Source organism: Sorghum bicolor, chromosome 1 (genome assembly GCF_000003195.3).
Source record: "Sorghum bicolor cultivar BTx623 chromosome 1, Sorghum_bicolor_NCBIv3, whole genome shotgun sequence".
Lineage (NCBI taxonomy): Eukaryota > Viridiplantae > Streptophyta > Magnoliopsida > Poales > Poaceae > Sorghum > Sorghum bicolor.
Window position 1 is genome coordinate 57,910,342 of NC_012870.2, and position 144,179 is coordinate 58,054,520.

The window sequence follows — 144,179 nt, forward strand, 5'->3', positions numbered from 1 at the left end:
AGACAGTAGCAGCTCATGAGAGATTTGTCGAGAGCATTCATATGGAGAAGTTGGTGTACTTCACTAAAATCTATCCATATGACGTCATCTCCACGGAAGTAGTGTCGGTCGCGGACTCGGACGGCAATCAATTCTTCTTCTATATGTTTTGAGCTGACTCGCGTACCAAGCTCAGGAATAATGATGTACCGTTTCCTCCAACATATGAAGGTCTTCTCCGCTTCACCAAGTGTCTTCTCTCCATCACCGCCTTCGATATCGAGAGGCACATTTTCACGGCCTTTGACCACTCTATCCACCGAGACACAAGCATATCCGGCTGGTATTGGGACAGAGTGGATCTTTGGTGTCTTGGTGGGGTCGATAGGAGATACGACACCGGTAGCCACCTTTACTGTGCCATCGCCCTCCAGAATATGGAGCTCACAAGACGTCAATGGAGCGGTGACATCATCCACCGGGAATTGCAGCCCTACGTCATCAACTTGCCTCGCAGGCGCCTCCATAGAAGCACAACTGCTCTTTAGATGAGTTGAGCAAGGGCTGATGTTGGCGGCCGGTGGCTGTGACAAGCTTTGGAGGCGGGAGGTTACAGGTTCCTCCACGGCCTTTTGGATTTTCTCATCCATTGTGGCCTTCAGCGCTTGCTCCCGCTCAAGGGCCCGTTGAGCCACTTCTTGGGTCTTTATGAGTCCTTCCTCCAATCTGCGTATCCGTTCTCTGTCCTCTTCCTTCTTTCTCTGGCGGCTTTTATAAGTTTCCCTATCAGCAGGGAAGGCATGTTCCCATGACATGGTGCCATAGCCTCTCGTCCGTCCACCGTGCTCAGGGTTCCCCAGGGCGAATGTCAACTCATCTTTATCTCTATTCGGCTGCCATTCTCCACTTTCAGCGATGGAGCAGGCTTGATGGAATCTTTCCGCAATAGCTTGGATGCGTTCCCCATACACGACCTTTCCGGTCTCAAGGTCCAGTGAGCCTCCGTGAGCGAAAAACCAGTGCTTCACGCGCTCAGGCCACTCGAGGGATTTGGGCACCAACCCCCTGTCGATTAACTCTTTTTCGGCCTTTTCCCACTTAGGAACGGCGGTTTGGTAGCCACCTGATCCCATCGTATGGTGGTAGGTCTTGCGCCGGGCATTCTCTTGGTTCTTTCTCACCCGTTCCTGAGCCTCTTCGGACATCTTGAACCGTACAAAGTCGTCCTAAAACGGCCGTAGCTTCGCATAGTTCGGAGAGTTGAAATCTGGAGTCATGATTTTCTTGATGTAGTCTTGATATAGATGCTTCTTATAGCCCTGGAACATTAGGGCCATCTTCTTCATAGACCAATCTCGGACTCTTTCCTTCAACTGTTCATCGTTTGTCTCCAGTGTGAAATGTTGCAAGACATCACCCCAGAGTAGCTCCTTGTCACGTCTAGAGACATAACTGATTTCTGGGTGTTTCTTGTTCTCCTTCCATTCACGGACACTGATCGGGATCCTATTTACGTCTAGAGTCATGTTTTTCTTGATGTAGTCTTGATATTCATGTTTAGGGTTTAGGGCTTAGGTTTAGGGTTTAGAGTATATCATTTGCTAACAATTAAATATCTCATAATTGTACCACTAACTTATACCACTAATTGTACCACTAGTTATAGCACTAATTGTACCACTAATAGTAAGTGAACATTACTAAATACACCATAGAACATCACTAAATAAATTATAGAACATCACATCGCATATATATTGTGTGAACATCACTAAATACATCACAGAATACTATATGTATACTATGTGAACATCGCTAAAATATGTTATAGAACATCAAATATATATTACGTGAAAAAAACTAAATACACCATAGAACATCACTAATTGCATTAAAGAACATTGTATATATATATATTACGTGAAAATAAATAAGAAATTGGTACTATAATATACATGAAAATAAATAAATATATATGAATTTGAGCAGAGGCAATATTCTAGATTCATAAGAAATTGATACTATGATATACATGAAAATAAATTAATATTTAATGTAATACAAATAATAACTAGAGCAAAGCATAAGAAAAAAAATAAAAACATGTAACAAAGAAAAAAATTTAAAGAACATCGTATATATATTGTACATGTGTGTGTGTTTTTTTTCAATTATACATATATTAAGGTATTGTTTAGTTCGCAAAAATTTTGGTGTTTAGCTACTGTAGCACTTTCGTTTTTATTTGATAAACATTGTCCAATCACGGAATAACTAGGCTTAAAAGATTTATCTCACAAATTACAGATAAACTGTGTAATTAGTTTTTATTTTCGTCTATATTTAATAATCCATGCATGCAACCAAAGATTTAATGTGACGGGGACTCTTAAAAATTTTTGCGAACTAAACAAGGCCTAATTAACATATGTAAACACTTTTATTATTATCTAATTTTTCATATTTTATTCTTTCTCTTTTTTCTATATATAAGTTTTCACTTTTTTCCTTTTTTCTTTAATTTTTTCTTTCTTTCTTTTTCTTTCTTTTTTTGCTTTATTTTCTTTCTTTCTCTGTCTTAGTCGGCCGGCGCGCTCGCGGGGGGCTCTCGGCCGCCGGTGGGGGCGCGCGCGGCCGACGGCGCAAGGCCCGCGCGCCACTGCCCCCTGCCGGCGGGCGTTGTCGGGCGCCGAGGGCGCGCCCATGCGTGGCGGCGGCGGGCGAGCTCGCGGGCCCTCGCGAGGCGGCGGGCACGCGCGCAAACGAAGAGAGAGGGAGAGGCGCGCGCAAACAAGAAAGAGAGAGAGAGGGAGTACGGCGGGGTGGTGCTCGGGGCCGGTGGCGCTTGGAGTTGGGTTGACGGCGGCGAGCAACGACGACGACGACGACGGCGCGACGTTGGACGAAGAAGACGGAGCGGCGCGGTGGCGGTTAGGGCAAGATCGACGACGGCGCGGAGAAGAAAAAGAAGAAAGAAGGGCTCTGCCCTTTATAGGGCAGGGCACCTTTAGTCCTGGGCCGAGCCACAGCCCGGGACTAAAGGATCTTTAGCCCCGGTTCCAGGCTGGAACCGGGACTAGACCTTTAGTCCCGGTTCCAGCCAGGAACCGAGGCTAAAGACCCTTTAGTCCCGGGCTCTGGCTCAGCCCGGGACTAAAGGTGTTTCACCAAATTATGGCGCCAGTTCAGGCGCCATAATTTGGTTTTCCCTTTTTTATTTTCCCTTTACATTGTTAAATACATTATAAATTAAATAAATCTGATAAAATTGTTAAAAAATACACATTAATTTTATTCTACTCTACTCTTCAGTATAAAAATTCTTAACATAATTGTTTTTCAAATATGTTATATTATTCAAAATAAATGTTATTCATAATGAATATTGTGATAATGCAAAAATATAATGGCCAATTAAATTTTAAAAAGTTGTTGGCTTTAGATAGATACTTGGTTTTTGGGTCATTTGGACGTTAAACTTTTGTTTCTTTAATAATAATTATACAAATGCGCGACATTGATTGTATAAATTTGAAATTTAAATTTTCAAAAGTTGTAAGATGGATTTTGGAACCCTGGATGGCCTCAAATGGAAAACTTATGAATACAAAGTTTGTTCCACTCATCAAGACCTACATTTTCTCTAATGGTCACATTTTCATTTGAAAAAGTTTGGACCACTCAATTTTAAAATTTGAAAGAATTCATAGCGAAACGCTAATTTTCAGAACCATGGATGGCCTCAAATGGAAAACTCATGAATACCAATTTTGCTCTACTCATCAAGATCTACATTTTATATATAGACCATTTTTGCATTTGACAAAGTGCTGGCAAAGTGTAGTTCAAAATCCACACTTCCCACGTATAGTTTCATATAGTTTGTGTGAGATTCAAGATTTGGTGAGTATTGTTTACATAAACTTTTCCAAATAGAAAAATGGTCTATATAAAAAGTTTGGATAATGATGAGCTCTAACAACTTGGTATTCAAAAGATTTTCATTCCAAGTCATTTTCTCCGTCGTTTGACCAAGTTTGACCAAAGCCCGTCTTCGAATTTGAAAACATGTGCCTGGGACTCGATCAAATTTATCCAGATGAAAATATGATCCATGTATGAAATGTAGGTCTTGATGAGATCTAACAACTTGGTATTCAAAAGTTTTCCATTTGAAGTACTCACATGGGTCATTTGACCAAGTTTGACCAAAGTCAAAATAGTGGGTTTCACAAACACACACTTTGACCGAGCCCTAGATGGTCTCAAATGGAAAACTCATGAATACCAATATTGCTCCACTCATCAAGATCTACATTTTATATATAGACCATTTTTGCATTTGACAAAGTGCTGGCAAAGTGTAGTTCAAAATCCACACTTTCCATGTATAGTTTCATATAGTTTGTGTGAGATTCAAGATTTGGTGAGTATTGTTTACATAAACTTTTCCAAATGGAAAAATGGTCTATATAAAAAAGTTTGGATATTGATGAGCTCTGCAAAGTCCTCTGCAAAGTCCGGGAATTCTCTATCGATTCCTCTCCACTGAGAACCATCTGCAGGGTGTCTCAACATGTTGTCCACCTTACGGTCTTCTTTGTGCCATCGCAACAACTTTGCATGCTCCTTATTTCTGAACAAACGTTTTAGGTGTGGAATTATTGGAGCATACCACATAACCTTGGCAGGGATTCTCTTCCTCGGACGTTCTTCATCCTCAACATCGCCAGGGTCATCTCGCAAGATCTTGTACCGTTACGCATGGCAAACTGGGCATTCATCTAATTTCTCGTGCTCGCCACGGTACAGGATGCAGTCATTAGGGCATGCATGTATCTTCTCGATTTGTAATCCCAAAGGGCAGACGATCTTTTTTGCTTCGTATGTAGTGGTGGGTAACTCATTAGGCTTCGGAAGCATCTTTTTTTGGATCTTCAGTAATTTTCCAAATCCCTTGTCAGAAATACCATTCTCTGCCTTCCACTGTAACAACTCCAGTGTCGTTCCTAGCTTTTTCTGTCCCTCTTCGGCCGACAGGTAGAGTAGCTTCTTGTGATCCTCTAGCATTTGGTCAAATTTAGCCTTCTCCTTTGCACTTTCACAATCTCTCGGAACATCGCGAATGACATCACCAAGAGCATCGTCATCATCAACGATACTGTTTCCTGCATCCCCGTCTTCTTCACCTTCATCCTCTACTGCGAAGTCGTAGTATTGAGCAAAAACATCGTCAGAGTACGCTTGCTCTTCTTCACCTTCTTCCATCATAACCCCGGACTCTCCGTGTTTGGTCCAACAAATATAGTTTGGCATGAAACCATTCGTGAACAAGTGCAAGTGAATTTCTCTTGAGTTTGAAAATTCCTTCAAATTCTTACACACGGCACATGGGAAGCACATAAAACCATCCCGCTTATTTTGCTCTGCCACTCTGCGGAATTCTCGCACGCCCTCAATGAACTCGTTGAAGCGGCGATCGGCATTGTACATCCAATGGCGTGCCATTATCTGCATTATCATGGAATTATAATTTTTCTATTAGAAGCTATAATTTTATCAGTAAAGAAAATTAATTTCAAGAATTTTTAAAGTGAAAAACAATTTAATTAACAATTACAAAAAAATTATACTGTTAATATTTTAAAATAAGAACATGAACATATTAAAGTAAAAAAAATCCTATAATATCTATAATAGAACTTAACATGATTCGTGTATACATAGTAGTAATGATTTGTGTATACTAGTTTTTAGCGGGCACACACTTAGCATGGTTAAAAAAAACATGAGAAGATGATGATTGGAGAGATGGCAACATGAAATAGTTAAAATAGACATATGTCCAACATGAAATTACATATGGCGGTGAGAAACATAGGAGGATGAAGCTAGCAACCTTTCAAACAAATCGACGACGGCGTAGAAGCGTTGAAATGGATCGATCGCGGGAGATGAGAGCAATAACAAGGAAGAACAATGGAAGAACAAGCAAGAACAAAGGACCTCGGGCTCGGGCAGGGAGAGGAAGAAGGGAGGAGGGAGATTCAATTTATAGCGGGGAGGGTTTAGTCCCGGTTGGTGTTGCCAACCGGGACTAAACACCTACCTTTAGCTCCGGTTGGTGTCAAAGACCGGGACAAAAGGTTTAGTCCCGGTTAGTGGCATAAACCGGGGCTAAAGGTAGGTCTTTAGTTCCGGTTCGTAACACACACCGGGACTAAAGGTCCCTCCCCGACAGCGCCTGATACCGGAGTCGTTGGGGAGGGACCGTTAGTCCCGGTTGGCTTCACCAACCGGGACTAAAGATCTCTTTTGTCCCGGGCGCCAAAAATGCTGGGACTAAAGGTCATTTGGCACATCGACGAAAGGTCTGTTCTCTAGTAGTGGTATTGTAGCTTGAACATCTACAGCAAGCGAACAAGTGTATACTAGAGTGTGAGTTGTGTCTTCTAAAAAAGCTATTGTGAGTTGTGGGTTTTGGTATTTTGGAAAAACTATTATAGGTTGTGGGCTATGGAAAAGTTGTAAGCTATCTGATTCAAACAAATATAGAACTTACCTCCTATCTATAATTTCTTTAAAACAACTGTACAACTCTCTCTATTTTCACCATTTCAAAAAGCAAAAAGCTAAAGCCAAAAATAAAGTCCTAGGTGTTCTGAAAACTGTACTGCCAAAAAGTAGCTGCTTTTGAAAAAGCAGCTTACGGTTTTCACTCATTTGTTGGTTAGCTTTTGTCTTTTTAGAAGTAAAAATGTGTAAATTTTAGGAGCATAAATTAGGAGTTATTGGAGAGAGATTATTTTTTTCTCATCTGGCTAAGAACTAAGGATTGAGAAGGGAAATGGGAAATTCTTGGAGATACTCTTAGGAGGAGCTATAATAATTTTATAAATAGTGGTTATGATAACTCAAAGTGACAATAGAATAAGCTATTTATAGTTGATAACAAACTATCATATGTTTTTTGTTAATTTGACGCATGCTCGATCGATACAAGAGCTTGTGTGTTAGCACGCGTGCCTTGCATCGATCTGCTGTTATGGTAGTGTACTAATTCTCTGCTGTCGTCGCTGCCCCTAGAGGTGGTGCAGTGCGTCGTGGAGCGAGGAAGAATGCCCATCACACATGAAAGCCTCATATCCTTGCAGTCAAACGTGGATCTCCTGCGTCCAAGCCTTCCTCCATGAGTGGATGAAATGGACCCGTACTTCTGTTTTCACCTTTTGGGAACATTCAAGAAAGCAACCCTTGTCGCAGCATGATTCACATGATTATTCTTCGCGCACCAACAAAATTCAACCAGAGGAAATTTAATTTGTAGATTGTAGGTAACAAAATGAGAAAACGAAATATATAATTAAAGGACATATATGGACCCCAACTTATTTGGAGTTCCTACTTGAAATCAGATTGTACAAAACTCAAAGGTATCTGGTGTTGTGGGTGCGATGTGCACTCATATTCCTTTTGTTGTATGATTTTCGTTCCATACTAAGGGCCTGTTTAGATCCCAAAGCTTTACATTCCAAAACTGTTGGTTGTAAATTTTACATTCCAAATAAATGTTTAGATGCTTTTCAAATTTTTTTATCTACAACACATAAGACACGGGCTCCTAAATAAGTTTATACAGTTTTGGGCTCCAAGGTCACAGGTCCCTGTTTAGATTTATTCTTCCAAAAAGTGCTCATTTCTCCAAAAGTTTTGGTTGTTTGGCCGCATCTAAACAGGGCCTAGATCATTTGAGACAGGGTGCGCATCACCTACCAGTTGATGACAAATGTTCCATTATTTTTGCATTTTTTAGCAGATCTTTAGATCCATTCTTCCTAAAAGTGCTCATTTCTCCAAAAGTTTTAACTGTTTGGCTGCATCTAAACAGGGCCTAGATCATTTGAGACAGGGTGCGCATCACCTACCAGTTGATGACAAATGTTCCATTATTTTTGCATTTTGTAGCAGATTATATGAAAAGCACTGAAAAAGGAACTTGTGTAGCCACTTTGTGATGCAAAAGTTAGTTAAAAGAAGACTACACACTAGTAATTTACTGACGATCAACCACAGTACAGCACAAACAACCAAATCGATCCACAGAAGAAATAAAAAAAGAGAATCACCCAAGATGCATCATATGCATTGATTGGCAGGGGATGGCCAATGGGGAATCGCCAAATGATCCAGCCTCTGGAGGGACAAGAAAGGTGGCTCCGGATCCTCCACGTAAGAATCCCTCCCATCTCATATCTCTTGCCCCGCTCTCATTGGCCGCATCCGCATCACGGCGCGCGCGTACTTATTCCTCCCCCCGCCCTAGCCTCCTCCTCTCCCTCTCTTCTCCTCCACACACCACCACACCAAGCCTGCCCGCCCCGCCGAGCGAAGCGAGAGAGCTAGCGGCCGGCCGGCCGGGCAAGCAAACAAGCAAGTGGAGGGAGAGACAGAGAGAGAGAGAGACAGAGCTCATCACAAACCACACAGGAAGGTGTGTGGTGGAAGGCTGGAGGAGGAAGAGAGAGGGGCCGGCCGGGGTCGTCAAGAGAGTGAGTTCATATATTCATACGTGCGGCGGCGACGTCGTCGTACGCAGGATGTCGGCGTCGGCGTCGAGCGCCGCGTGCCGCGTGTGCGGTGGCGGCGTAGGGGAGTGCGCGTGCCACCACGGCCATGGTGGGATCGGCGGTGGCGCGCGGTGCGGGGTCGCTGTCGCGGACCTCAACCGCGGGTTTCCCGGGATGTGGCATCACCAGCACCAGCCGGAGGAGGAACCCGGCGGCGTCGTCGTCGGCAGTGGCGCGGCGGCGGCGGCGGCCGGGCTGCATGAGTTCCAGTTCTTCGGCCACGACGAGGACCACGACAGCGTGACGTGGCTGTTCAACGACCCCGCGCCACACCTGCACCGTGGCCCGGCGCCGGCTGCCACGGTCGGGAACGGGGTGGCCGCCGAGGCTGCTGAGCAGCCGAGAGCGCCGCCGCCGTTGTTCGACGGGTACGCGCACGCGCACGCGCCGTACGGGCAGCTGCCGGGTCACGGGCTCACGTTCGACGTGCCGCTGGGCCGGGGCGGCGAGGTGCAGGCCTCCGCGGCGGTGCTGGAGGCAGGGCTGGGGCTAGGCGGCGGCGGCGGTGGCGGCGGCAGCAATCCGGCGACGACGTCCAGCGGCGCCACAATCGTGAGTGGGGTTCGGTTCCATCTCTCTCCTGAATCATGCATGCATGGTCCCCCGTCGACAAGTCCAATTTCATTGTGTGCTGGCGATATGCATGCGATTCTCGTGTCACGTTTGTGCACACTGAACCGCTGATATGTCTTTGCAGGCTTGCAGAACTGCTCGGCCATTTCAGTTTCGAAATACATGCATCTTGGTGCAATCTATCGCTCGCGCTTCTTGTTAAACCTCTCGGTTCGTCGTGCCCAGTTAATTGCTTTGCTTGATGCTTGAGAGAGAAGGAAGCTACACCTGATTTCGCTAGCTTAGTTTTTGCATTGGTACATATCTTTATCTTTATCTAGCTGTTTGGCCAATTAAAAGTGATTGAAAACGTCAAAAAGAGCCGCTGTCAATTTGTGGTCCAACGCTCCAACTAGTAAGGACTGAGGAGCTAACTAGTCCAAAACAGTGCACCATTATGACTAATAAGTTACAGTCCGTCTTGTTTTCTTCTTCGTCTCTACCTTTCCAATAGGATAAAATCACATTATCAAAGCAATACTTTAATTTGTTGTATACATATATCCATGAAATTCCTGAGAATCTTAAGAGCTGCATCAACGCTTATTAGATCGGACAGCTCTATCTATGCTAAGAAGAGGTACAGAAATTGAAAACCACATGCATGCACACTATTTTTTTTTGAAGACACTGGTTTGTAGTATATGCAGAGATAGATGGGAACACAATCACGGCCCAGTTACAAACGCAAACGCTTATATACACGAGCGCACAATCACCTCTATGAATGCACGTATGCACGTTCTATCTCTATAAGCACCTCCGAAGAACCAAGTTGGATCGACAAATCTCAAGATTGGACAAAGTCACCACACCCGAGTAGACAAGTTCCACCACATGGAACCGAAGCAGCTAATCTATGATCAGTTCGCTTAGAGTTGATTTATCTGTTGAGTGGCTAGTGAGAACACTAAAAGGTAGTATGATAACATAACAAAATTTTGATTGGGATGCACAAATGAATTGGAACAAATTCCCTGCCCAAATGCATGGTTTTCCTTTTTCCTTCACACGATCAGTATCGCTATCTTTTTGACAACATGATAACCACAACTCCACAAGACCTTGCCAAACGCAATTTTCTTTCTTTTCTTTCTTTCTTGCTATCGCTATCTGTCTATCAACAAGCTCACGACGGGTCGTGAAGATAACCCTGGCCAACACGCAGCTCAATTCTCATTTCATGTGGTTCTACGATATTGATCCCAACTTCTCATTATTTCTGTTGAGTAGTGTTAGATTAATTACTAAATGCTGACATAGTGTATCCGATTTCCGAACGTAAATCCGAAGCAATGTTATGCATCGCACCTAGCTCTTGTCCAATAGAAGTTTTTTACAACATGTAAGGTTAATTACATTTACCGGGCCGACACGTATATATATATATATCTAATTAACCACAAGGATGATCAACTGATCTAGATAAAGTAATGCTTTGTGGGACCATATTTGTGCATATACTTGATAGATTAGTAGATCGTATAGTTTTTTTTTAGAAGCCACGTATCGTCCACCAAGGACAGGGGTCCATCTGAGAGAATTGGACCCTGGGTCATCGTCTATGAAATTTTGTTCCATTATTTATGATCAAATTAGGATGGCGCTGCTTAATTAGATGCATCTAGGAATATCGTAAGTGGGTACCTAAAGATGTTCTGTGTGGGTCAGCTAGTCTAGTTCGTTTTCTTCCCCTACATGATGGCTACATGCATTACATCCCTACATGCATCGGTGCCTTAACTATTATGTTCGACACGTCCTTTTTCAGATGTCCTTGTGCGGGAGCACGTTCACTGACGCGGCGAGCGCCGTCCCGGGCGACGCGGCCAACGGCAGCGCGAGCGGCGCCGACCCGGCGGTGGACCGGGAGGCGAAGGTGATGCGATACAAGGAGAAGCGCAAGAGGAGGCGCTACGAGAAGCAGATTCGGTACGCCTCCCGCAAGGCCTACGCAGAGATGCGGCCGCGCGTCAAGGGCCGGTTCGCCAAGGTGCCCGACGGTGACGCTCCGGCGCCACCGGCGCCGGCCGCAGCAGCAGGCTACAAACCAGGCCGGCTCGACCTCGGATGGTTCCGTTCATAGCAAAGACCTATGTCGGTCAGAGTCAGAGCATTAGCTAGCATATATAGGCCATTGGTTAATTAAGGGTACAGTACGAGATAAATACGCACGAGATATTAAATGTATATGCGATCGATGCACGACTAGCTAGCCCCTGAAAAATATATATACGTACACACACTGTTGGTGTTGATACTAGCAGTATAGTACATTAATACTAGCAATATCAAGGTACCCCGTCCAATCGGACTGGTAGCTAGTCTTTTTATCACTACCACAAAAAAAACAATTTTTGGAGACAAATTATCTGATTAGCGGAGGCGAGCACGTTAAGAAACCGCCTCCGTAAATAGTCACATGCCCTCTAGACAAATGGTTTTTTTCGACAACAACTCTAGTCAAATGGTTGTCTCTGGAAAAACATTAACAAAGAATGTTGTAAATCGATTTTTAGAGACGGACATCTTAAGATGCTCTTCTTTGAAAAGTGTCTATTAACAGAGACAACCATCTTAATTAAGGGTCCACCTCTAAAAATGGATTATCTAAAAATAATCCATAATTTTTTTTTCCTACGAACTCAAATAAAGGTAAATTATATATTAAAATTGTAGCTCTCGGCATGATCAACAACTTTGTAATATTAAAGTTTTTATTTGTAACCTTTTAGAGTCCCAAAATGTTGTTTACATTCATAGAATTTAAAATTTGAACTTTTCAAATAACTTTGATGTTGATATGCTCTATACTAAAGTTGTAGTTATCAACAAAATCTACAACTTTGTAGCTGGAAAGTTTTTTATTGGAAGTCGTTTTGAGTTCCAAATATGTGTTTTAAGTTATTGGAAGTCGTTTTGAGTTCCAAATATGTGTTTTAAGTTTATAGATTTGAAATTCAAAATAGAATTCCTAAATGAACTTGAATGTTCATATAATTACTATCAAAGTTGTAACAGCCAATGTGATCTACATGTGTACTGTTAATAAGATTTTTATTTAACTTTTGAATTTTTCAAACATTAGAGACAGATCCAATACCAAAGTTATAGTGTTTGACAAGATTTAAATCTTTGTAGTTAAAACTTTTTTTCATTTAAGTTTATTTAATAGACAAATATTCAATGCATATTATGAAATATTTGTACAAACATATACAATCATGTATATACTCATAAGTGAGCGTGTGGTGTAGTGGTAAGGAGTTACTATAGTTGAGTAGTAGGTTATAGGTTTGAGTCTTGAAAAGGATTTAATTTTGGGGGGTTGTGGATTATTTGAGCCTTAGTTCTTTCTCGGTTATCTCCATATCAATAGAACCATTGTCCGAGTCTCCTATAAATCATTTTGTCCCTTGGCCCTCACATAAACTTAAAATTTGGACTGCTTTATATATTCCCTTGTGAATCTAGTTGTTTTTATTTTTCCTAAACATGCAGGATTCATCACAACATTTCTCATTATCTGCTCAAGCTAGTGCTACTCGAAGTAGCCGTAGTTTGGCAACTCATTAAGCCAACATCTGTCAGCATCCCAAGCCTTTCTAGACAAACTACAGAGCTATCATTGATACCAGTAAGCCACTAATGTCATGATGAAAAAAAAAACCAAAGATATACCGCAATGTTTCCTAAAACTTTAGAGCTAGAATTCTTAGATCTTCCCTTGACTGAAGCATGATTCAAACAACAACAACCACTAGGTCATCCACAACTATGTCTATAGACTCACACCAACATACATTACAACATCATTCCATTGGTATATCCCTTCAATGAAGTCCATGCCCCACCGACCACTAAAGGTTATTCATCTTGACATCATATTCTAAAGACATTGTGTCAATCATGATAGGCAAAGGAAGCATGACAAAACCACCAGGAACCAGCCTCCAAAATTAATTTATCCTTACAAGCAGAACAACAACTGTCATCAATGATCCTCACAAATTGGTCACTTGCACCATATTAGAGAATATGACATTCAACTTGTGCAGCTTGAAGAACATATAGTACACTCCTATTATTAGACCATTTGGACTACTTGGCTAGGCTAACTCAAAGCCACTTAGATCTTTATCGCAACAATTGAGTCCACTAAAACACATAGACTAGCTAAACAAGACTACAAAGCATCTTCAATTTCAAAGTCAAGTTTTGGCATCCAAACTACCGCCAAGTACAACACTAAGGTTAGGAAAACTATCACATACTCTTTAGGAACATGGTTGTAAGCATCTCTTTATTCTCACCGCATCTTTACGATGACCACTAAGATGGCCTTTGAGTAGAGTAAAAAAACCCTACTCCAGACTAAGGTCAAGCTAAAACATCGCCACTCCAATCTATAGGACAAGGCACACAATGACCCACCCATATGATATATCAAGAGAAAATAGTTACAATGCTTGGCATGGTGGCCAATCCATCCATCATCGAACCATTTCCTTTGAATATAAATAGTTGGGTCAACCTAACACTTGATCAACCTCACTTAGCAAAGCAGAGACGGTGTTGTGGGGGATCTCCACTCAACCTATCTGCAAAGCCAAAGAATACTCTATAGGATTCCAAACTTACTCTTGGGTCATATAGATCAAAACTACAACCAAAATCTCTTCCAATAATCAAAACTTAGCTATAACAACTAGGAACATAGCCATAAAATGATTATACCATAGATAAATATAACCACATATATGCACAAGTGAAACAAGCTAGTAAACATAGCATTTAAGCAAAACCAACCCCCATCCTATGAGTGCAAGTGTGTCAAGTTTCACCGTGAATCAAATTTTAGCACAACTTAAGCCTAGAACATATAACCTTAGGCTCTGACTACCAACTGTAACACCCCATAGGAAAGCACAACAATCCTCTAGAGAATTACCACACCACACTACAACACTGGAGTATGCAGAAGTAAAAACACACTAACTAGATTAAGCATAAAATTAAGTCTTATAACATAACATAACAATCACATCTTCCAAAACAACCGCAAACCTCGACAACCAACTAATTTATTGTAACCCATATGTTTGTTTGAAGTATATGTCAACAAGTGTGCACCCGTGCTGCTACTCCCATCCCACCATCAACCTTGAGTTCAAGTACCTGAGATGGGGGAACAAACGTATCGGGTTTATGGAAAACCTCAGTAAGCAAACTGCCTTAACTGAGCTATTTAAATCACTATTTATTTAAGCATCAAATTTAAATAGCCTAACAAAAGATAAATCAACTATCATGGAAATATAAATATACTTCAAAGTGCAAATGTGGATGTTGCAATGCAATGCAAATACGAATGAAGCGATGCAATGCATGACTTCACTGGTACCCACACGTCCCAAGGAGAGGGAGTGAGGGCTACAACCACATTGCTCATCAACATGTGTTGTTGCAACCACCTTGCTCATCATCTTGCGTTGTTGTACCAGTACTTACCACCAATTTGGCTATGGTTTCTTCTAATGCATATCAACGAGAAGAGTGCAAATGCAAAAGTTGCCATGTATCCACTTCATATACTTCATAATTTAACAGTAATATCACAAGATATAAAATTATAGTAGTATCACAAGATATAAAATCATATACTTCAAAGTAAAGCAAATAATTTCATATTTCGTATCATATGGCTAGTGTGAGATATTGAAAATTTAGTGGAGGCAATTCAAACAACACAACCAAAGCATGTGGACCACAACGCCACATTTATTTGCCTTCACCGAAGATCAAGCGAAAGAGCTAGGCACGCCTCCGAAGGCAATCCACCTGATCAAAAGCCAACCTCAGTACTAACATCATCATACCAACATGTATAAATAACAAATAACACACTAGAATGCCCCCAAACCTTATCCCTTCTCTTTTTCGTAGACATTAAACCAAACATTCAAAAGTTCTCAAGAATTACCATATGATATACAGCTTCATTATTTACAACTTTGGTATAATAAGATTTGACATAAGAGACATCCAAGATAGCCTAAACACCCTCTTAATATAACTGAAGTTCTCAGATGATCAGGACAGTGAGATTATAAAATTCATAACTGAATATATATACTAATTCGAAAAACATGTTCTATAACAATCTGGAAAGATTATGAAAAAACCTACAACTACTGTTCAAACCTTAAGTTTAAATTCGTCCATTATGAGGGTCAAAAACTGAATGGAACTAAAACTATCCAGAATCTCATCACTGCAAAATAGCCTTATTAAAACAATGATATCTCCAAAACCACAGAGGCTATGAAGGTGACCTTGACATCAAAATAAAGGTATTTAAGTCCTCTAAAACTTTGTCCACAATGGAAAAAAGGCCATTAAGATACCCTAAAACAATGATGAATAGAAACTGAACAGTTTGAAGTTGGTTTCAGATCATGGACCAGACTAATTTCGGGAATTACTTCAACTATACCTCCTTCTAATTCAACGATTCAATCCATAAAACTTGATCAGAGAAGTGGACTAGTATCTGGCATCTCACCTAGGGCAACCACAACGAGCATGATGATAAACCTCCGACGATCTACTCCAGAATCTTCTTCACCTTACGGTGATCTATGCAGTTATGATTGGATCATCATTCTGATCTACATCGCATATGGGAAAGCCATCATGGACAACGATGGTGGAATAAGAATATGTTGGTATGGCTATTTACCAAAAATTCATAAAGGTACAACGTCACTGATGATGATGGCCGTAGCGGTAGACGGTGGCAACAACAACAAAGCCCTAGCTTCTCTGTTCCCTCTTCTCGCTTCTCTTATTTCTCTTCTCTTTTTTCTTCATTTGTGCATGGGAATATGGAGGTGTTGGCTGTTGTTGGTGAGGTCACGGTGCTGGTAGGGTAGGACAGAATAAGACATGGTTTGGAGAAAAAGAAGGCTGCAACCCAAGAACTAATCTTGAGAATAGAAAATGACATATAATAGTTTACAAACTCACAATAGTAGGACTCAGACTATAGTATAGTAGAGTTCCTATAGCAGCAGGTTGGTTTCTCTTTCTAATTCTAATAGATTGTAACTTCATCCTCCAAACTTCAAATACTCCAAGTGAATAGTGAACCACAAAGGTTTTGTGGAGCCCTATGCATTGGTTGTCTCAATTTATCCATTCGAGTAATGAATCAAAAAATCTTAGTCTCTCTTAAAAGCCAATCTTCACTGCATAAATTGCTTCATACATATTAAAAATTTGTATTTCTGGCATGCATTCTCGAGTATTACAATAGCCCACACATATTCACTTCTAGTTGATCAATTAACTCCATTGCTCTCACCTGGTTGTGTTCACAAAATGACATGAGAAGTCAGACTCAAGACAGCTTTAGAGAAAAAACAAAAAAAAGAAACATTTGCCAACAACATCATTTGAGGGAAAGACACCACTTAGTCAAAGATCATGTAATGAAAAATATTAATGATATATCCTAAATCATTACAAGTTTGTTGATATTTACTCAAACTCATAAATTTACAACAAGTTTATCACCAATTTAGTCATATTAGGGAGGTTTAAATCAATCATGGCAGTGTGCTAGCTAAGTTGCGAATGGAGTAAATTATTGCTCGCAATGAATTATCTAATCATAGGTAAAACTATATACCCGCGAGTAACATTTTTCACACATATTAAGTATGATACCTATAATTATCTACATATGTAAGTTGGTTTATCACTAGAATAGATATAATCTCTTGCATTTCAAGCACAATGGGTAAAGCAATATACATGCACTAGTATTCACAAGTAGAATTTTAAATCTGGATTCGCACCGTGGATGTAATTTGGTATCCATGTTCATGGAAAAAATTGTCATCTCCAGTAAAGATATATTATGTTTTATCACATTAATAACTTTTATATGTTTTACCATCTTGGTGTATTTAATGATTCTTTATAGAAATTATGTATGTTGATATTATGTTTTTCTCGCCTTCTATCCGATGGTATACCAATTGTTATACTAAATTCATGATTTTCTATAAAAGCATGACCCTTTTTTAGAAAGTAAAGCTTTGTTTTAATAGTGTGTGGTTCAGCTCATGTGGTTCAATGTCAGATACAATCATGTTTGTTCATTCTTTGGTTATGTATGCCTAATAGTACAGGTTCAACAAGTTACCTTTGGAGCGCCACTAACTGTTCAAACTAGCAATATATATAGATCATAGTATATCACAACACGTAAGATTATCACATAGCTCCCCAGTGACCTACATAAGTTTAAAAATAGACATGTTTCTTATAAATAATTATTAATAATAAAAAGCATTAAAAGATGTTAACTTTTTCATACTACATATTTGGAATTCTACTACTTAACACAGAAACAATCATAGTAAGTAGTTAATGGTAAGCTTGTATTATATGATAAAGACGATAATTGTTCAACTAATACATCTATAAAAATTATGATTAATATTCATGAATATCATTTAATATTCATCAATTTCTCCAAGACAACTATACACAACAATACGGTTGCAAACGGCGCAGGTCGTGCCGCTAACCCAATTGCTACCTACATCGCAGTCCGCAAACTCGCAAGGTATACGGCTCTACGCGAGCTGTCACGAAGCTCGCAAAAGCAAGCAGTGTTATGTGAGCCGCTATATTTGCCCGCAAACTCATAGGTGGCTGCTGCAGATGTGGGACGGGCTGACCGTCGCCGCGCCATTTACAACCGTACATAACAAGTTTATTATATATGAAATAGATTAATAATAATTATAACTAATAAACCACCAAACTAACTTTATTAAATCATAGTATGATAAATACGTATAAAAGTTTGACGTATCTAAATCGTAACCAAATCAAATCTTTTTCATTGATATTGCATGCATTTCATTAGTAGCCACTAACAAAAGTATAGAAGCAATGGTACAATGAAAAATTTATCTATTTTTGTTATTATAGAGAGTTGCTCAAATTAATTTAAACATAATATTAAAAATATAATTGTACACAAGAGTTAGATTCATGGCAAATGGCAATCATCTGAACGTTCCACATAAAATATCTCTACTCTAAAAACTTTTACATCTCTCTCCAGTTTCTTAATATGTTTACTATGCTAAAGATATTTAGTTTTAGAGATGACTATACATTAACATAAAGTCATGACCAACCAAGTATCTTGGCATAAGCTTCTCGAAATCATGGATATTACTCTCAATTGCTTATTAGAAGAAAATAAAGAAATATAAATGGTGCAGTGGCACGTATTCTAAATGAATTGGAAATAAAGTATGCTAATAGAAAATAAAAATAAACAAAAAATAAGAAAATGATCCTTTCTAACATTATTTTGCCCAAGATCTAATAGCATAATATGTTCAGCACATTGTTTTTCATCACTCAAAAGCAATTGTTCTAAAACTTTGTCACTTGCTTTTATTTTGCCTCATCTTATGGTTCTAGCAAGCGGTCAATTGACTACTGTTTTCTAAAAAAATTTAATAGTAAAAAGAAAAGTTCATTATATTCACTTCACCGTAATATTCCCCTTCTATAATATTTAAGACATTGCAATAAACATTGAGATTAATTTACGATAACATAAGTATATAAAAAGGTATAATTTGAAACTGCATTGGCATCAATGCTAAATATGCATTTTTAAAAGTTTTGAATTAAAGAAATAAGATTAATGTATAACTTGGAGATATATTTTATATTTCACTATTACATTTTGCGCACGAGTAAGAATTTCAGGACTTGATGCCACTTGAATACAACCCCGTGTCTAAGAGATGTCATAATAGATGAATCACATGCATATGCCATATACAGACTAGGATTTATGATGCACAATGCACGATCGATTTCAATGGCATCGATGAATGTCCGTCTATTAAAACGTTGGCTTAGATTTACTTGAAAAATTTCATCAGCCAAGATGTGTTCTTTAGCTTAGACAATAATATTTTTATATTCTTCTCTTGACATTATTGAACTTTGCATTGTTGTATCAATGTTTCTAACATTAAGTCTTATAGAACTAGAAGAAAGCATTGGATTATAAGGATTAACAATTGATTAGTAAAATAAGTTCTAGTCAAACCAATGATGCTTGTAAAAATAACAAGTTATAGTCTTATAACTCACACATTGAGGCAATATAATCTTGATAACAAAGCTTCAAGATGATTTGTTCTATCTTCATATGCTTCATCAATAGAATGATAGCAGTCCATCCTCACCCAACGAATAACATGAGTTTTCTGTAGCAAATAGAGGTTACACTGATAAGCAACAAGATCTTTACTTTCATAATTTGTCTGTTATGTGGTTTTTATTGATATTAAACAAAAGTAGAATTGGGAAAATAAATATATTTTGAAAAAATACATTGTTCCTATGTGTTGTAGTTTTACCTATTTATAATGTTAAAATTATAAAAGATCATCATAGAGTGATTAGAAAATTTTGATATTTAAGAGAGTGGTAAAATATGAAAAGTCAATCGCCATATGTGGTTGTGGATAATTTATAAAAGTGCAGAAAGTCATGACAAGGAATGGAGCGATAAACATTTGATGGCATAATTCTAATCATGTCCATATAAATATAATTTATATGAGAACATATAAACAATTTTTTAAGTTATTAATTTATTAAAGAGAAATACAACATTTCATGATAGCAGAAAACTAGTAAACATTAGGATGAAGAGTGTGCATTATTATGCTTCATGCACTCTTATATTAGTTTGAGTAGCTTCATAAGGATGAAAGCAACATCTATAATTTGAGTATGCTAACCCACAGAGTTACATGCGCCTATTCTAAATTATAATTCACTTTGGTTTTGTCCTAAATCAAACTTTTTAAACTTTGACCAAGTTCATAAAAAATGCTTCAATGTCTACAACATTAAAATAGTTTCATTTGATTTTCTATGAAATATGTTTTTATAGCACTTCATTTAAAGTTGGAGATGCCAATATATACTTTTCTCATAACTTGGTCAAAGTTGAAGACGAGGAAGCACAATGCCATCTAATTTCAGCATCTCCAAGGGTTTTGCAAACAAACTTTGCATTGCCCTATTTGCAAAAAAGAGTAGAAAATACCCCTCCAATGGTTTTGCAAATAAGGTTTGCAATTTGGTTAACTTTGCAAATAGAGGTTGAGGCTTTGCATATATGCAAACCTTCCCACCACTTTGCATCTACAATTTCGGCCTTCCACGTCAGACTCCGTCCCCCGCCCCCCACCCTGCACGATTTCTCTATGCCCGTCCGCCCTCCCTACCACGCGCGCCCGCCCTGTGTCTTCACGACGACGCACCGAACTGGCGGCGGCGCGACCACGGAGACTCGCGCGCGTCCACGAACGACGACGTACGCGGTCACGTCTGGACGATGTACGCGGCCACGGCGCGGGAACGGAGGTGGACCTTCCCTCGCGGGGACCTTCCCTCGGAGGAGAACGGAGGTAGACGGAGCCGAACTGACGTGAACGACGACGGCGACGAACGACGAACGCGGCCTGGGCTGGGCGGCGACTGGCGCGAAGACCTGGGGTGGGCGGCAACTGGCGGCGACCTGGCCTGGGCGGCGACTGGCACGCATGACATACGTCAAAATGGCGCGAAGGAAAAAAACGCGCGGGCGCGATCGGTGAAAAAAAAATTCAGAAGTGAGGTCCACACTTTGGGTTCGCCAAGTCTAAATGCAAAGTCCCTTGGAGTTGGACTATTTTTAGACTTTGCAAATGAGTTTGGGACTTTACAAACAACACCAAATGCAAAATTCATTTGCAAAGTCCCTTGGAGATGCTCTAATAGCTTGAGTAGCTTCATAACAAAGGAAGCCACATCTATAATTTTAGCATGCATGTTGACCATGTATAAACTATAAATTAGAGTATTATCTAATCAAATGAAACATATAAAGGGATGGTGTAGATGGTACATACCTTTTCAACATGATCAAACACAACGACATCACTGTAGAGGCCTAAATAAATGTCATGAAGGTTCCTATCGTCATCATCTGGTGCCTTACTAAAAGGAAGCTTCTTTGTTTCAATACAACATAATGTATCATATGAGAAGAATCCAACATACTCCTACAAAATATCATAAAAACATTGTGACCGTAATTGATATAAAACAAAGAGCAATCTCCATGTCTTCCCTACCTAGTATTCTAGCTATTGAAGACAAGTAATATTAGTATATCACCAAACAACATTTTAGTTGTTGTAACACCCTAAATTTTGCTTCTTTAAAAATAGAGCTAAAATAATTTATTTGGTATTTCTGTGCTCATGAAAATATAGTAAAATAAATTTTTTCCTTAAATTAAAATTCATCATAAGTTTAGTAAACTTGATTGTGCATTCATGTTGGAGCATATTTTATTTCGTGCTAATTTGCTTTGGCTAGAATTTAATTGCATTAAAAATCCTCTTCAAAAGAAAGCTTTAGAAAATAAAATGGAAAAGGAAAGAATAAAAAGAAAAGAAGAAACCTCCTTCCTGGGAACCAGGCTAAGCCGACCTGTGGAAGCTTCACGCCTCTCTCTTTGCCTTGCTGACTCTTAGGCCCTGCTCCATCAGTCACTGCTCCTGGACCCCACATGTCAGCCACCTTCCTCCATCTCCTGCCGTGCTCTGCTCAGACTCCAAGCCGACGGAAGTCGATGCAAATTCCAAATCATACAGGATATTGCGTAAAACCCAAGCCATGTGTGCGCATCGTCTATTATAACCCTAGCCAAGCCACCGACTCTTCTCGACCTTGCAGCGCCGTTCCGAAGCCCTAGCTCAGCTCGCCGCCGTGGTGACCGCCGTTCGTGGCTTCCTCATCGTCTCTGAGTCACTACCGAGTATCCCGTCGAGGAGCCGAGATGGTCCTTCGGAGCCGCTTCTCCGATGAACCAAGCAGGACGCTAAGCTTCGTTCTGAGGAACCCGTCCCTGCCTCTCCGAGCCACCCGACATCCTCACCTTGTATTTTTTTCATCATGAAATCGCTTGTGGTGAGTTCTCCATTGTCTCTGTTTTGATCCTAATAAGAGCTAGGGGAGTCCGCCTTTCTGCTCTTGCTGTGTGGGCTGCAGCAGGCACTCTCGACCCTCATCATCTGCATTTGATAAGTCTTGCATTATCTTCGTATCTACTCTGCTGCTCCGATGGCTAATTAGCATGATGAGATCACGATGACATCACCATGACATCAACCCAGCATTATTGCCGTTTTCCTTTAGGAAAATAAATCTAGTAATATAAATAAAATACACTAGTTTGTTTACGCCATATTTTCTTCGTTTTAACTCTGTTTTTATCCATTCAAATTTCGTTAGATTCGTATTTACGAGCTCTACATGTTAGAAGTAATATTTCACTATTTTGAAACTTTTTAATTTCCTAGTACTATTTAATTAATTATTTGTCTATAGGAAATCTTAGAAAAATCATAACCTCTACGTTTTAATTTCGATTTTCGTGAACTTTATGTTTGTGTGATCGTAGCGCTGCGTAGAATATTTTGATAAACTTTTATATTTGTTTTACTACTGTTTTGTGTATTGTTCTAATTATAGCTTGTTTGCTTCGTGTATGACTGTCTATATTGGATTGCGTGTTGTTGATTAATGATCGGGTATAGACGGTGAGCGATACGTTGGTGATCAAGGTCAGGCTTTTGAAGATCAGCAGCAGGCTCAGGAGAGCTTTGATCAAGGTAAGTATAACTTGGGATCATCCTTGTTACCTATACACTTATTAATACAATATATATCATATGCATGTGTCCACCTTGATGACCTTAGCAAAATCATATATGATTGTTATCCTGAATTCCTTGTTACCTATTTGGATATGCATTTGGGTAGTTCTTGCTAGTGCTTGATTATAATCCATGATCTTGTAAAATGAATGTTTGGATATACAATAAACAATAAAATAAGCTTTTCTAGCAACTTGAACATAAAGGGTGGAAAGAACTCTAGCTTTTGCTAGATTGATCTTGAGCCTCCATAAGGACTTATCCCTTGGCAAAAGCTGGGACAACTCGTACAACCATGAGGGCTATATGGCTCTAGTTTTAGCTCAGTATGAGGACCTTTTTCTAGCTTGTTAGCGGTTACCTTAAATGGCGTAAGAATGGCTAGACACGTTGGGTATAGTGTGGCCTCTGCCTATGTGTATAGGTTGCGGGTTATGTGCCATGGAAGGGGGGCTCTATATCTGCCTGCCGAGTGAATCTAATGGCCCTAACTTGTTAGATGAAACCTTTGAAAGGCTTCATAGTGATCCCTGCCGACCTCCCTTGGAAGGGGGTTAAGAGACTTGCAACCTCGGGCAAAAGGGTAAATTACGACTCATGGGTAAAGATGTACAACCTCTGCAGAGTGTTAAATCTGGTATACTAGCCGTGCCCACGGATACAGGCGGCCCGAAAAACTGACGGAATAGATGGACACTGATGAATATGATTAATGATAATAAAGGATAGTTTATTATGTTGTTTATATGTGTTATTCTTAATTCTTGTATACATTGATCATGTGGTTATGGGATTTAATTATGCTACCTTGATATTTGCTATCCAATGACTAAATATGCTATCTACATGTAAAAGCTAAATGCAGTCAAACCAGTGTCAGCTAATTGAGCCTCATGAACTCTTGGTTATACTTGTTGAGTACGATATGTGCTCACTCTTGCAATTTCCCCCACACTTCAGGAGATGTTTGGGCTTGTGATCAACCAGTCAGTTGGATCCTGTAGAGTGGAGTTAATACCCGAAGTTGGAGTTGTCTATCCGCTGTTTGATACTGAAGGTTATCTCTTTTATACTAAGTATGTTATATATCTATGCATTGTCTTTTGATATTACCCCTTATTTGTAGCTATATGTGAGATTTGACTTCTAAAACTCACATATGGTGTATATTTGGTTTTGTCCTTAAAATCGGGTATTACAGTTGTTGAAGAGTAAAAAATTATAAACTTTGACCAACAAAATTATTCAAATTACATACTAGATTAGGACATGAAACTTGTATCAATAGACTTATATCCAAAGTGCCTCTAATTTGAGATTGATTTCTTAGAAAATGACAACATATAGTAAGAAAAATTAACAACTAAAATCTATTTTGTTAGACTTTTTTCTTATTAAAATACTCTTATCATTTTGAGACAGAGGGAGTACCAGCAACATGTGCATGGAGAACAGGACAAGTATAGATGTGCTACTGTAGAAAGTATAGACTTGTACCATGAGTAGAAATGGCATTGTTTCACCCTAACGGGCTCATGGCCTCACCCTAAGTATGTAAAGCAAGAGGCGACAGTGGATGTTTTACCACAAAGGAAGTTCACAGATGTCATCTATGGCAAGTTACACACTTACACTATGATAACAATTTAGGATACACAAATCATAGCTAGCATTCTCATTCTAAATCTAAAGTAACACGAGGGCCACAAAATGCATCAAGAAAGCTGTTAGTAATATGTGGGTTCCACTGCTCCATGATGGTACTGAGACTCTGACTCTTCATCGGATCAGGCATGAAGTGCTCCATCCTCGACTTCATCTCATGGTCCATCACCGTCACATGGTTAGCCTTGGCCACGATCTCCATGGCAGGCTACGCCCCGACCATGTTGTATGTCCCCTGCAAATCACATGCTCGGTGAAATGTCTGGACCACCAGAGGCTGAGAGCTAGCCAGTCGATTGTCATGGATGGCAAATCTATTGCTCACCACATTGGTCCCTCGAAGCCGTACTTGATGGACTTGAAGAGGAAGCTGGGCGCCTCACGGTCGTCCTCCTTGAGGAGGGCACCGGTACACGAGCGCCTGCATGAGGTGATCAGAGAAGATGCGCCTCGTGAGCGGTAAGAGGTTGTAGCCCTCCATTGTCGCCATGCAGAACTTGGACTCCTCCCTCACTGTTGAACGCATGCACGAGAGACAATACCATACCACGGCATTAATTAACCAAAACTAGAGCATGCCTAATCCCAATCCAGCAGAACATACAGCCTCGGATCGAGGCACAACACAGGTACTCACCGACGACATCGAGCTGGTGAAACATGGCAGTGGTGGCACGATAGGTGACTAGGTGGCCCCCTGGCGATGGTGGCTCAGTGGCTGCAATGACGTCGTGAGGCATAGCGAGAGTGTGAGGATGGCGGTGGCCACAGACTACAAACGCAAATGTGACGATGATTGTTGAGGGGATGGAGCGGCAATGGATATAGATAGTGGTGGGCGCAAGGGAGGAGCATGCAGGTAGCGAGCGGCGGGCTAGGGTGATTGGAGTCCAATAGGGGAGGGCGCGTGGGCACGTGGGACACGTCGTGACAACGCCTGCCTTTCCATCAGCCACCTGCGTGCTCCGCCAAAGAATGGATTATGTTGTGATGTGTTGTGTTGCCCCACGCGAGGTTTTAGGCTACTCGCATGCTTGGATGGACGGATATGTATGTTTTTCTTTCAACAGTTCTGTTCAACACATGGATTAGGATGTTTTTTTCCTCCCCTTTTTCGCCTTTTGGTGCATTTCTTTGGTAAAGTCAACTTGAAGCTAGCACATTTGTTGTGAAAATCTGAATCGGCAAAACATCTTTTTAGACCAAAGAAAGTTTCCTTTAATGCCTTGGTAGAAGAAGTCAACTTGAAGCTACGTCAAAATTGGAAAATAAAAAAAATAGCACCATTAAATAAATAATATTTGTTTTGCTAAATACTATTAAAGTAGTATAGAAGTAGTGCCGCAGAATAGGAGGTGACTCCGATAACCTGCTACTCACCTAAGGAAAATAAAGCCTCGAGCTGCTAGGATGTTGCCGCACAACTGCCCCCAATCTGCAGAGCACCTACTGCTATTGACTGAAACAAGTATTCCCTATGTCACTAAATATTTATCGTTTGCACTTTCCAATAAACAACTTTAAATAAATATATATTAATAATATATTAATAATTATGGTTCATTAGTATTAGAAAGATAATTGAATCTAGTTTTTTAATAAATTTATTTAGAGATACAAATATTTCTACAAATTGAGTCAAACTTACGGTACGCACGCCAACGGTGACAGTTATTTAGGGATGAAGACATATACTAAATCTAACTAAAAACAACTTGGATTGACATGGAATTTTGACACTAGCCTCACCACATCTAAAAAGATTGAGACTTTAACTCTGATTATTTCAAAAACCAAAGAACCTTAAGTGAGAGGAGAAATTTATGAAAAACTCAAATTCATGGTGCTCAAGTGAGAGATTAGATGGAGAATCACCCTAGCCTTGTACTAGCACTGATTTGACAAAAATTGTAGCCAAATAAGAATGAAAAATCCTAAAAAATTACTCATAAAATCATAGGAAAATAAAAAACTTCATATTTGTGGAGGGGATCAAGTGGAGCTTGTATTGATCTTTGAACGACGTCATAAGGTCTAGTTCTAAGCCACTCCTAGTAGATCAAAGCTTAGGATGACAAAAGGCTCAATCAAAGGTCTTCCTCTCTCTAACCCTAACTCAAAAAATCCCAACCTAATAAATGAAAGCCTAATCTCCAAGCTTAGCCGAAATACCACCCAGGAGTAAAAGCACCCAAGTTTTTGTTCATTGAACCAATAGACTCAATTCCTTCTCAACTCTACTTCACCTCGACACAAGCTCTGAGATTCCACCATGTGTTTGTCGATCTGTCTCCCTCATTTTGAGACCTAAAATGGGCAAACATGTCGTCGATGGTATTAAGGCCTAATCCTCCAAATCATCCTTGCTCGTTTTGAGGACTAAATTGACAAACCCTCATGCACGCCTCACCAGGCATGAATCTCGGATGTCAATGCATGTCCAACCTACACCAAGGTTGATGCCTTCACCTTCCTTCTTGACTTGATTGATGCCATTTTCATCACACATGATGAATTGATGATGTTTATCCAGCCTTCGCTAAGTACCACAATGCCACCGCCGTCCTCCTTGACTTGGCCTACGTTGTCTCATCACCCACGTACTCTTGTTCTTCCAATGCACAATGTGAGCCGCAAACATTCTAGGCCCTAGGTTCAAGCATTCTTGTCCGCCCCTCACCGCTCCAAGTTCATTGCATACAGACTCTGCAGTTGACCTTCTTCATTAGTGTCGACTGTCTTGGCGCACCCAACACCTACAAACTTACAAAAGTCAAAAGACATGTTGCATGAAGATGTTTAATGCACCCAACACCTACACTCTTAAGTCAATCATTTATCACACATGGATGAACCAAGGCACTTCTCACCTTGGTCTCTCGGAGACAACAATTTACATTGGACTACACATGGTCGGTCTGTCTCTATGCTAATTCCTTGAACATAATAGACATAGTTCAACTCATCTAAAAGTTGAAAGTACAGATGGTTGTTTAGTTCTCAATACAGTATATATGTTCCATCTTGATGTTACATACACATAGGACGTGATTGATTGTTGTGGGGATGGTGAGCTAGGATGGAGGGCTGGTCCAAGCTCGTGGGAAGCAAGTTGAAACCATGTAGTTTGCTCTGTTTGGTTGCAACTTAGTCTAGATACTGGATGATAGTCATTGTGTTTTGTTGTATGCATGCATCAGAGTTTTGGGTGTTTGACATGTGGGCCCATGCACCATGCGTGCATCAAGCCATCCCGGGTCGTGTGGGAAGGAGAAAGTGAGAAGACAAAGGCGCGTGAAATGGAGGAGGGGAAAGAAATGGAACGAAGCGGGCAAATGGGTACGAGGTAGGGAACCAAACAAGGCTGAAGTGCATCATGCGGTGTGTATGGCCCTTTGGATAGTCTGAGCAGGGTAACCAATCATGCCCATAGAGATGACTTGCAGAGGATAGGAATGTTTACTCTATGCCAACATTGCATATGGAGGCACTTTTCATTTTCACAGCACAGTTGATCAAGTGGAACAATGTAACACCTCCATGTTATCAACCATTTTGTTACATCACCAATTTATAGCATCCATCGGATTAATACAAGAGAAATCAACAAACAAAATAATTTTCCTAGGGACAAAACAAAACAAGGTTCACAATTGACAATATAAATAAATGATGGATCTGAATTAACAGTTCAAAATAAGTGACCCTAAAAAGAAGCATGCCCAAAGCAATACCTAATATCTATTTAGCCCGATGAAACTGATATGTTTGTTCTTATTCTTCAATTAAAGATCCTGGTAAGTCTCCACCATCAGAGGATGAACCATTGCATGATGATTGTGTTGCGTAGTTCATTGTTGGATCTGATTTAATAGTTCAAGATAAATTACCCTAAAAAGAAGCATGCCCAAAGCAATATCTAATATCTATTTAGCCCGATGAAATCATTATGTTTTGTAGCTTGTTCTTATTCTTCATTTGAAGATCCCAGTAAGTCTCCACCATTAGAGGATGAACCAGTGCATGATGATTGTGTTGTGTTCAAGACAAACTAGAAAAGCAAAACAAAGCATGTTGGTTTGCAACGACCATAAAAATAGTTAAAATAAAGATGCACAAAAAAGTGTTTAGTCCTAAAAAGGACACAGAACATGGAAGAACATACAGTACTCCTTCTAACTAGCGGTAAAACTTTATCACCACCAGTTATGTGCAAACCAACGATGAAGATAGTTTCTGTAGTAATGTGATAATTTCTTGTTGATATTCACAGTGGACGTAGTAGAACGTACCACAACATGAAGCAAAATCCCAAGTGACCAATACAAGATGTGATCAGCCTTTTTGGCTAAAAACAATGGTGATGGTGAACACAAGATGGATAGATCAATTAAGCAATTGACTATGGCAAAAACATTTGGCTATATAAGGTAAAATCATATCTCCAATGGAGTCACCAAAAAGTGTATTGGTACAAAGGTTGGTTCCACACTTAATTTAAAGAGATAGAACATCACTCTTACGTGGTGAGAATCACAAAACACACTTTAGAGTGTTGTCTGCTATTCTCAGATTTTGCCTAAAAGGATAAATATCACTCATACTCAGTGAGGAATGGCTAGATTTACGTGCAAACTCACAAAGGATAACTATCACACTTATGTGACAAAGAACGGCATAGTTTACAAGCAAACTATAGCAATAGAACCACTAAACTCTCGCCTGGGAAAGATACCATCGAAGCAAAGACGTTGGTGAGTTGCCCTAGGTTACCCAGCAAGCCTAGGACATCACCCTTGATCATTGGATCAAGAGAGAAGTAGCAACATAGGGTTGAAAAGGTAGTTCAAAAGAGAAGACATGATAAAAGTAAATTTATAGATTGATTTGGTTCGATTGGATTCAACTCAATCGATCGTAACCCTTTAATATACTTCCACCATCCATAAAATAATGCAATTCTTATTTTTCAAGAAGTCAAATGATTTAAACTTTGACTAAATTTATATTAAAAACTACTAACATTCATGATACAAAGTAAGTACCATTAGTTTAGTTATAGAATATATTTTCATAATAAATTTATTTAGAGGTATAAATGTTAATATTATTTACTATAAATCCAGTCAAACTTGAGCTTATTTGACTAGTACGCATCCCATAATTACATTCTTTCGTGAATAGAGGTATTACATAATGGGATGGTATTATCTAGTGAGAGATCGAAACGAATTAAAATCATGTCAAAATACAATTCTAAACTTTGAACTAGTCTGTGAAACTCAGCCTAACCAACTTCTATACCTGACCTAGTCGGTTTCTATGGGATGAATCTTCCCAACCCATAATTTTCTTAGACTTTAAATTAGATGTTCTATATGCTTTTCGATAAGAGAGAACGAAACAATTAAATATTGTATATTATGACAACTTTACCAAACACCGTCTAACTAGGGTTGGGCAACTTATAACCGAAAACCAAACCAAACTGATCGAAAATGAGAACGAAATTTGCACTCACTACTTCGGTCTAGAGTCCATACTAACCAAACTTTTTACGGTTGGTTCGATTATATGTCTTGGGTAATCGAACTAATCGAACATTTAGACTTTGTTGTCATAATGCATAATTTGGACTGATATCAGTGATGCAGCATTACTTTTTGTGGATTTATATCAACTATCACTCTTTTATCATTTTATTTTATCTATATGTTTTCTTGTCATTTTTGCCTTGAAATAGGAAAAAACGATGAAATTTGCTACAGTTTTTATGCTATTTTGTGCTCAATAGTCTATTCTGGGTAGTTCAGTCGACGGAAGTTGCTCAATTTTGAGTTTAAAACCTAATCGGTCGGTCTCTGTTTTTAGGTGGCCGAATTTTCAAAAATGGCATTAGATGACCGAACTTTTAAAATTACCGAAGAACTGATCGGTTCGATTCGAGTAGACCGAACGTCCATCCTTGGACCTAACCGATCTTGGCATATAGCTGGTTTTTCCCAAAAACCAGCGATCAGCATCCTTCCGACGATTTTTATTGTCTGCACCGGTCCTTTACAAAACATACAATATATATTCCTTATGTAGTATAGCCGTATAGCATGTAAGTCAGTGATAAGAGCACGAGCAATATGTTATGTACCCCTCACATCGCTGATCCAGGACACAGCAATCTGCTACCATGAAAGTGGATATACTGAGGCTGCACTAGCTGAGTTTTACTAATCCCAGTTTGTTCCCTACTTGATCATGCAGAGCCGCCTGACGAAGCAGGTTCTGCACATCGTCAACCCACTTCTGCTTGCTCGCGTTGCCCTCACACTCGAACTCCACTAGACCTTGCGCCGTGCTAAGGCCGAAGCAGCATGTCTCCTCCGTGGAGTCCTTCCCTGGCTCAGCCCAGGTTGGCAGCTCGCTGTATACACCGTAAACCACGCCTGCACCAGTTACAAGCGAAAGGGTTATTACTGAAATTGAATCTCAAAAACTACTGGCCAGTTGGACTCAATGTTTCGGTAGTAGAAATCGGAGCTTACTCTTGTTGTTCTTTGACAGGGCACCTCCTATGTGTTTGCTTTTCAGCTTCAGTATCACCTGTTGTTACAAATGTATATGTTGTCAGTAACTGTGCATCTCTCTCCAGTCTGACCAGTATTTGCAACTGAATGATGAAACTATTCTTACCTGTGACCTCTTGTTGATGTAGATAGATACTCTTATTTTGTGCAAACCCCCTGCATCAAGAACGAAACTCTGCACCTTAGCTTTTTTTCGACCATGCTTCGAAGCTTTTATATGCTTCTCGATCCTGATTTTTGCAGCTGGATGCATGCATGTTCTGAAATCTGAATTTACCTTTTCTTGTGCGTTTTAGCAGCTCCCCCTCTTTGCACCAGATGTCCGGGCTCCACGAATTCGCCTTCTCATACGGGAGAACACTCGCATTGCTCCTCGTCTCTCGCTGCACTCTCTGCTTCAGTGTCGCTGCTCCTCGCAAAGCTGATCGACAACACAGCCAAAGTGCACAGAAATTAGCATCCTGTTCAAGAATCGGCAGTTCAACCTGCGACGCGATGACACAAAAACACCGTCGGATTGCGTACAGGTTGCTGCGGCCGCCGTGAGCGTCATCAGATCACCGGGGCTTCTGACGCCAACCGCGGCCTGAACGGCGGCAGCCACCTGATCGTGGCGCGCCCCCGCAAGCTGAGCTGCCTCGACGCAGTGGGAGGCCAACAGCTCGGTGGCCGACGCCATGGCCGTGGCCATCTTGGTAGCCGCCTGGGTACTGTCAGAGCTCGTGGCCGTGGACGCCGCGACGGCGGCGACCGCGGCCGCGACTCGGGCCACGGACACCATGGCGTGCACGTGGGCCTTGTCGGCGCGCTGCTTCTCCTTGCCGCTCTGCTTCGCCCGGCATGTCTCCCTGTGGTGAACCTGGAACCATTTGCCGATCGATTGGTGGTGGTGGTGGTAGTGGCCGCTGCTCATGGAAGATCTTCTTGCATCCCTCTGTTTGTATGTTGCAGTATTAGCACCAAAGAATCAGATGACAAAAGATGCGGAGTACTAATAACTGAATAAAATCACAAAGAGGATGAAGTGAGATGTGCATTAAATTAATTACATGCTGCTGATGATGACACGGGAGAGGCACGATGGAGGAGGACGTGGTGGCGAGCACAGACAGCTCCGGTATAGTCACCTCCGGCGGAAGCCGGCTCGCCGCGGCAACAGCAGCGCTGCTCTTCTTGCCACCTCCACCGACGAGGATCTTGGAGATCTCCGACGCCGACACGCTCCACGACCGGGAGAGGTACTCCATGGGCTCCATCGGCGTCTGCGGTGGCGGTATCGCCGGCACCGCGTCGTCGTCGTCCTCCTCGCCCACCAACTCCAAGCAGTCCATGCTGAAAGCACCAGCAGCAACGTCTCTGGTGGCCTTCCAGCTGCTCTTCTTCTCCATCGCCATCCTAATTTCCTAATTCAGACCAACCAGCTGCTGCAGTTGGCGCGCCTCGCGTGTGATGTCTTTGCAGGTCACTAGTGATGGCTCTGCAAGTGTCCCCGAGACGGTGTGGCGTGTACTTATAGGGAGGGAGGCACGCACGAAGCACAAGGCCAGGGGTGTGGAGCCGCCGGCCGTGCTATGGCAGGCAGGCAGAAGGAACGAGAGGGGGAACACGAGGCTGACAGGCTCCTGGCCTGGCTGGCTGGCTGGCGTCCTTTTCTACGCTGTCTGTTGATCGACGACTCCGTCCAGTAGCTGGGGGGTGGCAATGGCAGTATAAAATACACCACCCATGTCGCCGTTCTCAAGCGATCTGCTCGCAGCAGGTGAGCTATCTCGGACCTCTGATGCTGAAGCTAGCTCCCGTCTGATGAAGGAAGGAACCAGGGGATTGGTTGTTTGGATTGGCATTTCAGCGGTTGTTGGAGGAAGCGGCCTCTGGAGGCCTGTACTGCACGGGTCCCAGCCTCACGGACTGTGCAGCTGTAGCACCTGTATATTTGTATATTAACAATGTTTCCAGATGAATTATATACTCCTCTTGCGTTCAAGCAACATCATGATTAGGAATTCAGAATTATTGAATTGTTTGCAGTTGCAGCAATGTGGACACTAGTTGGAGTTAACATTAGTGTTGCTGTATTGGACAGTATTGCCTCCTTTTCTGCCAACAGGTTTTGTTTTCCAAATCCTATAAAATCCACAGACCACGCATTGTCACGAAACAAGATTTCAGATATTTTCGTCCGCGACAATCTTGATGGCAACGGTAAGGAAGGAGCGTTCATGCATATATTATGTGGTCTGCATCTGGAGACGAGACCAGTCAGTAGTCAGCAGACGACGTCGATGACAAGAGACCCATGGAAGCTGGACAGTGTCCCGTTCACTGCTGCATCTGTTCGACTGTTCCCCGGTAGCGATAGGACACTGTCCCCCTGGTCTTGGCCGCTTGTCTGTGCTCATTTTATCCACAGCTCGTCTTGTTATTCCCTTGGCTTGATCTTGATTGCCTCTCCCTCTGTTCTCTCCATCCAAGCAAAGCAAGCGTGGGGCTTGATGCCTGCCTGCCTCTCGATGTGTTTGTCTCGTGCAGGGCCAGGGCCATCGCTTTTGTCTTGTCTCTACCGAACGGAGCCTCGGAGCAGCAGTTTGCAGGTCACGCGGAGCAACGGAACGGTCACGCCATTGTAGGTCAGTAGCTGAGAAAATGGAATGCCTCTCGCATCCATCACCATCATAGACAGACACCACTGGTGGACGGACAGAAAATGGCTACCACCACGCATGCGCCTAAGGAATCGGTGCCAATTGGCAATCGCCATGCTGCTGATGGTGGATGGGAATGGGATCGATGGCTACTCTTCTGCTACTACTGTTATCCTTTTTCTGTGTCATGTGTACTTCTATCCTACTAGTGGGGGGGTCCAAATCGATCTCCAATGACCTAGTACACTAGAAACTAATAACAATGTCAAGGATAGCTAGCAGCTGGTCATCAGTTCAAACTTAGTGGAGCAGTCAAGCAAAGCGAAGCCACCCTCCGTAGCTAGGAATTTCCGTCGTGATTGTGAGCCCGGGACTCGTGCCTTTTCTTCGCTCCTTTTCTTCAGTTTTCTTTGAGGCCTTCAGCTCAACTGCTGGAGGACTTGAGCACTAGCTACGACCCAAACAAAAAATAGGCAACATCACAGGCTGTTAGGTGTCAGCTGCTGGCCCCCGCCGCCTACCGGATGAAACGTGCTTTTGCCTCGGCCCAATCCCGTCCGCGCGCCGGCTGAGCAAGCAAGCATGGTGCATGGATGATGGGTTCCGGCCGTGCCAGTCGGGCGTGACGACTGTCGAGATGCCGGCCGGGCCGGCGGACAATGATCGGTGCCGGATCCCTCCTGCGCAGCCGAACCGCACGCGTGGGGTCGTCGCTTTCTAGTGCTGCCACGGCCGGTTCCTGGTGGTGGTGGGCAACAGGGCAAGCGATGGGTACTAGCTAGGGAATCCATCAGAGGATGGCAAGTGCAACGAGCCGGCGACATCTGGGCCTTTAACCTCTCTCGTATGGTACACCGTGATGCTGATGGGATGGTTTGCGAGACTTACGAAAGTAATCCGGTTAATTTGGCTGGGGCAGCATTTATCTGGTCCGGTCCTGGGAGATTTTGACGTGTCAGCTAGCTTCTTTTACTTTTACATACACTTCTTTTCCACTAAAAACTTTGCTCTATCTCTATTCTCTATGCATGTCCTTTCCGTAGTTCCGTCTCTTTTATTTGCTCCCTCTGGTCCATGTCCTCTTTGCGCGCGTGATCCAAGCGATGGCCCAAAAAAAAAAGAAAAAAAAAGGGCAGACACTCTGCTAGCTAGTGGTGCCATACGTTAGTTCTTTGCCCAATTCTCCTCATCATTTACTTACTTTGGGTGCCCTTTTTCCGAGCGGCTAAAAGGGGGTGTATATACGTAGGTCGCTTCTCACATACCACACTAACTTTTACAGTTCTCGTCCTAACCTAATATATACTCTCCCTCAGCAGTGGTAGCTCAAATTGCTCAAAGTGTAGTGCGTGGTTAATTACTCCGGAAGTACGTGGTGATGATCACCTCTGATCCCTTCCATGGCTCCATGGATAAGTATAAGCACCACGTCTCTTTTTATCCCCCCAGCCACCCGCGCTTTCTAACTTGTCTTGCTTCTTGTGGAAGCGACGCCTCCTCCTGCAGGCGTCCATGGTCGATGGTCCATCCATCCTGCGGCTGCCGCAAGCGAAAAACGCTTTCACTTCCCTGTTTTCCGCTGGTAGACTTGCCTTTGTTTAGGACCTGTTTAGATTGCTGATAAAAATTTGTTGGGTGTCACATCGGATTAAGCATACTTAAAAGATTAGCACATCGGATTAAGCGAAAAATCTATTAAGCATACTTAATCTGTCATTAGCACATGTGGGTTACTGTAGCACTTAAGGCTAATCATAGAGTAACTAGGCTTAAAAGATTCGTCTCGCGATTTTCAACCAAACTGTGTAATTAGTTTATTTTTTTATGTACATTTAATGTTCCATGCATGTGTCCAAAGATTCGATGTGATGGATGAAAAAATTTGGGAGCCAAACTAAACAGGGCCTTAGCCGACGCATCATGGGATGGAATGCAACCGGGCGGGGCAAACGTCTGCCAGACCGATCGAGAGAGCACAATTCAGAAAATATCCTGTTTTTTTAGGGAAATTCACGAAATATCTAGCAACGCAGATGCTAAGCTCTACCACTGGCACATCCAGAATTCCAGATCGACCTGTGTTGTCAGGGCCAGTGCGATGAATGAATGAATGTTTGAGAAGCGACTGACTGGCGATTGATGTGCGGCTGAAATAGCTAGGCAGAGTGGGTAAAGTTATTTTTGTCCTCAACGACATGTGCTTCCACTCTTATTGTGAATCTAGTGGTAGAGAGAGTAGAAGCATATGCCCTTAAGCGAAAAAAAAACGTGTTCAGGCAGAGTGGTCCTTTTCTCGCGCTCGGTAGGGTAGTCTTGCGGTGATTTTGGTAGTAAGGAGTACGCAGTAATGGCAGGAAATTAGAGGGAGCGATGATGGCCTTCTCCTTCTCCCACGGGCGACGATGTGCGAGGAGGCGCCCACGCCAGCGGCCAGCCTGATGATACATACATGCACGACGAAGCCAGCAGCAGAGCATCATCATATTCATACATCTCCTGCTGGGCGCGGGGCGCACGCTGATGCTAGCCCTGTAGGGCAAGTGGCAAGTGCAGGCAACTGCAAATACGACTAATTGATGATAATGAGGGAGGACGGCGAGAGGCACCGCAGGAGAGGTGCTGGTCGAGATCCGAGACCTCACACTCTCAGTCTCATTACGTCACGCGCACCACCAGACGCGTGCCTAGGGTAATGCCAGCGAATTTCTAAGGCCTTGTTTAGATGTGGAATATTTTTGGATTTCGTTACTGTAGCATTTTCGTTTGTTTATGGTAAATATTATTCAATCATAGACTAACTAGGATCAAAAGATTCGTCTTGTAATTTACAGATAAACTGTGTAATTAGTTTTTGTTTTCGTCTATATTTAATGCTTCATGCATATGCCGCAAGATTGAATATGACGGAGAATCTTGAAAACTTTTTGGTGGAAACTAAACAAGGTCTAAGTTTTGATGAAAGGGCAATTACCAATTGCCTTTGCGTCAAACGGTGCTTTTTTTTCATAAAACAATCTCAATTCCCACCAACCTGGCTCAGGTGCACTGGTCCTTGCTTGCACGCAAAAAAGAATCAGGTGAAACACTGGTCCTTGACTCCTTGCTTGCACACAAAAAAGAGAACTCTGATGACGTCTCGGTGGTCAATAGATAGACAAGTGCCTCAGCTTCTAGGCGATCACAATACACAGTGCGAGAACAATGAGAACGATAGCTTATTTGGCACTATAAAGCTCGAAGTATATATATTTATGGTCACGCTAACAGACAAGGTCACAAGGATGCAAGTGGGTATCCAATGATGTGCTAACTAATAACTACAGTCAAATATCATTCTAGTTCATTTCTCCCCTCACTCAAATTATGTGAAATGTCCATTCCATTTCATTTGAGCAAGTTTTTTTTTATATCAACTTAATGACACAGAATAACTCAAGCTTGCATCCCTAGCAACAGATAACCCATTTGCAAGTTTCAACAGAACTATTCATACCAACAACACAAACTCAATCAAGATAAAGCTTCACATTGATCCCGTTATCGATCAGTGACTGAACTACCGCCCTAATCTTCCCCTCAAACTTGTCCCGCTCCCTTGGTGTGTACGTGCAGGTAAACACGTCAGCCTCCTTCGCCCTCTCCGCCAGGAACCGGCCCACGGCTAGGCAGGCCGGGATGTCGGACCTCGACTTGAGCACCGCCTTGATGTCCTTTGAGTTGGTCCCAGCAACCGCGACCTGCCTGCAAGTCGATCGGTGCGTGAGGGATGCCGAGACAAAGCGCTTGGAGATGAAGACGTCCAGCGTGAAGGGCTCCATGTAGGCAATGGTGCGCTGCTTGAAAGAAATGTGCTTGTGGGGGTTCTTGGATCTCTTCTCCTTCTTGTATGTGTATGGCCTACTGTTGTCTTCATCCACAAAGTCCTCCACGCCAAAGAAGCTCCTGGAAGAACTTAAGACCTGGAAAGGAAACACATAATCCAATACTTGTCAGCAACTGATGAATCTGAAAAGCATGTAGACTAGCTGATTACATTGCATTCAGTTATAACGAATTGTAGAAAAAAATTGTAGGAGCCATGGTATTCTGACTCAGTACATAAATGTCATTGCATTGTTGGTCAATGAATCGTTCAACAGATTACATAGCTCATCTAAGTACATCTTACAGCTTTCCATGCCCACAAGACTAAAACCCAGTTCAGGCATGTGATTTCTTCTAGGCACTACCACATAGGGAAAAGATTTATCTGGATTTTGCAAGAACATTATAAGAATAAGTTATTTTTACTCCCTGGAATATGTCTGATGCCCACTTAGCCTCCCTAACGTATACTTTGATTTAATCAATACTCTGTCTTTGTTAAAGCATATCATTTTCACCTTTTCCTTCTAACCATTCTTGGTTTTGCAACATGGATGTAAGTCTGCTTGTGCTTGGTCTTGCCAACCAGAATAACTTATATCAATAGATTTGCTATCTGTGTTATGTTATTGTAACAACCTCATTTCACCATGAAACTGAAGAACCAGAGAGTTCACTGTGCCAGAATAAAGGCAAGCATGCTTGCCATGTCACAGCTCACCACGCAGAGAAATGAGCCAGCCAATCTGCATACTCGGCCATCAGAGCAAATGTGGAAGTTGATGGGTCCGTTGATGTTGCTGGCAATATGGACAACATTCACAAGGATATGCCAGCACCAATGAAGTTTGGAGTAGTCCTTATATGGTCAACATCTACTGTTCCTCAACATGAAGCTGCTGTGTAAGGCACACGTCCATGCAAATCTTCAGGTGGCACAGCGACGATCATCCACATCCTACTGGTGCTTGGTTGCTTCTTCTGTGGTGGTACCACATTAACGAGGCCTGTAGGAGACGCCGGTTACATCAGCGCGCAGCTGTCAAATGGCCTCAAATTCTTCACTTGAAGCAAATGGTGGACATTTATGCTTAGTTAACCATGAGCTATTTAATCTTTCAACCTAATTGGCTAGGTCGATCACCAGTGGTTTTCCTACTTGGCAAAAGAGATGGCAACGGGTACCCGAAACTCGATGGGTTTTTACTCTATTAGGGCAAGGGTATGGGTCAATCTCTCCACCCATGGGTTTGTTAATGCGCAAAAATCGGGCATGGGTCTGGGGATGTAGTACCCAAACCCATAAACCCATGGGTTTTTAAAACCCGGTCCATCATAGTGGAGCAATCATATCAGTCCACAATATCGTATTTTTTTCTACTAAACTACTAGGTTCAAATACATATATAAGATGATATGTCCATTCAAGTGAAAAATGAGAAGAATGAATATAATTTCATGTTCTGAGACATGATTTTCATGTTCTGTTTGACTGTTTTTTTCTTTGTTGCTATGTGGATGTGCCCATGGGTAACCCGATGGGTACCCGTGACCCGATGGGCACGGGTCTGGGCACAAAATTAAACCCATCATGGGTCATGGGTTTTTTAGCGGGCAAATTTTATGTTCATGGGCATGGGTTTGGGCTAACAAAACCCAGTGGGTTTGTACCCATTGCCATCTCACAGGTACACCAGGAACTGTTAGCAGCAAAGGGTCAAAACAGAGGGTTAATTAAACGCTTTAGGGGGTTAAGCAAATTCTGGATATACTTTATGGGAATAACATGGACTACTTTATGGGAGTAACATGGACCTTTTCCAACTTTACTGTATACAAGAAAATCCAAGCTAATGTATATGAGTCTACTTATCATCAAACAAGCCATCATAGATTTGCTTAGTTTTTTGGGACTAGAATGGATTACGAGACAAGCTATTGTACAATCACTTGACCTAGCAGAAATACCTGTCACTTGAGACATGAGTGACAGCAATACAATCATACAATATATGTCAAACTTTCACCATTCATGTTCTAAATCCAATTGCAAACAGTAATTCACAATCCTGATAGGAACTGATAAAAGAAAACTTAGCACTAATCCAACCAGGATGTTTCATCCTAAAAACTTGTAAAAAAAAGAAAAGAGAAATAATACTATCAGCATTTGCATCTTCACATCATCCATTAAGCATCTTAACTTACTTTTCATGGTGTGTACGTTGCTGAGTCAAAAAAATCTGCTCATTTAGTCATTGTAACGACAGAACTCTGAGGGTTAAACCTATTGTTGTCAGACAATGATCTATGTTACCTGCCCGCTGTGAAATTGACTCCAGCAAGTTAATAGAGCCGGTGCTGAATTTCCTTCACATAGCATATGTGCTCCTCTCTTCCATGACTGGCTCAAGATGCTCCTCAGCATGTTTACCTCAACCACTTGCAGTGCTCAATAAATACCAAGGGCAATGATTTGTAGGCAGATGCTAGTCAATCTGTGTAAGAACAAAACGTGTATTACAGCCCATAAACTTTACACACATTTGACCTTCTATAACTGAATTTGGTCCATTCAATTTGCATGCAGAATCCTAATTAATAGAATCGAGCAATGTTTTCAAATCGTACAATCGAGCCTAGTCAGCAGTATAGTCATCCTGCCTACATGCCTTGGTACCCATGATGTATAAACTACTAAGAGCATAGCATCAACCAACAATTGAATTCGAGACTAAAATGCGGTACTGTTCTCCTCTTCGAGTGTTCGGTCTGTTTTCTCACCGTGATTTCTGGAGCTGGAGCGTGGAGCCTCACTGCCTCAGCCTGGGGCGGGCTGGCTGCTGCAGAAGGGCCGGGCGGCTGCCAGGCGCGACCGCGCGGGGCGCCGGCGGGGAGGCTGCCGGACAGGCCGAGTGGCTATCGGGCGGCCGCTGGGCAAGGCTGCAGCCCACAGAAGTGGGGAAGGGGCAGCCGCCGGCTGGCTGGGGCTTTGGAACCGTGGTCCACGCGTGGAGAGCTCTCGCCGTCGCCAAAGCCCGACGCGGACTCGCCGAGGAATCGCGGTCGTCAGTCGAGGGGCAGCGAGGCGGCCGCCGGTAGCGCCTGAGCAGGCCAGGCCGCAAGCGTCAGGGCTAGGGTTTGCCTCAGCTGGGCCTGGACGCATGGGGCACAGGGGCAGGGCTGCCTTTCCGTTCTTGGGCTACTGTCTGCTGAAGACCTGCTCCTATAGAACTTGGGCCACATCACGGGCTGCAGCCCCTAGCCCGGGGCCCATGCCCGCCCTGGATATAGGTCCACTTGCACTAAGGCCTTGTTTAGTTCTGAAAAAATTTGGATTTCGCTACTATAGCACTTTTGTTTACTTGTGGTAAATATTATCCAATCATGAACTAACTAGGCTCCAAAGATTCATCTCGTGATTTACCGTTTAACTATACAATTAGTTTTTATTTTTGTCTATATTTAATGCATATAATTGCCACAAGATTCGATGTGGCGGGGAATCTTAAAAAGTTTTTGAATTTCAGGTGAACTATAAACAAGGCCTAAACAGAATCCACACTTCCTAAAAAAACTAACACGCGCGCGCGCAGACAAAAAAGAATCCACTTAGTAAAAAAAACTTGCACTAAACAGAAACGATAAATCACAATTAGGTTCTAAAAAGTACAACCAAGCACCGCGCCCTTGCTAGAGCAGCGAGCCGATCAAAACAACAAAATGATTAAATTTTCGAAACTTGGGATATGACCTCTAACTTTTTACATACTCAATCTATCACTTTTTTAATATCAAGTTTGACCACTCATCTTATTCAAAGTTTTGTACAAAATATCACTTTTTATTGTGTATTGGTTTATTAATAAAAGTTCTTCAAAAATGACTTAAATTTGACTATATTTGCACAAATTTTTTGAATAAGACGAGTGGTCAAACTTGGGGTAAAAAAAGTCAAAATAGAGGGAGTATATCAGAGCAACAAGTAATTAAGGAGCAGCAGTGTACATACTTCAGAATTGCAGTAGTGTACACACTTCAAAGTTGGTATTAGTGGACACCGGCCATGGTAAAGATCAACGCGGATGGGACATATGAGGATCAAACTAGCATTTTTGTTAGGTCAGTCTCAATGCATATTTCATGAGAGTGTCATGCACATTCCCTATGAAACTCATGTGGTTCGGTTACCTAGTTTATAGTGTTGGTAACTGTGTCATGAAACTATGCATTAAGACTGGCCTTAGAAGATATGGTCTGCTTAACAATTTGGTAGGTGATTTTTCACTGTGAAATTAAGTGCATGAAGGGTGGCTTTATGATGTAGCATTGTAAATTGGTCGGTTAGAATCAAACTCTTCCTGATCTCGTATTTGTTATTCAGATTCAATTTTCATCTCACCGTTTTACATATTGCTCCTCCTCTTGATCTCACGGTTTCTTATGAACCATTGTTTTGTAGTTTTCACATTAACCCGCCCAGGACGCAATAAGATTGTATATCTCTACAACTAAAAAGACCGAAATGATATGGTCATACCGTATACCGTATCATCGGCCTGCCTCACCCGCACTGCCCTTCCCGCAACGCCCTTCCTCTCCCGTCCAGCTCCACCACGAAGCTCTCCTACCACTTCCTCTCTACGCGCGATAACCGCCGCGCAGCTCCCCTAACCCTTCCTCTCCGCGATTGCTGCCGTCGCCGCCGCCGGACGGCGCTATCCACCGCGCAGCTTCCCCACGCACCTCTCGTATCCCACCCTTTCTGCGCGCTCTGCCGTCGCGGCCGCCGGACGCACGCCGGGCTGTCCCACGGTTCAGGTCAATCCGCTCCTTCGTCGTGCTCATCCACGCCCTCACGCCGCCGCACCGCCTGGAGGGCGCACCGGTGACCAATCCACGCCTGCACCGGAGCCTCGAACTCGTCGTCCGCGCGCTGCCGTCGGCGACAGCTGTCGTCCGCGCGAGTCTCGTCCTCGAGCGCCGCCCGTGACCGCTCCGCGACCGCTGTGATCTCGGCCGGCTGCCGTCCGCACGAGCCCCGTCTCGACCGGCCGCCGTCCGTCCGCGCGCGCCGCTGTCCGTGCGAGCCCCATCCTCAAGCGCCGATCCGCTGCCGTCGTGGATCTACAGACCATCTCCTCCCACCCCCTGATTCGCTGCCATCGTGGTCTGGGAGGCCGAGCGGGCGGCAGTGGGTCTGCAGGCCATCTCCTCCCACCCCCTGATTCGCTGCCATCATGGTCTGGGAGGCCGAGCGGGCGGCAGCAGGAGCCCTGCAGGCGGCACGCCAAACCAGGACAGCCACGGTCGTGGTCTTCGTGGCCGGACAGGCGACAGTAGAAGCCAGCAGGCCAAGCGCATCCAGCACCCAGTCTGGCTCATCGTCGCCAGCCACACCCTTTGGCCAGTTGATTAGAGGTCCGCCGGCGCCGGGAGTTACTCTTCTGCTCAGGTAATTATTAGTACTTGTTTGTGACGGTATTACCGTGGATTCTGGATTTGTGGATTGCATTCTTGGTTGCAGAACTTGATACTTGTAGCATACTGGTTTTTATATATTAAAAATTCTATAGTCCTTGCTAATGTAAATTCAGAAGTTGCTATGTCATTTACATCCTAGCCAGGTATTTGTGCGTGGTTAAGACATGATGGATCATAAAATTTTGCAATTACATAAACAATACAAACATGTAACTACCCGTCGGAGTTTGTCCTAATGAGAATTCACTATTTATTTTATTTTTATCCAACAGCTTTCACTATGCAAATATGACATTTTTATTTCTTAATCCTTTTTTGAGTCTAAGCCTCTTTGAAAAAGTGGATCCATGCTTTTAATTACTATAATGATCAGCATGTCTGTTGGTTAAACTCTGTGAGCCATTCTTTGGAAAAGTGGATCCATGCTTTCAATTGTTGTAATGGGCTCGACGATGATCACATTGTTCAACTAGGTCTGAAATAACCATTAGCTTACCAATGTCAATGTGCACATAGCACCTGAATGTGATGTCTGTCTGACACTCGATGGAAATAGTTCCACACTATCAAGAAATATATATGACTGATCCAACATGATTCTAATCAGTATTTTGATACTGTGAAGCATCCAGCCATATAGTATCCTTGTCAACTTTTTAACAGATCAAAGTTATCCTGATACACATGTAACTATCTCAACACACTAAATTTTTAATGATATTCCTCTGAAATTTATAAATCATACCCACAAACTGAATTTTCAATGTACATAGTCCAGTTCAGACACACTAATATACAGTGCAATAGCCAAATTGTATATGTCATTTATATATCATATCACAAACTTGTATATTGCCCCGGATAGTAAACACAAAGTGTTGCAGGCAACCTGAATCAGCATAGTTCTAGAACACTATAGGTTGCTATTATATGCTTTCTGACAACTATTTGATTGTCATCATCAAGTTGTTTCACTGTAGGATTACTCTTTAAAAATCAAACTAGCCCTGAAATTGTAGAGATCTCAGCCATAAGCAATTATGCTAAAATATGGTCACGTATATTTTAGGTACACAAGATAATTGCCATAACTAAGTGCAAGGTCCTGATTAAAGTTGTTGAAGAAATTCAGAAGGGCATATAAGATGGTTAATGTAGAAATTAAGTGGTTGCAATTCAGGCCACCTAAATGGGATTGGTGGTAGTGGTACTATCCTTTTGTCGGTGCTGATTCAAGCCAATGCATATCGCCACAAGTGGCAAGGAATAGGAAGCATTGGTTGATGGGTTGAGGGGATCCACATGTGAGAAGGGTGTTGACCTGGATGCGCATGGGTTTTTTAGTTCGGGCCAAGCAGCTCCATGTTTCGGTTAGGGAGAGTGTTATCATTTTCTCATGATTTTGGGGTTACTTTTTGCAATTGTTCAGCTATCGGCCACTAGCTGATTTTATGATCATGTTTTCTGTTTATTGAGTAGAAATCTATTTTGAGGTGTTTTATGATAATATTTGCTTTGGATCTAATGGATACATTCAGTTTTCGTGCGTTCGAGTTTGCACTAGTGAAAGGTCCTTGTTTGGTTTTGGTAATTGAGTGACAACTTAGGTGGACTAATAGTGTTTATGTGAGATACACAGGAGATTAGTCCACAGGTGATAATGTGATGATGGAGGAGCTCATTGCATATGAGACATGACATGGAGTCATGTGACCAAGGTGGAGAAGATCAAGATGAGGCTTGGCTTGATGGACCGGTTGCAAGAGTGAAGGGCAAGTTGGAGGCTTTGAAGCGAGGGACCGCGTGTGACGGTGAAGCTTGAGCAAGACTTGGCGCCGATGGACCGAGGCAATGGTGAAGTGCAAGTGAGGTCAAGATCGATGAACCAATACGGTCACGTGATGATATGAAGTGGATCATATTATTAGGTGATTGGTTGGTGCATGTGTTGCATCAACATTGGAGGAGATGGAATGGAAAGCGCAAGGCAAAGGTATAACCTAGGGCTTTTCCATTTCACCGGTCATAGGTGTGTAGAGAAGTTTATGACCGGATTTAGGATAGATGGCCATACTATCAAGAGGGGCAAACTTGTTTGCATATCGGTCATCTAGTGCCACTTGAGCGATCTAACTTTGCATACGTGTTAGGATCGAGTGGCGTGGCAAGTTGAGAGGCTAACTCCTTTGGGAAAATATTTGTGAAAATGCTAACACACTTGCACGTGGTGGTGTACACTTGGTGGTGTTGGCACATTTGCAAAGGAGAAGGTGTTGAAGTTGATTTTGTTCAACTTGGAGAAGAAAGAGAAGTTTTTCGGTGTTCTCCGGACATTAGGATGGCTTTTAGATTGGAATACTGCTTTGATCCATTTTGATTTGAATTGAGTATTCATATATATTGGATAGTACTCTAAGTAAGCTTTCCAAAATGTCCAAGATCATCGAATTTGGAGTTCGGAGCTAGAAGTTAGCAACCTAACAAGTTGAACTGCAGGCACAGGACGCACTGTTCCAGCGTCCGGTGGCACAGGACGCTGAGAGTCCGGTGCTGCTGCAAGTTTGCGTTGCTCTCTGCGTGTGAGTCCGGTGAGCACCGGACCGTCCGGTGTGAAGCAGCAGAGCGTCCGGTGCTACTGTTTCAGACGCGCGTGCGTGTGCTAGCCGTTGGCGGCAACGGTCAAGTTCAAACGGCTAGTGACACGTGGCTGTTTTTGGAGCACAGGACGCACTGTTCCAGCGTCCGGTGGCTCCCTGTGAGCGTCCGGTGCTCACGACTTTTGCCCAGTGAAGGGGCAACGGCTAGTTTAGCCCTTGGGGCTATAAATAGAAGTGGTGGCCGGCCTTGGCCGGTGCTGAGCACCCTTGGGACTTAGTGTCCATGCTTGGGGAGTGCTAGTAAAGCCTCTAACTCACATATGCTTGATAGTGTTCATCCGATTGTGTGAGTGAGCGATTCTAGTGCGTTGCATTGAGAGATTGCATCGAGTGGCACTAGGTGTTCGTGTTGCAAGCCGGTGGTGCTTGTTACTCTTGGAGGTTGCCACCTCCTAGACGGCTTGGTGGCTTGTGACTCCGTCGAAGCACGCAAGGAGATTGTGCGGTGCTCCGGAGAAGAGATTGTGAGGGGTACGGTGCTCACCCCGCGGGGATCGCGAAGAGCAACTCTAGTGGATTGCTTGTGGCTTGGAGGATCCCCATCTTGAGAGTGGATGTGCGGCACCCGCTGAGGGTTTGGCTTTGGAATGCCAATTAGCTCGTGATCCATCAAGTGGGTGTATCGCCACAACGAGGACGTAGCTTGGTGGCAACCAAGTGAACCTCGGTAAAAATCACCGTGTCAACATTGTCTACTCTTCTCGGTGGTTTGCATTCACTTTACACAAGCTTGTATTTACTTTTAATATACTTGTTCTTGTGTAGTTGTTCTTGTAATTAGTTAGCGTGTGTAGCTTGCTAGTTACCTTCTTGCTTGTGTAGCTAGAAGTAGTTCCCTTGCGTGACTAATTTGGATTGTGTAACCTTGTTAGTCACATTGCTTAGTTTGTGTAGCTAAGTAAGTTGCGCTCTCTAATTTGGCATTAGTTGCCTTGTTATTGAGCTTGCTAGTGAGTTTAGGCTTTGTGCGCTTTGCCTCACTAGTTTGTGTAGGAGCTCCCTCGGTTTGCAAAGTACTAGTTGCATAGGTTTGTGTGACCTTGCTCCTAGAATTGTTTAGGTGAGCTCTTGCTAAGGTAGCACCTTGCTTGCTTGTTTAGGATCTTTTCAAGGTGCTAGAGAACTTAGATAGAGGGGTGTAGTCTTGGCTAGACCGATAGTTTTAATTCCGTATTTGTTTCGGTTAGCCGGTGCGATAAGTTTTAAAAAGGACTATTCACCCCCCCTCTAGTCCGCCATCTCGACCTTTCAACTAGCAGTCTAGCACACCATTTATTTTGATATTGTAAGGGGTTTCTATAAACATCCATCCATATAATATATTTAAAAATGTTACTAAAAATCATCTTGGAGTATACTTAGCTTAGCTTTTACTTGAATACCGATCACTTTATTGTAAGGTGTTTCTATAATGCTCTTATGTCTGCGCAGGTTGCCAGAAAGAAATTTACTCAAATCAAGCAGAAATTGGTTGTTCAACTCATTGTTTTTGATCCTCACTTCTCTCCCAGGTTGGTGACTAGCTCTTTGTCGTCTATTAGAAAGAAATCTCAGCAAGTTTCATTTCTTGGACATACTGGTCAATAGAGTTGTAACTTTGTATGTCAGGTGAATTGCAACTTTGACCATCACTGTTCTTTCTAAAATTTCTGATACTTAAAATAGAAGTGATTGACAGATTATAAATTAAATCCAGTGTGCATCCCCACTGTATAGACCAGGTTTTGACAATATCAGATATTAGAAGCCTTAAGTCTACTTTTCATACTATTTTTATTGCATATTGTAATTTTGAAAAAAAAAATTATTTGGTGCTTTTTAATCAAGGTTCAGTTTGTTTTGTTTTAGTGGCTCAATAAGAACTTATATTTGTGGTTATCTCATTATTAGGATGAACCCACTGTAATCATTCTTAATCTGCACATACACCTAGCAAGAGATAAACTTGCTTTAAATACAATCTAAGCTTTACTCTACCTTTGAGGTTCAAACTCGTAGCTGAACCTGATTGACGTGCTCAACCACCAAGGCCTCATTCCCTAATTTAGTTATATAAGACACGGAGCACTTACAAGTCATCGTTTTTTCTGATAGGAATTCTTTTGTTATTTGTCTTTTGGTTTTTGTCCAACACTTGTCATCGATAAAAACTGAACTGTATGTGGTATTCTTTTTGTCAAGCTAGAGCATCGAATCGTCATGATAATTTTAATATGACAGGTAAAGAGAAGTGCTTGGTTGCATTAGCATGCCTTCTTATTTAATCTGAACTATGCTTATACATACAACTTGTATTGTCTCAACTTGAACCCACGCCGACCTTCAAACTTCAGACCTATGTGGATTAAATTTATTTTGAGTGTAGGATCCAGGATATAACTGTGTCCACTTTATGAATAGGCAATTACACCTTTATATAACATAACAACAATAACAAGTACTATCACACAGTTTCCCCTTAGTTTGGCGGAAGGAGGGAGGAGCAGACATGATCTATGGAAGACAATACTCTCTCCATCCCAAATTATAAAACATTCCAAAAATATTAGAAAGTCAAAGCATCTCCTTGACTAAAATTATAGAAAGAATTATAAAGATTTATGAGATCAAGTAGATATACTATGAAAATATCTCCTACAACTAAAAATAACAAAACTAAGACTATTTCATCGTGCGAATTTTTTTTGATCCATCGGTCCGCCCGCGACTCTCCCTAAAAACGCCACAATTTATGGGTGGTCCTAGATAAGTCTCCCCCAAAACGTCACTTCTTGCGGATCCATATGAAGGATTATCGATTTTATACCACTTAACTTTAACTAATAAAGAAACTACGTGATTATAGGAATCACGTCCCGATCGTGCGACCCTCCCCCGTCGAAGGCCTGATGTCTCTGGAGTTTCTCACCGCGGGCTAAGGCATCGAGCACGGCCGGGCCAATCAACCACGCGGCGAACACGCGGCCGTCTGCCGTCTCCGCGGCCTGCGCCCCGCCACCTTCGCCCATGCCAGTTTGACGAAGCTTATGGCCTTCTTTAATCTTGGACTCCATCGTGACCGCGAGACCGGCCGCCGAACATGCGGCCGTCCACAGCCCCGATCCGTCTCTGCGCCTGTGCCCCGCCACCTCCGCCGATGCCAGTTTGCTCTGGGTTATTGCTAGGGTATCCTCAGACAGCCTCCATGTTTTTTGGATTAATATCACTTTAATATCGATATTTAATTTCACAATATTGTTATTTTGTCATGTGATCCGTGTATTTTTAGTACAAAGTCTAGCTGTTTTGTAGCAACGCACAGGCACGAACTTATCTTACCAGAATAGAGAAGAGGTAATTTGTATGCAATACAAACAAAGGCAACCAAACCACCTAATACTAGCTAAGTTTAGAAAATACAAACAGCCAAACAACTATATATTGGCTGTTTGGATTGTCATGGTTTAGATTCTAGCCAGACTAGAGATAAGCCTGAGAACCAAATAGACCCAACATTATTATCTTATCATGCGATCTATGTATTTTTTTATAAAATATTAGCTATCCCGTAGCAACGCACGGACACGCTACCTAGTATAAGATATAAATATGAAAGTTGGAAAAAAAAAATCGGTCGTCCCGCGACCCCACTGAATGCACAATGGAACAGATCGTCAGCGCTGAGGGTGACCGGCGAGCGCGCGGCGAATCGCGTTGCTCTCAGCGCAACCGGAACATGGAGGCTCAATGAATGCGCGGACCCAAACCAAACAGAAAGTAACACAACGGCCAAGCCCTTTGCTCCCCCGTGACCGTGAGGGACGGAACGGAACCCGTCCAAGAAGAATCAAACCCATCAATGCGTTGGTTAGATGGATGCATCAAGATCATGCCACTGTTTCCGTGCTCACCCCTCCACCCCCTTCGTCTAGCTCCAATCACAAGGAGTTAAAACTTTTCAAGATTTCTCATCACATCAAATCTTGCGACATATATATGGTGTATTAAATATAGACAAAAAATTAACTATAAATCATAAGAAAAATCTTTTAAGCCTAGTTAATTTATAATGGACAATAATTGATAAATAAAAACAAAAGTGTTGTTTATCCCGAATAAAATAAATTAGAAACTAAACGAGGCATCGTTTACCTTGACGCCTCTGCAAGACTGTCATGCCCGCAATTGGTCATATCTTCAGAAATGGTTTCCGGCCGTACTGGCACGTCTTTAATCCTTGCCATTAAGAGCACTCACAATGCAAGACTATATCACAGAGTCCAAGACACTTAATTACATATTATTTATGGTATTTTGCTGATGTGACAGCATATTTATTGAAGAAAGAGTTAGAAAAAATAAGACTCCAAGTCTACATTGTTCGAGGTAATAAATAACTTTAGACTCTATGATAGAGTCTGTATTGTGAGTGCTCTAATCAGTTTCACGAGACAAGGCGCATGCAAATGCAAGGCAGTGGATGGTCAAGCCTTGTTTAGTTTTTCTTATTTAACAATTATTTTTCAAATATGGATTAAATAGCTTAAAATTTTGTCTCAAAAATTATAAGTAACTATTTAATTAGTTATTTTTATCTATATTTAATGTTTTATGCATGTTTCACATGATTTGATGTAATTAAGAATCTTGAAAACATTTTAAATTTTAGATGAAACCAATGCCTTCAGTAGCTCTCATCCCTCCACACGAGGGCAATCACTAGTAGTGGACTAGGCCTTGTTTAATCTCATCTAAAAACTTTTCATTCATCATATCAATTTTTTGGACACATGCATTAAACATTAAATGTAGACGAAAATAAAAACTAATTGCACAGTTTGTTTGTAAATTGCGAGAGGAATCTTTTAAGTCTAATTAGCTCATGATTAGCCATAACTGCTATAGTAATCCACATATGCTAATGACGGATTAATTGGGTTTAATAAATTTATCTCACAGTTTTCAAGCGAGCTATGTAATTTATTTTTTTATTAGTCTATATTTAGTACTTCAAATATATACCAACATATTTAATGTGACAACCAAAAAAATTTTGCCAATTGAACAAGGCCTAAACAACCCTACTCTAGACAGCAGCAGCGGTAGATCGCAGATTCACAAATGGATCACCAGAGTGTATGCGTCACCAAAGTCAACATTTAACAAACAGTCACCACTCACCAGGCAGGCAGGCCACACGTAGGCCGAGGGGCGCATTAACTTGGATATTCATACCGTTACCTACCTCCTCCTGTGAGTCGTGATCCTGTGCCAGTTGCCACTTCGCCAGTACTCGCATATGTTTACTTAGGCCTTGTTTAGTTCCAAAATTTTTTGCAAAATCGACACTGTAGCATTTTCGTTTGTATTTGACAAAAATTATCCAATCATGGACTAACTAGGCTCAAAAGATTCGTCTCGTCAATTTCGACCAAACTGTGCAATTAGTTTTTATTTTTATCTATATTTAGTACTCCATGCATGCGTCTAAAGATTCGATGTGACGGGGAATCTGAAAAATTTTGCAAATTTTTTTGGAAACTAAACAAGGCCTTACCAAAATATTTTATAAATTTTTTCATATTCTCCGTCACATCAAATCTTACGACATTTATAGCCTTGTTTAGTTTCAAAATTTTTGGCAAAATGTGAATAGTATCAATTTCGTTTGTATTTGACAAATATTGTCCAATCATGAACTAACTAGGCTCAAAAGATTCGTCTCGTCAATTCCGATCAAACTGTGTAATTAGTTTTTATTTTCGTTTATATTTAATACTTCATGTATCTCTCTAAAGATTCGATGTGATGGGAAATCTGAAAAATTTCAAAAAATTTTGGAACTAAACAAGGCCTATATAAAGTACTAAATATAGATAAAAAATAATTAATTACACTTTGTGAGACAAATCTTTTAAGTCTAATTAATCTATGATCGGATAATATTTATAAAAAACAAACGAAAGTAATTTTGCAAAATCTTTTAAAGTAAACAATGCCGAGCACGTTCCACGGCCGTTGCATTGCTGCCTGCTACAGAAACAGAGGCTTTATTTATATGTGAAACTTTTTGAATTTCGCTACTGTAGCACTTTCGTTTGTTTATGGTAAATATTGTTCAATTATAGACTAACTAGGGTTAAAAGATTCGTCTCGCCATTTATAAAAAACTGTGTAATTAGTTTTTATTTTATCTATATTTAATGCTTCATGAATATGCTACAAGATTCGTGACGAAAAGTTTTGAAAACTTTTTGGTTTTTAGGATGAACTAAACATGGCCGGCATGGTAGAGACGTCGAATTTTATGAGACATATATATAACATTAAATATAAATAAAATAAATTAATTATATAATTTATTTGTAATTTACAAGACAAATCCTTTAAACTTTGTTAGTTATTACAAATAAACTGTATAATTAGTTATTTTTTAATTTATATTTAATGCTTTGTGCATATGTCATAAGATTTAATGTGATGGGGAATTTTCAAAAGTTTTTAGATTTTAGGGTAAACTAGACAAGACCTAGTTCCTCTCAAAAGCCAAAAACTTTTAAGATTTCTCGTCAAATCAAATCTTACACTATATGCATTGAGCATTAAATATAGATTAAAAATAATTAATTACACAATTTACTTATACGAGATAAATCTTTTAAATTTAATTAGTATATAATTAGATAATAATTATCAAATACAAATAAAAAATACTACAGTAGTTAAACCTAACATTTTTCACCAAGGCCTTGTTTAGTTTCAAAAAAGTTTGCACATTTTTTTTAATTCCTCGTCAGATCAAATATTTAGACGCATGTATAGAGCATTAAATATAGACGAAAATAAAAATTAATTACACAGTTCACCTGTAATTTACGAGACGGATCTTTTAACGTAGTTAGAGCAACTTCAACAATTTGCTAAAAGTATTTGGTATTCTAAATTTTTTGCCAAAACCAAAAAAACAGCATGCAACAAGTTGACAAAACTACTTGGTAATTTTATGAGCTTGGCAAAATTCCCCCTTCACTTGGCAAATATGTCAAGTCCTCCATCACTTGGCATCACGTGTATCCCAATTTGCCAACTAGTTTTGCCAATTTGTTGGAGTCTCAATTTTGTGATTTTGACAAAAATCTTAGCATGCCAAGTTCTTTTGTCGAGACCAAATAGCAAATTGTTGGAGAATGCCTCTTTTTTCACTTGATATTTGGTTCTGAGACTTAACAAAATTATAAATTTGTCAAATGAGTTTTAGTAAACTATTGGAGTGAGTTTTAGCAAACTATTGGAGTTGTTCTCCATAATTAGATAATATTTGACAAATACAAATGATGGTACAGTGTGACCTGACGACATGGCGGCAAGTCCTTGTTCGTTCTCCATTACTGTGACTGTAGCTCAGACCTGAGTGCGGGGGCAATACAGGCATTAAACGCGGCTCACCCACCAGCTCGCTCAACCCATTTGTTGCTTCCCTTCGGATCCTTCGTCCGACCCTCCGGCACCCCACCGCCGGCAGCGCAGTTACTCCCCTCTCCTCCCTCGCCATCCATCCTCCTCCACTCCACAGTCCCCCTGTTCGCTGTGCAGTGCATGCCACTCCCGTTTCAACAAGTTCACCAGTGCCGTGAAGCCCACACCACACGGCCCCGCAGAAGCATTGCATTTGCCACCCCCACACCGAATTTAATCGTCGGCGACGCGGCCCTGTGCGCAGGATGCTCTTTGCCTGCCTGCTACTGTTCACCTCTGCTCATATAGCGCGCGGCTAGCAGAGCAGCTTCAGCTTCTGGATCGACAACGCGTGCGATGTAGCAGTGGCTAGCTAGCTAGCTAGTTGGCAAACAGTGCTAGCTAGGCACGCCGCCGGCGCCGGGATCCGATCCATCCATGACGGGTCATCAGGAAGAAGAAAAGGTAGAGCACAAGGGCGGGGCGGTGGCCGGACGACGGCAAGGATCGAGCGAGAACAACAACGACGCCAAAGACGGCGCACCCGAGGCGGCGCCGTGTGCGCCCAAGGCGCCTGCTGCCTTGCCGATGCCGCGCCACCGGCGGTCCAAGAGGTCTGTCTCCACCCTCCACGCATGCTGCCCTCGGCTTCCTCTCCTTCACATATCAACTTCAAAAGCTTTTGTTCGGTGTTCTAACTTTGCCGCCGTCTCTCTATTCGTGTTTCAGTGCATCTTCCGACAGGAACGCGGAGGCATGCAAGCATGGACCGTCGCGTGGCCCCGTGGAGCAACAGCAATGCTCCGGCCAAGCACAGCTTGCCATGGTCACTCCCTGCTCCTCCAACCCCAAGGTGCGTTGCTGATTACTCGACTCTTCACCGCGCGCACAACGGGAGGATGTGTGGGTTTCTTATTACTGACAGGCTTTATTTGTGAATTCTCTGTCAGAATCAGAACCCGCCGGACGCGAGGAAGTCATTCGCGATTCCGCCGGCGGCATGCTCAGTTCACCGAGGGCCGCGAGACCAAAGGCCGAACGCGTCGCCCAACCACCGCGTGTCCCTGGAGAATGATGTGAGAACCTGAAGAAAAGCCGCCGTTTCTGATCTAGGTGTGTTCGTCTGAATGACTTAAACTGTTTATTTTGAATTCTGGCAGGTTAGGCAGCTGCAGCTGCATTTGCATCAGGAGAGGTCTATCCGGGTCATGCTTGATCGGGCCATTGGCCGGGCGTCCAGCACATTGTCTCCTGGCCATAGGCATTTCCCAGCCCAGGTATGACTGATCGTCCATTTGTGAACACAAAATTTTTCATTCTGCGAGTGCGAGTTGCAGCTGACTCATGCATCTCACGTGACACTCAAGTTAGCTGTAGAATTGTTCATTTCCATGTAGAGTGCTCTCAGCACTGCCGTGGTAGCTTGCAAGTTTCAGGTTTGCGAGCATTCAATAATTTATTCGTCTGGATTTAGTTGTCTAACAAAACAGCTGACTGAAACTGAAACCACCGGTATCCAAATCCAGACATTTTTATTCCTGTCTAACAATAATTTATTCGTCTGGATTTTGTTATTAGAGATTGTATAGCTGTTTATGTATCATTGTTGTATTCTTATAATCCAAGCCTGCCCTCTCTCTCTCTCTCTCTCTGTGTGTGTCTACGATTCTGAAGATTGACTGCTATTTCCTACAGACAAAGGAACTGATAGCAGAGATTGAATTGCTCGAAGAGGAAATCGCCAATCGTGAGCAGCACGTTCTTACTCTCTACAGAAGCATCTTCGATCAGTGCGTGTCTGGGCCATCGTCTGGCCAGAGTTCTGGTATTTCATCCCCTGCGCACACCAAAACTATCACTGCTAGGACAAGAAGGCAGCCAAGCATAATATCAAGTGCATTTTGCTCATCCAAGAAGCTCCCACTTCAGCCCTTCCACATCATGGAGTCACTCTCCGAATCTGGAAGGACCAGGAATATGCTCAAGGCTAAGATCAAGCACCAATCTTTTTCAAGTGAAACATTGGATATTCATCCTACTTCCTTCCCACCAGATACCAAAAAGGTAACACAGACAAGCAAAAGAATTCTCCCAACAAGCTCATCTAACTTACTGCAAACGTTGTTACCTACAAATCATATAACTTTACTGATATGCCTGCTCTAATGCACCATGTTTGCTCAACCAAAATTTAAAGTAGTCCTTCTGTATGCTCTTTTGAGGGGAGATATATAGTAGTTTTATGGCTATCATGCACGTTTCATGCTTGTCACACTACTTTCAGAAAAAATGCACTATTGACACATCTCATCCAAAACTTGCACTTCTATATAATACGAATGCTTTCGAACCAGAATGGATAAATCATGCAGTAGATTGATTTTGACTTCTCTCCTTGTGAAAAGCTACCTTATTCTGGGAGTGGCTCTCTGGCTCGCACTCTGAAAGATCACCTTTATCAATGCCCAAGCAAAATATCTGAAGAAATGGTTAGATGCATGGCATCCATATATTATCTTCTACGCACCGAGGCACCAGAAAAGCCTGAAAAGGCCCGTTCACCATTCTTGTCAAGATCATCAACAAATGTCATACTTCCTCGGAGGGTGAATGGAGAGGAAAATAGCACATCAAACAACAAATATACAGTGGAAATAGCTTCCATATCAGTTGACAAGAATCAGATGCCAGATGTCTCTTATGCGATTACCCATTACAGGTTGGTCCAAAAAATAAAACACTGCAAATTATGCCCTCAAATTTGTCCTGGAAATCGCAAGTAACAGATTCCTTCTCTCTTGGATTTTAGATTGCTTGTGGAACAGCTTGAAAGAGTTGACCTGAGCATGTCGGAGAACAGTATTAAGTTGGCCTTCTGGATTAACGTGTACAATTCTCTTATCATGCATGTAATGCTACATATTCTACCGTGACTTAAGAAATTTATGTTTTATGCTTTTTTTAACCTTATTAACCTGTGTGTTATTCACTTTCAGGCGTATTTGGCATATGGGATTCCAAACAGCTCTCTGAAAAGAATGGCACTGTTTCACAAGGTGAGACGCTTCCCTAATCCCTATGTAGATTTGTGATTGGCCACCGCAACGAATCCTGAAATGTTCTGATCTGCTTTGACACACTCTGCTGTGAATAGCTTGTCACTCTTTTCTGTTGATGTTAGTAACAAGTAACTCACCCTATTGCAGGCTGCCTACAATATTGGAGGACATGCCATTACCGCCAATTCCATTGAACACGCCTTGCTGTGCTTCAGATCTCCACGAATCGGTCGTGTATGTATATCAGCAATTTCATCCCGAAGTTCAATTTTTGTTTGGTTATTGATGCAAAGTTGGAGACTTGAGATTAAAATTCTAAGCTGGGAAAATAGAATAAAATTATGTTAGCACCTCAGCTAGATCACTTAATTACACTCGCAACTTTTGTGATGATAATTGGCTATCAGTTTACTGAAACCACCCAAAGAACACTTTCATCACTGCAGAAAAAGAAAGAACATTTTTTCTTTGACATTGGATACATGACCACCTGCTAAACTGACGAGAATCCAACGAATCCATCTGCAGTGGTTCGAGTCCATTCTCTCGACGGCTATGCGGAAGAAATGCCCGGACGAGAAGCAGCTGGTGCAGCTCAAGTTCGGCCTGCAGGACTGCCAGCCTCTGGCCCTTTTCGCCCTGTGCACCGGTGCTTCGTCTGACCCCATGGTACTCTCCTCACATCCTACACTGCAGCACATGCATGTTACCTGCTCAATCTGATCTCACAGTACGTTTTGCAGCTACGGGTGTACACGGCGAAGAACGTGATGGAGGAGCTGGAGCGTGCCAAGCGAGAGTTTCTGCAGGCGACGGTGGTGGTGCGCAAGTCCAAGAAGAAGGTGTTCCTGCCGCGCCTGGTCGAGCGGTACGCGAGGGAAGCGTGCGTGGGCCCTGACGACGTCCTCCCGTGGGCGCAGCGGGAGGGGGGTGTCAGCGTCAGCGCCACCGCCGACGAACGGCCGGCCGTTCAGCGGGGCGTGGGAAGCCGGCGCAAGGCCGTGCAGGCCGTCGAGTGGCTGCCGTACACCGCCAGGTTCCGCTATGCCTTCGCCAGGAGCATGGTCGACAAGCCACACTGCTAGCTGCCTCGCATCGCATCGCATCGATCGCACGCCATCCTCGCAGCTGGGTGCCGTTTGGCCCGTTTCCGCTGGAGGAAGACGTATGATCGCTGTGATGCAACGATGGTGATGGATGGCTAGATGTAAATGTCTCGTTGATGCTGCACTGTTGATGGCTAGATAGTACTATTCCGTAGTAGCAAGCAAGTGGCATGGGACGAAGGGTTTAGCTAATTTTGCCCAAGGTGTACACAAGCTGGGTTGACCACTATAATTTCAGTGGCGGGTGAGAGAGGGGTCAGTGAGGGCTAGCACTCTCTCTCTGTTTTTTAGCAATCTCTCTTTCTCTCCTGCAGCGGGCGGGGAGTGGGCCGGTTGGGCTGCGCGCGGGAAGAGGGACGGGGCATGGGGCAGGCCTAGCTGGGCCAACTGCTGGCTGCTAGGCTGCTTTCTTCTCTTCTAGTCTTACATCGTTGTGGGAGGTGTTGTTATAAAACATGTTGCCAGCGGTTGGAATCTTTCTCTCGCCGTCTCTCATGATCAACATAGTAGATAAAAGTAGAAGAACAAATAGACACAAGATAGGGAGACTATTCTTTATTCCTCATCATTACAACATAGAGCTCCCACATATATATAGTCCTGTCAAGGGCTAAGAGTTTTGGTAAGAGCCCACATACAAACGGACTAGGATTATGATTTCTCCTTCTCCTTTCCTTCTAAGATCAAGTCCGTATGTTTTACAACACTCCCCCTTGGGCGATTACCACGATATGCACATGCCTCATTAAAAACTCCATCTGAAAACCCAATGGAAAAAACGGTTCTTGGAGACAAGAGTCCATCGCATTCGTTAATTGTATTGCACATGTTGTCTCATTAAAAACCTTGTGTGAGAAACCTTCAAGTAAAAACTCACATAGGAAAAAAGAGTACAACATTTAACCTTCATGGTTATATATTCTTCACGATACCATATTCTTCATTAATAGATATTTATCTTCATGATCTATGCATAAACTTCAATGTTTTAGCAAATATGATCTACTAGATCTTTGTAATTCTAGTGGTTTACCTTCAAGGTAGATTCAATGAAAATATGCTCCCCCACATAATGCCAAATTTTGAACTTTATTGTTCAAAATCACATTGTTCACAAATATGTGCTTAATTAATGGTATGTAGTACCACAATACTATATCTTTCAAAAGTTGGCTCATAATTCTTCTATGAATTATATGATTATAAACAAGAGCAATATGCTTCATGTATAAATGACCATTTATTAGTTGTGCAAAACAAAAATAAAAATTATATTCAGGGTAATAAATCCTTTCAGAGGATTATGGAGTAAATAACTTACAATATTCAATATCTTCTAGATAGTGCATCAAACTTATAATTCTTGTTTAGTAGATTTTAGATTATATATTCTACAAATCTTCGGGATTTTGATTATACCACTAAACAATAAATCTAGTCTTGCATTTGGCATTTAGGGGATTCAGTTACCAAAATCACCATTATTCTTATACCTTCTATGGTATTTAGAGCATATCAAAACTTTATTGCTAGCTTTACAATATACACTTTCTGAGTGTTTGTATGATCTCTTCATGATATTTAGAATTCCTCATTTTATTTCTTCTCGGGTCTACATTCACTTCGGGGATTAATGGTGCTTATTAATAATCGATTGGTAAATCCTTCATGGATTAAATCCTTCAAGGATGTTCTCATTCTTAGCGAATAATATCTCTCTTTTATGAGATATATTCTCTAGTACATGATAGATTATTATGTGATATTCACTACAAGGTCATTCAATGACTCTTTTCCTTCTAGGATATGCTCTTCTTGAGACTTCAATATTCATACAGGAATATGTATTCTATCTTAGATTTCTTAATACTTAGTATGAGATTAATTTTTATATGTTGCGATTTCTTTTCTTCAGGAACTATATGGATTTTCTGAATCCACTTACTAACTGCATATTTCATATTTATTCATTTTATTTGCCAGAGATATTGCAGAACATTTATTTCTTCTTAGTAGGAGATTCAACCTCAATTGCTTTGTTTATTGACCCAATATAATCGCTTCAAGCGACTTTGCCATGGACTTTATTTTATGGATCCGAGTTCTCATAAGAGAAACATTTGAATTATAGAGGTAGCATTGTCGACAACTATTATTTTCTCCCAATACTCTCATAATGTGAGATTATCCAATCTCTTTGTCATTTTCTGAACAAGAGATAATTTATTGTTCCGCATACCAACACTATGATGCGCGCGCTTAGTGTGTTGGATTTCATCTTCATGATGATCCTCTTCATGAGGTTCCTAACCTTCTTCATGAGGTGTTCTCTTCATGAGAATGGAGAATGAAGGAGTTTATTCTTATTTCATTTAACAAGTATACACTAAACTAGAACCCACAGGCGTCCCCATAGATTTTAGCTTCGTAGTATACACATTTAGTTTACTACTAGTAAACATAACTTTTTGTTTATAACCTCATATTACTCCTCTCATTTTCAAAAATATCTGGCATATGCTCTGCTTCATGCTTTACAAGAGCATTAGTCAAACTATTGCTTGATTTAGTGTGTGATACTATTCCTGTTTGAAGCTTCAAGGAATATTTTCTCTTAAGATCATTTTCCTTCCATGAAAATAATATTTAACATTCAACATAGGTTTTCTCTCCCCCTAATGCCAATATTAGATCTTTAATAGCATACTTCAAAAGAAATCCCCTATGACAGGCTTAAAATAATTCAAATTCATGTATCTTCAACTACAAGTGGAGGCCCATTCATATATGCTATGATAAAATTTTATATGAAATATTCACGCACATATTTAAATATGGGAGTTATTATATATTATATGCAGTGAGCTAGAATTCATAAAGTGCACTTAAGAATGTTCAGCATTCCTACGAAATCAAGGATGTTCTCCCCCTGATTTGCACATATCATAGTTTATAAAACTATTTTATTATCTAGCTTCTTTATTCTTTAGCCTAAAAAATTGATCCAAGTACTCATACATAAAAAAATGGACCATACATTTCAAATGTATAAAATACGCAACATTCAAATTTACATGGAATTTCTTCAAGAATTTTCTAATTGTCATTAATGCAATACCATCAAATGCCTTTTCTTAATAAATCCCAAATCGTCTAGTGTTATCCACCATCTTAATTCCACAATAATTCATTCATTCAATTGGGTTACTTCTCTATTTAGCTAATTTCAGATTAACTCACTTCCCCTCATCTTAAGCTGTTTGGCCATAGACCAATATATTGCTTATGTATGCAACACATGAAAAGCAAAAAATTTTTAGTTCAACGGAAACTATATAGACATAGCTACTAGCTAGCCAACATAATTATGGGAAGAGTGCAAGGTAGATACTAGCTATAAATTTAGCTTCTTCTATGCTAATATCCATGCAGAAGTGGAGATACTTACAGCTCGACGGGAGCACAACATAGTAATATATATTCAAGTGTAATGTGGAATGTTGGTATTCAATCCAACATAATAGATAACAACAAAAATGCAAAGCTACAGGCTTATATGCAATTAGTGCAATGTAGAGAAAAATAACATAACCAGAAAATTCATGACTAGAACTTCAAGTCCTTTTTGAGAAAGTGAACTTCAAGTCCTTATACATGCACTAAGATAGATTTAGGAAGGTTATGCCTACTAAATATATATTGTCCACATTTTTTTTATGCCTTTACTTGAAATTCCTCCCCCTTTTCATGCCATAATTACTTCAAGTAGTAATATGCTTCATGCATCATCTATGATTAATCATTTCAAATGTTCCATAGAATTTAATCATACTTCTAGTATTCAATGGTTGTGGCATGAAATACACATGTCGCGTGTACTATTCAATGTAGAGCAACATATTTGGGGTAGGACATAAACTCCTAGTTTTTTGAGCTGAAGTATTGAATACATTGAATACTTAGTTTATGGATTATACAATTTCTTGGCTAGGTTGATCCTTCTGAGATCAGTTCATATGCTAGTATAGTTCAATCGTTCATGTGCTTCTAGGAAATTCAATCTTCCTTCTACCTACATGGTAGTATTGCACAAAGAATGATAACCTTCATGGTTAATAAGGCTTCTTTGTGGATAAAAATAATGCAAAACTTATTTAGATAAGCAAAATAAGCAATTGTTTATATGTGAAACATATAATTCTAATTCATTCCATATAAGATTGACACATATTACTGCAAGTAAAAATTGCAACTAAGAATATTAAATATTTGATATTAGTCTTCAAGCTAATAAAATAAGCATTAACTCTTCTATGAGTTTATAAAATCCACTTAATTTAACGGGAATTAAAACTTAAAGCACTGCCACCATTAATACTTCTGGATAGTAATTTCAGAGACAAAATAAATATATAAGCATATAATTTAAGTTCTTCTTCTAGAGAAACCTTAAAAATTCATTACTCATTCTTGCATGTCTTAGCTTCTATGCTTGACATTTAGCATCTTTATGCATGCTTTATTTCATAATAGTAGTGATATGTAATAATGATCCTTCTAGGAGTGCAACATATGCAAGTCATATATCCTGGTTCATAGAGCTGTCTAAAAATTCTAACTCAACTTCTATTTGAGTAATTTCTGATGATAAATTTAAATACTTCATGTATTATATTGCTCTTGGATATTCTATATACAAGAGGAATTTCTTCAAGAATATTCACCGATAAAATCTTTATTTACCATCATGTCTTCTATGACATTTAATACAAAGCTTCGGGCCATTGTATTTGTTTGTAGAGCAACATATATATCTCATAGGGTGGGATATCTTCTAAAATTTCTCATGCATTGCGTACCACATGACCTTTGAGATTTATTATGGCCATATACTCATTCTTGAGAGTAATAAGGAAATATATATTCTAAATGTACTACACTTCAATGGTAGCGAAATATCCTACATGGATTTAATAATGACCATTGTTATATAATTATGTCATTCAAAACAAATTAAGGATATTCTTCTTCATGAAGGTATGCATATGTATCATTATAATTGGAATCATTATGTACGTATAAGTTTACTATATGAGTAAACAAGTAGCAAGGTGCAAAAAGATAGTGGATGGTTATACAAAATATTCTTAGAAGCATCCTAGCATTTTTTTAGGATATAATCATGGTACATGCTAATTTTCAGAATTAATACCAATATTTCATTCATCCCAAAAATTCATTCTACTAGGAAAACTGTGGAACAAATATTGTAAAAGTATATAAACAAAATTATTTATACTATAAAAGTACACTTTTTGTAAGAATTTTATATGAGCAACGACTTTGGTAATGACATGCGGGTCGAATGTTAGTAATCGTGTTAAGGTGTAGTACTGTGAGGACCATGCTAAAATCTTGCGAGATACCGTCGACTTATAAAGAACCATGCATTATCAAGAGCGGAGGGGGCGACAGTACAATTTGGTAATTTCTCCTTATTGCTTTTTTTTTGACGTGCATGATTGCTGCGAGCCAACCATGCATGTATGTGTCGGTAGATATGGCGTGTGGCATGCGAGCCCACGGTTGCCTCCTCGTGATGACTTCAAGTCGGCCTCGTGTACCTACGGCGTATCGTGGGCCTTGCTAGCACCTGATCAAGGGCCTGATCGGGGATCAAGGGTGAGGAGCATCACATTCACATGATGTACGATCTGTTTGTACTATAATTTAATCGAATTCAACTCAATTTCACCAGGTACTAAATCTTTGCGAATCTACTTCTTGCAACTTAACTACCAGTAATATGTCAATTTAGTGAGTTGGATGCATTCTGACAGAAATTCGAAAATGGCTTCTTGCCAATATGCGTGGAGTCCGTGTCAATTGTCTTCGAGTCCAATTAATATTGCTGCATGCAACGCTATCGACAATGAGACTAGATTTTGCTGAATCTGCCTCAAATCATAATTTGGATGGCACATAGTACTAATTATTAGGCTCTACCGTACAAGTTTTCATGCACATATACACCGTTCATGAGTGTACATGTTCGTACGCTATCTATTCATGTAAGTGTGTGCGTATAAACTTGCATGCTTGTTTATAGGGTAACTCACGTAACGTACTTCGTGTACGTAGGCATGTATGTATATATACTTCATTATGCTTCTTGCATTGTATGTATATGTACTGTGCATACAAAATCTATACCACACTGCTGGAAAGCATAAGCTAGTTCGAAGGCTAGCACAATTAAACAATCTGTGATATCTTTTTCATTCCTTTTAAGGGATGCCAAATTGATCTACCTCACATACCGCGTAGGGTAGTGGTTAGTAGATACATACCACGTAGGGCGTTTGGCATTGTCGTAGAACTGTTTGCTTGATGATGATTGTGCATGTCGATACAGTGTATATTAGATGCAGTTAGAAGTAGCAGATCCGTTCCGCTAACAACGTCGTGATGTTGACGTCGTCCAAGTAGTCATGTCGGGAACGTCGGCGGCATGAGCGTCGGCGTCGAAGGTCGGTGGCGGCTTCGACGATGATGTCGACGTAGAGCTTGTCGTGCTGATAATGTGTTATAAAATATGTTGCCAGCGGTTGGGACCTTTCCCTCTCCGTCTCTCATGATCAACATAGTAGATGAAAGTAGAAGAACAAATAGACACAAGATAAGGAGACTATTCTTTATTCATCTGAATATTGATCATTACAACATAGAGCTCCCACATATATATAGTCCTGCCAAGGGCTAAGAGTTTTGGTAAGAGCCCACATACAAACGGACTAGGATTAGGATTCCTCCTTCTCCTTTCCTTCTAAGATTAAGTCCATATGTTTTACAACAGGTGTCACGTACTCACGTGATCAGTTATCTGATCTGGGAGGAGTGTCAGCGGGCGGCACAACTGGTTGGCACATGCTCATTGTTACAGCCAAAGCTTACAACGAAGGTAGCTCTTGTCGGGGTCTAGGGACGAGGTTGATCTTAGTTGACGCAGCGGGAGTAGCGTGGGTTCGAGAGACTTGCACGCTCCTGGCAGCGAACCCAAGCTTATGCACAACCATCACGATTATGCTTGCTCTGGACATATGACGTATTTTCTAGATTAGTGGTTAACTGGTTACACATGCAAAGGAATCAATGGTTGTAGATGTACCTCGAATTAGATCAAACTATGATGAAAATATAGATGATGTGGCCAAATATGGTGTTGGAGACGTGGCAAAATGAGATGCCAAAGAGCATGGTGTGAGATTCGTCAAGTAAAAGATTCCCCTCCCTATTTCTAATCCATGTTCTATTTCTATTTCTATTGCCCAAGCTCTATAATATATTATACATCTACACACCACTAGGGTGGATTCGCTAGGTCAACCTTATAGGGTTAGTTGCCCTAGGGTTTCAAGCATACGCACTAGACAACTCAAGTTATAGTTGTTGATCGATGAATTGTTAATCAAACTTGAAAACCAAGAAGAAGCAAATCACATGTTTGGTAATTAATGCACATGCTCATCCAACTAGTTGGGATACACATACTAGTGCATTTAGGGTTGGTTTCCTATATGTTCACTCACATGGAAGGTTTTGGGAAAAGTTTTAACAAACTAGTATTTTTAGGATTATTACCGATAGAGTCTCATACACACCCTAGACACGATTAGGAATATTTTTCCTCGTTTAATCCTTCATCAGGATGAAGGACCCATCCTAGCCCCCGAATAGTGAAATTCCCTGCGGGGAACCTAGGATTAGGCCCCCATTGTCATCTCTAGGTCTACAATCATCCATGGGGTTAGTTGCAAAACCAAGATACTCGATAGCCTAAACACCACATTTATGCTATTGTATACTACTCCAACCTTGCTACTCTAACCTCGCGTGACACATGCCTTTGAAAGCCCTAGTTTGGTTTTGGATAATTGATGAAACCTTAGTACTAACCTCTATACTAAGTGTGTGTAGACTTAATAAGGTTGGTACATGCCAAGTGATGGAGCAAAGGATGATCATGGTGATGACCACAAGATGATCAAGTGCTCAACTTGGAAAAGAAGAAAGAGAAAAATAAAACCCTATGGAGATCAAGGCAAAGGTATTGCTTAGGGTTTTGGTTTTGGTGATCAAGACACCATAGAGGGTGTGATCACATTTAGGATAGATAGCCATACTATAAAGAGGGGAATTCTTTGGCTAAGCGGTTATCAAGTGCCACTATGTGTCATTGTTCATGTGCATGCATTTAGAACCTAGTGAGCTAACTTAACTCCTTCAAAGAAAATGTTTGTGAAAATACTAACATACGTGCACATGTTGGTTTACACATTGTGGTGTTGGCACACTTTGAGAAGGAGGTGGAGTTTGAAGGATAGAGAGGGTTGGGTTCCTCTCTCCCTCCCGCCGAGCTTGCGAGGCGAGATTCGGTGCTTTTGAGAAAATGAAATGCATATTTTCTATTGCGCCAATGTGAAATTTGGAGAAGTCCGGACGCTGACTGCGGAGGCACCGGACGCTGGGGCTGCGCGTCCGGTGTACTGTCAGTGCCTGGCCTTATTAGGGTTAGGCACCGGACGCTAGGCACCGGACGCAAGTTAAACCCTGTTGGTGCGTCCGGTGCTGCCTGACTTCTTTGGGTGTTTCTGACTGAGAGCACCGGACGCTCAGGGTGTGTCCGGTGGTGCGCATCCGGTGTCCTTGCGCATTTGCAATGCTCTCTGGGTAAGGGACCGGACACTCAGGAGCGCATCTGGTGGTGTGGGTCTGGTGACCCCGTGTGTTTGCACTTTGCAGACCTCTCTGCACACGAGACCGGTGTTCACCGGACACGTCCGGTGCCAACTTAACTGCGTCCGGTGCTCTACAGGTGACCGTTAGAGATCAACGCGTGAAAGTCGAAAGGGCGACACATGGCAATTTTCAGGGCACCGGACGCAGGGCTTGAGCGTCCAGTGGTTCCCTGCGACGCGTTCGGTGACCCCGTTTTTAGCCCAGTGAAAGAGCCAACGGCTCTATTTGTTTGAGAGGCTTATAAATAGTTGTTGGCCGGCTTAGGGCTCACCCTCTTGGCATTCTATCATACTTGACATTCTTGTGAGCCTAAGCAAACACCTCCCACTCATTTTCTTCATAGATTAAACATCTTTGTGAGATTGGGAGTGATTCCAAGTGCATTTGCTTGAGTGATTGCATCTAGTGGCACTTGGGGATCGTTTTGGTTGCGGTTTTCTTATTACTCTTGGTGGTTGCCGCCACCTAGACAGCTTTGAGCAGTGGAGGAGCATTGGCACGAGTTGGTGATTGTTCGTGGCCATCTCTCGGTGATTGTGAGGGATCTTGTACCTTCCCCGACAGAGAGCCGAAAGGTAACTCTAGTGGATTGCTCGTGTCATTGAGTTACCTCATTTGTGGGTATGTTCTTGCGGTGTCCTAGTGTGGACGAGGTTCGTGCTACACCTCTTAGCCGCCGAACCACCAAGTGTTGGTCGACACAACGGGGACGTAGCGTGCCGGCAAGCACGTGAACATCGGGAGAAAATTGTGTGTCTCCATTGTGATTGTTCATTGAATTTCTCCCAGTGATTGGACTTCATATTATTGTGATTGGTTCATCCCTTCTATGCGGTGGTATAAAGATCAATCCCTCCTTCTTATATTCTCGCAAACTAGAGTAGCTTACTAACTTATATAGAAACTTTAGGTAGCTCTCTAGTCTAAGTAGTGACATAGCTTTTGTGTGCCTAGTGACCATATCAACTAGAATTATTGGATAGGTGGCTTGCAAGAACCCCATTAGAGCTAGAGCAAAAAGCTTCGCTTTGTTATTTACTAACCTCTTGCAGTCCATGATTGGACAATATTTGCCAAATAAAAATAAAAGTGCTACAGTACCCAAAACTAAAATTTTTTAGAACTGAACAAGGCCACAGGTTGGAACACTCAAATAAGAGCAAAGAACCGATACAAAGGGTATAATATTACTACTAAACACACAAATCATACGACTAAATACATGCTATTACAACCAAAGTATTACTACTAACAAGAGGGAGTATCAACACTATTAAGGTATGAAGTAAAGTAGAAAGAGTTATATATTAAATAGTGAGTCACTATAAAGTAAAGGATTAAGAGCTTCACCTCAAAGGCAAAGGAGGCTAAGCTCACATTCACACTAATTCCCGACTATACCGCTATGGCAACATCTCTTTGTCTTCTTCATCGGTGCACTCCACCCCTAGCTCTAGACCTCCATGCCCTCACTAATCCTTCAGTAGGATAGCGACTCAGTGCACAAAGCATAACAAACCGACTGTTGTTGCTCTAACAATGCTATTTGTGGGTTGTTGATAGGTGCTCGATGGCCAGGTCTAGTGCTCCCCACCCCCAACTTGGGAGTTGGGACCCCAGCTGGTAGCGCGTGTGCGCCACAGGCGCTAAGAGCTACCAAGGTCTCTACTGTGGGCTGCATAGGAGGAGCATAGACAGTGGAGATAGGTGACTAGTGCAAGTCAGAGTGGTTATCAGACTATGGAGAGAAGATGATGCGGTTAGGCTTTCGTCTCTCTAGGGAGATAGATTTGACATGTATCACCATTTTAATGAGAGATCCTCAAGATGATAATCAAGAGATATTATGCAGTTCTAGAGGGAGAGGATCTTTGGAGTATGACAGTTCTAAGGTCTCTGCTGTAAGAATAAGATTCCATAAAGGGAAACACAAAGAAGAACGATAAGGTTGGTGATGGAACCCACATGTGTCTATATGGAGGCGGAAAATGCTACCAATGGAAAATGTTGCTAATCTTGTTGTGGTGGAAGATGCTACTAATCTATTGGTGGAAAATGCTTACAATCTTGTTATTGTGGAAGATGCTATGATTCTTGTTGCGGTGAAAAGATGTTAGCAATGCTACCAATCTTGGTAGAAGATGGTATCAGCTACCAATAATCTTTAGTATGATGCCTTAGAGATGAATGACATTGAGCCTAACAAAGATGACATTAGTTCAAGTTAAATGGAGTTGGATATACTTGTTGTAAGCCCATGTGCAACACCAAACTCAACAAATATGAATTTATTACTCTTGCTAGGCACTAGCGCATTCTCCTCAATGTAATGTGCAAATGGCACTTGAAAACTTTCAATGGAGAATATTCATTCCATCTATGTACTCTATTTATAAGTAAAGAATATCCTTAACTTTCAAAAAAAGCTATACCACTACTAATGATAAAGTGGAAGAGAGCTCTTGGAATGTTGTGTTGTTGTCTCACAAGTGAATGGAGAGCTCCTATTTATTAGGTGGAGGAGGGTTATGAAGAAGTGGCCCCTCAATCCACACATTGCTACAGAAATGGTCATCCTAGCATCCTTATCATCATTGTTTTTTACACAACCAACGACAAAGAAAATTATACTCTTTTAAAATCATACTTATGTCCACTTCTAAAAATAAATCATGGACAAGTCATAAATTATGATGTATTTGCATCTGAGTGGTAAGAAAGGAAAACATGTCAAATTTTACAACAAGAAGTATGTAGGGGCAAGGTCTTTTTCGATCACATTTGACTTCAACTAACGGTAAGCTCGATATTCCAGTCACCCTTAACATCATCTAATAGTGAGCTCGATAAAAGTGGTTGAAGAGGGTAGAAAAGTTAAGTTGAATGACGGATAGAACACTCAAAATTTATGGTCTGTTTCATTTGTGACCACAAGTCGCCGTTGTTTGATTCAGTGTTTTAACTATAATATGCTATACTTTCTTAGCACTCTACCCCATACATCATGGTCTTTTTTTTGCCAAACTTTGCTATAAGTGTGGCTTGGATTTTAGGGCTTGTTTGGTTCGTTACGAAAAACTTATCATGTTAAAGGTTAGTCATGCCACAATTTTTGTGGTAGCTGTTTAGTTCACTGCCACAACTATGGCGCTTTCTTATTACCTTTTCTCACAAGTCATAGACTTATTCTAGTGATAAACTATGTCACAAGTGTGGCTTTGATTTTGCTCACCACACTTTCTTTTGGCAGCCACAGTTTGCCGAAGGTGAGACGTGATAAACTACGGCACCAACCTAGTTTACTTGTTACATTTTCTATGGTTGCAATAGTCTAGGTGACAAACTATGATATCAACCATACACGAGTGGTATATAGAAACTCAAGAAGGAATTTTAACGCCAGTGATGAATTTTCTCTAGTTTTACACCTTGCAACCACCTGCAAGTCGTCGCTCTCCTCTGCTCACGAGGGATGGCAATGGGTAAATCCTCATCGGGTATTGACACCTATAGCCACTAGAAAAATCTAATACCACTAGAATCCCCATGTGCGCCTATGAGTGGGGAATTTCTCTGAATCCATACCCAGTATCCACCAACAATAAAAGGGTGCAGAATAATGAGATGTGTTATAGCGTGTGGTTGGATGGTTGGAGGAAAACATGAGTTATTGGTGGTGGACTGGTAGCATGCGGGAGGGGTGGGGGATTGGGAGGAAGGGTTAAATTCATAGTTTCTAATTAGTAGGGCTGACTACTTTGATTTTGGACTAAGGGAGGTGAAATGTCTACGTGGGCTTTCGAGTATTTTTTATCCATGGGTTAATGTGTGTAGGGACTGCTAGCCCGCATACATGGTGGGAGAAGGATTTTCTCCAATGGGTAACATGTTTAGTCCACATTCGAACCCTAATAGAGTAAATACTCGTCGGGTATCAGGTCCCTATTATCATCTTTAAGGTGTGTTTGAGACTGCTCCACAAATTTTGCCGTGAAACTTATGGAGCAATCATTTAGGTGGTCTAACAACTCCACCTTTTTTCTCCTTGAGCGCATGGAACTGAACCTATTTGACTAAAAAACGTGCCAACATAGAGCAACTCCATATTTTTTTTAGCTTTGCTCCATGTTTTTTAGCCAAATAGGTCCATGATAGAGTTTGTGAAGTAGACGGGTCATACGTCGAGACACTAGACCAAAAGCCAATTCAAACCTTCTTTAGTTCCAAAATTTTTGGTAACATGGACACTGTAGTATTAAATCATGGACTAACTAGGTTTAAAAGATTTGTCTCACAAATTACTGTAGAATATTTTCGATTTCATTTTTCTATGATATGTCTTTCTATATGAAAATTCACTAGACGACAGCGGCGGCGGAGAGTTTTGGACGGGGTGCCAGCGACACGGCGATGCTAAGGTTTTAGTTGAGATTCTTGGGTCGGGCGAGAGTCCGTTGCATACTGGCCCAGTTCCTACCTCGAGGCGGTAAGTGGTTTTGGGCCAGACTGTTAGCACCGTGGTCCATGGGCCTTCATCAAATGTTTAAAGACGACCCAACGTGCAGAAGATAAAAAAACTTTGCAGCTCTGAAAAAGGAAAAAAAAGATCACCAACTAACCTACACGGTCCTACCATATCTATATCTATATCTATATCTATTTATAAAGAGGTAAAATTTCAGTCTATTTTTTTCTGTCCGCTCCTGCCTGTCCGCCTTCCGTCGCCCGGAATCAGAATGGGGTCGTTCGCTTCAATGCTTGTGGAAGAGGAAAATAGAATATAATCTTTCCTAGGGTTTCCAATGCAAACGCTCCTATTATTGACAATACACATCAGAGTACGTTGAGAATAAGGAAAGTACATGAGCTTAGGTGCAAAGTGTTTGTCCTATTAGTTTACTTTTTTTATTCTTTAATTCGGCTAAAAATTAATAAATGCGTAGTAATTCATAGAAAAATCTAAAAATTACAAAACTAATTTTGTTGAGCTCCACATATGTAGATCCATGCAGTAAACAAAAATTATCATAAATTTTAGTACATCTTTTGCTGGAGATGTTTGCCTATTCTTTTTAGTGTAAAATTGAAATTGTAGTTATCTTGCTCCAATTATTATGAAAATTTTATGGTAGCCTATTTAATGTGATGCTTGATTTGTGATAAAAGTTTTAGCACCATTCCTGCATAACTCACTGTTTACTAAATTACCTAGATTTATGCTTGCTAAATAGTTTGCAAGCAATTTAAGTATGTAAAAATATATATAAAAATACTTCTACTACCTTTGCACGATATGTTGTTATGTCATATGAACACTTCATAAACTCATGTATTCATAATCTACATACATTTAACTGATATATCACATTTTATAGAAATCCTAATATAAATAAAAAAATAAAGTTAGCAACAAACTTCTCATGTTTTAATATAATACTAAGGTATATTAAGAGGTAGTATTAGAGTAAGATAAGGTTTGCCTAATTTTTATTTTTATTATTAAATAAATATGTCTCCAAGCTATATATTATTGTAAATATTAACTATACTAGAAAATATGTCCGTGCGTTGCTACATGAGAAGATCGTATGGTTGGAAACTGTACGGTTCTTCTTCCTACTTACCGGCGCCACCTCCAATCCTGCTCTCGCTTGCGTCCACTGCCTTATGCACCTCTCAGTTGCCACCCTCTCCACTGGACTTCTAGCACCCACAGTCGACACCTCAAACAGGATCATTGCCTCACCAACCTCCCAAGACGTTCTGCCTTGATCATAGGGTTCCTGTCTACTACTCTAGCATGATGCCCCCGCTGCTAGCGCTACATAAACTCTTACAAATTTTTTTTGCTGAGGATTAAAAAAGAAAAGAAATGTTTATTTATATTTTTGATTTTCTAGTATTTATATTTAGGTAGATTTTGGTTCATCAGGTGTTGAGTTCAAGCCCTCGGGCTTGCGTAATTTTTTCCCTAATTTATTATTTATGGGCAGACAGAAAAAGTAGACAGACTGAAATTTTTATGATTAAATATTAGGTAATTTGTTATTCGTCACGTGTTGGGTTCAAGCCGTTGGGCTTGCGTATTGTTTTTCCTAATTTGTTATTTATGGGCGGACAGAAAAAATGGATAGATTGAAATTTTTATGATTAAATGTTAGGTAATTTGTTATTTATGGGTGGACAGAAAAAGTGGAGAGACTGAAATTTTCATGATTACAGGTAAAGATTTACACGTTCTCTATTATAACAGATTTTTTATTAGCTGGGTTCGTCGCTGTCGTGATTAATTTGTTGCACCGTTGGAATTTGGAAATGGATCGAACTCCGTATTCTACTCGAACTCAACTGACCCGGCCGGTCTGGGCTGTGTTCATATACTATGGACGGACAAAAAAGTGGACATACTGAAATTTTTATGATTAAATATTAGGTAAAGAATCATAGTTCTATACAGATGGACTGGTGAACAAAATCTCATAGTGAACTGAAATTTTTACAATTTATTATTTAACTATAATAATACCATATATGTCATGGTTATAAATAAAATAAATTATTGATTTTAATTTAAAAAAATTAAATATAAATAGATTTGTGACATTATGTCATCATTTTTTATAATTATTTTATGTTTCGTCTCAACGCACGATGATATTTGCTAGCTAAAAGCCTCTAGTGTGAAACGCGCAAGTCACAACCACCCGGTCCAGTGCGTCGCCTACTGGTGTGCCTGGTGCGCGGGCCGGGTGCATCCTGCACAGCCGAACCACAAAACCCCACCCCACCACGGACCACCACACCCCTTCCAGTCTCCACCTTGCTCTGCTCTCGCTCCCGCTCGCCTCCGCTACTTGCTGTTCGTCGCCGGCCACAGCCCCTCTCCCCCGCCGCTTAGGGTTCGCCTCCGCCGCCGCTGCAGGAGCTAGGGTTTCCGGCGCTGGGCGCCGGGGTATGAGCAGCAGCCGCCGCCCTGCAGGATCTAGGGTTCTGACGACTCCGCTCACGGATGGAGGGTGGTAGAAGGGCGAGCGAATCCCTCCCGGTACCTCTCCATTCCTCCTTATAATTTTTTCTTCTTCACGCGGCGTGCCTCGCTTCCGTGCCGCAGTGTGCGAGGCTTGTAGTGGGTCACCCGGGTCGCGCGCGCGCAGCTTGGTGGGTTAGGGTTTGGGTTGGGTGGCGCTTGAGCTTAGCCGTCTTGTTTTCGGGTGGTTTCGAAGGCGTAGTTTCGAATTCCAGCTTGACGCTGGGAATTAGGGTTTGGAGCCTTTTGTTTTCAGTAGCCTCATGTGCTTTGGAGTCAGACTGGTTCCGGGCTTTGGTTCAATCCGACTGCTGTAAATTACAGCTTTACTTGCTTAGAGTAATGTTTTGCTGAGAGTTAAGTGCTGGCGAGCTCATGGTCCTGTTGTCAAAGTGCACCGCACATGTTCTATTCATCGGGCAGGAGTGGGTATGGTCTTAATTGACTAAGAATGTTCTGCTAGCAAATGTAGAATTTGCACTTTTCTTTTGGCGCTTTTAAAACTGCTACACCAATCTTTATGGTTCAGTGTGTACTGCAATTTTGTGCGGGTTATTTGTTATACAACAATCATCATTACTGGGTACTAGGTGGCAGTCTTGTAGAGTCGTCTGAGATTCTTCCTACTGCCTAAAATACGAACTCGTTCTCTCACATACTCTGATACACACTCATGTATGAATTATGTTATGTTATATATAAATATGATGCTCCAATATATTTAGCTTGCTTGCTGCAAAGTTGTGTATTCATGTTTTACTTGTTGGGACTTCAACTTTATATGTTTTAAACTTCTCTATTTTGTAGGCATACACCCATGGATCATGACGATACTGATTTTCAGAGCCAAAACTTTCAACTAGCTGGTGAAGACAGTAGCAAATTCCCATCAGGTTTGCGACCATTTGCACTGCCAAAACTTGATATCGAGGAGCAACTACAAGGCCATCTTCGATTTGATAATTTGATAGATTCAGAAGCATTTTTCAGCGTTCAAGGGCACGAGAATAGTTGGATTGAGGTTCTGTCCACTGGAAGCAGTGTTGTTGATTTTAGCTCTAGCGCAACTGAATCTTGCTCGATATCTAAAACCAATAATGTCTGGTCAGAGGCAACATCCACAGAATCTGTCGAAATGCTACTGAAATCAGTGGGAGGAAACGAGACAACTGGTAATATGGACAGTAATGCTCACCTTCAGTTAAGTGGTATGAACAGTCAAACTGATCAACCGAGTGTTCATCCTAAATCTAGTAACTCCCCAACAGATAGTACTGTAGTGCCAACTGAGAAAGATAGAATGACAGACGATCTTGATCGTACTCAGAGCACTCATTCTAGAATGACTGCTGACCTTTCAAACACCGAGTCTCAGCTTGAACATTTTGCACCTTTCTTAATGGACAAGAAAGCTGAGCAGGCAGCAGATTCTGTTGCTGAGAAGTGCATTGCAGGTGAGAAGTTGTCCTCTTCAAACAACACATCAGGAAGCTGCCCAGCTGCTGGCAACTATCTTGGGGCAGGTCATGATGATCGTTCTTTGGACAAACTTAATGCACCCTCAGCTGAAGTAGATTCAAAGAACTTGAATAATGAACCTTTCCCAGAGTTGGCTCCCCTGCAGAACATATATACTGATTCATATCACTTCAAGAAAGATATTAAAGAATCTGAGGCTGGTGTTACTCAAGATTCAGAGTTCTGCCTTACCAATGAAAATAAAGTCGAAGGTGGACTACAAGAACTGCATAATTTGTCATGTGCTGGTCAGCCCAATGAAACTCTATTGTCAGAAAGTTCTGATGGATTACTAGAGGCTATCACAAATCCAGTTAAGATGCTGCACAGGAGTGATGATACTTGCAATAAAGTGAACAGCACTCATCAACCATCTTTTTCAGCAGTGCAACATGGAACTGAAGGCCTCAAAAGTTCTGTTCACAGGAGCAATGAGCTCGTTGTTAAGGAGTTTAGTATTGGTTTAAATTCTCTTCTATCTCACCAATCTGAGGCAGACCCAAGAAGTTCTAATTCACATCCTGTCAGTTCTGTGTCTCCCGAAAGTAAAATTGACGATGCCACTTGTGTTCCTGAAGAAACAAAGAATGATGGAGGCAATAGTACAAACACCTGCTGTACAGGTGATGAATCAAAACATGTAGTGTTGGAGCACCATCAAGATTCTGTTGACAACCAAAAAAGTGGTGACATTGGTGGAAAGATAACTGGGGAGGAAATACCAGCAGTTTCAGGGAACATTGAGCAAATGATAGAAAATGATCGTGAAGAAAATGCTACAAATGCTACTGGTACATCCAAAGATAAGGTTGGTCCTTCCGACAGTATTGCACCTGAAAACTTTGCAGCTGACATTCTGAATGCTTCAGAGGATCCAAACATTCCCTCGCTAAATCATGAGAGGTCATTCGAAGAACACGAATTGCCTGCTTTAAGAGAGGAGCCTAAAAGCACAAATTTACTCCTATCTACTTCTGGGCTTCAAGAGAAAATTTCAGCATCAGTGATTAGTTCTAGCAGTGGTGTCACGCCTACCATTGTTACTGACAATGTTGGTACTTCTGAGGATAAAAATGGCTGTTCAATAGGTGTTTCTCCTGTTGATTCTTCTGCTTTACTAGATGAAAAGGATTTGAAAATGGCCACAGTGAATAATGAGGAGCCATTCAAGGAAGGTGCTAAATCTGCTTTAGGAGATCAAGACTGCAATGGTATTTCTCCTGGCTCTGAACAAGGAAGGGAAATGCTAGCTGTGCCCATGGAGTCAAACATTGCTGTTTATAGTGGTACTGTTTCTGCTACAGAGAAGGAGAAATACAAGGAGCAGCCTAATTCTTTGGGTGGTTTGACCACAGGAGAAACTCAGGATAAATCAGGTGAGTCTTTTTTTTACTTCCTATCATGCTCTGATCTTGTTGGGCATATGTCTAATTGTTGTGTGCATTTTGAGCTTGTTTTACTTTAAAACTGAAATACTGGGGTTCATTCAATTAACCATCTAGAAGTTCATTTACTGAGATGCCAGACTGATAGATCTTCAAACTTGCAGATCATATAGATCCAACCACAGCACCTACATTAGGTATCCCAACTGGAAAGGTGGCCGAAAATATAGTAAAAACTCCACTGAATGCAAGTGATGATTTGAATGCACATATGCAAGGTCAGTTGTTTGTGCTAGCACAATGTCAATGCAGTTATTTTCACTCCCCTTTTCACCAGTTTGAAGCAGAAAAATAGATGTTTCAAACTTGGCACATTTATGGTCTGTCATGCATGCTTTACAATGTCTTTCCTAATATGTGCTAGGTGCACAATCGGTCATGTGTCAGGCTTATCTTAGTCATTATGGTGCCATTTATGCTCTATTGACTATTATCACTTTTTGACCTGTCTAATGTGCATGGTCAGTGACTTTAGTCCCCAATCTGAGTAAAGTAACTTAGATTGGGAGATGGAGTGATAGACACATCTATGTAAAGCTGGTATCCTCAGCATACTCTATTATGCTTTCTATAGAGCTGTGACGAAAGCCTTTGGTCTAATATACCAAGTGTTATAAGCATTGCTAACGTAGACACCAACTGTTGTCAATGCAAAGTGACATGGTTTTTTTTGGGTACAGATATAGTGTTAAATCACGGTACAGATTGTAGTCCTGATACTGTGCCATCCCAAGGAAAGGAAGGCTCAAGCTTATTGGAACCTGGTAATGGTATTGGAATCTGCACTGGGGTTACATGTGGGTCCCCTTCAGTGATTAGTTGCGCTGAATCCTCTCCCGAAGAAGGTGGACATGGCAGCAATGCTTTACTTCATGACAAACTATGTGGGCAATCTGAGGATCCTAAAGATCGTGGAGCCTTAGCTGATGTTACCCAGAGCTCAAAACAATGTTGTACCAGAAATATAGAATCTGCTCTTGGTTCTGAGGAGACTAGTGCAGCAGGAGGTGATAGAAGCTTCTCATTTGAGGTGGGAGCTCCACCAAATGTTGCTGAGAAAGCCCATAGCCCTGTTTGGAGCCCTTTCCCTAGATACATAACTTCTCAGAGTACCAAGGTCTCTGTCTCTCTCTCTCTGTCTCTGTCTCTGTCTCTCTCCCCCTCTCTCTGCGTGCGCCAGTGCGTATGACATATATTAACATGGTTTTTGTATCTAAATTTTAGACGGCCACAGAAAATCCTCAAGCAGGAAGTTCTTTGAAGGATACTAGTGATGATAGTAAGAAAACATCTACTGTGGAGGCTGGTAAAGAACAGCTATCAGAAAGGAAAGTGACTGAAGGTTCTGGGGGCGGCACCTCAGACAACTCTAATATAAGTGGCAGCATTAAGAGTAAAAGTTCACCGCCGCAGCAGCATCCAATCCCTGAGTGTTCTGGTATGCAAATCTCCTATATCTTTACGTTTCGAAGCTATTAAAAAAGTAATTGACTTGAATACTTCAGTTTCTTCTGCAGATTTAGTGAATTTTCCATTCACAGATCCACAGCATTTGCAGCTACGTGCACAGATATTTGTTTATGGAGCTCTTATGTGAGTTATATTTCTCTTATAAAGTTGCTCATATCCCAAATATAATAAATCAATATAGCCTTAAATAGCCTTATCTCATATGCACCAATTATAAATCCATGACAAACTCCAATGTACATTTTACCTTATTCTTCCATTTCTGCCCTTCAATTGCACCCTGACCAGTGCAGTAAACTTGTCACCTATGAGCATAGTGCCACTGTACCCGTTAGCTTAATTCATGCTCCCAAAGGTGAAATTTGATGATATTTGGGATTGGTTGGAGTATTTATTTGTAAAATGTGAGATCTAATATAAGTTAATTTTCTTTGAGCAGTCAAGGAACGCCACCAGGAGAGGCTTACATGTTGGCAGCTTTTGGAGAACCTGGTTTGTCTGGCTTCAGTGTTTAATATAGTCCTCTTCTGCCCTATATGTATCTTACAGATTTTTTGTTACATGAACAGTAGGTTGTGGCAAACCTACATGGGAGGCTGCTTGGCGAGCTGCTTTTGAAAGATTTCAGTACCAAAAATCACTTTATGTCAGTTTAGAGACCCCCACAAGTGCACGTATAGGTAATTATATGAATGATACTGGAACAATTTCTGCCAGACATTTTTTTTTCTATTTTTTTCTGACCAGCCAAGTTTGCAGGTAGTTCCGTGCCTGAGAAAGCTAGCAAGAGTACAGCAATTACAACTGTGCCAGCTAGCAAAAAAGGTGGCAAAACTGTGGCGCCAGCACATCCTGCTGTAACCCTCTCCCCAACTTCTAATGTACCTTTTGGTAGTTCTACATTTAACCTGCAACGAGGTACTCATCTGGATTTTAGCCAGGCAGTATCACCATTTGCACACATGAGACATCCGTCTCCTGGTGTTGCCCCCTGGTATACTCAAAGCCCTGGTCCACGTCCTGCACCCTGGTTGATTCCACCACAAAACTTAATATTTGATTCATCGATGCAACCAGCTATTCCTACAAATGAAACCGCGAAGGGGGCCTCATCCAAAAATATATCCATTTCACATACTGTTTCATCTGGTGTAGTTCTTCCCAGTCCAGCACCTTCTATCGTTTCTTCTCCAACAACAGTTGTGAATGATGGAAAACAGAAGGCTGCTTCTAGCTCTAAACATGGCACCGCATCACAAAAGCCAAGGAAAAGAAAGAAAGCTTCAGCAAGTCCAGAACAGCAACCTGTCATTGCTTCTCCTCAGCTCAAAATGGACATGCCATCTTTTACTCCTCCTGCCATTAAGCACTCAGCAGGATTTGCTTTATCTTGCAGCAAGCTTGTTCCTAACACTGGCCAGATTGCCTCTGAACCTAACTACCAGATCACAGGTGGTATGGATAGTCAGCAAAGAATCATCTTTTCAGAACAGATCCGTGGTGCAGTAGAACAATCAAGTGCACAGGCTAAAGGTGCGTGCATTGACTCAATGGAGGCAGTTAAGTACAAGGAAGGCTTATGGAGCCATCTATCCACAATCTCAAGAGACAAGTTACCTCCAGAAGTTGAAGAGAAGCTTACTTCGGCTGCAGCTGCTGCTGAAGCAGCAGTTTCTGTTGCAAAGGCAGCTGCAGAAGCTACCAAGATGGCATCAGAGGCTGCATTGCAGGCAAAAATGATGGCAGAGGAAGCTCTTACGTCTTCTATATCTGTAATGTCCATGCATCATGAAGCTGGTCAATTTAATGTCATTAGCAGTCCACCTACCTTGTCAAGTTCAACACCAGCGTCATCTCTGAAAATTAAGAACAAGAGTCATGCCCCAGGTTCCATCATTTCTGTGGCACGGGAGGCTGCTAGAAAGAGGGTTGAAGAGGCATCTGCAGCTGCAAAACGTGCTGAAAACTTGGATGCCATATTGAAAGCTGCAGAGCTTGCTGCAGAGGCTGTGTTCAGAGCAGGAACCATTATTGGAATGGGGGAACCACTTCCTTTTACCCTAAGAGAGCTTTTGGAAGCTGGGCCGAATGGCTATTGGAAGTCAGCGAGTGTGAGGAATAAATCTGGAAGTGGTAACGATAATCCAGTAACAGAAACATTGGAGGTAGATGCAACTGCTAACTTTAACAAATCTGGCAGAAAGCGTGGTCGGAAACCTAAATGTGATCAAGCACTACCAAGTTCGGAGCCATCTTCAAGCTGCAAAGAATTACAGCCATCTGGAGTACATCCAGGTAAAGTTACAATTAGCTTTTGGCATATCCAGATCATCGGTCACTTTCAGCTCATTTACCTTCTGTTTGGCTAATGTAGGACATGGGGTTGTTGAAGATGTTCCTGTCACTGTGTCACTGGATGGTAACAATGTTACAGCACCAATAAGCATTATCTGGAATGGCATTGAAAAGGGATCTGCAGTTGAGGTAAGTTTCTTTGTTTGGCTTGGACGCAGTTCTCCTTTCTCCCTTTGTACATTATGAAGATCATAGAGTGGTATCTCTGGATTCTGGGCCTTTTGTTATTCCTTTTCTTGTTATAGTATGTACTCTATGGTATTTATTGGTTTTCTTGTTTCCTGATTGCTGCATCGTACATTAACATGATCTCCCCAATTACATTCACATCAATATAGTAAAAATCAGAAAATGTTAGTTCCTCAACCTTTTCATGTTAATATGTTGGTAATGGTCATAACAACATATTTGAGTCCGTATGACAAATCTATATTGGTTGATGTGCATCAGTCCCAAACTAATGAAAATTTGTCTGCTTACATTTTAAGATGCTAATGATGTCATTATTAAGTTTTTACATGTTCTGTTTGAGTATAAGTGTTTGTCAGCCTTAGTGTGATCTGATCTGATTTGCCACCTCAATTCTTAATGCAACCTTTTTACAGTGTTACTTCATTTTGTTTTTGATAGGTTTTATCTGACAAGTGTGGGTTTGGAGTAGCTTGGTTTTCTGCTAAGGTTATTGATATAAATGCAAATAATGCTTTTGTCAACTATGGTGACCACAATGGTGAGTATCCATTCATTGACCATATCAACCTTTTGTTGATGCTTTTTCCATGGGTGTCATTCCATTTTTACCCTTTTCACAGCTGCTTAATTGATCTTTTTTCAGGAACTGGTCCTGGTGAAGAATGGGTGCCATTGAGACAAGAAGGGGATAAGCCGCCTCGGATACGTCTCGCGCACCCTGCTACCCTCTCTAAATTCAAAACTAGGAAACGACGCAGGGAAACAGCAGGCAGTTGTTTATGGGTTATTGGAGATCATGTAGACGCTTGGGTCAATAATAGGTATATGCTATTCAGTGTTATTCTTTTCAGCGCAATTATCTAGTAATGTTGGACATTCTCTATTTCGCTATTTTGAGTTGGAAATGCATAGAACCAACATCTCACACTTTTTTTTCTGATTAGCTGCATCATCATTTTTCTTTTGCTTGTCTCATGAATTACAACTTAAATTGCTGTTTCATGCGAGTTCACTATTTGTTGTGATATCAGTGTTCTGAAGTTCATTATCCACTTTATCTGATGCTTGTTTCTTTCAGCTGTTGGCGAGAGGGAGTTATTTCTCAGAATTATGAGACTAATGAGACGAAATATGTTGTACAATTTTCAGGTATTTTTTTGCAGCCACTATCGCCTGTCACCCATTTTCTCTTTTTTACCTCGTGTCCTTTTACATGCATTCGTTTGAACTTTTTTAGGAACTTAAGATTCTAGAAACAGTAGTTTGTCATTCATCAGTGCTGTACTGGTAGTCTGGTATTGATGGGAGAGCAGGCAGTGCCAATATTTTTTTCAAAATTGGCAGAATTAATATTCCTTGTACATCAAACAGGATTAATATCATAAACTATTATAGTAATTGTGGGTTTTATAAAAAGAGAAGACAACACAGCTTATGAAATTCATGTTCATTCTCTACCCATGGCCGAAGCATTGTTGATCAGTATCCTGATGTTTCTACATGCCACCCACCTGAGTTAGTGAGTTATTCTTTAGCTTCTCAAGTCCTTTGTAATCCCCTCCCCATCTGTATGTTGGTCCATTATCTACAATTTGGAGGCTGTACATTGCCATAGCTAGAGCATCGGTGCAATTATTCTTCAGTACTACCTGCAACTCTGTCCATCCCTGTTTGGCTGCTGCTGCTGATTTGTTGTGAGAGAAAGACACTATTCCTTCGCTGAAAAGTACTGCTGAGTGCTGAAAAGTACTGCTGAAGTCACCACCCATCATCAATCGTTAGGTGCACAATATGTTCTAATCACCTTTCCTAAGATCACGTAGATTTCATCACCAAATAACTTTGACAGTATCATAGCCAATGAGAAGGTGCACGATATTTTCTTGTTCTTGATTTTGGGAGAAAATGTAAATGAAGGATAAACTAGAAACTTCAGAATACATACAATAAACCAGCTTTTTACTATGATGGGTGGGTGGGGGGGGGGGGGGGGTAGGTGCATAGCACTGCCCAATGCAATTATGCCTCTGAGGCTCCTGAGCTTAAACTGACATAACAGAATTTATGGTTTGTTGGTTATTTTCGTAACTGTCTTATCTGATGTATTGTAATGTGCGGTCTTTATCAAACCTTGTTTTTATTATTCATTCATTTCCAGTTGGTGGTGGTGGTGAGTCCTTACTAGTTGATGCTTGGAGTCTTCGTCCATCGCGTGTTTGGAAAGATGGTCAATGGATAGAGTGGTCCCGTGCAAGAGAAAGGAAATCCAAATCTACTAAGGTTGATTTTTTACTTTCTAGACTTCTTATCTTTTACTCTGTACCTGATGTTCAAAGTTCTGCTTTTCTCAATGACTGAATTGCAATTCCTATGATCTTAGGGCGATTCACCTCTTGAGAAACGCCAAAGGACAGACTTGCTTGAAACAGGTGGTGATCTATCTGTTGTTGGCGAAGTGGGGGGTTCTTCGAAGGACAAGAGTACCAACAATGCAAAGAAGCAGGAGGAACTAAAGCCATTGTCTGTGTCTCAGGAGGAAATTGTTTTCAACGTTGGGAAGAGTGTAGTTGAGAACAAATCTGATGGTCTTGCATTCAGACGGCCTGGATTACAAAAGGAAGGATCAAAGGTTGTCTATGGTGTTCCAAAACATGGAAAGAAGAAGAAGTTTATGGAAGTAAGCAAACATTATGACGCAGGCCAGTCTGACAAGATTTCTGAGGGCAATGCATCTAACAGATTTGTGAAACATCTGATGCCATTGCCAAGGCCACGTGAAAATACTACCAAAGTTGATCCTATTAGAGGAAAGAGAGTAGGTGAGACGAGGTCTAGATTACCTAAGCCTACCAAGTCTCAGAGCGTTGGAGGTAGCAGTGCTCCTGAAAAGGATTCCATGCCCATGCATGTTCAAAATTCTTGTGTTTCTCAAAGGAGTTTTAGTTTTGCGGGAAGTTCGACAAGCACTTCCAACAATGAGAAGCCCACCTTAGTTAAAAATAATCCTGCGCTTGGTGGGGGCCTTAGAACTGAAGTTCCTTCTGTTTCTGAACTGCAAACTGCATCTACTGTTCCTAGTTCCAAGCCAAATGTATCCACTACTAATCGAGCTAAAAGGAAATATGTTCCCACTGTCAGTAACGCAAACAGAGGTATACTCAAAACCTCTGAAAAGACGAGTTCTGATTCTGGTGAACCCCGAATGACTACTTCTGATTCTACTGAACCCAGACGTTCTAACAGGCGAATTCAACCAACTTCAAGAGTAAGTACAAGAACTATATCTATGTTGCAACATATTTATATTAATCTGGACACTGCATTTGAAGTCCCTTCTGTCATTGAGTTTCAGTAGTACACTTTATTCCACTAATTGTTTACTCTGCATAAAATATAATTTGGCTTATGAAAATACTCTTATTCTATTACTGTTAGTTATTCTAGCCTTTTTATACTTCATTTTGTTGGACAACTGAGATAGGTTAATGTTGTTTCTCTATGCTTGCACACAAGTGGTGCTAAAGTGCGTGCCTGCTATGGAACTTGCTTTGTCTACTTATGTTATGCAGCAGTCCTGAAATGGACTATATATCAGAATTCTTATTTTATATGCCTAACTTTTACTCCAATCTTTTGTGCTACAGTTACTAGAGGGCTTGCAAAGTTCCCTCATAATCTCAAAAGTTCCTGGCGAGAAGGTTCCTAGGAGCAATTACAGAAGTGCATCGTCAAGAGGTACCTATACTTATTCCCTTATTTTACTTTATGAGTGTAATCTTTATTTTCTTTGATTTTTTTTGTTTTCCTTTGCTTCTGATGGTCATTCTGTTATGAACTTGTTGTCGAAACAGGGAGAGCTCAAGCTCATGGTTGAGTGAAGGCACCACATAGCTGCTTTTGGTGGGACAGCTCGTTGTACATAGCTGCAGCCTTCCAGTATGGAAGCAGGAGGATAGGATTGGAGTAGGAAGTCTTTATTGGAACACAAGGATTCGGATGTATTATAAACTAGCTTAAGTGAATTGTGTTAACCCTTTCTTTTACTTGCTTGAATCAGACTTGTCCGTGTTGTAGGATAGCCATTAATCTCGTAGAAACCTCCTCTTAGGCCATCCTCAATGGCAGTTTCATAGCCCAGTTTTCAACACATCTGTATTTTGGAAACAGTGCATTAGAGTTTCATGGGATAAAACTCTTATCATCTCTCTCTTCATTACTATAGCGCCACATCAGCATATTTAATGTGCATGAAACTCTCATGAAACTCCATTGAGACTGGCCTTAGTATGTATGGATACACCGGGAAAGAAATTGGGTGTGGTTTAAATTCATCCGACAATTTAACATGTGCTGACGCCTGTGAACTCGTGACTTGCCAGCGTTGTTTGATCATTCATTCCTTTTCTAAGTCGTCTCCCTGCAGTCGCAGGAGCTGGATGGTGCTCTGCTTCTGTGCAGTTGTGTAGTCGGGCTGTTGTTTGATCGTTTTTTGTTTTGTTTTGTTTCGAAACGGCCAGCAGTGCTGAATTGCTGGTTTGATATGGTTTTTATTCGTGTAATGATCATTAGTTTCGTTTGTTATGGTTGTATTCGCGTAATGATAATCTTTGAACTCTTGGCTATTGTGGCTTTTAAAATAAGACCAGAGTCGTTATATGTGTGCTCAGGAAGTCCACACATACAACAAAGAATAGAAATATCAGAAACAGTGTTATATATATTGGAAAACATATTTATAATAACACTTACAACAATTAGAGTACGTGGAAACAGTAGCTAAACTTCTTAGGCTCCATTTAGAGACGGTTGACACCAAGCACTTCTCTGATATACTACTTCTGATATACTTCTCTGATATACTACTTCTGATATACTTCTAGAAAACTTCATAGCACCTCTATCCTTCTTCTGAGCAGCACTTTACTACACACTGGGGTGTTGGGGGGGGGGGGAGGGGAAATAGCAAGGGTGAGTTCATGTCGAACTCAACAAGTACATGCGGAAAGTATAATGACATGCAAGGCTTAATCAAAGGAAAAAGCTGACACAGTTTAACTGCAGGTGAGCTTTTTAAGTTGATAAACTTTTATTATAACTCTTTTATTTAAACAACCTATTACTAAATATGAGTAAAGCATCACAACCTTTAATTAGGTGAAAGTAAATTAACAATATTATTACTCATCATTATAATAATAATTATTATTAAGATTACCGAGGTAGCAATCTCAGATAGTAACTCGGGGTAGCAACCCTATTAAGGTCATGGGATAGCAATCCCAATTAAGATCACAAGATAGCAATCCTGCTAACACGGAATAGCCATTCCGCCAAAGCACGAGGTAGCAACCTCAACCAAATTTCGCCTCCAAGTTTTATGTGATTCCAATTTGCTCATCATGTGAGAGTCTGGGCCGCTCGTGACCGTGAGCACGATTGATATATCAATTTTACACTCTGCAGAGGTGTGCACTTTCACTCCAAGTCGTGATTCCCATTCGCCCGGGGTCGCGACTCCCCAAAACACTACCAAGGTGAGCATGCAGAGTTTCACTACGAGACCTTTCATAGAGTCCAACTAATAGGATGCCACTCGTAAGTTTTGGCCGGGGCGCTCGGCAGTCGATACCCATAGACATGACATACCGATCAACCGACAACTTAATATTCATTACCCAAGTTACTTCCTCACGCCTACCCGGAAAGTAACACCCTACTAGTGGAGGTCCTGCTAATTAGTCAAGCCAGAGCCATATAGCTTGGGCTGCACTGTATGTCCCAGGGGCCGCTCCATGACTAAGTTCTTACGGAGAGCAGAGACGGGTACGCCCGGCAACCGGGCCAACCAACAATACCCGCTCCCCCTTTTCCTCAACAAACCACGATGCTCGCAAGCACCGTAACATCTCCGTCACCGAAGTGACCATTATCCACCATTGGAGCAGTAGTCATCATTGAAGAATTCATTAGGCAAGATTATTACTTTTATTATTATATGGATTAGATGAGTAGAGCAGCTAAGCATAACTACTGTCCACTATTCTACCCATGTATAAAACCCAGGAGTACAAGGAATATAGTAGTAAAGGGCTAGTCAGGTCCTTAAGGTTTGCAGTATTAAGACACATGCAGTGAAAAGTAAATGTATTTAAAGTTCATAGGTACAATATGATCAAAGGGTGCCTGCACTTGCCTTAATTCCCAGTGTATAACTGCTCAGAATTCTTTGGCTTCTATCTTCCAGATCTCCATCTTCTGCTGCAACTGTCGGTCCTCAGCTCCTGGTCTTCGACGCTAACTAACCACGCTTCTTCTACTCGAAGCAACCAAGCAACACAAACAAACAAACAAACAATCACGACTAAGAACAAACAACAATCAAAAGAAAAGCTTAGAAAGAGCGCACTAAACGACGTGGCTTATTGCTACGATCGTGACAACACAAGAACGATTAAGAACGGAGCTATCGTTAAACGGACACAACTTTCGAGGTTCGAAGTGTAACTAAGAAGACGACTATACGCTGGTCGTATTTTATTTCATAAAAGAAGGTGATAGACTTTTCAGAGAAATATCTCAAAGTTGAATTGACCAGATTATAAAGAATTATAAGAGCTGGAGTTAAACTTTAGTCATAATCTAATTACAAACTATTCTACATCACTTAAGTCACTTTACTATTTATATTTAGAAAACAAGGAATTTGTGACATAAGTTATACAAAGTATTTATAAAATGAGATTAGATTAAGTAGGTCACAATTAAGAAAGCATTTATGTTGGTATTAATAATATTAATGTGTTTATGAAAAACCAAAGTTACAAACATAAATTGCTTTTGTAGATTAAAAGGGTATTTAGTTAGTCATTAATCATTTTGTATTTATGGTGAAAACCTAATTGGTCAAACGAGGTAACTATCACTGCTAAAGTGTAGCTTACGACGATACGAAACTAACGCGATAAGAACGGGCTCAATCGGAGTTAAAACGCGGATTCTATGGCCAAAACTAGGTCAGTGGCAAAACTGTGATAAAGTAGAACTATTTTTCATAATTTAAATAAATAAAACTGAATTTTAAAAGCATTTTGGACTAAATAAATAAATACTAACGGCGTCAGGGTCTAGACTGCAACAATCAGGACCTATATCGAATTTCTTTTGAACTAAAGCGGACCGCGGGTTGATTACTGAAAAGTACAGGGGCTTTTATGCAAAATGGCCAGGGCTGACCGCGACTTGACTGGTTGACCCAGTCTTCGCTTGCGTGGCGCTGACGTGGCGCTGGCTTGGTTCGCGGTAGATCTGAGCCGTTGGCTCAAGATCGGGCGGCTGCGGCTCTCCGGCGGGGCTTGGGTCACAGGGGCAGCCTTGGCCGCGGCGGTGGCTCGCCGGAGTGCAGTGGCGCGGTGGATCCCGGACGTGTAGGGCGAAGGCGAGGGGCTAAGGGGGTGCGGCTTGGCCTTGCGAGCGCGATGCGAGGCACCATGGCGACCGGGGTAGGCCGGAGGCGGCCGCGCACGCGGCGGAGCGGCTCGGTGCGGCGGCGCTCTTCCTCCGACGAGCTCAAGCGGGCACACGAATGCGAGAGAGAGGATTGGAGAGGGTTCAGCGGGTTCCTCACCTTGCTGCGAACCTCACGGCGGCATCCTTGTCGACCGGGACGCAACGAGCGCGGAGATTGACGGCGGCTAGGAGCTCGGTGGCACAGCAATAGCGGCGCCTCCTCCTAGGGTTAGGCGGGTGTGCGGCGCACAGGGCTAAGGGCCTTTATAGGCCGGGGAACCTCGTTCCGCGCGCCCGAGAAGCGATCGAGCGGCGGTGATGGTGCCCGCCCGATGCGGACGAAGGTTAGGGAAGGGCCCTATCGCTGACAGGTGGGGCACACCTGTAAGCGGCTTTGGGTGCAGCGGGCGAGCGGAGTCCGCCTGGCAGTGGCACAGGCGGGGGCGCGGGCCGCGCTGCTTGCTAGGCCGCAGGCTGCAGGCCAACTGCTGGGTGAAGGGTCGAGATGGCGGACTAGAGGGGGGGTGAATAGTCCTTTCTAAAATTTATCACGCCGGCTAACCGAAACAAATGCGGAATTAAAACTATCGGTCTAGCCAAGACTACACCCCTCTATCTAAGTTCTCTAGCACCTTGTAAAAGATCCTAAACAAGCAAACAAGGTGCTACCTTAGCAAGAGCTCACTTAACCAATTGTAGAAGCAAGGTCACACAAACCTATGCCACTAGTACTTTGCAAACCGGGGAGCTCCTACACAACTAGTAAGCAAAAGCACAAAGCTCCTAAGCTCACTAGCAAGCTCAATAACAAGGCAACTAATGCCTAATTAGAGAGCGCAACTTACTTAGCTACAAAAACTAAGCAATGTGACTAACAAGGTTACACAAACCAAATTAGTCACGCAAGGGAACTACTTCTAGCTACACAAGCAAGAAGGTAACTAGCAAGCTACACAAGCTAACTAATTACAAGAGCAACTACACAAGCATAAATATATGAATGTAAATACAAGCTTGTGTTAGGGACTTGCAAACCAACGGGAAGAACAAAGTTGACACGATGATTTTCTCCCGAGGTTCACTTGGTTGCCACCAAGCTACGTCCCCGTTGAGACAAGCTCCAAGGTTGCCGCCGGTCCTCTTGCTAGTGGTGACCCGCAAGTCACACTCTCCCACATGGAGTGCTTACCACAAGCTCTAGCACTTGACCCGGCCGGACCACTTGTCGCTCTTCACGTCTCGCTCAACTAGAGTTGCTCTTCGCGATCCCCGCGGGGTGAGCACCGTACCCCTCACAATCTCTTCTCCGGAGCACCGCACAATCTCCTTGCGTGCTTCGACGGAGTCACAAGCCACCAAGCCGTCTAGGAGGTGGCAACCTCCAAGAGTAACAAGCACCACCGGCTTGCAACACGAACACCTAGTGCCACTCGATGCAATCTCTCAATGCAACGCACTAGAATCGCTCACTCACACAATCGGATGATCACTATCAAGCATATGTGAGTTAGAGGCTTCACTAGCACTCCCCAAGCGTGGACACTAAGTCCCAAGGGTGCTCAGCACCGGCCAAGGCCGGCCACCACTTCTATTTATAGCCCTAAGGGCTAAACTAGTCGTTGCCCCTTCACTGGGCAAAAGACGTGAGCACCGGACTCACTATAGGTAGCACCGGACGCTGGAACAGTGCGTCCTGTGCTCCAAAAACAGCCACGTGTCACTAGCCGTTTGAACTGACCGTTGCCGCCAACGGCTAGCACACACACGCGCGTCTGGAACAGTAGCACCGGACGCTCTGCTGCTTCACACCGGACGCTCCCTGTGCGCACCGGACTCACACGCAGAGAGCAACGCAAACTTGCAGCAGCACCGGACTCTCAGCGTCCTGTGACACCGGACTGTCCTGTGCGCACCGGACTCTCAGCGTCCTGTGCCACCGGACTCGTCCTGTGCGCACCGGACTCTCAGCGTCCTGTGCCTGCAGTTCAACTTGTTAGGTTGCTAACTTCTAGCTCCGAACTCCAAATTCGATGATCTTGGACATTTTGGAAAGCTTACTTAGAGTACTATCCAATATATATGAATACTCAATCCAAATCAAAATGGATCAAAGCAGTATTCCAATCTAAAAGCCATCCTAATGTCCGGAGAACACCGAAAGACTTCTCTCTCTTCTCCAAGTTGAACAAAAACAACTTCAACACCTTCTCCTTTGCAAAAGTGCCAACACCACCAAGTGTACACCACCATGTGTAAGTGTGTTAGCATTTTCACAAATATTTTCCCAAAGGAGTTAGCCTCTCAACTTGCCACGCCACTCGATCCTAACACGTATGCAAAGTTAGATCGCTCAAGTGGCACTAGATGACCGATATACAAACAAGTTTGCCCCTCTTGATAGTACGGCCATCTATCCTAAATCCGGTCATAAACTTCTCTACACACCTATGACCGGTGAAATGGAAAAGCCCTAGGTTATACCTTTGCCTTGCGCTTTCCATTCCATCTCCTCCAATGTTGATGCAACACATGCACCAACCAATCACCAAATGATATGATCCACTTCATATCATCACGCGACCGTATTAGTTCATTGATCTTGACCTCACTTGCTCTTCACCGTTGCCTCGGTCCATCGACGCCAAGTCTTGCTCAAGCTTCACCGTCACACGCGGTCCCTCGCTTCAAAGCCTCCGACTTGCCCTTCACTCTTGCAACCGGTCCATCGAGCCAAGCCTCATCTTGATCTTCTCCACCTTGGTCACATGAATCCATGTCATGTCTCATATGCAATGAGCTCCTCCATCATATCATCACCTGTGGACTAATCTCCTGTGTATCTCACATAAACACTATTAGTCCACCTAAGTTGTCACTCAATTACCAAAACCAAACAAGGACCTTTCAATCTCCCCCTTTTTGGTAATTGATGACAACTCTACAAAGATATGGAAATTAAGCTTTTTCAAGCTAGCGCTTCACACAAGTGTAAATTGCTAACTTGTTTTGGATTTTATGCTACTTATCCAACATTTAAGCTCTATGTCAAAATTTGGATAAGCACCATAAAACCCAACTAAGTGCTAAGGTGTATAGAATAAACCTTTGTAGCTCGATACCAAATCGATATCATTTGAAGTATTCGATGTACACCATCCTTAGCACCATGAGTAGCTAGACAACAAAAACACTAGAAACCCCATGAGATCAACATTAAAAGCAAGGGTCTAGTCTTTACTTGAAGAACATAAGTCTAGCTACCAACCTATGCATGCTAGTTATCATATCATCATTCAAGTTCTATAACTAGCATACACCACACAAGCATGCATATTGAATTTAAAACTTATGCAATGCAAGCAAGCACATGAGTATGCACATATCAAATGCAAACAATCAATGTTCATGAGCTTGCTCCCCCTACTTGTGTGCTTCTCTTTTGTCCAAGAATTTTGATCCATCATCTTTTCTTTTAATGTTGCTCCCTTGTCCATGTCCATCTTTGATCTCTCCCCATTGAAACATATCTTTTGTTGTCCAACTTATCCCATGATCATATCTTTGTTCCAACTTCTCCCCCTTTGTCATCAATTTCCATAAAAGGTATGTGAGACCAATTAAATCACTTGATACCAATTGTAAAAATGTGTATCTTATTGTGACAAAGGATTGCATTGGGATAGATGGTTGAGGCTTGAATCTTGCATTTTTTATGGACATCACCATATGTGTTGGAATGACATTACTTGAATTGCTCTTGAGATACCACATAGGATCTTTGACCTTGATACCATTTGGTGGGGCACTCCCCTATGTCATAGCATGGGTCATTCACTTGTCAATCTTGTTGGTGAGGGAACTTTCTTTGCTTGATGATCACTTAAAGTTGAGGATCACTTGGGGAACCACCTTCTTGTATGATAGATACCATATGTATAAATGTGATATCACTTGAAATATCTTGTCCGATACCATATGGGATTCTTCTACCAATTAAGGTCTTCTAGTATGGAACCACTTGTTTGCTATCTTGAACATTTGCTATCATCATGAGTACCATTTGTTGGATACCACTTGAAGAAACATTTAAGTCTAGGTATCCATTTGCATTGTTGTCTTGTTCTTGTACTCTAATCATCATGAGCTTCTAATTGTAGACTTGAACTATGTTGATTTGCCTAAGCTTCCAAGTCCGGTTTGAACCAATGACAAGCTTTTTCACACCTCATATTAAGGGTTATCTTGCCAATGTTGTACTTGTCACTTGTTAACAATCCAAAATAGTTCAAGTACTTGGGTTTACTAGCTCATGAACAAACTCATATACATACCACTAGATCAATTAATCATTCAAGCAATAGTGGTAGGTTATGAATTTAAAACTTTTCATTTGTCATGCATGATCCTATTAAGCATGTACTATATGCACTAACCGCATACTAGTAAGGAATGAAATGATCATGCACATTACAATGATACCTTTGCTATGTTGGAGAAGAGGATAGTCACATAGATTCCAAATCATTTCTCCAATAGCAATGTGAAGTCCAATTAACAAGCTTGGTGAAGACCAATTATAAATGTCAATTGATAGATCAAATCTTCATCCATATGAATTTAGAACCACTTATGATCAAGTGCACTTTCATGTGGTGGTTAGCTTGCTTTTTCTTTTGACCATTGCTTGCATGAGAGAACTAATAAGAATACCATTTGAACATCATGACTAGCTCTCTTTTGGGTGTTGCTTGCTCTCTTGATCAATCATTTTGATTGCTTCAACTAAGCATCTCAAATGTCCTTTAGATCACCACTTCCATGTTAGCCTTCCAAGCACCACACTTGGTTTACCCACTCCTCGGGCGGCACGCCCCTCACATAGGGAGAAGTGACCTCTCTCCAAAGAACTATTTTTGATACTCACTTGAATTGCTTTTGATTGATTGATTCAAGTGATGGACTTAATATGATGAGTAACCATGAGTCCTTCTTTAAGTCCTTTTCTTTCTACTTTGTTTAAGTCCTTTTCTTTCTATCAAATGATTTTCAATAGTTACTAGAACTTAAACTTTATCTTCTTCTTGAGTTTGATTTTGATCTTCAATTTGAGTACCAAATGTGTACACCAAGTACATTTCACAATCAAATGACCTTGTACTCATTACTTGTCATGCTTCAAGATCAATTCAAAACCAAACTTAGGTGCCTCAAACACTTGTAAACATGTTTCCAACTTGAGGACCTTTCAATTGAAGTGACTCTAGATCAATCCAATAATTGTCACTTTTCTGGCAGATTCTGTACCTTTCAAAGAGTAACTCATATCTCACAATGTACAGATCCAAATATTATGAAATTTGGTGGAGATGTGATTCACTAAGGCATCTAGTAGCTGTAAAAATTTGAGCTTCATTTGACTTCTAGATTGCTACCAGATTTCAATTCTTCCACCACTGCTACATGCTGAAAACTGCTGCACTATAGCTGATAAGATCTACTCCAAAACCGAAGTATCCCTTATCCAATTTCCATGAAATTTCTACAGCACTTTCTATGATGAATGTACAGCATGCATACCAAATTTCAAGCCATTCCAAATAGATTTGATCACTCAAACTCAGACTTGATCACTGCTAGCTCAGTTTTTCAAAAATTAGACAGATTTCAAGCAATTGAGCTATACTTCTCCAAATTGAATCAAACTTGAAATAGACTCGTTTGAATACTTTCACAAGACATAAATCCATTCAATTCACTTACTAAGTGTCATCTTATGAACTTATTCAACTCAAATCAATCCAATACTTGATTACTAATCATTTTATCCATTCAATCATCTTATAGCAAGCAACATTGCATATATATCCAATTCAATCAACTCATATGCACCCAAATGAATGTGATCAACAAAGATATACCTTGGTTAGCTTATGATCATCCAATTTGCAAGCTTCATCTCATGTATTTGCAAACCATCAAATAATCTAGTAAATTACCACAACTTAAATGTGACACTTGTATGTTGTAGCACATTTGGACTTCACTATCTTGTCTTGGCATTGGGATGAGATAAGCACTAAGCTTCAATACTTGACTCAATCATATGATGAATAACATAAGATCAATTGAATCAATTCTCCAATGCCGATGGTACCTACACACAATCATCCACTTTTTGATGGTACCCAAACTAGTTTGGGTCCTCTCAAGTTAGGTGCAACATACTTAGGCATAGCCTTAGTATGAGTAGCGGGATGTTTTGCAATAGCAACCATAGAGGTACCATTACCATCCTTTCTAAGCATAGTATTATCAACAATTGAGATAGGCTTAGAATTATTACCTAGGGGACATGAATGAGCCATGTGTCCCCTATCCCGGCATAAGTAGCAACTTCTCTTTGATTGAGCCTTTTCTTCCTTGCTCATGTGTTGCTTCTCATTGCCTAGCCTCTTGAAAGTTGCTTGAGCCTTCTTCTCAAGCTTGGTAGGACACTTCGAGGCAAAGTGTCCATCATTCTTGCACTCAAAGCATTTTATGTGCGAGAGGTCTTTTGATGATCTTGATTGTCTACCTCCCCTTCTTGTCTTCTTCTTCATCATCCCCATGTCACCACCATCTTCATGGTAGATCTTGACTTGAGCTTGGGGCTTCTTTTCTTGCTCAACTTGCGGCTTTTGTTGAGGCTTCGCTTGATGCTTCACCAATTGCTTGGTTGGGCACATTGAGGTGAGATGACCCCAAGTGCGGCACTTGAAGCACTTGACATGCTTTAGCCTCTCTTCTTCTTTCATCTTCTTGAGCTTCTCTTTGTTTGGGCAACCATTTGCGAGATGTCCCACTTCATGGCACCGATAGCACATGAAATGAGAGAGCTTTTCTCTCTCTTGCTTTCTTTTGCCCTTTGTCATCTTCTTCTTGAAGCCAAGGCCACATTTGTCACCATAGTTTCTTTGAGTCTTCAATATATGCTCAAAGGTGACTTTTGAGTAGTAGCACCTCTCTAACTTGTTGCTCAAATTCTTCACTTCATTTTTGAGCTCATTGTTCTCCTTCAAAAGGTTAGTCTCACAAGACATAGAAGTAGAACAAGCATCTATATGTGAAGAACATGGCATAGATAATAAATCATCACAAGAGGTGGATACATGCTTCTTTCCTACATCACAAGGGTTAGTAACAATATATGATCGATCATTTGACCCAAGTGATGAGCTCTCACTAGTTTTAATTTCTTTATTGGAAAGCTTCTTAGTGAGAAAAGCATGATCTTTAACCAAGTTGTCATGAGCAACACAAAGTTCCTCATGAACCAATTTTAGCTCCTCATGTGAACAAGTAGTAACATAAAGTAGATGCTTTTGTTGTTCACATGTGGTCTTTAGAAATGAGTTTTCATTTTTCAATTTATTTGTTTTTGCTAACTCATTTCTTAAAGCTTTTGAGAGTTTGCATACAAGCTCAAAATTTGGATCATCACAATCAACAATCACATCACCAATAGATACCTTAGTGTCACCATGTGACATGAAGCAATGTGGTGATGTAGTAGATGAGCTTGTGGAAGCATCACTCTCATAACCATCATCTTCATCATCAAGTGTGCATGAGGTAGCATCATCATTTGCATCACTTGTGGCATCATCATCATCCTTGTCAAGTGATCTTGTAGAATGATCATCATCATCTTCACTTGACCATGAGGTGGAGCAATCCTCCACAACCATGGTGTTGTGGTCATGCTCAACATCCTCATGTGCCTCCACATTTGGCACAACATCTTCTTTGGAGATCATCCCATATTTCTCATTGAGAAATACCCAAATCTCATGGGCGGACTTGATGTCCATGATCTCACCAAATATATTATCTTTCATAGATGAGTAGAAGATGTTAGTAGCTTGGCAATCGAGATGTAGGCATTTCTTTTGCGCTTGAGTTGCAACCTTTTTATCAATTGCACAAGAAAAGCCCACATCTACAATCCACCACATTTGAGGAGAAATAAACTTAAAATTGCATTGCATCCAATTTCTCCACCGTGCAAAGTGTGTGCCATCAAAAATGTGTGGACACTCAACATCTAGCCCATAAGCCGCCATCCTCTCGGGTCGGTGAAGACCACAAATGAGAGATCTTGCTCTGATACCACTTGAAGGGTCGAGATGGCGGACTAGAGGGGGGGTGAATAGTCCTTTCTAAAATTTATCACGCCGGCTAACCGAAACAAATGCGGAATTAAAACTATCGGTCTAGCCAAGACTACACCCCTCTATCTAAGTTCTCTAGCACCTTGTAAAAGATCCTAAACAAGCAAACAAGGTGCTACCTTAGCAAGAGCTCACTTAACCAATTGTAGAAGCAAGGTCACACAAACCTATGCCACTAGTACTTTGCAAACCGGGGAGCTCCTACACAACTAGTAAGCAAAAGCACAAAGCTCCTAAGCTCACTAGCAAGCTCAATAACAAGGCAACTAATGCCTAATTAGAGAGCGCAACTTACTTAGCTACAAAAACTAAGCAATGTGACTAACAAGGTTACACAAACCAAATTAGTCACGCAAGGGAACTACTTCTAGCTACACAAGCAAGAAGGTAACTAGCAAGCTACACAAGCTAACTAATTACAAGAGCAACTACACAAGCATAAATATATGAATGTAAATACAAGCTTGTGTTAGGGACTTGCAAACCAACGGGAAGAACAAAGTTGACACGATGATTTTCTCCCGAGGTTCACTTGGTTGCCACCAAGCTACGTCCCCGTTGAGACAAGCTCCAAGGTTGCCGCCGGTCCTCTTGCTAGTGGTGACCCGCAAGTCACACTCTCCCACGTGGAGTGCTTACCACAAGCTCTAGCACTTGACCCGGCCGGACCACTTGTCGCTCTTCACGTCTCGCTCAACTAGAGTTGCTCTTCGCGATCCCCGCGGGGTGAGCACCGTACCCCTCACAATCTCTTCTCCGGAGCACCGCACAATCTCCTTGCGTGCTTCGACGGAGTCACAAGCCACCAAGCCGTCTAGGAGGTGGCAACCTCCAAGAGTAACAAGCACCACCGGCTTGCAACACGAACACCTAGTGCCACTCGATGCAATCTCTCAATGCAACGCACTAGAATCGCTCACTCACACAATCGGATGATCACTATCAAGCATATGTGAGTTAGAGGCTTCACTAGCACTCCCCAAGCGTGGACACTAAGTCCCAAGGGTGCTCAGCACCGGCCAAGGCCGGCCACCACTTCTATTTATAGCCCTAAGGGCTAAACTAGCCGTTGCCCCTTCACTGGGCAAAAGACGTGAGCACCGGACTCACTATAGGTAGCACCGGACGCTGGAACAGTGCGTCCTGTGCTCCAAAAACAGCCACGTGTCACTAGCCGTTTGAACTGACCGTTGCCGCCAACGGCTAGCACACACACGCGCGTCTGGAACAGTAGCACCGGACGCTCTGCTGCTTCACACCGGACGCTCCCTGTGCGCACCGGACTCACACGCAGAGAGCAACGCAAACTTGCAGCAGCACCGGACTCTCAGCGTCCTGTGACACCGGACTGTCCTGTGCGCACCGGACTCTCAGCGTCCTGTGCGCACCGGACTCTCAGCGTCCTGTGCCTGCAATTCAACTTGTTAGGTTGCTAACTTCTAGCTCCGAACTCCAAATTCGATGATCTTGGACACGCCAAAGGAGTTAGCCTCTCAACTTGCCACGCCACTCGATCCTAACACGTATGCAAAGTTAGATCGCTCAAGTGGCACTAGATGACCGATATACAAACAAGTTTGCCCCTCTTGATAGTACGGCCATCTATCCTAAATCCGGTCATAAACTTCTCTACACACCTATGACCGGTGAAATGGAAAAGCCCTAGGTTATACCTTTGCCTTGCGCTTTCCATTCCATCTCCAATGTTGATGCAACACATGCACCAACCAATCACCAAATGATATGATCCACTTCATATCATCACGCGACCGTATTGGTTCATTGATCTTGACCTAACTTGCTCTTCACCGTTGCCTCGGTCCATCGACGCCAAGTCTTGCTCAAGCTTCACCGTCACACGCGGTCCCTCGCTTCAAAGCCTCCGACTTGCCCTTCACTCTTGCAACCGGTCCATCGAGCCAAGCCTCATCTTGATCTTCTCCACCTTGGTCACATGACTCCATGTCATGTCTCATATGCAATGAGCTCCTCCATCATATCATCACCTGTGGACTAATCTCCTGTGTATCTCACATAAACACTATTAGTCCACTTAAGTTGTCACTCAATTACCAAAACCAAACAAGGACCTTTCACTGGGGCGCGAGATGGGCCGCGGTGCTGGGCTGGAATTTGAGAGGGAGGCCGAAAGAGGGGAAGGAAAAAGAAAATCTCTTTTTTTTCTGTAAAACAAGATTTCTAAATTATTTTACTAAACTAATTTCAAAACCCTTTTTGAATTCCTAATTTGAGATTATTTGGAGCTTGTTTTCTTCACTACTTTTAGAAACAAATCATATCTTATTAAAAACACATTTTTAAATTACTTTTCAACTCAATTATAAATTAGTTTTCAAATATGACTTTTGGAGTTTTATTTTTCCGAAACCGAAAGGACCTATTAAGAGTTGCTCGAATTTTTAGAAATTTATTTTTCACACACAAGCCCAAACAAACCTAGGGCACAAAGCACACAACAACAAAACAAAACACCCTTCACTTTTCTTTATAAAAAATTTAAAATTCCACATTTTTCTCTCTTTTTGAATTTAATATTTAAATAAATCTTGGAATATTTTAGAAGAATTTTAAATCCTTATTTAATTTAGTATTTTTTAATAACAATGCAAAATAAAAATTTTGGAGTGTTATAGCTATCGACACCTGGGAACAATACTTTCTGGGCTTTAGAAGCCAATACTCAGGCCTTGTTCAGTTCGGGAAAAAATTTGGTTTTGGCTGTGTAATATTTTCGTTTGTATTTGATAAATTTTATTCAATCATGGACTAACTAGGCTTAAAAGATTTGTCTCGTAAATTACGGACAAACTATGCAATTAGATTTTGTTTTCATCTATATTTATTGTCTCATGCATGCGTCCAAAGATTCGATGTGATGAAAATTTAAAAAAAATTAGGAAATTTTGGGAACTGAACAAGGCCTCAACTGATGATGTATCTGCTGTTCTTATGTGTAACTTCACAAACTAGGTCCGTACATGCGCTCTTCAGAACTTCCGCAAATACAACTACAGCAAATACCACTACCGCAAAGCGCAAATACAGGGGAGAACTAATATTCTGCAGAACGTGGAAGTGCCTCGTTCAATCTTTTAAGCGCAAATACAGGGGAGAACTAATATTCTGCAGAACGTGGAAGTGCCTCGTTCAATCTTTTTGAAGTCTTCAGTCTGTTTAAGTATTCTGGTGACGTTTGGGAAATGGATATGCGCTGGGTTATAGTACAGAAAGTCTGCTCCAACGGCCTAGGCTATCTTATGTGTGTGTGTGGTGCTGGCACACAGGCTGCTCCAACGGCCTAGGCACAGCCCTATGGGCCTTGCGCTGGCCCGACAGCCCGACGCCCGACAAGTAGCAATCCTCAAGGCTCAAGCATTATTATATGCACATCATCCTACAGAAAGTCTTCGTTTGAAAGTGGAACATGTGCAGATTTGACTTCGTTAGCAGTCATTAATTAGCAAAATATATGAAATTATCTGGTAGCTTCCTTTGGAATTAGACTGTGACTGTCATTACAACTTGCCATGCTAGCTGCCAATCATGAATCCTCTCGTGTAAACTATACGCAGTCTGACTTTCGTGTGAATTGGTCATTTGTCAGCAACAGGAGCTAGTTGAATCGGGGTAAGCTTGCTGTTTCAAGGAAATCAAGGGAAGATGGCTGAAATCTTTGAGAAAATGGAAGTGGAGTTCGTCGACCAAGATGAGAGTGTGCAGGTTGTTGCAGATAACATCCGTGACACTGGTGAGGTTCCTGAAAGGTATGTCAGGTCTGAGATTAAGTCTGATCCTGTCATCATCGATGCCGAGGGTTATAATCTACCGGTAATAGATATGTCGAGATTGCTCAACCCCGATTTTTCTGAGGAGGAGACTGCTAAGCTTGGATCTGCCTGCGAGCATTGGGGATTCTTCCAGGTTTGTCTTGCTGCAGAAATTAGCTCCCTTTGATGCATGCCTCCCCACATTTATCTCACTGTCTGTTCGTATGTACATGCAATTGCCTTGTAACTATTCCTGTGATGATTATTTCACTTATTGAGTAAAGACAGATCCACTATTTTGCTCTGTTATACCATGGTTGACACTAATCACAACAAACTCATGGGATTAGTGTGATAATTGCAGCTAGTGAACCATGGAATAGATGTAGGATTGTTGCAGCAAATCAAGGCCGACATCACCAAGTTCTTCAGTCTTCCACTGGAAGAAAAGTTGGCAGTAGCGATTCCACCAAATGGCATCGAAGGGTTTGGCCACCACTTTGTTTTCTCTAAGGAACAGAAGCTGGACTGGGTCGACATATTGTTCCTTGCCACACGGCCTATTGAGCAAAGGAACCTGTCCTTCTGGCCTGCAAAGCCTTCCACATTCAGGTGAAATTTTCTTACTTCCTCGCTCAAAAAAAATTATCTTACTTCGGTCAGTTCGTTCCATGTTTTAAGAAACTTTTGCATTTGGTGCCTGTAACAATTGGATATTAGATTTCTTCATGTACTCCAGTTTTTATCATGCAAAAGTCATCTAAAATAGGTAACACGAGGAGTTGGAGATATGCTTCTGAGGTGCCTTTGCAATAACATCTGGATGATAATCTTTGAACGTGCTTTGTATTGAAGCACAAAGATTTTTATTCAACATGTATGACAGTATATTTATTCAAATTGGGCTGTTACATGGACGCTAGATACAAGAAACCTTGAAAACCGTTTTTGATGCTGATGTTTGCTCCTTCTAGGGACACACTGGATAAGTACTCATTGCAACTGTCAAATGTTTCTGCACAATTGTTCAAGTTTATGGCCAACAACCTTGGAGTTGACCAGGAGGTATTCCTTAGTACCTTCAAGGGTCTACCTCAGAGCGTGAGGATCAACTATTACCCTCCCTGCAGTCAAGCTGACAGGGTCTTAGGCCTCTCACCGCATACGGATGGTGTTGGCATGACATTCCTCCTCCATGTCAATGATGTGGAAGGACTACAAATCAGAAAGGATGGAAAATGGTTCTCTGTGCAGGCCATGCACGGAGCACTTGTTGTCAACATAGGCGATATTATTGAGGTAATTTGGCTTAACGGTTACTCCATATGTTATAGACAAAAAGGGTGTGGCTGTAGGGTGATAACACTTACATGTTGAAATTTCGGACTGCATCACATACACCATCAACCTTTTAACATTATTTATTTCCAACAGATCCTCACCAATGGGAGGTACAAGAGTGTTGAGCACAGGGCAGTAATAAACCCCAACAAGGAAAGGATTACCATCGCAGCATTCCAGAGCATTCACCTTTTCTGCAAAATTGGCCCACTTCAGGAGTTGCTGACAGCAGACAAGGCACGCTACAAGGTGATGGATGGTGTTGAGTTCACCAAGGGCTACTTTGCTGCAAAGCTAGAAGGCAGGAGGTACTTGGAGAGCTTGAAGCTAGGCCTATGAGATTCTGGTTAGTATTGTATTGTAACATGTTTACCTTAAGCTTTCCTTTGAATGGGTTGTGATTGATAGCGTTCGTTCGCTTTCAGCAAAGATATGAGTTGGTGTGAAGATTGACAAGCGCTCATTTTGAAGGCTCACCGTACTTTGGAGACTGCAACATTGAGTCTCTTTGAGTCCTTCGGATGGCCTTCGTTATTTAGAATTGGGTTTTAAGTTTGTTTGTCATAATTTTTTTTTGTGCGCCTTGAATTATTGGGCTGTAATAAGTTGGTTTGATTCCTCTTTAACGGGGTTAAAGCTGGATAGGCAAAGATATTGTTATAAAACATGTTGCCAGCGGTTGGGACCTTTCCCTCTCCGTCTCTCATGATCAATATAGTAGATGAAAGTAGAAGAACAAATAGACACAAGATAGGAGACTATTCTTTATTCCTCTGAATATAGGTGATTACAACATAGATCTCCCACGTATATATAGTCCTGCCAAGGCCTAAGAGTTTTGGTAACAAATGCTCTAGGATTAGGATTCCTCCTTCTCCTTTCCTTCTAGGATCAAGTCCGTATGTTTTACAACACTCCCCCTTGGGCGATTACCACGATATGCACATGTCTCATTAAAAACTCCATCCGAAAACCCAATGGGAAAAAACGGTTTTTGGAGAAAAGAGTACATCACATTCGTTAATTGTATTGCACATGTTGTCTCGTTAAAAACTTTATGTGAGAAACCTTCAAGTAAAAACTCACATAGGAAAAAAGAGTACAACATTTATCCTTCGTAGTCAAGTATTCTTCAGGATATTCTATTCTTCATGAATAGATATTTATCTTCATGATTTATGCATAAACTTCAATGTTTCAGCAAATATGATCTACTTGATCTTTGTAATTCTAGTGGTTTACCTTCAAGGTAGATTTAATAAAAATATGCTCCCCTTATAATGCTAAATTTTGAACTTTATTGTTCAAAGCACACTGTTCACAAATGTGTGCTTAATTAATGGTATGCAGTACCACAATACTATATCTTTCAAAAAGTTGGCTCATAATTCTTCTATGAATTATATGGGTATAAATAAGAGCAATATGCTTTATGTATAAATGACCAATGATTAGTTGTGCAAAACAAAAAAATTATCTTCAGGATAATAAATCCCTTCAGAAGATTATAGGGTAAATAACTTAAAATATTCAATATCTTGTAGATAGTGCATCAAACTTATATTTCTTGTTTAGTAGATTTTAAATTATATATTCTACAAATCTTCGAGATTTCTAAATAATAAATCCAGTCTTGCATTTGGTATTTAGGGGATAATTCAATTATCAAAATCACCATTATTTTTATACCTTCTATGGTACCAAAATCACAATATACACTTTCTGAGTGTTTCGATGATACCTTCATGGTATTTAGAATTCCTCAATTTATTTTTTCTCGGGTCTACATTCACTTCAGGGACTAATGGTGTTTTTTAAGAATCAACTGGTAAATCCTTCAAGTATGTTGGTAAATCGTTCATGGATTAAATCCTTCAAGTATGTTCTCAATTTTATTAAATAATATTTCTCTTCTATGAGAAATATTCTCTACTACATGAGAGTTTATTATGTGATATACATAATGAGATAGTGTTATTCACTACAAAGTTATTCAATAACTATTCCTTCTAGGACATGCTCTTTTCGAGACTTCAATATTCATTCAGGAATATATTATTCCACCTTAGACTTTTTAATACTTAGTATGAGATTTAATTTTCATATGTTGCGATTTCTGTTCTACAGAAACTATATGGATTTTCAGAATCCACTTTACTAACTGCATATTTCATATTTATTTATTTCATTTGCCAGAGATATTGCAGAACATTTAATTCTTCTTAGTAGGAGATTCAACCTCAATTGCTTCCTTCGTTGACCCGATATAATCGCTTCAAGCGACTTTGCCATGGACTTTGTTTTTCGGATCCAGGTTCTCATAAGAGAAACATTTGCAATTATAGAGGTAGCATTGTCGACAACTATTATTTTCTCCCAATACTCTCACAATGTGAGATTATCGTATCTCTTTGTCATTTTCTAAACAAGAGATAATTTGTTGTTCTGCATACCCAACGCTATGATGTGCGCGCTTATTGTGTTGGATTTCATCTTCATGATGATCTTCTTGATGAGGTGCCTAACCTTATTCATGAGGTGTTCTCTTCATGAGAATAGAGGAGTTTATTCTTATTTTATTTAACAAGTATATACTAAACTAGAATCCATAGGCGTCCCCGTAGATTTTAGCTTCATAGTATACACATTCAGTTTACTACTAGTAAACACAACTTCTGGTTTATAACTTCAAGTTACTCCTCTCATTTTTTAAAAATATCTAGCATATGCTCCGCTTCATGCTTCACAAGAGCATTAGTCAAACTATTGTTTGATTTAGTGCGTGATACTATTCCCACTTCAAGCTTCAAGGAATATTTTCTCTTAAGATCATTTTCCTTCTATGGAAATAATATTTGGCATTCAACCTAGGCTTTCTCTCCCCTAATGCCAATATTAGATCTTTAATAGCATATTTCAAAAGAAATCCCCTACGATGGGCTTAAAATAATTCAAATTCATGTATCTCCAACTACAAGTGGAGGCCCATTCATATATGCTATGAAAAAAATTTATATGAAATATTCACGCACATATTTAAATATGGGGGTTATTATATATTATATGCAGTGAGCTAGAATTCATAAAGTGCACTTAAGAATGTTCAACATTCCTATGAAATCAAGGATGTTCTCCCCTGATTTGCACATATCATAGTTTATAAAACTATTTTATTATCTAGCTTCTTTATTCTTTAGCCTAAAAATTTGATCCAAGTACTCATACATAAAAAAAATGGACCATACACTTCAAATGTATAAAATACGCAACATTCAAATTTACATGGAATTTCTTCAAGGATTTTCTAATTGCCATTAATGTAATCTCCTCAAATGCCTTTTCTTAATAAATCCCAAATCATCTAGTGTTATCCACCATCTTAATTCTACAATAATTCATCCCTTCAAATTGGGTTACTTCTCCATTTAGCTAATTTCAGATTAACTCACTCCCCCTGATCTTAAGCCGCTTGGCCATAGACTAAAATATTGCTTATGTATGCAACACATGAAAAGCAAAATATTTCTTAGTTCAACGGAAACTATATAGACATAGCGTACTAGCTAGCCAACCTAATTATGGGAAGAGTGCAAGGTAGCTACTAGCTACAAATTTAGCTTCTTCTATGCTAATATCCATGCAGGAGTGGAGATACTTGCAGCTCGACAGGAGCACAACATAATAATACACATTCAAGTGTAACGTGGAATGTTGGTATTCAATCCAACATAATAGATAACAACAAAATGCAAAGCTACAGGCTTACATGCAATTAGTGCAATGTAGAGAAAATTAACATAGCCAGAAAAGTCATAACTAGAACTTCAAATCCTTATACATGCACTTAAAGATAGATTTAGGAAGTGTAACATCCCAAAAATTCACATTCAAAAATCACTCGCATTAAAAATTATTTTCAAAATATATTTTAAAAAAAACTATAAAATAATTTGAGCTCTATAGTATCTCCATCTAATCCATTCTAAATATCCATCTTTAAATATAACCATCACCACATGGCATGAGCATCATATGTCCGCTACTTATCCCTCTTGCTCGCTCGCTCTACCCGATACCCGGCAACGGCGCGTGCGCTGACCCCACCACCATCGGCGCCGCGCAGCGCACTCGCGCCTGGCCCCCTCGCCGAGCGCACTCGCTCGCGCGTGCACCGCGGCATATGGGCCCCACCTCTTGCCTTTTCCCGCTCCTCTTTTGCTGTACAAAAAGATAGCAAGTCGCAACGCTCAACTAGGCACAATCTATATTTTTTCGCGCACAAATAACAACAAGTATCAGCAAGCTTACCTACAAGAAAAACATAGCACTGTACCCACACGAATATATCATGCATGCATGCATGAATGCATGACAAGCATGCACCGACCATTTGCATGCACCTACATGCAAGGACATGGTGATTAGGCACCGTCCATTTGCATGCATCGTGCATGCAAATTAGGCACCGACCATGCGCTACAGTAGCATTTGTAATGTCACGTAGCTGAGCGCTTTGGCCTATAAAAAGCCAACATCGGGTGCTCACTCTCACCACCCGAGAAGCACGTTCACTCACTCGCTCACTCGCTCTCACTTCGCGTATATCGTATACGGTCATACGCACAAGCCGAGCTCGACTGTCGTCGCAGGACGAGGTGAGCAGCTCATGAGCATCTCCTTGCTCTTCTCTGTCTTTCCGTAGTATTTTTCTGTATTTCTTCTTGTATTTGTCTATACCGATTCACTGCCAAGAACTTCACGAACTAAACCATGACATACAGAAGCGCTCTAATTATCCCTGCTAATTTATCACTTCTCATGCATATGTGGACCATAAGCATTAACTTCATGCACTACCAGTCAAGTAAATGCCCACGTGAAGCATCCATTCCTTAATCATCGTTAGTCTTTTTCGCATGATTAAATTTCAGTCATTTTACAAATACCACATGCTAACTCTGATTTCAATAATTCTTTTTCCTAAATTCATCTAAAATCATGATCTACCTCCCATATTAATTTCATGATTTTTAGAGCTTATTTGAATTTATGTGATTATTTATCTGTGCTTGTTGTCTGTGTCGGTCGTCGCGTATTTTAGCTGACGGAGTGAACGAGCCGGAAAACGAGAACGTTGGAGACGAGTACCGCGAGTTTGACGCCGAGGACCCGGACTGTCAGCAAGAGTTTGCCGAGGACGCCGACGGAGGCAAGTCCAACCGATTCCCTTTGATGCATTTTGATCCTATTTTTAAACACAACCCGTAGAAGCCGTTTAAAATATTGTATGTACGATATATGTACGAAGTATTTTCGCTGCTTAGTTAAAACCTGTTGAATAACCATCCTTGAATTGATATTACCCGGTAATTGTCTTGTTCGAACCTAGGAACAAATAATATGCAATGACAGAAATATTATTATTTAGTATGTTTAGGACTTGTTACTCATCCTGGATACTCATCGCTATATTTTCTCAAATATAATGATTTTAAAAGTAAAAGGTGTGAGTGGTGAAAATAAATTGTGGGTATTGTGAAAAGGGTAATGAACAAGTTATAGATGTGATCACTATAGAGATGGGGCGGATGGGATCCCTGTTGAGGGATGCCTTGGTGTTGTGGCTTATACCTTGCGGAGTTAAGCGTGAAGATATCCGCCTTGCCTCGATTAAGGACTGAGTTGATGTTAAGGACTGAGTTGATGATTCATCTTGCCTAACTCATTTATCGTACAACCACTCGCCTTGCATGGGAAAGGCTTAGTCTAAATCTCTCTAGTTAGTATGGCAATCACCTGGAGGCAGGTGTGCAACGGGACACTAAGTGATGTATGTGAAATTGTGGAAATATATGAAAAAAAAGCTTTGTGAATTATTGTGGTATCATGAGATGTGGCTTTAGTGTTCCCGTGGTGAGCGCCATTACTTAGCTATGGAGGGTAATGACTTTGATGGATCTGTGCTTGTACGATGGTGTAAGTTATGGTATCCTACTTGTGGGAAAAGTGTACAACCTCTGCAGAGTGTAAATCTATCTGGATAGCCGTGTCCGCGGTCTCGGATGGATTATGGTTTGGTTTCAACAACTAGATGGGTTGGGATGAGTGAAAACATGAGAGTGAGTGTGATTTTGGAAATAAATGGTTGACTGCCATTGTGTTGTGGGAACAAGGGTTCAACAACACTTAAAATTGTGCTCAAACCCCTATTTTCAGAAATACTATCATATGTGGAAAAAGAGTTCTTTTACAACAGTATTTGTGAAATGAAACCTTGCTTGTGTAAAAAGATAGCTTTATGCAAATAAAACTAAGCCTCATCCTTGATTTATCCATATGCATATATACTGTATCCCCTTCCATATGGTAAGATTGGATTTGCTGAGTACTTTGTACTCATCCTTGCTTTATTAAACAGAGGAAGATCCGGACTTCGATCTCGAAGTGGCGTTCGAGTAAGGTCGTGTCTGCACCCAACTAAGCCTGTGGCATTGGGACTCGTCAGATGTTCGATTGTGATATCGTTTGTTTCTGGGTCCTTTGGACCTATGTTGTATTTTGGTGTCTTATTATTATAACGTGCCTTCCTTGTCCACGCTTTCCGAGACTACTGCGCTGAAACTTATCTGTTGTAATAAATGTGTTACTAGCCTCCTGGGACTAGTATTGTATCACATTTGAGTTCTTGGTTTACCAAGGGCGCTTCAGGAAGGCTATGCCTACTAAATATATATTATCCACATTTTCTTATGTCTTTACTTGAAATTCCTTCCCTTTTCATGCCATAATTACTTCAAGTAGTAAATATGCTTCATGCATCATCTATGATTAATCATTTCAAATGTTCCATAGAATTTAATCATACTTCTAGTATTCAATAGTTGTGACATGAAATACACATGTCGCGTAAACTATTCAATGTAGAGCAACATATTTGGGGTAGGACATAAACTTCTAGTTTTTTGAGCTGAAGTATTGAATACTTAGTTTATGGATTATACTTGGCTAAATTGATCCTTGCGAGATCAGTTCATAAGCCAGTATTGTCCAATCATTCATGTGCTTCTAGGAAATTCAATCTCCCTTCTACCTACATGGTAGTATTGCACAAAGAACGATAACCTTCATGGTTAATAAGGCTTTTTTGTGGATAAAAATATTGCAAAACTTATTTACATAGGCAAAATAAGCAATTGTTTATACGTGAGACATATAATTCTAATTCATTCCATGTAAGATTGACACATATTACTGCAAGTAAGAATTGCAACTAAGAAAATGATTGATATTAGTCTTCAAGCTAATAAAATAACCATTAACTCTTCTACGAGTTTATATAATCCACTTAATTCAACGGAAATTAAAACTTAATGCACTGCCACCACAAATACTTTCGGATAGAAATTTCAGAGACAAAATAAATATATAAGCACATAATTTAAGTTCTTCTTCTAGAGAAACCTTAAAAATTCATTATCTATTCTTACATGTCTTAGCTTCTATGGTTGACATTTAACAGCTTCATGCATGCTTTATTTCGTAGTAGTGATATGTAATAATGATCCTTCTAGAAGTACAACATATGCAAGTTATATATCCTGATTTATAATGCTGCCTAGAAAATTCTAACTCAACTTCTATTTGAGTAATTTCTGATGATAAATTTAAATACTTCATGTATTATATTGCTCTTTGATATTCTATATACAAGAGAAATTTATTCAAGAATATTCTCCGATAAATTTTTTTTTTTTTACCGTCATGTCTTCTATGACATTTAATACAAAGCTTCGGGCCATTGTATTTGTTTGTAGAGCAGCATATATATCTCATAGGGTGGGACATTTTCTAAAATTTCTCATGCATTGAGTACCACATGACCTTTGAGATTTATTATGGCCATATACTCATTCTTGAGAGTAATCAGGAAATATATATCCTAAATGCACTACACTTCAATGGTAGTGAAATATCCTACATGGATTTAATTATGGCCATGCTATATAATTCTCTTATTCAAAGCAAATCCAGGATATTACTTCTTCATGAAGGTATGCATATATCATATAACTGGAATCATTATGTGCATATAAATTTACTGAATGTAAACAAGTAGCAATGTGCAAAAAGATAGTGGTGGATGGTTAGCATACATCATCAGCCAATTAGATGGGTTTATGCCTACATAATTTTTCTGCAGGAAAATTCAAAAAAAAATCTCAATGATTTATTTGCCAAATAATTCAAATCTGTGAGACACTATGCAGTAGCGCTTGTTGATCATGGGGGACGCTACAAGGCACAACATCGATTTATTGATGGCACATACATTACACGTAATGCAAAGGTAGTAGTTGGCAACATCCTGTCCCGTACTGTGGTGGATGATGTGCGATGCCCATATAGCGAGCTGATTCCGCATGTGTCGCTCCTAGCTTCAAGCAGGGATAACGTGGCGACTGCGTGCACTGGTTACAACTTACATCTAGAAAAGAGGCGATGCAAGCCTGATCAAATCTTCATTACTACTATATATATCATGACCACAATAAGACATGCATTCAGGCTATGTCAAGATGATCACGACGATCATGTGTGATCGGTTTCATGACGTACGTTTTTGTCATACAGGTATATGAGTGTATGTGCATGTTGGTTGTGGGTGCATCGGAAGCAGCATGCAGGCTGCAATGCTTGGGTGTACATTGTTCAGAGCTTGCCGACTTGCAGGCCATGTTGCTCGAGGAGATAGCAGTGGCATCATGCACTGCGAGTGCCCGTGCGGCGAGCTACCGACTGCTTGTTGATACTAATTTTACTGGTACGGACAGTGTTTATATGCAATGCAGTAGTATAGTACCATATGCACATATACAAGCTACTAGCTAGTAGGAGTCCACAAACAATACTAGTTGTGTACACAGAAGCTACTGGCTCCCCGAACAATATTATTATTGCCAAGCTCCCTTTATTTTATTAAATTAATCATAATTCACATGAGTTCTGTCTTCATGCCGTTCAACTTAGGATTAGTCGACTTCATGCCGTGATGCTGAAGGGTCGAGATGGCGGACTAGAGGGGGGTGAATAGTTCTTTCTAAAACTTATTGCGTCGGCTAACCGAAACAAATGCGGAATTAAAATTATCGGTCTAGCCAAGACTACACCTCTCTATCTAAGTTCTCTAGTACCTTGAAAAGATCCTAAACAAGCAAGCAAGGTGCTACCTTAGCAAGAGCTCACCTAACCAACTCTAGGAGTAAGGTCACACAAACCTATGCAACTAGTACTTTGCAAAAGGGGGGAGCTCCTACTCAAACTAGTGAGACAACGCGCACAAAGCCTAAGCTCACTAGCAAGCTCAATAACAAGACAACTAATGCCAAATTAGAGAGCGCAACTTACTTATCTACACAAACTAAGCAATGTGACTAATAAGGTTACACAAACTAAATTAGTCACGCAAGGGAACTACTTCTAGCTACACAAGCAAGAAGGTAACTAGCAAGCTACACAAGCTAACTAATTACAAGAGCAACTACAGAAGCACAAATATATGAAAGTAAATACAAGCTTGTGTTAGGAACTTGCAAACCAACGGGAAGAACAAAGTTGACACGATGATTTTCTCTCGAGGTTCACTTGGTTGCCACCAAGCTACGTCCCCGTTGAGACAAGCTCCAAGGTTGCCGCCGGTCCTCTTGCTAGTGGTGACCCGCAAGTCACACTCTCCCACGTGAAGTGCTTACCACAAGCTCTAGCACTTGACCCGGCTGGACCACTTGTCGCTCTTCACGTCTCGCTCAACTAGAGTTGCGCTTCACGATCCCCGCGGGGTGAGCACCTTACCCCTCACAATCTCTTCTCCGGAGCACCGCACTATCTCCTTGCGTGCTTCGACGGAGTCACAAGCCACCAAGCCGTCTAGGAGGTGGCAACCTCTAAGAGTAACAAGCACCACCGGCTTGCAACACGAACACCTAGTGCCACTCGATGCAATCTCTCAATGCAACGCACTAGAATCGCTCACTCACACAATCGGATGAACACTATCAAGCATATGTGAGTTAGAGGCTTCACTAGCACTCCCCAAGCATGGACACTAAGTCCCAAGGGTGCTCAGCCCTTGCCAAGGCCGGCCACAACTTCTATTTATAGCCCCAAGGGCTAAACTAGCCGTTACCCTTCACTGCGCAAAAGTCGACCACACCGAACGCGTCCTAGTTCACACTGGACGCGTCCGGTATTGACCAAACCAGCGTCCGGTGCTCTTGACCGTTGGAAAACTAGCCGTTGCCTCTGACACTGACAGGGCACCGGACTCTAGCTTTTGAAATACCGGACGCGTCCGGTGTCACACCGGACGCGTCCGGTATGCACCGGACGCAAACTCAGAGAGCGTCGCAAAACTTGAACCAACACCGGTCGCCACACCGAACGCACACACCGGACGGTCCGGTGTGCACCGGACTCACACCCAGAGAGCTCTGCAAGAGGAGTTTGCACCGGACGCTAACTCGGACGCGTCCTAGTTCACACCGGACGCGTCCGGTGTGCACCGGACGCAAACTCAGAGAGTTTCACCGAGAAAGCGACCTCACCGGACGGAGCACACCGGACTCTACGCGAAAACTGTTTCCACGTCCGGTGCCTCAACTCGGACGCGTCCGACCTCATACCGGACGCGTCCGGCTTGACAGCACTGCGCGAAACGATCTCAACTACTTCCTTTGCTTCCATGTGCCAACACCAAAGTGTCTCCACACTTGTGCACATGTGTTAGCATTTTCTCAAACATTTTTCCAAGGGAGTTAGCCTCTCAACTTGCCACGCCACTCGATCCTAACACGTATGCAAAGTTAGATCGCTCAAGTGGCACTAGATGACCGATATGCAAACAAGTTTGCCCCTCTTGATAGTACGGCCATCTATCCTAAATCCGGTCATAAACTTCTCTACACACCTATGACCGGTGAAATGGAAAAGCCCTAGGTTATACCTTTGCCTTGCGCTTTCCATTCCATCTCCTCCAATGTTGATGCAACACATGCACCAACCAATCACCAAAAGATATGATCCACTTCATATCATCACGTGACCGTATTGGTTCATCGATCTTGACCTCACTTGCTCTTCACCGTTGCCTCGGTCCATCGGCGCCAAGTCTTGCTCAAGCTTCACCGTCACACGCGGTCCCTTGCTTCAAAGCCTCCGACTTGCCCTTCACTCTTGCAACCGGTCCATCAAGCCAAGCCTCATCTTGATCTTCTCCACCTTGGTCACATGACTCCATGTCATGTCTCATGTGCAATGAGCTCCTCCATCATCACATCATCACCTGTGGACTAATCTCCTGTGTATCTCACAAAAACACTATTAGTCCACCTAAGTTGTCACTCGATTACCAAAACCAAACAAGGACCTTTCAATCTCCCCCTTTTTGGTAATTGATGACAACTCTACAAAGATATGGAAAAATAAGCTTTTTCAAGCTAGCGCTTCACACAAGTGTAAATTGCTAACTTGTTTTGGATTTTATGCTACTTATCCAACATTTAAGCTCTATGTCAAAATTTGGATAAGCACCATAAAACCCAACTAAGTGCTAAGGTGTATAGAATAAACCTTTGTAGCTCGATACCAAATTTGATAGCATTTGAAGCATTTAATGTACACCATCCTTAGCACCATGAGTAGCTAGACAACAAAAACACTAGAAACCTCGTGAGATCAACATTAAGAGCAAGGGTCCAGTCTTTACTTGAAGAAACACAAGTCTAGCCACCAACCTATGCATGCTAGTTATCATATCATCAATCAAGTTCTATAACTAGCATACACCACACAAGCATGCATATTGAATTTAAAACATATGCGATGCAAGCAAGCACATGAATATGCACATATCAAATGCAAACAATCAATGTTCATGAGCTTGCTCCCCCTACTTGTGTGCTTCTCTTTTGTCCAAGAATTTTGATCCATCACCTTTTCTTTTAATGTTGCTCCCTTGTCCATGTCCATCTTTGATCTCTCCCCTTTGAAACATATCTTTTGTTGTCCAACTTATCCCATGATCATATCTTTGTTCCAACTTCTCCCCCTTTGTCATCAATTTCCATAAAAGGTATGTGATACCAATCACTTCATACCAATTGAAAAAGTGTGAATCTCATTGTGACAAAGGATTGTATTGGGATAGATGGTTGAGGCTTGAATCTTGCATTTTTGATGGACATCACCATGTGTGTTGGAATGACATTACTTGAATTGCTCTTGAGATACCACATAGGATCTTTGACCTTGATACCATTTGGTGGGGCACTCCCCCTATGTCATAGCATAGGTCATTCACTTGTCAATCTTGTTGGTGAGGGAACTTCTCTTTGCCTGATGATCTCTTAAAGTTGAGGATCACTTGTGGAACCACCTTCTTGTATGATAGATACCATATGTATAAATGTGATATTATTTGAAATATCTTGTCCGATACCATATGGGATTCTTCTACTAATTAAGGTCTTCTAGTATGGAACCACTTGTTTGCTATCTTGAACATTTGCTATCATCATGAGTACCATTTGTTGGATACCAATTGAAGAGACATTTAAGTCTAGATATCCACTTGCATTGTTGTCTTGTTCTTGTACTCTAATCATCATGAGCTTCTAATTGTTGACTTGAACTAAGTTGATTTGCCTAAGCTTCCAAGTCCAGTTTGAACCAATGACAAGCTTTTTCACAACTCACACTAAGGGTTATCTTACCAATGTTGTACTTGTCACTTGTTAGCAATCCAAAATAGATCAAGTACTTGGGTTCACTAGCTCATGAACAAACTCATACACATACCACTAGATCAATTAATCATTCAAGCAATAGTTTTAGGTTATGAATTGAAAACTTTTCATTTGTTATGCATGATCCTATTGAGCATGTACTATATGCACTAACTGCATATTAGTAAGGGATGAAATGATCATGCACATTACAATGGTACCTTTGCTATCTTGGAGTAGAGGATAGTCAATAAGATTCCAATTTAGCTCCAAATAGCAATGTGAAGTCCAACTATAAGCTTGGTGAAGACCAATTATAAATACCAATTGATAGATCAAATCTTCACCCATGTGAAATGAAAACCACTTTATGATCAAGTGCACTATCTCGTTGTGGTTGACTTGCTTCTTCTTTTGACCATTGCTTGCATGAGAGAACTATTAAGAATATTACTTGAAATATCATGACTAGCTCTCTTTTGGGTTGTTGCTTGCTTTCTTGATCAATCCTTTTGATTGTTTCAACTAAGCATCTCAAATGTTCTTTAGATCACCACTTCCATGTTAGCCTTCCAAGCACCACACTTGGTTTACCCACTCCTCGGGCGGCACGCCCCTCTCATAGGGAGAAGTGACCTCTCTCCAAAGAACAATTCTTGATACTCACTTGAATTGCTTTGATTGATTGATTCAAGTGATGGACTTAATATGATGAGTAACCATAAATCCCCCTTTTTTTAAGTCCTTTTCTTTCTACTTGTTTAAGTTCTTTTCTTTCTACCAAATGATTTCCAATAGTCACTAGAACTTAAACTTCATCTTCATCTTGAGTTTGATCTTGATCTTCAATTTGAGTACTAAATGTGTACACCAAGTACATTCCACAATCAAATGACCTTGTACTCATTACTTATCATGCTTCTAGATCAATTCAAAACCAAACTTAGGTGCCTCAAATACTTGTAATCATGTTTCCAACTTGAGGACCTTTCAATTTAACTGACTCTAGATCAATCCAATATTTGTCACTTTTCTGACAGATTATGTACCTTTCAAAGAATAACTCATATCTCACACTGTACAGATCCAAATATCACGAAATTTGGTGGAGATGTGCTTTACTAAGACATCTAGCAGCTGTAAAAATTTGAGCTTCTTTTGACTTCTATATCGCTACCAGATTTAAATTCTTCCACCACTGCTACATGCTGAAAACTGCTGCACTATAGCTGACAAGATCCACTCCAAAACCAAAGTATCCCTTATCCAATTCTCATGAAATTTCTACAGCATATTCTATCATAAATGTACAGCATGCACACCAAATTTCAAGCCATTCCAAATATATTTGATCACTCAAACTCAGACTTGATCACTGCTAGCTCAGTTTTTCAAAATTAGACAGATTTCAAGCAATTGAGCTATGCTTGTTCAAATTGAATCAAACTTGAAATCAACTTGATTGAATACTTTCACAAGACATATATCCATTCAATCTACTTACTAAAAATCATCTCATGAACTTATCCAACTCAAATCAATCCAAACTTGATTGCTAAGCATTTAATCCATTCAATCATCTTATAGCAAGCAACATTGCATATATATCCAATTCAATCAACTCATACGCACCAAAATGAATGTGACCAACAAAGATATACCTTGGTTAGCTCATGATCATCTAATTTGCAAGCTTCAACTCATGTATTTGCAAGCCATCAAATAATCCAATAAATCACCACAACTTGAATATTTGCACTTGTATGTTGTAGCACATTTGGACTTCACTATCTTATCATGGCATTGGGTTTGGATGTGCACTAGGCTTCAATACTTGACTCAATCATATGATTAACAATTATAGGATCAATTGAATCAAGTCTCCAATGCCGATGGTACCTACAAACAATCATCCACTTTTTGATGGTACCCAAACTAGTTTGGGTCCTCTCAAGTTAGGTGCAACATACCTAAGCATAGCCTTAGTATGAGTAGCGGAATGTTTTGCAATAGCAACCATAGAGGTACCATTACCATCCTTTCTAAGCATAGTATTATCATCAATTGAAATGGGCTTAGAATTATTACCAAGGGGACATGAATGAGCCATGTGTCCCCTTTCCCGGCATAAATAGCAACTTCTCTTTGATTGAGCCTTTTCTTCCTTGCTCATGTGTTGCTTCTCATTGCCTTGCCTCTTGAAAGTTGCTTGAGCCTTCTTCTCAAGCTTGGTAGGACACTTCGAGGCAAAGTGTCCATCATTCTTGCTCATCATCTTGGCATCTTGGATTTGTATTGGATGCCTTGCTCTTTCACCCCTTCTTGTTTTCTTCTTCTTCTTCATCAAGTCACCGTGATGGTTGAACTTGACTTGAGCTTGGGGCTTCTTTTCTTGCTCAACTTGTGGCTTAGGTTGAGGCTCTTCTTGTTGCTTCACCAATTGCTTTGTTGGGCACATTGAGGTGAGATGACCCCAAGTGCGGCACTTGAAGCACTTGACATGCTTTAGCCTTTCTTCTTCTTTTATCTTCTTGAGCTTCTCTTTGTTTGGGCAACCATTAGCAAGATGACCCATTTCATGGCACCGATAGCACATGAAATGAGAGAGCTTTTCTCTCTCTTGCTTTCTTTTGCCCTTTGTCATCTTCTTCTTGAAGCCAAGGCCACATTTGTCACCATAGTTTCTTTGAGTCTTCAATATGTGCTTAAAGGTGACTTTTGAGTAGTAGCACCTCTCTAGCTTGTTGCTCAAATTCTTCACTTCATTTTTGAGCTCATTGTTCTCCTTCAAAATGTTAGTCTCACAAGACATAGAAGTAGAACAAGCATCTAAATGTGAAGAACATGGCATAGATAATAAATCATCACAAGAGGTGGATACATGCTTCTTTCCTACATCACAAGGGTTAGTAATATCACATGATTGATCATTTGACCCAAATGATAAGCTCTCACTAGTTTTAATTTCTTCATTAGAAATCTTCTTAGTGAGAAAAGCAAGATCTTTTACCAAGTTATCATGAGTAACACAAAGTTTCTCATGAACCAATTTTAGCTCCTCATGTGAACAAGTAGTAACATAAAGTAGATGCTTTTGTTGTTCACATGTGGTCTTTAGAAATGAGTTTTGATTTTTCAATTTACTTGTTTTAGCCATCTCATTTCTTAAAGCCTTTGTGAGTCTACATACAAGCTTAAAATTTGGATCATCACAATCAACAACACCTCCAATAGATATCTTGCCGTCACCATGAGACATGGAGGAATGTGATGAAGTGGATGAGCTTGTAGAAGCATCACTCTCATAGCCATCATCTTCATCCTCACTTGACCATGAGGTGGAGCAATCCTCCTCAACCACCATGTTGTGGTCATTCTCAACATCCTCACGTGCATCCACCTTTGGCACATCATCTTCTTTGGTGATCGCCCCATATTTCTCATTGAGATAACTCCAAATCTCATGAGCGGACTTTATATCCATGATCTCACCAAATATGTTATCTTTCATGGATGAATAGAAGATGTTAGTAGCTTGGTAGTTGAGATGTAGACATTTCTCTTGTGCTTGAGTTAGATTCTCTTCATCCAACACATGAGAAAGGCCTACATCTACCATCCACCATATTTGAGGAGAAATAAACTTAAAATTGCATGTCATCCAATTTCTCCACTGTGCAAAGTGTGTGCCATTAAAAATGTGTGGACACTCAACATCTAGCCCATAAGCCGCCATCCTCTCGGGTCGGTGAAGACCACAAATGAGAGACCTAGCTCTGATACCACTTGAAGGGTCGAGATGGCGGACAAGAGGGGGGGTGAATAGTCCTTTCTAAAACTTATTGCGTCGGCTAACCGAAACAAATGCGGAATTAAAACTATCGGTCTAGCCAAGACTACACCCCTCTATCTAAGTTCTCTAGTACCTTGAAAAGATCCTAAACAAGCAAGCAAGGTGCTACCTTAGCAAGAGCTCACCTAACCAATTCTAGGAGCAAGGTCACACAAACCTATGCAACTAGTACTTTGCAAAAGGGGGGGAGCTCCTACTCAAACTAGTGAGACAACGCGCACAAAGCCTAAGCTCACTAGCAAGCTCAATAACAAGGCAACTAATGCCAAATTAGAGAGCGCAACTTACTTAGCTACACAAACTAAGCAATGTGACTAACAAGGTTACACAAACCAAATTAGTCACGCAAGGGAACTACTTGTAGCTACACAAGCAAGAAGGTAACTAGCAAGCTACACAAGCTAACTAATTACAAGAGCAACTATAGAAGCACAAATATATGAAAGTAAATACAAGCTTGTGTTAGGGACTTGCAAACCAACGGGAAGAACAAAGTTGACACGATGATTTTCTCCCGAGGTTCACTTGGTTGCCACCAAGCTACGTCCCCGTTGAGACAAGCTCCAAGGTTGCCGCCGGTCCTCTTGCTAGTGGTGACCCGCAAGTCACACTCTCCCACGTGGAGTGCTTACCACAAGCTCTAGCACTTGACCCGGCCGGACCACTTGTCGCTCTTCACGTCTCGCTCAACTAGAGTTGCTCTTCGCGATCCCCGCGGGGTGAGCACCGTACCCCTCACAATCTCTTCTCCGGAGCACCGCACAATCTCCTTGCGTGCTTCGACGGAGTCACAAGCCACCAAGCCGTCTAGGAGGTGGCAACCTAAAAGAGTAACAAGCACCACCGGCTTGCAACACGAACACCTAGTGCCACTCGATGCAATCTCTCAATGCAACGCACTAGAATCGCTCACTCACACAATCGGATGAACACTATCAAGCATATGTGAGTTAGAGGCTTCACTAGCACTCCCCAAGCATGGACACTAAGTCCCAAGGGTGCTCAGCCCTTGCCAAGGCCGGCCACAACTTCTATTTATAGCCCCAAGGGCTAAACTAGCCGTTACCCTTCACTGCGCAAAAGTCGACCACATCGGACGCGTCCTAGTTCACACCGGAAGCGTCCGGTATTGACCAGACCAGCGTCCGGTGCTCTTGACCGTTGGAAAACTAGCTGTTGCCTCTGACACTGACAGGGCACCGGACTCTAGCTTTTGAAATACCGGACGCGTCCGGTATGCACCGGACGCAAACTCAGAGAGCGTCGCAAAACTTGAACCAACACCGGTCGCCACACCGGACGCACACACCGGACGGTCCGGTGTGCACCGGACTCACACCCAGAGAGCTCTGCAAGAGGAGTTTGCACCGGACGCTAACTCGGACGCGTCCTAGTTCACACCGGACGCGTCCGGTGTGCACCGGACGCAAACTCAGAGAGTTTCACCGAGAAAGCGACCTCACCGGACGGAGCACACCGGACTCTACGCGAAAACTGTTTCCACGTCCGGTGCCTCAACTCGGACGCGTCCGACCTCATACCGGACGCGTCCGGCTTGACAGCACTGCGCGAAACGATCTCAACTACTTCCTTTGCTTCCATGTGCCAACACCAAAGTGTCTCCACACTTGTGCACATGTGTTAGCATTTTCTCAAACATTTTTCCAAGGGAGTTAGCCTCTCAACTTGCCACGCCACTCGATCCTAACACGTATGCAAAGTTAGATCGCTCAAGTGGCACTAGATGACCGATATGCAAACAAGTTTGCCCCTCTTGATAGTACGGCCATCTATCCTAAATCCGGTCATAAACTTCTCTACACACCTATGACCGGTGAAATAGAAAAGCCCTAGGTTATACCTTTGCCTTGCGCTTTCCATTCCATCTCCTCCAATGTTGATGCAACACATGCACCAACCAATCACCAAAAGATATGATCCACTTCATATCATCACATGACCGTATTGGTTCATCGATCTTGACCTCACTTGCTCTTCACCGTTGCCTCGGTCCATCGGCGCCAAGTCTTGCTCAAGCTTCACCGTCACACGCGGTCCCTTGCTTCAAAGCCTCCGACTTGCCCTTCACTCTTGCAACCGGTCCATCAAACCAAGCCTCATCTTGATCTTCTCCACCTTGGTCACATGACTCCATGTCATGTCTCATGTGCAATGAGCTCCTCCATCATCACATCATCACCTGTGGACAAATCTCCTGTGTATCTCACATAAACACTATTAGTCCACCTAAGTTGTCACTCAATTATCAAAACCAAACAAGGACCTTTCAGATGCACCCTGCTTTGTGGGTCTTCTGTACCGACAATTTTCTTTCCTTTTTCCTAGTTTGTTTTATTAACCCTCGTTGCAATATGCATAGCATGTACTATACGTGTATATATGTATATATTGCAAGTGTGTATATATATATACGGTAGCGCTATTTACACCCTAGGTGTAGAATATTATTCTACACCGTAAGTCAAAACTGAGTAGAAAAAATACTGAGCAATACTGGAGAACGTTCAGTATCATCCCGTCCAACACCTAGAACCACAAAATACAGAACAATACTGAAATATGAGTACTGAATGATACTGAATTTTGCTCAGTATAACAGTTCGGTGTAGAATAGCACTTGTATATATATATATATAGGTATACTATTGAGAGCATAGGGCTTCCAATAATTAGTGGAAGCCCCAACCCAAACCTGTGTTTCCTGGTTCCACCAACCCATCAGCCCACTGGCCCATCCATCGGCCCATCTTCCCAAGCCCTATATATATTCTCCAAAACCCTAATCTCACTCTTCCCCTCACCTGGCCGCCACCCCCAACAGCCGCCGCCCTAATCCCTGTCCTCGACCCCCGGCGGCGCGATATCCCAGGACGACGAAGGCCCAGCGGCGGCGCGGGGCTAGAGAACGGCCGCGGCGGCGTGGCGTGGGCAGCTGGGCCGGAGCCACGGCGGTGGAAGGCGGGCGCTCCTCCAAGGACGACAAGGGCCCAGCGCCGACCTCCGCGTGCGGAACCACGGCGGCGCCGGCGTCCTGCGCGTGGGCGGGCCGCTCGGCGTCGGAGGACGCGAGGGCGGCCAACGCGGCCACGGCACGCTCGCGGAGGTCGGCGACGCCGCAGCCGGCGGCGGAGGCGGAGTCGAGCGAGGGAGGCCGCGGACCCCATGCGGAGCCAGGAGACGAGCGCGGAGCTCGGGTCGGAGGCGGCGGCGGAGGAGGAGGGGGCCAGCGCGGCGGGCGCGGAGGCGCGCGTCGGCGGCGAGCTAGGAGAGCTTGACGGCGGTGGAGGAGAGCAGGGCGCGGAGCGTGGCGGCGAGCGGGGCCAGCAGCGGTGCGGAGGGCGGGAAGGCCGGGATGGCGAGGGAGGACGACTGCAGTTATGGTTTGATAATTACTACTTGTTCCAAAGATTATGGTTGATTACAATTATCTTATTACTGCAGTTCTATATATTGTTGGAGCACGCTTCTATGTATTGTTTGCATCTAGAAATTCTATATATTGTTGGAGCATATTTTATACATTGTTGGAATGCAATTTTATACATTGTTAGAGCATATTTTTCTACATTATATTAACAGTTATTTATGCATTCTTGAAAGATGATGCAGTCCACGGCTGCGGTGCTAGTATGAAGCATCGGTGGCGGTTGGTGGCGTGTAGTTCACGGCGGCGGCGCTAGTGCGAATCAGTGGTGGTGGTCGGTTCGATGGAAGATAGCAAAGGAGCAGCATGACGCGGCCAATGATTTTTTGCATTTTGTTTGTTGAATTTAGTGTTCTTATGCTTGTGTGCATAAGTTTCTATACACACAATGGAGCACTTCTATGCATTTTTGTATTCTTAATGCTTGTGAGCATAAGTTTATATACATTGTTGGAGCAGGTCTATGTTGTCTCTATGCGACAATAAATTTACTTTTTATTCATCAAATTACTAAATTCTATGTAATGCCAGCACGAAAAATCTTTAAGTGTATCTTGATCACTGAATTTACGAATCTGGTCGTCTATCATGTGCTATTTTTTCAAAATTTTAAATTTTTGAGAAGACGAGATCGTCTTTTATGTTTTATGTGTGCGGTTCTCATGTTCTATGTGTTTCTAAACATTGTTTCCTATATTACTTATGCATCCTCTCTAGAAAGCAAGGTGTGGTTGGACGCGGTCACGATTTTTTAAATCAATAATATGCAGAAGGGAGGGTTTTTACGCGACAATGAAATTATTCTTATTCACCAAACCACTAATTTCTATGCAACGTTGGAGAAAAAACTTTTCTACACATTTTGACTATTTGATTCTATGCATCTAATCGTCATCACGTGCCATGATTCAAATCACGGTTGGATGAAATGTCCATCTCGCGGCTTTAGATGGTAACAAAATTTTTTTTTATTCATCCAACCACTAAATTCTATATAATGTCAGCACCAAAAACTTTCTGTGCATCTTGGCCATTGATTTTATGCATCCAATCGGCCATCACATACCATGATTCAAAAGTCAAAGTTTAGAGGAAGACGAGATCATCTCCATATTTTTACACGTCCAGTCTCTATGTTTTATGAATTGTTCCTATGTTAGTTATACACCCTATAGTGAGGAGCATGATATTGGTGGAGGCAATTACAGTTGTTTCGTGGAATATCTATCTCATAGAGAAGTTTTTATGCGATAACAAATTTAATTTTTATTCACCCAACAACTAATTTCTATGCAACATCGACGTAAAAACGTTTTTACGCATCTTGATACTTGATTCTACGCATCCAATCGGCCATCACGTGCTATGATTCAAATTTAAAAATTATGAATTTTAAATTTTTTCAAAAAAATATTCACAATGGATCTTGAATCATGCACAAAAATATCAGAAGTTTAATGGTGAAAACCGTTATTGAATCGAAAGCTTCATTGAGGAACTATTAAGAAAAATGGACTAGATTAGAATGGATGCATACATGACTGCATTAGGTGGAACGACTAACTCGCAGAAAGGTTTCTATGTGGTAACGAATTGATTTTAATTCATGCAACCACTAGATTTTATACATTGTCGGAATAAAAAACTTTCTGTGCAGTCTGACCTAGGCTTTTATGCGTTCGATTGGTTGGGTCCCCAAGGGGTCCACCACCTGCGCGCATGTCAGCTCCGTATTGAGTTAGGTGGGATGGCTGGCTGGGGCTTCTAATAGCTATTTGTAGCCCTGGGCTCCCAATATACCGACCCTATATATATATATATATATATATATATATATATATATATATATATATATATATATATATATATATATACCAGCTTGATGATCGGCATAAAAAAACATATCTGCAAGATATTTTTCGTAACTTATAGAGGATGTCAATTTGATCTACGTCACATACCGCGTAGGGTAGTGATTAGTAGATACATACTGCGTAGGGCGTTTGACACTGTCGTAGATCTGTCTGCTTGACAGCGACGATGTATGTCGATGCAGTGTAGATCGGTAGTAGCGCTAGATCCGTTCCGCTAACAACTTCAGGATGTCGACGTTGTCGAAGTAGTCATGTCCGAGACGGCGGCGGCATGAGTGTCGGCGTCGGCTGCGGCTTCAACGACGATGTCGATGTAGAGCTTGTCGTGCTGATAACGTGTTATAAAACATGTTGTCAGCGGTTGGGACCTTTCTCTCTCCGTCTCTTATGATCAATATAGTTGATGAAAGTAGAAGAACAAATAGACACAAGATAGGGAGACTATTCTTTATTTCTCTGAATATTGGTGATTACAACATAGATCTCCCACGTATATATAGTCCTGCCAAGGTAGAGTTTTGATAAGAGCCCACATACAAACGGACTAGGATTAGGATTCCTCCTTCCTTTCCTTCTAGGATCAAGTTCGTATGTTTTACAACAGTTGATGTTTCTATTGGTGAGGGGCCAATAGTACTGGTTTTTTCATGCCTTTGCCTGATATACGTTGCTTTCATTATGTTGGTCTGCGTATGAAAACGGCTAAGCCAGGTTTGGAGGCCGGCTAGGCCTGCTTTATTGTTGGTCGTATGAAAACGCCATTTGAAGGCGGCTAAGCCGGTTTTGCCCAGTCCAAATCGAAAATTAGGAAACATGGTGATTTCAATATGGATTTGTTTTCTAGTGGGATAATCCCAGCCTCAACATATACGAGAGTCCATGACCGATTAAGGCATTTAGAACAATCAAAAGACAAATCTACTCTACCTTTTACTCCTCCAAACCCTCTCTTTGAACTTCCAATACCTACTGTTCCATGCATCTCTCGACGAGATTCATGGACGATCTAGTAGGTGGCCTTGCAGAATGCAGACTCTAGATCAACCCTAGGTGGCTAGGTATGTCTTTCTGATGGGGCTATACATAACGTTCATGGGCTTTGCGGTGTTCTTTGTAGAAGCCAGCTAAGCTGAGTTTACAAACCGGCTAGGCCGGCTTTCATGTTATTTGGCTGATAAGCCATGGCAGAAAATAATACTGCTGAATGGTTGGCAGATTCGCTTGATAAGCTCATGCGAACAGGCTTGGCACGTGATCAGCGTCAAGCCGTCAACAGAGTAGTTAATTATTTGTGGACGGAAAGTATAGTTTATTATTTGTAGTGAGCGTAGTCGTCCTGCATCTGCCCTCGAGAAATAAGCAATCTTGCAATCCGCTACTGCATTCTTTTCTATTTCTTGAAAGTGACATTGTCAATTGCAATCAGTAGGAGCTTAGACTTTGGTGACAGTCCATGCGATTTTCCGCCGGATAGGTTCAAAACTTCATCTAGATTAGTCTAAGCCCACATAAGCATCATCAATTCAGATCTTCAATACTTTGAAAAGAATCAGTCAAAGCAACCACCAGCACCTGCAAGATCAAGAAAATACCAATGGCTCACGCTAGAGCTGCAGGATCCCTGCCAGTGGCAAATGTGCAGGAACTAGCACAGACTTGCAGCAGATCTGATGAGCAGGTGCCTGAGAGGTACATCAGGGCGGAGGCTAACACTGAAGATGTCATCACTGGTTATGCTAATAGCTCTGCGACTGCAATTCCTATCATTGATCTAAGCAAGTTGTATGATCCCCAGTCATCGCATGAAGAGTGTTCAAAGCTCGGATCGGCCTGTCAGCAGTGGGGCTTCTTTCAGGTATGAAGAGATTACTTCTGATTATTTCTTGCAATGGGAATGAAATTGAAGCATTGACCCGAAAAACTGCAGCTAATCAACCATGGGGTGCCAGACGAAGTGATCTGTAACCTGAGGGAAGACATTGCCGAGTTCTTCAATCTGCCACTTGAAACCAAGAAGGCATACTCGCAGCTACCTAACGGTCTTGAAGGCTATGGCCAGGTCTTTGTTGTGTCGGAAGAGCAGAAGTTGGACTGGGCGGATATGTTCTATCTCGTGGTGCGGCCGAATGAGGCTAGGGACCTGAGGTTCTGGCCTGCTCACCCTCCTTCCTTCAGGTAACCAACCAGCCAAAACTTGCAATTCGTACAGATCATAAACGTTGCTTTGTGATTTATGCTTCTTCCTGGTTGATCCCTTCCCGGGGACTCTGTTTGCTTTGCAGAACATCCATAGATAGGTACTCCTTGGAGGCGGCGAAAGTGGCACGCTGCTTACTGGAATTCATGGCCAAGGACATGGGAGCTGAGCCGGCATCACTGCTAGAGATGTTCCAAGGGCAGCCACAAGGCTTCAGGATGAACTACTACCCACCGTGCCGGCAAGCCAACCAAGTGTTGGGCATGTCGCCGCACACAGACGCCGCCGGCCTGACACTGCTACTCCAGGTGAATGGCATGCCGGGCCTGCAGATCAGGAGGGACGGCAAGTGGTTCACCGTGAACGCTCTAGAAGGGGCGTTGGTCGTCAACGTTGGCGATGTACTTGAGGTGATGGATGTACATATGCTGTATTGAATATAGTCTAGCACCCCTGTTCGATGATCTCTCGGCTCTCACCGATCTCATATGAACAATGCGTCCTGTTACTGCATCACAGATCCTGAGTAACGGCAGGTACAGAAGTGTCGAGCACCGGGCAGTGGTGCACCCGAACAGAGAGCGCATCTCGGCGGCGGTGTTCCACCGGCCATGCCAGGATGCCGTGATAGGCCCTTTGCCGGAGCTCCTGAACGACAGCAGCAAACCGCGGTACAAAGCAATGGGCTACATGGAATTCATGAAGCGCTACTATTCAGCAAAGCTCGACGGACGGAATCACCTGGAGAGCTTGAGAAATGAGTTGTGAACTCAACGAATCTAAGCATTTGGTATCTCATGCTTGAGATGACATTTGACATGCTTGGTTGTTTTCACAGGTGTCCGGTAGTCGTTTTGTTTTATACATACATGTTGGGATTGGGAATAACATTTTTATCTCAGTATTTTTTCCAGTACGTTTCTTTTCTGTTTTCTCCATACTTTTATACATACATGCTGCTACTGCTATCTGGGGTACCTGCATAACAGATGGAGGTATGAACAAGCTACATAACTGAAATAGAGACAAGCAGAATAGGAAAATTCAGAAAGAAAATTGCACTCAGATTTTCTTCCAAAAAGTAGTAGCAAGCCAAAATCCAAATACAGCCCGCGTACGTAGAAACAATGCAGCCAATACAGCCCGAGTATATAAAATTCCAAGCTCGAGCTGCTAATTGGCAAAGAAGAAATCAATAAGCCACTGGCCTATAGGAAAAGCACAACGACATGCTACTATGACCTGCTGAACCAAGTCTGAACTTCACAAAGACTAAAAAACTGAAGCACTAAACAGATATACTAAATCTAAAACAACTAAAGTTTTATAACTGAAAGCACCAAACAGTGTTACTGAAACTGAAAGAAAAAACTCAACATGTCAATGAACCTGAAGCTAAAGTCTAGAAACTTTGAAACCTGAACTCAACTGATAAACTAAACTAAAAAACTAAGAAATCGATTAAAACTTAAAGTGAATATAAAATTAATGACACTAAAGTTATTGAAATAATTTATCAATGAACGGTGGTTATTAGGCTTCATGGATTACATGCAGCCGTCTTCGTTCATGGATTTGCACACATGAATCACGTACTCGTGTATGCATGCTGACCATTCCTAGGAGAACACTAGTACCAGAATTATTAGCCTTTTGTAATGTTGATGTTGTTCGTTCTAGAGTTAAAGGCTCCACTAGTAGCTAGCATCGGATGTGCCGCTGCCATTGTTATCACGGTCATCAGAGTATCAAACACAAAATTAGCTCTGGTTCAAGGACTAGTAGGTGGGATGTCTGCTGAATCCCACCTCAAGCATGCATCTATTGTAGCTCACTGCCTGCTTGCTTGTCTGGGTTTGCAAGAAACTGCCACTGCTACTAGTGCCGAACTGCAGCTAGTTGCAATACTAACTACAGCTAGTTGCAATACTAACTAAGAAAATGCCACTTCTACTGAAAACGACACAATTCTCAATTTCTCATGAAGTAGCTATTTGCAAAAGCATGACTAGAGATAATAGTTGAGCATATCCAGAAAACTCAGATCTTACTGCCCAAAAATAAACAAAAATTAATAATAACCTTCAAACTAACCACACTACGAATCATAATAAACCTTTTAACACAAGACAAAAATTAGGGATCCGGCCATCAAATGTTCTGCATGATTCAGGAGAGATCATAATAGACCTAACAAAACTGGGCTGCAGGACTCAATCCCACAAAGAAAAGCCAGCCCGAGACACACACACCAAAAAAAAAAAAAAAATGGACCGATGATAGAAAAGGAAAACAGCCAACAAATAAATAGAAATCTCGTTAAAAACCACCTTATATGGACAAAAAAAACAACTCCTTTCATCAATAGTTAAAAGAACCAAGTGTATTTTTTTCTAGTTCGAGAAGATAAATCGGACTAGAACTATTGTTGATGTAGGTAGAGATTAGAGAACTTTTTCCAACATAAAACCTGGTCCTGGCACTTACTACGTGGGCCGAATTAGCAGCCAAAAAAAAGCCCGTGCCGCGCATATGCCTTCACTGCACGTCCCTGCAAATGCTATGCTGCATGAGCTGGGTCACAACTCACAAGGCGAGTGGTGACGCCTGACGGGGGCAAAGGCCTCAGCCCTCACCAGATGGTCCCCTCCTCCTCCTCCGGAGCCATCAGCCATCTTCGTGCAGAGCGCGTCCGCAACTTGGCATCCTGTTCCTAGACCAAACCGCACTCATCAACACTACTACTAGTAGTAGTGCCCAAAAGAAAATTAACCAGGAAACAGAGGTGTCAAGCAGTTGCGAGTTGCGACCGAAAGCTGGACCGGCGCAAGAGGCCACACCGAGGCCGTTTGCGCTGCGGTCCGGTGCGGGTCGCCATCAGATGGCGCGCCCCCAAGATATGGGTGGATGATATCGCGCGCACCGAGCCGAGCGGTCCGCGTCGAGACGGCGACCACCGAAAGCGTTTGCGGTCGCCGTTCTGCAGCTGACGGACGGGTCGTCGGGCAGCTGGGGCGGGGCGGCCGTTGGTTCCACAGCAACAAGGTTTCCAATTCCACCACGTCGACCTCGGTTTATATTGTTTAGTAATAAAGCTATAAACGAGCAATGAAACCAGAAACTGATCGCGTGTGTACATACATAATTGTCGCCGGAGACTATGATCGAGAGGATGATCGGTTCAAAGCTAAGCTCAATCAGCTAGTAGGGGTAGGGGACACCAATTTCTTTCACGTTTATTTACATCACACTATAAAAGAAAGTACCAGTCGACTTTTAATAACTAAGCTCAATCAGAGAGAGGGTCCTTTCGCTTTCGACTTGGCTTTCGTGTGGCAACGTCGTCATTCGACAAGCCCATCCATCCAAAATACATCCCAATATCCCATTCTTTCCCATCACAACACCACAGCCAATGACTAAATATCTGGGTCAATTCCCAAATCCGTCGCCTTTCCTCACTAAGCCATACTCGATCGTACCTGAGTTCTCGATCCCGGACGAGCCGAAGCCCAATAAACTGCACCTAAAATCATCAGCCGGTGTCCTACTTCTTGGTGCCCTCTGTTTGTTTGTCTCCGGATTAGCCGATCCGGAGCACGCCTGATCCAGCACCACGCGTCAAAACCTTCTCTGAACTCTGCTGCTGCCATGTAGGATCGAGTCGTACTAACGACACATGAAGTCGTCACAGCATCTGGTCTTCGCGGAGGGACACGCATGGTTGAACTGTGCCCCGTCGTTTACGTGTCGAAGAACGCCTCTGGAGTCCAGGAGACGACGAGGTCAGCCGGTGGCCAACCGGGGCGCCATCGCCTGACCCACTTGCCCTATCCGCCCGCCAGGGCCAGGCCAGTCTTTTTAGTTTCGTTTCGTGAGGCGAGCACGAAATTCTTTGCCGCCTCCGATCCGCGACAACTAGGCCGGCCTGGCCTGTCCTGTAACGGGAATAACCGCCCGCGCATAGGCCATAGCCTACCTCGGCAGGGCAAGCCTAACGGCCACGGCAGCCTAAGCCTAGCCTGGCTCTGATGCTGCCATGTCGCGCCGGCCTCGTATCGTATCGGTGCTGCTCCTCCTGCTTGTTGGCCCCCTCCGCATCATCTCCTGCGTCCACGTAGGGACCGCCGACGGGCCCGTGACGGCGACGGTGCACCGGCAGGACGGCGGCACCGCGTGGCGCTCCTTCCAGCAGCTGCTGGACGCCCGCCGAGGCAGCCACGTCGCGGGCCTCGCCGAGCTCAAGCGCTACCTGGCGAGGTTCGGCTACATGCCCATGCCCGGGGCGGCGGCGGCGGCGGAGCGCGAGCCGACGGACGCGTTCGACGCGCACATGGAGGCCGCCGTGCGGCGGTACCAGTCCAAGCTTAGCCTGCCGGTCACGGGGCAGCTCGACGCCACCACGCTGGACCGGATCATGGCGCCGCGCTGCGGCGTCGGCGACGACGTGCCGGTATCCCTTTCGGGATCGTCGACGGCGAGCCGGGACGGCGCGGCCGTCAGCCGGTTCACGTTCTTCAAGGGCGAGCCGCGGTGGACGCAGCCGGACCCGCTCGTGCTCTCGTACGCCATCTCGCCGACCGCCACCGTCGACTACCTGCCTGCCGAGACCGTGCGCGCGGTGTTCCGGCGCGCGTTCGCGCGGTGGGCGCGGGTCATCCCCGTGGGCTTCGTCGAGACCGACGACTACCAGGAGGCCGACATCAGGGTGGGCTTCTACGTGGGCAGCCACGGCGACGGGATCCCCTTCGACGGGCCGCTCGGCGTACTCGGCCATGCCTTCTCCCCAAAGAACGGCCGCCTCCACCTCGACGCTGCGGAACGGTGGGCGGTCGACATGGACACGGAAACGGTGCACTCGGCTGTCGACTTGGAGTCCGTGGCCACGCACGAGATTGGCCACGTCCTCGGGCTGGGGCACTCGTCGTCACCAAAGGCGGTCATGTACCCGAGCCTCAGCCCGCGGCAAAAGAAGGCGGAGCTCACCGTCGACGACATCGAGGGCGTCCAGTGGCTGTATGGGCCCAACCCGGGATTCAGTCTCAGCTCGCTCTACCAGCAGGACTCCTCCATGGGGTCGGCAAGGAGCAGTTGGCTTCCTGCCTCGGCTAGTTTAGTTTGTGCAGTCTTGGTCATGCTAGTGACGCAGTTGTAGATACACAGGTTTATAATACACAAAAAGGACAAGGACAGAAACAGAATGAAAAAAAAAAGGTTAGGTACCATGATCCTGCTACAGGAGAGAAAACCTTCTCTTCTTGTGGGTTATCTTCACATTAGTTTTTGCACACAAATTGTGTGGGAGAGACGTGTGTCTCTCTTCTTAGGTTTGTATTTGCACAGTGAAGTTGTTACAGAAATGGCCCATGTAACTGTACATAATCTTATATATCAGTCAAAAGTATGGACAAGTGTTTATATCTACACAAGATCATGCTTACTGGCACCTACTTAGACAAATATGAAATGGTCGTGTTACAGAAATGGCCCATGTAACTGTACATAATATTATATATCAGTCAAAAGTATGGACAGGTGTTTATGTCTACACAAGATTATGCTTACTGGCAGCTCTAGACAAATGTGAAATGGTGAGACTTCTACCGCGACACAGTGGTCTCAAGTGGCAAGACACTTGCTGGACCAGCTTCCTCTGCTTCAGAGGATCTCTGTGCGACAGTCTTTGACATCCCAAACATCTTCTTGATAGTCTTTGTGAAGCATGTCCTGTGTTCATCTGCAGAAGCATTGATGAACTCGTGGATGTGATCTTTCAAATCTGAGACGAATGATGAGCCAGGTACATTTTTTCGGCATGAATGCACAGCACGTTTTGAATCAAGTTGATGTGATCCTTCAGGTTCGGTGCGCCCGGACATCGTCATGAGATACTGCAAACAAAGCAAACAAATGTAAGCCATACCATGAGAAAACCGGTACTCCATCCAAACCAATTTATTTAAGGTATAAGCACGCGCATCACAATTCAAACTTTACAATTTTTAAACAGTAATAATTTGGCCTGCAATTTTTAACTATTATAGTACAACTTTGATATGGTTAGATTTGTAAGCAAATGAAGCATCCAATAATCATAAGTTTATAATTATAAACAATATAATATAAAATAAATGAATGGTCAAATTGTAACATGGTAGACCATACCATGTCAAACTACGCCTTATAAACTAGTCCGGAGAGAGTAAACAAGAGAAATTGACAGAAAAATTGTCAAACATGTAGCAATTATGTGTTCCTAAAGGAAACTGAATTTGCTTTACACAGCTAAGTGACTTGTTTAACGAAAGTAAGTTTCAGGATTTAACAGGAGCGCAATACAATCATACAAGTAAGAACATCATATAGGTACTATATCCTAACAATTAATAAGCAAAACAGCATACTTCAATCATCATGATTAGAAGTATGAAAGCTACAAGTTATATAGAAACGCTCGATTATTTGAATCAATCAACCCAAGGTTCATATAAGTCTGATTTGGACATCAGTCTGAAGTCTGAACAAGTTACTAATAACAGCATCTATGATAGGCTGTAACAAAAATTGGCATGAAGAACACAACTAAGCTGTGGACTACCTAGTTAAATATTTAGTATTGATGATCCAGAATGGGGCATCATATAATCGTTTCTCTGGAAATGTTATTTCAACATCCACTCAACAATGACAGCTCAAAGAATTTCTGGGAGCAATTGAATGGCAGTGCTAAGAAGAAACATATCAGATGAGGTGCAAACATAGTGCTAGTATCAAAAGATGCTGTCTTTCTCCTTCTTGATGCACAAAAACAGTGAAAGGGACTGGTGCAGAGAAGGATTGAAAAGCATCATGATCCCTCATTATTTGTCAATGAACATGGCACAGCATGATACTCACAGTACTATATTGAAGTTAGGACTTAGGATATCAAATCAATAGCCACAAGAATAACTAGCATAAGAAAAGAATGGCCAGTTTACTGGTATCCCTTAACTGGTCAGAGACTCTTCTGTAAACATATTTACAGATAGACAGTTAGAAGTACAAGCAAAGTATGCAACAGGGAAGCAGTGTCCGCAACAACAACCTGAAGGGCCAATTTAGGCGATTGACAAATTAGCCCATTATACACGATGTCGTCACGAAAACCACACCTAGGTGAACCTACTACCAGTTGCACAACTGAAAATATGCAACTGGCCAACGAGTTACCATGCTTTTCTATACCCACAAACCTGTCCGTTTGCATCTAGATAAAACAGAGACATTAAAATGGAACATCAAAACGAATAGTTCGTTTGCATCAGGTCCAAAAGAACACTACAAAGTCTAAATTACAGCATCTCCTCTCTTTTTTGGCGAGAAAAAACTCTTGCTTTTTGATGTCAAAACTGAACTCTTGGTTCATACTGAGTTGTGAGTTGATGTGTCAGAAAAGGAACCATCGGCAGAGTATTCCCTTCGATTGGCACAACAACACGAGTTACTGTAGGTGGGCTTACTGACCATCCACACAGGGAGTGCTGCCATTGAGGCTGCGGTGTGTGGTTGGCTAATTAGCCACCAAGGCCAAGTACAGACTTAACCATAACCTTCTACGTTTTTCCAGCACAATATGTCGGCCATGGACATCGGCACTGAACTGAAGTTAAAAGTCGCCCTCCATTACAAATCCAACAAACAACAGAGCTAGAAACTTCAATAATCAAATCTAACATATTAAGATGTACGCCAAGAGAATAAGAGGGAGAGGGGGATTTACCCAAACGAAATCCACCGGAGAAGGTGGGACGGGGTGGCGGACGACGGGACGGGGTGGCGAGGATAGCTCCGGAGCTGCGGCGGCGGCTAGGGTTATAAAGTTGGCTGTCCATAGGGAATTAGGGTTCGGTGGATTGTTTACTCGAACACTTGATGGGTCGTTCTCTTTTGGGCCGAGCCGAACTACTACTTCAATATATTGTGCTTTTGGTCCGCTAACTCGAAGGTCCAGAATTTGAAGGCCCAAATGCGGCGTAGTAGTGCCTGAACACCTGACCCAATACACTCAAACAATGGGCTGGCCATCATCATCTAGCCCGCATGTGATTTATTTGCGATTGGGGCATTGGCACAGAGAGTGCTTATCAATTTATTTTTTTCTTAGTTCATGCGTTGCAGCTAGAGAAAAAACTATAAAACATTTATGAAAAATTATGAGAAAAATATTACATACCTATTTATAGTTTATCATTTCTATAAAATTTTAAATCTATAATTTACATTATGATGAACAGGACAATAATTGACAGTGCCCTATTAAAATTGTATTGAACCAAATACAATCTTAATATATTTTTTTACCCAGTTGCAAGACTTAGATATAAATATATCATAACTTCCATTTTAGTACTATTCATGTGTTGCTATTAAAGATTGAGCTATGTGGCATTATTTGATGATCCATAAAATTTGTAATTCTAATATATGTTTAAAGTCGGTACGGAGTTAGTTGTCAATGCATCAAGAATTGATCTGTCCATTGATGATTATTATCGAAATCTCTCTTGATTTTCCACATTGCCGCCTTCAATGGAGATTACAAAAGATATATTTATTTAGTTCAAATTAGACAAACTGCTCAAGATTTCAGTTCACGACAGTTTGACCATTGGTTTTATTGATTTAATAAAGCATATTCTGTCTACATTAATTCATGTGTGTTGGAGTGGATTATAACAAAAATTAGTTAATTTTTTACCTCAATCCACTTCAATACATAAAGATTGAGATTCTTATGAGTGCAGCCAAATAAGGCCTAATAGTTAATGAGATTATCCAAACAAGCCCTAGAAATCAACATGCCTCCGAGACTTCACCTTTGAAACAGTATTGGGAGAAATGGCATTAGATAATGAACATGACTATTGATCTCTGAAAAAGTACGTACAGAGACAATTTCTCTTGGCAGTGGTTATATTTTCACTTAGTGATGGATCTAGGAATTTATCTTAGGGTATGTCATCCAAAAAAATTACATTGTATTCGGTAAAACCATTTGACAATTTGGTATCAATTGTAAAATTTTCAATGTAATTCAATATAGTGCACTAAAAACACGATAACTGCCACTAAAAACACGATAAAACCGCTAGTAAAAGTAGATTTAGCATTGTCAAATGTTCTCTGTGTACTCGTGCATTATGCTGGATAATCCCTTGAACCTTCAACCTACTACCAGTACGAGCAATTCATAGACATCAATAATGCAAACACATAACATTGCGAGCTTTGAATTGGACCTTCGGGTAGGGCAGACCTTATGTACAGCACAACCAATGCGGATGCCAAAAGAGATTGGTTTCAAGATGGGAAGACAAGGGGAAAAAGTCATGGCGCATGCTAGAAGCAATTCCACAATCATTCATGTGCAACTGCAGTGTGTCACGGTGGAGTACTTGCACGCACCAATTAATTCCCTTTACCTGCACGATAAACCATATCCTCTCTCTCTCTCTCTCTCTCTCTCTCTCTCTCTCTCTCTCTTTAAGGTCGTTCACCCAACGGAAAAGAACATTTTGGCAGCTTTTTCATGCAAAGCAAAGTCGATGGATGTACAAATGCCCTACCACACATTAGCATCTGATTCTTGGAAAAGAATACTGCAAGCAGCCAATCAAAAGAATGTGCAGTGTTTGTTGGTTGGGAGAAGCTAAGCTTTTCATTTTCTATTTTTACTCGACCGCTATCTGTTTAGTTCGTGCAATACAATTTTTCTTATAAAAAGTAAATGTCCTATACATCAGTGCTGCTGTAATCTTTTCGCGATCAATAGACATGTTTGAGTGTGTGTGTGTATATATAGGTTCAATCGTCTGTTGCCTAATATTATCGTAACTAACGCTAGTACACAAAAGATCTATCTCTATAGTTAAAATTGATTTTCAGAAGCGGTTTGAAAAAATGACAACAATAACATTGATTAAAAAAATAAGTGATTTTCAGAGCTAGATGACTTAAGTCAACCGTTTCTAAAATTATTTTCATATTTTTTTTAATAAAAATCATTTAGAAGGCATAAAAAAGGAAAGCCGCTAGGATTCCAACTCACAACTTCTCACTCCGAACCCCTACTATTACACCACACAATTACTTATGATTAGTTCTACGATGCTTTTTATTTATATTAATATATATACGAATCTTGTAATTAATATTTTAATTAACTTGTAAACATCTTAATGAGAAAACTTTTAACTACAAAGTTTTAGATTTTATCGAGCACTACAACTTTCATATAGTATATTTCTCCATCCAATGTCATTTGAAAAATTCAAAAATTTAAAATTCAAAATCTGTGATTTAATTTATATATTTGGAATCCTAAATGATCTCAAACAAAATTTTTATCCACTACAAAGTTTTAGATCTCGTCGAACTCTACATTTTTATATAAATTTTGTCTTTATCCAACTTCATTAACAAAAGATATGAATTTATTTGATTTTTAAAGATGGTTGACTTAGTCAACTACCCTTGATGATTTTCAGAGGCGGTTGACATAAGCAACCGTCCTTGGAAATGGTATTTTTAGAGTTAGTTCTCTTAACAGAACCACCTCTGTTCTTCAGAGGCGATCACGGAGCTATGCACAGTTAGAGGCAGCATGCTAGTTGAAGCTCCTCTAATAGAAAAGAGTGTCATTGCTAAAATTCATTTATGTACTAGTGTAAGGCAGACCATGGCCTAATCTGAAAGTGAAGGGAAGGCAAACCTAGAGATAGAAAGCCCTCGTAAAGAACTAAATGGCTATTTAAAATGGCATACCCATGGCTTGCCTATCCAAGAAAAAGTCTGTAATCCTGATACGACTGGAGTTTCCAAACTAGCCGAATGAATCCTTCCCCTTCATAGTTTTGTTTTGGAATTATCATCTTACCATAAAATAGTAGTGATGTAAGCAAATTCATCGATATAGACCAATATGTTTGCTGAATTTGAACTTCAAATTTTTTACTAAAATGGCCACTAATAGAATTGTGATAGTAGCCCAAAAGTTTATTCGCCCCTTACAAACGACATTCTTCTAGGGAGAAATATAATGGAAAGGGCTATCACTCTACATGAGACTATATGTAGATGAGTTAAATAAGAAAAAAGATAACTGTGTGTTATTTAAAACTGATTTTGATGAAGGCATATCGCAAGACGAAATGAGACTTTTTGCAAAAGATGCTCCAAATGAAAGATTTTTTTCACACAAATTGTGTGATTGGAGTAAAAGTCTTGTTTGAGGAAATATGTAGGTATGAAGGTAAACAATCAATTGAGTCTCTACGAAGGGCCTGTAGGCTAATTGTTACGAGAGTCTCGGTACACTTGAGGTCCTAGGCTCCATTCCTCATGGTAGGAATATTTTAGGACTTAACAACTTTGTGCTTTTAGAGGTAGGTGACGTTCATGTCGATAACTTGGTTTGACTGTGTTTCCATAGAGGTGAGTGTTCGTGCGTTGTGAGCGTCAGCATTGTCCTAAGTGATCTAAAAAAAATCAATCAAGTCCCTACTTTGAAACAAATACAAGGCTTACACAAGGTGATCCTTTATCCCCATACAATTTAACATAATGTCCTGTGTGATCTAAAAAAATCAATTGAGTCCCTACTTTCAAACAAATACAAGGCTTATACAAGGTGATCCTTTATCCCCATACTGTCTAACATAATGGTGGATATATGCTGAGTCACCATTGATAGAGCCAAGTGAGGATATGTGTGGATATGTTGTGAATCGTCATTTTGTCAATGTTAACAAAATGCACATATTGAGCTTGTCAATATATCGATGTCTGCGCTGGCTTAGTTTTTTTGGGAAGTGTGGCATACTCATTCCGTCCCAAAATACAAGTCGTTCCTGGATTCAAATTTGTCTCAGAATACTTGAAGTTATAGCTTTGTGTATGTGTCTAATCCTACTCAACCTATCATCAAAACGTTCATGTCGTCCACTCACCAGAACATGAATTTAAAAGCGAAAAACGATGTATTGATGTCCTCTAAGGCCTTGTTTAGTTTCAAATAATTTTACAAAATGGACATTATAGCACTTTTGTTTGTATTTTTGCATAGACTCCACACTGCTGGATGTAACTGTCAGCTGCGAGATTCCTGCGTGTATTTTTACTTCGGCATTGATCTCTATGACAATTCCTAGAACGTCAACTAATTAATTGGAGACAGAGAGAGTATATAGCTTTCCAGTTGCATACAATTTTTTGGCTTATCTCGTACAGAAGATCCTTGAAAGTGTGTGAGAATAAAACAAATCGGTCTTAGTGGAGGTTTGATCGTGTTTCATTGCTTTGGTGTGGCCTTTCATAAATTAATAAGGTCCTTGACAGGGACGGAAGTGTAGCTAGCTATGATTGTGACAGTAAAAGGAACACTCACTCTGGGAACACTACACTGTTGGCAGTAGAAGTTAGGCATCTGAACCTTATTAAGCATTGGACGAGAAAGGCCATTTAGGATTTATGTATTTGCCAGTTGCCATACAATTGTAGCTCGCACGCTTTCTTTGGCCTTGAATCCCACAAGCTCTATATATATATCAAGTTATTTAACGAAACATTGACAAATTCCAAGACCTATATATATAAACAGTTTCCAAATTTAACGGCATGCCGAAATTTTTACAGTATGTCAGTTAATCAGTTGGCAGAAAATCATAGATACCAATGCAGTATATGCGAAATCAACCTCCACAATTTGTTGTACAATAGGGGACTGCGAAACTTCAATCTGTAACACACGTTCTACTTAGGATGTATAGGTGATTGAGAAAGGATCTTATTGCTGATGCAACTATACTTACCAAATGGGCGCGTACTGTCTACTAGCTTGGAAGAACTTGCCCAACTAAAAATGTAGCACAATTAACATGAGAATGGTTATATATATTAGTCATTCATGACGATATAAACCCTTGCTATGTTTGGCTAATAACTCCAAAGACCCGGCATGGTATAGGAGAAACTAAAAGAGTTAAGCTTTACCTACTATATTAATATATAAACCATATGGCAAGAAAGAAATCAAAATGCTCCCCATACCTACATATGCATTGGACCTACGACGTACGTACAACGTATACGCTAGCTCGAGCATGCAACAACTTTATGTACGCACGCAAGCAAGCAAGTGCATGCAACTCACAACTGGAAGCCGGCATTGCATTGCATAAAGGGGAACAATGAAAAGATCCATTCAATGCGCCCCAACTAACATGAAAGCTACTACTGCCAGCATTCAGAGGAGCCCAAAGCAAAGCAATGCAACGCAATCAAAACTGTTTCTTGTTTGTATGAGGCCTTGTTTAGTCTCAAAAAAGTGCCAAAAAAATTCAAGATTCCCCGTCACATCAAATCTTACGGCACATAGATGAAGTATTAAATATAAACAAAAATAAAAACTAATTGCACAGTAATTTGCGAGACGAATCTTATAAACCTAGTTACTCCATGATTGGACAATATTTATCAAATACAAACGGAAATGCTACAGTAGCATTTTTCAAAAAATTTTGGCAACTAAACACTCGCGCGCATCATCCTGGGCAAAAAGAAAATATCCAAGTTTCCTCGCTCTCGATCGTCCTGGCGTCCGGCCCTGTTTAATTTGTAAGTACGGCGGTGAAGAGAGGCAGCAGAGAGAGAGAGTAGTTGCCACCGCAGCAGCAGTACGTACGCATTAGCATGGCAAGTTACTGCTACGACTGGTGAGGAGCTTACGCTTCCGCCGGGGAACAGGAGAGGGCCACATCAACTGGTGAGGTGAGGGTGAGGGTGAGGGTGAGTGGTGAGGCAGAGGGCGATGGCGAAACGAGGGCAAAAAACTAGGACCAGCAGGCTCGTCAGTTGGACCCCCGGCGACCCTCCGTCCGCACCGGGCTCGCCCTGGGCGCTGGCCACGTGACTGGTGGTCCGCCGAGAGCTACTAGCCCTACGATTGCTGTAAGCGAGTGTAATTATTAGCTGCACTGCCCCGAAAACAACTGCTTTCCCATCCCGAATCATTGAGAGCTAGCTAGGGCTGCACTGCAAATAATACTATCTCTGACGCAAGCGCACCGGCAAAACGTGAAGGTCAGCATCTTCTCAAAACGATAAAATGAAGAAGCTGTACGCAGCCGCAGTAGTAGTGAGAGATTGGGCGCTGCCTGTGGTACTACGTAGCAGCTGCGTGTGTGACGCCGGTGAGACAAGAATCGTCGCACAATTTGCTGCCGCGCGGTCCCGTAGTTAGTTACTAGCGTTACATCATCACACAGTGCAGTAATAAGCAGTAATTAAGAAAAAAGAAAATTGTTAGGCGTTGCTGCCGCTGGGCGCATGCAATGCATGATGGCTTGGCCCAGCTTGGTTGGAAGAGTAGCTAGCTAGGTGCCGATGCACGTCGGCAGGGCGGAGGTATGGAGCGCTGCCCGGGCGCCAACCGACACGTGGCAGAGTACGGCAGGGGCCCTGCGAAAGCAACCGCCACGTGATGCCCAGCAGGCCGGTGTCAGAAGGAGAAGGCCCCGAGCCCCCCTCTCTCGCGTCGCGTCCCCATCCGTCCCCATCCCTCATCAAAACCCACAAGCCTATGCCGCTGCTGCTGCGACGCACTGCACGCTACCCTCGCCTCGCCGCGCCGCGCCCCCTTGCGAAGTTTCCAACCGACACGCATCGCTTCGCATGCCGTTCGTTGGGTTTGCGTTTGGCACCGCGGAGAACCCGTCCCCGGGTCGATCCATGATGAAGCAACAGCGCCCATGCGGCACGCCGCGCCGTGTCAGTGTCAGTTTCCCGTGCAGCGCAGTGTGGTGGTAATTTGCAGGGAACGAATTAAGGAAGAAGGATCAGGGCTCGCGCCAACGCCATGCCCGCCAGCGGATTAGATTAGTTAACCCTGAGCATGCCTCGCTGGCGCCCCGGGGTGGGGGGGAGCTGGTTGGCCGGGGGATCAGTTAACTAATCCATCGGGCTCGTGGATTCTGATACTCTAGTTGTACGTAGTTGGGGGGCGCGGCGCGGCCGGGGTGGCCGGGCGCCGTCACGTGGGCGGGGGAACGGAACTGCGTGGGCACGTGCCGCGGGGATTCCGGGGGACCCCCACCCCCGCCCCCGCGCCTCGGGATCCTCGTCGCCCTCACGTGATTCGATGCCGTTGCCGTGCCGCACCACGCACGGTCCAAGGGGCACACGCACTCGCCGCGCGCGCATGCACTGCACGCAGCATTGCTCCCCCCACACAGCAGCGGCTCTCTCACTCGCGCGCGATTTCTTTGGCTCTTGCTGGTAGTTTTGTTTTTTTTTTTTGCAATTTAGCTCTTTTTCAAAATAATTTTTACAATTAGACCCCTCATAAAACAATTTCTAAAAATAGACCCCTTGCTGCGGCGGCGTCGTTGCTGCGGCGCCCACCGACCCCGACCGCTGTGGCTACGTGCGCGCACCCGGCCCGCTCTCGCTGCTTGTTTGCTTTCCGTTGTCCTGTTATACTGGTAGTACTATGCGATATGCCCGGCCAGCAGCATGCATGGTTGTTTTCCTTTCTTTAGTTAATGAAGTTTATGTTACCGAAAATAGAGGGCTTTCTTTATGGCACAAATCATAGTAATAATTAGTGGAGCTGACTACCGCATCGATGCACTCGCAACGGACGACAGAGCAGTTGTTTCATGTATCGCAAGCATTAGATTGGGGGGAGTACTACGCGTAGCACAAAATAATTAATAGATGGTCTGCAGTATAGATACCATACCATTATTGCTAGTAAACTATTGGGCTTTGTCAGGCATTTCCCTTACTACTACTATAAACCCTGGCTTTGTGACTTTTGTGAGTAATTATTTAGTTCCTTCATCTACTGCCTGTACTGCATACAGCTTCCTTCCTTCCTTTTTTTTTTTAATAATAATACCTGTTGTTGTAGGTGAAACTTCATTCATCTCCGGAAGTCAGTACCATACAAATATACCATGCACAAGCATGTTGTACCATGAATGCGTGATAGGTGTGTGTGAACTTTGTACAATGGGATGTCGCAGAAGCAACACTAGCGACGAGACAGAAATGCCCATGCACAAGCTAGCCCCGCTTGTCAGCTGTTTATCGCCCCTACATAGGTGCCTGTTGTTGGAAATATATAAGCGCACATATATTGTCTGATTGAGTGGTGGGTGCAGGACGCAACGCAATGCGTGCGTGGTCCTTCTAGTCGTACGTACTACTACACAATGCAAGTGAACGCACAGCTAGCAAAGCCATCGCCTCGTCGTAAATTTCTCATGTCCATGACGACCATACAGCACTCACACTGTACTACCCCGGCCTGCTCCACACCTCCGCCGCGTGGTCCTTCTTCATGTGGTCGCAAAATGGCAACCATCCCATCCATTATGAGCCTGAGCCTGCATGAATGGTCGCTCTTGTGCATGCAATGCGGCTTGGGATTCTTGCTCATCACATAGCTATATATGCCCCTCCTCATCATACTGGACGAGAACATGTTTTCAGGAAATTGGAGATATCAGGACGCACGGACAAAATCAGTTAACGTTGTATCATTAACGATGACAGTCCTGCGATCGTACATGCTAGTTGAGAAAAAAGAGATATCCGACATGTCGCCCGTATATGTGCTAATAATTGTCAAGACTCAATGGTGCTACGTACTATACGCTTGTCGCTACCTGAAACAGAGACCTGTTGTTGAGCTAATATAGCTAGCAACAAACCCTCGCGACCCACATTAAATGAAAAAAATGTTGTTAGTGTATTTTGTCTTTAATTCCATATATAATTTGGATAGTTCTAATTATTCCTTTCGAAAGCGATGTACTACTCCATATATAAGAACTTAAGAAGTTTACTTTGTGGCACGCACGAGTGCAACATGTAACTTGTAGCTTGCAATATAAAGCTAGGTTTTTAGAGCGAGTCATATTTAACTAAGTTTAAATGTATATAGAAATATGTTATTAACAGTTATAACTTCGAATATATGTACTATGAAAATATATTTCACAATTAATCTGTTGGAACTCATTCAGTAATGTTAGTCTTGTACATATATAAATTTAATTAAACATAAAACTGTATGATTACTCAAAAATAAGAATAATATATATATTTTGGGGACCAGGAGAGTAGCACACACGCATACCACAGTGGGCGGATGAAGGACGTGGTACGGAAGCGCGACATGGAAGAACGGCCAAACGGGTGTCCACGTCTCGGACCGGAGGCTGGGGGGCAGCGTGCAGGGAATATGATTGCGGTGGCGCCGGCTTTTGAGAGTGCGTGATGACTGATGAGAGGGGGAATTTTTCACCGTTTTGCATGCAGTGCAGTGCAGTGCAGTGCAGTGCAGCGCGCCAGCAGCCAAAGCCAAGCCCCAGTCATCAGCCGCGGCCCAGGGCAGTCGTACGGCCATTACGCTGCCAACAAAAGTGGCCGCGCACTAGTACGTACTACGGATCAACTGCACTGCGGGGGCTGGTGGTATCTCTTGTTGCTTGGTTTTACTGCTCGGCCCCGGGCCGGCGGTGAAAGAGAGGAAACAGCAAGGCACTGTTCATGTCTTGTACTACTACTCCACTACAACATGGCCCCATCCATACATGTCGCCATGTGTGTGGACGGATAACGTGCGCATGCCATGCCATGCTCTGCTTATCTCTCTCTCATGACCTCATGGGATGCAGGAGCCAAGGGGAGAGAGGGAAACGAGGTGAGCACGTCGTACTGGCCGGCCGGGCAACGGTGAACGGGTGAAGAGCGAGAGAGAAAAAGTAAACGCGAAGTGGTGGGGACTGGCGCAGAGGCGGGCGCGCGGGCAGGAGCAGGGGTCCCCTCTCCCCAGAGGCGCCGACACTCCACGTTGCCTTGACGTCAACCTGCGCGCCCCCGGCCCGCGGGACCTTTACCTGCGGTAACTACCACCGCAACCAGCCAATGCAATTCCTCTTTTTCTTCCTCAGCATGCAGCGCCAGACCGGGAGGTCCCACTCGACGTCGTTAAATTCCCCCTGCTGCGCACACTCACCTCCTCACCTCACCTCACCTCACCTCATCATTGATTACTGCATTGCATGGAGGTAGTGTGTCACATAACAACAAGTGAAAGTGACTGATGTCCGTCCGGTCCGGTGTAGAGTAGAGTATGTTGCAGTAACATTATCTACTCTTATCCGAACTCTGAGCGTAAACGCCACTCCAGCGCGGCGGGCGACCTCCGTTGCTCCCAGCTGGACATGCACACCCATTGGTTCACCTCCTAGCTAGCTAATCTCCCCAAGCCAATTTTATTACACTGTATACTCGTCAGATCAGGAGCTGTCACTGACAAACGGTCCCTTGGCGATGGCTCGATCATGAGAAGTCGTCCACTTGTCGAAACCCAATAATACATACTCCTAGTCCACATAGAGTTTCATTAAACCCAACTATATATATAATTGGCTTGTTATAATAAACAACGGATCTGATCATCATATATATTTGAAAAAACGGAGACAACACCAACTGGAGTCTGGAGTACACGTACCTAGCGGCCGGGCGGTGCGCTAGCTCTCGTTGCTCACTGCTCACTCTCTTTTCCTCTCTTCGGACGCGCAGGAGGAAGCGTGCCGGATATAGCTAGGTTGGCTAGCATTGCCCCTTGCCTACCTGCCTTTTGACCGGACCCAATTAAGAGTGTCAGTTAAGCTAGCTGTAGTCAAGTCGAGACAGCTCACTTGCAGTGCATGATGTGCGCGGACCAGACCAATACGGCCTTGTTTAGTTCGCAAAAATTTTCAAGATTCCCCGTCACATCGAA

At 42.0% G+C, this 144,179-nt stretch overlaps 11 protein-coding genes and 2 pseudogenes across 14 annotated transcripts; 7 read left to right on the top strand and 6 right to left on the bottom strand.

The window, feature by feature from the left end:
• On the top strand, nt 8,253-11,635 carry LOC8058078 (transcription factor GHD7). 2 transcript variants are annotated; one of them, XM_021454221.1, is made up of 2 exons: nt 8,253-9,167; nt 10,990-11,635. In XM_021454221.1, the coding sequence occupies exons 1-2, from the start codon at nt 8,577-8,579 to the stop codon at nt 11,302-11,304; spliced, it is 906 nt and encodes a 301-aa protein (XP_021309896.1). In that variant the 5' UTR covers nt 8,253-8,576; the 3' UTR covers nt 11,305-11,635. The 2 variants fall into 2 exon arrangements, with proteins under 2 accessions (XP_021309896.1, XP_002464933.1); XM_002464888.2 differs by having other exon boundaries at nt 8,259-9,158.
• LOC8058079 lies at nt 14,337-21,899 on the bottom strand (annotated as a pseudogene).
• LOC110432251 lies at nt 24,723-25,452 on the bottom strand (annotated as a pseudogene).
• Nucleotides 30,709-33,073, bottom strand: LOC8055650 (VAN3-binding protein). The gene is made up of 6 exons (XM_002467449.2): nt 32,343-33,073; nt 31,819-32,227; nt 31,571-31,714; nt 31,400-31,449; nt 31,252-31,309; nt 30,709-31,152 (listed from the first exon to the last, which is right to left on the bottom strand). The coding sequence occupies exons 1-6, from the start codon at nt 32,685-32,687 to the stop codon at nt 30,923-30,925; spliced, it is 1,236 nt and encodes a 411-aa protein (XP_002467494.1). The 5' UTR covers nt 32,688-33,073; the 3' UTR covers nt 30,709-30,922.
• Nucleotides 37,162-40,906, bottom strand: LOC8055651. Its single transcript, XM_002467450.2, has 3 exons — nt 40,584-40,906; nt 40,117-40,297; nt 37,162-37,894 (listed from the first exon to the last, which is right to left on the bottom strand). Exons 2-3 carry the CDS (start codon nt 40,225-40,227, stop codon nt 37,442-37,444), a joined length of 564 nt encoding a protein of 187 aa, XP_002467495.1. The 5' UTR covers nt 40,228-40,297; nt 40,584-40,906; the 3' UTR covers nt 37,162-37,441.
• Nucleotides 42,359-49,193, top strand: LOC110430357. Its single transcript, XM_021447979.1, has 3 exons — nt 42,359-43,254; nt 47,372-47,451; nt 48,786-49,193. Exons 1-3 carry the CDS (start codon nt 43,040-43,042, stop codon nt 48,827-48,829), a joined length of 339 nt encoding a protein of 112 aa, XP_021303654.1. The 5' UTR covers nt 42,359-43,039; the 3' UTR covers nt 48,830-49,193.
• Nucleotides 53,400-58,019, top strand: LOC8055652. Its single transcript, XM_002464889.2, has 11 exons — nt 53,400-53,988; nt 54,104-54,227; nt 54,325-54,450; nt 54,535-54,651; nt 55,070-55,438; nt 55,780-56,093; nt 56,184-56,283; nt 56,371-56,430; nt 56,581-56,667; nt 56,962-57,102; nt 57,177-58,019. The coding sequence occupies exons 1-11, from the start codon at nt 53,813-53,815 to the stop codon at nt 57,516-57,518; spliced, it is 1,956 nt and encodes a 651-aa protein (XP_002464934.1). The 5' UTR covers nt 53,400-53,812; the 3' UTR covers nt 57,519-58,019.
• Nucleotides 73,094-84,691, top strand: LOC8058080. Of its 3 annotated transcripts, none has more exons than XM_021450947.1 (17): nt 73,094-73,383; nt 74,173-76,259; nt 76,433-76,546; nt 77,009-77,445; nt 77,553-77,766; nt 77,834-77,921; nt 78,238-78,290; nt 78,368-78,478; nt 78,558-80,093; nt 80,173-80,282; nt 80,784-80,883; nt 80,989-81,166; nt 81,424-81,494; nt 82,504-82,625; nt 82,726-83,610; nt 83,990-84,080; nt 84,197-84,691. In XM_021450947.1, exons 2-17 carry the CDS (start codon nt 74,183-74,185, stop codon nt 84,217-84,219), a joined length of 6,210 nt encoding a protein of 2,069 aa, XP_021306622.1. In that variant the 5' UTR covers nt 73,094-73,383; nt 74,173-74,182; the 3' UTR covers nt 84,220-84,691. The 3 variants fall into 3 exon arrangements, with proteins under 3 accessions (XP_021306622.1, XP_021306623.1, XP_002464935.2); XM_021450948.1 differs by having other exon boundaries at nt 78,371-78,478; nt 84,197-84,546; XM_002464890.2 differs by having other exon boundaries at nt 77,846-77,921; nt 84,197-84,546.
• LOC8058081 (S-norcoclaurine synthase 1) lies at nt 99,568-101,877 on the top strand. Its single transcript, XM_002464891.2, has 5 exons — nt 99,568-100,003; nt 100,214-100,461; nt 100,824-101,148; nt 101,284-101,536; nt 101,616-101,877. Exons 1-4 carry the CDS (start codon nt 99,743-99,745, stop codon nt 101,527-101,529), a joined length of 1,080 nt encoding a protein of 359 aa, XP_002464936.1. The 5' UTR covers nt 99,568-99,742; the 3' UTR covers nt 101,530-101,536; nt 101,616-101,877.
• On the bottom strand, nt 120,641-122,203 carry LOC110432252 (vasodilator-stimulated phosphoprotein-like). The gene is made up of 2 exons (XM_021452281.1): nt 122,170-122,203; nt 120,641-121,212 (listed from the first exon to the last, which is right to left on the bottom strand). Exons 1-2 carry the CDS (start codon nt 122,201-122,203, stop codon nt 120,641-120,643), a joined length of 606 nt encoding a protein of 201 aa, XP_021307956.1.
• On the top strand, nt 124,539-126,254 carry LOC8058082 (S-norcoclaurine synthase 1). Its single transcript, XM_002464892.2, has 4 exons — nt 124,539-124,996; nt 125,069-125,316; nt 125,424-125,748; nt 125,858-126,254. The coding sequence occupies exons 1-4, from the start codon at nt 124,736-124,738 to the stop codon at nt 126,104-126,106; spliced, it is 1,083 nt and encodes a 360-aa protein (XP_002464937.1). The 5' UTR covers nt 124,539-124,735; the 3' UTR covers nt 126,107-126,254.
• Nucleotides 128,525-130,762, top strand: LOC8058083 (metalloendoproteinase 1-MMP). Its single transcript, XM_002464893.2, has one exon. The coding sequence runs from the start codon at nt 129,378-129,380 to the stop codon at nt 130,491-130,493; it is 1,116 nt and encodes a 371-aa protein (XP_002464938.1). The 5' UTR covers nt 128,525-129,377; the 3' UTR covers nt 130,494-130,762.
• Nucleotides 130,699-133,094, bottom strand: LOC8058084. Its single transcript, XM_002467451.2, has 2 exons — nt 132,845-133,094; nt 130,699-131,229 (listed from the first exon to the last, which is right to left on the bottom strand). Exons 1-2 carry the CDS (start codon nt 132,866-132,868, stop codon nt 130,939-130,941), a joined length of 315 nt encoding a protein of 104 aa, XP_002467496.2. The 5' UTR covers nt 132,869-133,094; the 3' UTR covers nt 130,699-130,938.

Bases quoted from the DNA above. Each gene is read 5' to 3' on its own strand.
- LOC8058078 (XM_021454221.1), top strand. From the start codon at position 8,577: ATGTCGGCGTCGGCGTCGAGCGCCGCGTGCCGCGTGTGCGGTGGCGGC. The intron at 9,168-10,989 runs GTTCGGTTCCAT...GTCCTTTTTCAG, and splicing joins GCGCCACAATCGTGAGTGGG to ATGTCCTTGTGCGGGAGCAC.
- LOC8055650 (XM_002467449.2), bottom strand. From the start codon at position 32,687: ATGGCGATGGAGAAGAAGAGCAGCTGGAAGGCCACCAGAGACGTTGCT. The intron at 32,228-32,342 runs GTAATTAATTTA...ACATACAAACAG, and splicing joins CGTGTCATCATCAGCAGCAT to AGGGATGCAAGAAGATCTTC. The intron at 31,450-31,570 runs GTAAATTCAGAT...TTCTTGATGCAG, and splicing joins GCTAAAACGCACAAGAAAAG to GGGGTTTGCACAAAATAAGA.
- LOC8055651 (XM_002467450.2), bottom strand. From the start codon at position 40,227: ATGCTGAGGAGCATCTTGAGCCAGTCATGGAAGAGAGGAGCACATATG. The intron at 37,895-40,116 runs GTAACATAGATC...TTTCCTTTCCAG, and splicing joins GTCAATTTCACAGCGGGCAG to GTCTTAAGTTCTTCCAGGAG.
- LOC110430357 (XM_021447979.1), top strand. From the start codon at position 43,040: ATGGTCTGGGAGGCCGAGCGGGCGGCAGCAGGAGCCCTGCAGGCGGCA. The intron at 43,255-47,371 runs GTAATTATTAGT...ATGTCTGCGCAG, and splicing joins GGAGTTACTCTTCTGCTCAG to GTTGCCAGAAAGAAATTTAC. The intron at 47,452-48,785 runs GTTGGTGACTAG...ACGTGATTATAG, and splicing joins GATCCTCACTTCTCTCCCAG to GAATCACGTCCCGATCGTGC.
- LOC8055652 (XM_002464889.2), top strand. From the start codon at position 53,813: ATGACGGGTCATCAGGAAGAAGAAAAGGTAGAGCACAAGGGCGGGGCG. The intron at 54,451-54,534 runs GTGAGAACCTGA...GAATTCTGGCAG, and splicing joins GCGTGTCCCTGGAGAATGAT to GTTAGGCAGCTGCAGCTGCA. The intron at 54,652-55,069 runs GTATGACTGATC...TATTTCCTACAG, and splicing joins ATAGGCATTTCCCAGCCCAG to ACAAAGGAACTGATAGCAGA.
- LOC8058080 (XM_021450947.1), top strand. From the start codon at position 74,183: ATGGATCATGACGATACTGATTTTCAGAGCCAAAACTTTCAACTAGCT. The intron at 78,291-78,367 runs GTTTGTCTGGCT...TTACATGAACAG, and splicing joins GGCAGCTTTTGGAGAACCTG to TAGGTTGTGGCAAACCTACA. The intron at 80,094-80,172 runs GTAAAGTTACAA...TGGCTAATGTAG, and splicing joins GCCATCTGGAGTACATCCAG to GACATGGGGTTGTTGAAGAT.
- LOC8058081 (XM_002464891.2), top strand. From the start codon at position 99,743: ATGGCTGAAATCTTTGAGAAAATGGAAGTGGAGTTCGTCGACCAAGAT. The intron at 100,004-100,213 runs GTTTGTCTTGCT...TGATAATTGCAG, and splicing joins AGCATTGGGGATTCTTCCAG to CTAGTGAACCATGGAATAGA. The intron at 101,149-101,283 runs GTAATTTGGCTT...TATTTCCAACAG, and splicing joins ACATAGGCGATATTATTGAG to ATCCTCACCAATGGGAGGTA.
- LOC110432252 (XM_021452281.1), bottom strand. From the start codon at position 122,203: ATGGACATTTCATCCAACCGTGATTTGAATCATG. The intron at 121,213-122,169 runs GCACGTGATGAC...CCATAACTGCAG, and splicing joins CAACCGTGATTTGAATCATG to TCGTCCTCCCTCGCCATCCC.
- LOC8058082 (XM_002464892.2), top strand. From the start codon at position 124,736: ATGGCTCACGCTAGAGCTGCAGGATCCCTGCCAGTGGCAAATGTGCAG. The intron at 124,997-125,068 runs GTATGAAGAGAT...GAAAAACTGCAG, and splicing joins AGCAGTGGGGCTTCTTTCAG to CTAATCAACCATGGGGTGCC. The intron at 125,317-125,423 runs GTAACCAACCAG...TTTGCTTTGCAG, and splicing joins GCTCACCCTCCTTCCTTCAG to AACATCCATAGATAGGTACT.
- LOC8058083 (XM_002464893.2), top strand. From the start codon at position 129,378: ATGTCGCGCCGGCCTCGTATCGTATCGGTGCTGCTCCTCCTGCTTGTT.
- LOC8058084 (XM_002467451.2), bottom strand. From the start codon at position 132,868: ATGGCAGCACTCCCTGTGTGGATG. The intron at 131,230-132,844 runs GTCAGTAAGCCC...CTTTGTTTGCAG, and splicing joins CAGCACTCCCTGTGTGGATG to TATCTCATGACGATGTCCGG.